Source organism: Pleurodeles waltl, chromosome 4_1, assembly GCF_031143425.1.
Source record: "Pleurodeles waltl isolate 20211129_DDA chromosome 4_1, aPleWal1.hap1.20221129, whole genome shotgun sequence".
In the NCBI taxonomy this organism is placed as follows: Eukaryota; Metazoa; Chordata; class Amphibia; order Caudata; family Salamandridae; genus Pleurodeles; species Pleurodeles waltl.
The window spans coordinates 814,303,418-814,447,596 of NC_090442.1; the positions used below are offsets into that span (position 1 = coordinate 814,303,418).

The 144,179-nt window shown below is 47.4% G+C and overlaps 1 protein-coding gene and 1 long non-coding RNA gene across 2 annotated transcripts; both read right to left on the reverse strand.

The window, feature by feature from the left end:
- Positions 1-35,484: 35,484 nt before the first annotated feature.
- Positions 35,485-109,893, reverse strand: LOC138288199 (uncharacterized). The gene is made up of 2 exons (XR_011202358.1): positions 109,762-109,893; positions 35,485-38,716 (listed from the first exon to the last, which is right to left on the reverse strand). It is a non-coding gene; the product is annotated as an uncharacterized lncRNA (long non-coding RNA).
- Positions 80,290-109,798, reverse strand: LOC138288198 (uncharacterized). Its single transcript, XM_069229559.1, has 2 exons — positions 109,749-109,798; positions 80,290-81,230 (listed from the first exon to the last, which is right to left on the reverse strand). Exon 2 carries the CDS (start codon positions 81,109-81,111, stop codon positions 80,392-80,394), a length of 720 nt encoding a protein of 239 aa, XP_069085660.1. The 5' UTR covers positions 81,112-81,230; positions 109,749-109,798; the 3' UTR covers positions 80,290-80,391.
- Positions 109,894-144,179: the final 34,286 nt, after the last annotated feature.

Genomic DNA, 144,179 nt, shown 5'->3' on the forward strand with positions numbered 1-144,179 from the left:
GTGGGCTGACAGTGCCTTGGCTCCGGGTCCTACTGCCTGCCCTGGTGGACGGGGCACTCCAAAAACCTGGTACACGCACCACTGGTACTGGAGGCTTTTTGGCTGAGGCGCTACGACGGGACTGATGAATTAGAGGGGGGTGGGGGCAAAAAGGTCAATTTGACATAGGGACAGTTTCTGACGTACACTGGGATGGGTAGCTGGAGGGGCTCTGGGAGTGGAGGAACAGGAGGTGGTTGTAGGAGGTGTCACTTTAGCTGTTTTGGGTGCAGGTGCAGGTACTGGAGGCTGTCGTGAGGTGGATGGATGTTGGGTGAGTGATTGCCGGCGTTTGTGTACTTTGGGAGGGGGCGTCACAGACACACTGGGAGAGGACACAGGGGATGTGTATATGGCAGTGGAGGTGGTGAGTGCAGGTGAGCGGCTTGTGGTGCTGGGTGTCCTGGTGCGAGTCCTAGTGCCTGTAGACGTCCCACTGGTGAATTCGGAGTCTGTGGTGTGGCCCTCCATGGCCATGTGGGATGCAGCTCCCTCGTGCTCCGGTGTCACTGTACCTCCGCCTGTTGATGCTGATGTACAGAAGGACAGGGAGAGCAGAAAAAGGGTGGAGACAGAAGAAAGAGAGTTTTAGTGCATGGCATACCGCTACCGTTGGCGGACAAGACAAACTCAGCAGCCCCCTGCATTACGCCGTGCTCCTGCCCTCTGCACATGCAATTTCTGGGATATGGCCTACATGGCAATGGTAGAAATCTGCCCACGTGGATGGCAAAGGGGCAACTATACATCAATTTGCCTTTTTTTTTAGCTGGGGTAGAGTGCCACATGGCCTACATAATGGAGGGGCCATGCCTACCTAACTCGCCCTGGCATAGGGACACCCACAGCCCACCAGGCCCACCCAGACAGCTCCACAGCACGCAAAGTCAATAGGATGAGGTTGTACTCACCCCCTTGTGTCTGCTGTGATGTCCTTAAGCGCCCATCCAACTCCGGGTAGGCCACCGCCAGGATCCGGAACATCAGGGGGGTCATGGTGCGACGGGCACCCCTCCCACGTTGGGAGGCCATCCGATGCTGCGCCTCCGCCGTCTTCTTGCTGCATCGGCGAATGTCCTCCCATCTTTTCCGGCAGTGGGTGCCCCGTCTATAGTGGGCCCCCAGGGTCCGGACTTCCTTGGCGATGGCACGCCAAATGTCCTTCTTCTGGTGGGCGCTGACCTACATGACATGCACAAGGAAAGAGGAACAGTCATTACCTACTGCACCGTCGTTGTAATTGGCTCCCTCCCAACTCTATCCCTGTGGCCCATTCATCCCCATGCATGACTGTTCTATGTACTCTGCCCCCTTCCCTCATCCACCCAGCCCTCTCCACCCAGGCCTAGCCCATACAACGTGCTCCCTGTGTTCTAACCTGTTGGTCTGGAGGACCGTAGAGTAGCGTATACTGGGGGAGGACCCCATCCACAAGTTTCTCCAACTCCTGTGCAGTGAAGGCAGGGGCCCTTTCCCCAGACGCAGCAGCCATCGTCGCTTCCAGACCGAGGTCACAGCAGCACTAGCAGTGTAGGTCCTCTCCTGTCAAAGGTCAGGTATCTAGTGATTGAAGAGATAGAAAATGGTGGTGACGTCCACGGCAGTGACGTCCGCGGCGGTGCGCACCTTTTCATTGGCTCCTGGGACCCATAGGGTCCAATGTTAACCAATGCAGCATTGCGCCGCGCTCTACGACCGCCTACCGCGACGGAGTCCAACGCCAGCGCAGTTACCCCACAATTCCATTGTCCCAGTTTAGAGGTCAGGCAGCCGCCATTTCAGGGGCCCACATGGCTTCAATTACTACTGCGTCACACATACCGAGGCCTACACTCAAAACCTTTCCCGGATGGGTTAATTGTCTGGTGTAGTCTTGTGTGTGACTGTGGGTACATACCTGGAGGAATGCTGACAGTTTTTTCACTGTTGTCCTTCTTAGGCACCGTCAGTTGGGACATATTGGAAGATGGCGGAATTCGCGGGTGTACCGACCGCTGGTGGACCTGTTGACAATGGAAGAGCGACATGTCATCGTGACCTACCGGTTTGACCGTGCCACAATCCGGGAACTATGTACCCAGTTGGAGCCAGACCTGATGTCACCAATCCGCCATCCGACTGGAATACCCCCTGACGTGCAGGTGCTGTCAGTGCTCCATTTCTTTGCAAGTGGGTCTTTTCAGACAACAGTGGCCATGGCATCAGGGATGTCCCAGTCTATGTTTTCCAACGTCTTGTCCAGAGTGTTGTCTGCCCTGCTGAAACACGTAAGGAGATACATCATTTTCCCTGAGGTGGCGGATTTGCCTACAGTGAAAGGTGACTTCTATGCCCTTGGACATATCCCTAACGTCATAGGTGCCATTGATGGGACCCATGTAGCTCTGGTCCCCCCCACAGGAATGAACAGGTGTACAGGAACAGGAAGAGTTATCATTCCATGAATGTCCAGATGGTCTGTTTGGCAGACCAGTACATCTCGCAGGTAAATGCAATGTTCCCTGGCTCAGTGCATGACGCCTACATCCTGCGGAATAGCAGCATCCCTGATATGATGGGTGAACTCCAGAGGCACAGTTTATGGCTATTGGGGGACTCTGGTTACCCCAACCTGTCCTGGCTACTGACCCCAGTGAGGAATCCCTGGACCACGGCAGAGGAACGCTACAATGAGGCCCATGGGCGGACTAGGAGGGTGATCGAGCGGACCTTCGGCCTCCTGAAGGCCAGGTTCAGGTGCCTCCATATGACAGGTGGGTCCCTATTCTACTCACCGAAGAAGGTGTGCGACATCATCATCGCCTGCTCCATGCTCCATAACTTGGCATTGCGACGCCAGGTGACTTTTCTGCAGGAGGATGATCCAGATGACGGTGTTGTTGCAGCGGGTGAGCCTGTGGAGCCTGTGGACAGTGATGAGGAGGAAGCTGAGGAAGATGAAAACGACAACAGGGAGTCAGTCATACAGCAATATTTTCAATGAGACACAGGTGAGTACAATTTCATGTTTCACATTATATTACATTTCACACGTCTACCTCTATCCTGTACCTACATTTCACTCCCTATTTGGTAACTGAGTTGTCCCCTTCCATTTCAGTTTCACTAATGTGGTAACCTACGTGTCAACAGCTTGCACCCTTGAAAGGCTTGTGATGTGTGACATTGGTATGTTGACCTTCCAATGGGTAACCTTTTTTAACACTGTAATTGACAATACAAAGTTCACAATCATTGACTGACTCCAATATTATTAAGGTTTCAAGGGTGTTTATTGAAGTGCATAAAAATGTAGGGGGGTTCTGAAATGGGGAGAGGTCATGGTGGAAGAATGTCCATGGCAAAGTCCAGTCTATTAGTCTCACAGGTACATTGCACATCTGGCCATTGGAAGTGGAGCTGGGGCAGTTCCAATCTGGACAGGGTAACAAAGTGGGACAGTGGGGGGACAATCAGGGTAGTCTTATTTCCTGGCGGGGGTCTTGCCATCTTGCTCTGTCCTGTTCCTGGATCTCAGGGCCCGCTTTCGTGGTGGTTGTCCGTCTGCAGGGGGTGGGGTGCTGGTGTTGTGGTCCTGTGGCGGGGCATCCTGTCCACTAGCGCCGGCAGAGGTGGTGGGCATTTCATCGTCCTGGCTAGTGTCAGGGGCCCCTTGGAGTGCCACGGTGTCCCTCAAGGTCTTTTGAATGTCCGTCAGCACCCCTACGATGGTGCCCAGGGCGGAGGCGATGGTCCTGAGCTCCTCCCTGAACCCCAAATACTGCTCCTCCTGCAGACGCAGGGTCTCCTGCAACTTGTCCAGGACCGTTGCCATCGTCTCCTGGGAGTGGTGGTATGCTCCCATGATGGAGGATAGGGCCTCGTGGAGAGTTGGTTCCCTTGGCCTGCCCTCCCTCTGTCGCACAGCAGCCCTCCCAGTTCCGCTGTGTTCCTGTGCCTCCGTCCCCTGGACCGTGTGCCCACTACCACTGCCCCCAGGTCCCTGTTGTTGTTGGGGTGGTGGGTTAGCCTGGGTGCCCTGTAGTTGTGGACACACCGCTGATTGACCTGCCCTGGGTTGGGAGGTATGGGCCCGCTGGGTGGGTGCTGTGCTGGTGTTACCAGAGGGTGGAAGCTCGGTGTTGGGCTGTGGCTGGGCAAGGGGAACCGACTGTCCTGAGGCCCACGATGGTCCGGGCTGGTCATCAACATCCAGTAGGGCAGAGCTGCTGTCGTCACTGTGGGCCTCTTCTGGGGGTGGAGTGGTGTTGTCTGGAACCTCTGGTATGGTGACGTTCCTTTGGGTTCCTGCGGGCGTATAAGTACATGATTATTGCATGTGTGTGTTTCATGGTGTGCAATGGTTGGGTGTGCGTGAACCCCAGTGCAGGCAGTCCTGTGTGGGGGATTGTGTGGTGATAGTTGGGGGGTCGTGTGGGTCTGTGCAGTGGGCATGCTTTAGTGATGGGTGTCCATGCTTAGTTGTGTCATGCAGGTCTTGGGGTTGGGATGGGTGGTTGGTGTTATGGGTAGATTAGTGAGGAGTTAGGGTGATAGGGGAGGGTGTGAGGGTGGGGGTGTGTGATAGCATGCAGGTAGGGTGGGGGATATGATAGTGAAGATTAGACTTACCAGTGTCCGTTCCTCCAACAACTCCTCCGAGTCCCTCAGGATGCAAGATGGACAAGACTTGCTCCTCCCATGTTGTTAGTTGTGGGGGAGCAGGTGGGGGTCCGCCGCCAGTCTGCTGTACCGCGATGTGGTGCCTGGAGACCGTGGATCGCACCTTCCCCCGTAGGTCGTTCCACCTCTTCCTGATGTCCTCCCTATTTCTTGGGTGCTGTCCCACAGCGTTGACCCTGTCGACTATTCTTTGCCATAGCTCTATCTTCCTGGCTATGGATGTGTACTGTACCTGTGAGCCAAATAGCTGTGGCTCTACCCTGATGATTTCCTCCACCATGACCCTGAGCTCCTCCTCGGAGAAGCGGGGGTGTCTTTGGCGTGACATGGGGTGGTGTGTGGGGTGGTGTATGTGTTGATGAGTGTGGTGAGTGTAGTGGTATGTGGTGTTTTGTGCGTGGATGTTGTGTGGGTGATGGTGTAGTGTGCCTCTGTGTGATAGTGTTATCTATTCTGCGCTGTCTCTCTCTGGTCTTCGTCTCTAATTTGTGGTCGTAGGGGTTTGTGGGTGATGTGGGTGTGTGTTTTATATTGTGTTGGGTGTGTAGGAGTGGTGTGTGTATGTGTATCAGGTGTGTGTATTTGGATATGTCCAATGTGGCAGTGTTTTGGAGCTGTGTGTGTATTTTGAGCACGGCGGTGTGTACCGCCAATGGAATACCGCGGTTGAAAGACCGCCGCGTGGATTCGTGGGTCGTAATAGCAGGGGCGTGTTTCTGTTGGCGTGGAGGTGGAGGATTTGTTTCCGCATATTTATCGCTGACCTTTGGTGTGGCGGACTTGTGTGGGTGTCTGAATTTCGGCGGATTCCGTGATGTGTGTCATAATAGCTGTGGCGGTATCCGGCGGCGGTGTATTGGCGGTCTTCTGCACAGCGGTAAGCGGCTTTTACCGCCAATGTTGTAATGACCCCCTATATTTGCAGATATTCTCAAAAAAATTCATAGCTCTGTTGGTCTTGTGTTGTTCATAAAATTAAGATTTACTTTTCTAATCTGGTGTGGTATATTTTTGTGTGGTGGTTTCACCTTTTTACTGTTTTAAGTTTTGCACAAATACTTTACACTTTGCTTCCTAAGTTAAGCCTGCCTGCTCTGTGTCAAGCTATCAGTAGTGAGCACAGGTTAATTTACGGTGTGACTGACTTACCCTGACTAGGATTCTGGTCCCTATTTGGACAGGGTGCATACCTCTGCCAATGAGAGACCCAGTTTCTAACAGTGTGTGAGATGTTTAACTGAGCACCTTTGTATATGAAGAGGCAGTAGAGCTAAGGTATTGAGTAACATGTGCAGGGAGGTGGGTTGAAGATAAGTCTTGCCCCGGTATTTTGAATGGTTTGGTGTCTGCTCAGTAGCCTCTTGTTGTGTAGAGTGCTTTGCCGTAGTCAGGTTTGCTGGTAATGATGCCCTGTGTGACCATTGTACAAGTGTTCTCTGGTAGCCAATTGAACATTTTTGGACGCATTATGAGGGTGGAGAAAAAGGTGTAGGTCACTTGGGCTGACATGTCAATTTTGTTGTGCAGGATGATTAATTAGATCTCATCCAGGCAGCTACCAAGGTCAGGCAAGTGGTGAAGTTGGCTTTTGTTGTGGTGGTTTTGTATCAGTTGGCTGTCATTTGCATAGTCTGTAGATGCTGGCCTGTGGGTTCATGTAGATGTTAACTAAGGCAGTACTAAGGATGGATCCTTGGGAGACTCCATAGATGAGATTCTTGGCTGTTTCTTTGGGGTAGTCAGGGAGCTTCTTTGGTAATCTGTGGGTAGGATTCAGGTAAGGGCAAAGGGGTTCAGGTGGGGTGTTTAAGTTGTTTTAGATGGTTTTGATTATGTTGCTGAAGAATTCTGCAAGTTGTTGCACAGTTCTTGTGAGGGGTAGTGCTGTTTGTGGTAAAAGATGGTAAGACTATGCCTTTCTTTGCAGCTATTGGAGCAGCTATATATGTGTTATCTTGGTGACTTCTTGTTGGTTTCTCTGATCTGCTGGTGGTAGTATCTCAGGGCTGCTTCGTAAGATTACTTTTCAGGATTGTGGTGGTTAGTTCTCCATCATCCTTTCAAGTGTTTCTTGGGGTTGTTTGGTTGCACAGAGTTCCTCGGTGTACCAGCTAGCCTGCTTCTGGTTCCTTCTTTGTGTATTGTGCTTTTGAGGGGCGAGGGAGTCGGCACATTTAGTGATCCACTCATCAAAGTGTTTGATGTCGCTGTTTAGGGCATCAGTGGGTTTGGACTAGATCTAAAACAAGGTGTCGAGCCGGGTGGATTCTATGATGTTGTTCCAACTGCATCTGGCCAGACTTGTGGTCAAGGGTTTTGACTGGTGAGGGATGTTGATTTACTATTGGATTATAGTATGATCAGTTCAGGTAAGAGGTCTAGTTGCAGTGATTTTTATGTCATTGAAGGTAGCAAACACTGGGTTGAGGGTATGCCAGCCCGAGTGTGTGGGTCCGGTGACTTGTTGTGTCAATCTAATGTTTTCAAGGTGCTCAAAGAACACAGTGGAGTTGGTGTTCTTTCTGTCTTCCAAGTGGAAGTCTCCTAGTATGATGCAGTCTTTGGAGTCTATAGTAAGGGGGTGATTAAGTGTGCAATACTGTCAGTGAAAGTAGCTTGTGGTCCTGGTGGTCGGTGGACAAGGGTTCGATTCAGTGTGTAGGTTGCTGACATTCATAGTTTAAAATGTAGGTGCTCCATGTAGGGGGTTTAGGTATAGTGAGGACACCACTCCATTTTTACTCATAGAATGCTATCCTTTGCTGTCCTGCAGAAGTCCCTGTTTAATGAGTTATTGTCACTCACAGTCAATCAGACAGTCAGTTATTCTTTATTTCGGTTAAATAAGACCATAAAAGTACATACATTCATATCACATTGAAAATATTTACAAAAAAATAATGTACATAGGTAAGAGCAGAAACATCACAATCAAGTGAGTTTTTACCACATGCGCCTGATACATTAGTATATATAAACAATCCTAAATGTTTTGGCTTCAAACTGAATTAAAACAGTTAATTCTTTCAAAAACAATTTTAATGTTATTTCAATCTTAAACATTAAAAGTATCGGAAATGTATGAATAATTAAGGCAGAGGTACTCTTTCATACCTGGCCTAATGGTCAGAGCACTAATATAATTCAACACCCTATAACAGATTTCAGGTGAATTGAGGTGTTGTAAATAAACCAAGGCTGATGGGTAATGTCCAATATTCACAACCCATAGAATGAGGAGCAGCAATGTTAAACCCCAGGGTTTATAAATAGTGCTAAATAGCATAAAGCGTTCTGTGCTTTGACTGGACATGTTCCATTTAGATGATACACAGCATTAAACAGGATTCTCAAACAAGAGAATCAATCAGGCATATCAAATTTTCATCACATTCTTAACTCTTGAGACCTGCATGAATGATAACATGATTTGCCTTTGAAAAGTACAGACTTAAGAGCTTATTTACTGTTTGTTGGGTGGCTTACCAATCCGCCATCTAAGCAGAGGAATATCCCCAACTCCCCTGGTGGAAGACCACTCAAAATATTTAGAGATCCCTGTCAGGCGAGTGAGATGCTTCTGTCTATGGATCAGAGATACCATTGAACTTGGAACACCCTTGATCTCATGGCAGGATTTAAAAGTATAAAGCACAGAACACTCCTCAAATGGCTCTCTTTGACTCTGATGTTCATGAATCACTTTATTCTTGGCCAGCATAGATCATCAGATCGAACCGGTCTCCTATATCCCTGCTACTATTAGCATCTTGCATGCTGCCTCACCTGGTTTAAAACCATCACCCGTCTGATGCTGCTTTGGTAGTCCTGTGAGCCCAATCACCACCAATTAATAATTAAAAGAAAGTCATTTAATGGACATTCTATCATAATTAAAGTGGCATTGGCCTTTCACTGGCAACATCTGTAAATATGCATGAAGTTCTCCACACAGTTAATAGAACAACTCCTCAGTGACTTCCGAGATGGGTTCCACCCTCTAGGTGTATTTTAATGACAACATATCTTTTATGTAGAATCTTTAGAGTGTTACCTAACTGAAAAGGCTACATGTGAAGAAGTACAGTGCATAATGAGAAAACATTATTTAACAATACAATTTATCTTCTTTCAAGGCCAGGTTTATTGCATTGCATACAGGTAGGTATTGCTCTGTAAATTTGAAACAATAAATTCAGATGCTTGAATACAGGTTCACTAAGGACTGCCACTCAAAGCCTCTCCCTGGGCTACCAGAGTACAGAGTAAACAGTGCATCCAGTAAATACTACACATTTCAGTATCAGTATTTGCTGGTGCGATATTGTGTCACTTAGGGCCAGATGTCTCAAAGGGTTTTGCCTATTCTGTGTCTATGGGAAAATGTGTTCATACATATGGCCCTAAAACCCATGAGTCACACTTCCTGATTTAGAGTTTGTTAGATCTCCCATATGCCGTTTCACAAATGCCATTTGATAAAATGCACTTGAACGGTGAATGTGATATCCTTCTCATCTGTGGCAGTCTATTCCATCTGCCAAACACTGAATCAGGCCCATAATGCCTCCCAAGTGCAGTGTTCGAACGTTTCAAATTGTGATCCTCATTTTAAAATTGCAGAAATGTGTAAAAAACACAGATTGTGAATGCAACAGCGGTGTACAGCAGATAAAAGGCCCTGCAACAAGAAGTAAAATGCATTTCTCATTTCATGGCTTAATATACGCTGCAATTGAATTAGCTCTACATCAGTTGTGGAGATGCCATTTTAATACAGTCATCATCATCTTTCATCAGTATATCTGTCAACACAAATTTCTAAATGCTGGGATGTGAATTAAAGCATGAACAAATACAGTTATTAATATGCCCTTGCATTATTAATGAAGTGAAAATATGACAGCATGGTCTGGGTCTTCTCAGTGGTAGTGGATAAAAAGTGTGGCTGTTTTGCAAAAATGACCACCACAGCACGAGAACAAGAGTTCAGAGGAGCCACATGACTTGCAAAACATGAGTCAGGAAGGTTATTCCATGACAATGCCTCTCTCCGGACATTAAATTTAAATAGCTTCTGCGTTTCATTAACATCTGTTTTGCAAGCAATAATCAAATTAATGTGACGGCATAATGCAGAGGTCATTGGCGTGAAAGACTGCAGTGAGGAAACACATGTCAAGCATGCTAAAGCCGAAGATCCTTTTCCTAAAGTTATCTGCGGTCAACAAATAAGTTATTCGCTTTGGTGTGATATTTACGCCTCATTCACCAGAAAAGTAATGTATCCAGAGTTTAGGGCCTCATTAATATTTCCAAATTATCTCAGGAGGTAATTTGCATCTGGTGAATTGCAAAGCCTCTGAGTACATTACTTACCAAGTTCTGTAGTGCCACATCATATTGAGATTTGTGCCTTTCAATGTGGGATAACACTGTCAAATCACCTGTCTCACATTCTGACGTGTAAAGTTTTAGAATGTGGTGTTTTTTATCCACACACATTCCTTCAGGTTCTACCTTGCAAAAGACATGCAAGGATACAATCAGCAATGTATGGTGCTTCCTGCACATCTTCCAGTTTAATCAACTTTATTTAAGAATAAATTCAATGAGACGAATACATAATATAAGCGAACATGAACAATAAAAATACAGAACTGTTTTACAATCATCAAAATAAAGCTGTTTCAAATTTTATAATTTCAGTGGGAAAAAAGAGGAATTTAAAGGGAGAAAACAGTGGGAGAAGAAATATAAATTTACCATTGGAGAAGGGGTAGAAGGATAGAATAATAAATAAAAAATGAGAAAACAAGTACCATGTGTTTGAAAAAAGAACAGAGATATTACAAATTACGTAGGCTTAACATTTTTAGAACGTATTGGTTGAATACTTTACTTAGTTGGTTTGTTTACAAAAGGTGTTAATGGAGACAAATTTAAATCTCATTTAACATGTGATCTGCATTAAGAAGTAAAGGTAGTATCTAAACGATGATAGTGACAAACATTGTTCCACCAAGCTGTAAAAGATATGTTAGTGGAAGATTTCTAATACATTGTGATTTTCTGAAAAGCTAAGGCTAGCATGAGGTCAAATAACCCTTTTTCATGAGATTGCAATGTAGTAATAGCTGGTAAACTACCTAAAGAAAGAGGAATAACAACATAGGACAATGTCAATTAAAAATTATTGTAAGTTGGAACCAAAGTTTCTTCCAAAAAGCAGCAGTAGGGGGACATAAAAAGGAAGATGAAGTGAATTTCCATGAGAGTATCCACATGACCAACAAGCCATACTGGTGATATTCAAAATCTGGCCATGGATGAAGGTGTATGATATATTATATGCTAGAGAAAGAACATAGATTGAGCTGTAGAGGCCGTTCTTGAAATTTTAAATATTCTAGACCATATTTTGTTCCAGAGAAGAATAGCCCAGCCACATCCCAAATCCAATTACCAAGAAAGTTCTACCTTGGTTTTAGGTCGATAAGAGGCTGGAGCCAGAAAATAGTTAAATAAAAGAAAAACCTTAGGATTGAGTGACAGTAATTTTAAAAGTGAATCTGATGAGAGCAAGCTGTGGAACATGATGGTAGCATATAGAGAATATCCACTATGGCTTCCATAAGAATTGAAAATGCTTGCCAAAATGATCGAGGACAATCAAAAGCTACTTGAAATTGATGGAAAAGAACAAGGATTTAGACCTTCAAATAAGTCATTAATCCAAATAATCCCATTCTTTTCTAATACGGGGGTCTGTTATTTATAGTAATAAGATGGTTCTACCAAAGGGGGGGAAAGTAAATAGGAATTTTTAGATAACATTTGTATTTGGTAATAAGTCTTTAACATTAACTTAATAGAGAAAGGAGCAAGCAAGGAAAGTTCAATGTCAAGCCAAAAGGGTGTAAAGGTAGAAGAGACAGAGGATAACCATTTGGCAGCTTGTTTCAGGGAAAAAGCTTTATGGTACGTTCGAAAATCTGGAAAATTCGCACCTCCACCAGACTTGTGTTTTTTTCAGATGTGAGAGGGAAATTCGAGATTTTGTTGTATTCCGAGGAAATTTGGAAACAAGAGAATCATTTTTTAAAAATATGCAACTGTTATATGAACTGGAATTATGGACAGAATATATAATAAAATGGGAGTAATCATCATTTTTATGGAGTCACGACGACTCCACCATGACAAATAAAGTGGATTCCAGGAGGATAGCAATTTATCAATTCTATTGAGACTTTCTTTCATATTAATTTGAACTGATTATGCAATACAGTTAGCAAACCAAATGCCTAAGTAATTAAGGGCCAGATGTAGCAAGGCATTAGCGCCTCGCAAACGGCGAAAAACGCCGTTTGCGAGGCGCTTATGCCCGCACGCGATGCAGAAACACATTTTGCGAGTCGGAACCGACTCGCAAAATGTGTTTCCGACTCGCAAATAGGAAGGGGTGTTCCATTCCTATTTGCGACTCGCACCGCGATGTAAGTTGATTTGCGACCGCGAAAGCTGTCGCAAATCAAATCGCAGTTACCATCCACTTGAAGTGGATGGTAACTCATTCGCAAACGGGAAGGGGTCCCCTTGGGACCCCTTCCCCTTTGTGAATGATCACAAAATTATTTTTTCAGAGCAGGCAGTGGTCCTATAGACCACTGCCTACTCTGAAAAAAACCGAAACAAAAGGTTTCGGTATTTTTTTCTATTTGCAGCTCGTTTTCCTTTAAGGAAAACGGGCAGCAAATAGAAAAAAAAAACTGCTTTATTTAAAAGCAGTCACGGACATGGTGGGCTGCTGTCTCCAGCAGGCCACCATCCCTGTGAGTGCCTAGACTCGCTATGGGGCAAACTACGACCCACCTCATAAATATTTATGAGGTGGGTCTTTGCGACCCGATAGCGAGTCGCAGAAGGTGTCTGAGACACCTTACTGCATCGCGATTTGCGAGTTGCAATTTGCGAGTCGCTCTGACTCGCAAATTGCAAGTCGCAATTTGCCACCTACCTACATCTGGCCCTAATGTATTCCAATGAAAGCCAGTAGAGGTGAATGATTGTTTGGTACAAAATTTAGTAGTAGGCAACATTTCTGTTTTCTCGAGTTAATTTTATAACCTGAAACAGATAAAAATTCTGTAATTTCATTAAGTATTGCAGGGATTGTGACATCAGAAGTGGAAAGAAAAAGAAGGGTATCATCTGCATAGGCAGATAATTGAAAATGATTATCCCTGTATTGAAAGCCTGATGTAAGATTATTGTTGCAAATGCGAGAAAGGAAGAGTTCAAGGGCTGAATCAAATAAAAGGGGAGATAATGGACCACATTGATGAACTCTTCGTTGTGGGTAAAAATAGTGGCATATTCTTCTGCTAACTCACACAGCGGCTTGTTGAGCTCTATAAGGCAAAAATATAAATGAAATTAATTTGGGACCAAAACCATACCAATTCAATGCTTTGAGCAAAAAGGACCAGTTCACTCTGCCAAAAGCTTTTTCATCTATAGAAATAGCTACTGAGGGATAAGAAAGAGAAGAGGTGTTATTTAATACATTAAAAAATAGTCTAGAGTTATCAGAGGTCCATCGACCTCTGACAAAGCCACATTGTTCTTTACCTATTAATTTAGGCAAAAGTGGTTCTAACCGTAAAGCGAGTAACTTGGCAAACATTTTATAATCTACATTTACAAGTGATATAGGATGATCATTTTTACATTGTGAAGGGTCTCGACCATCTTTGTGAATTAGACAGATGGTAGCTTTTTGAAAGATACCTCCAGCCTTACCAGTGAAAAAGAAGAAATGAAAGAGTTGTAAGAGTTTAGGAATCAAAGTATTGGAGAAATATGAAAAGAATTCTACTGTAAAACCATCTGGACCTGATTATTTCCTTTTTTAAGTGAATTAAGGGCTGTGGTTAGTTCTACAATTGATAAATCACATTTAAGGGGATCTGAATCAAATGAATCATGTTCAGTAGGTGTAATAGTATGAAACGATGCCTCAATAAGACAAGAGTGAGTGGTATGCTCCCAAGTATATATGTTTTTATAAAATTTTGTAAATTCATCCCAAATGTCTCCATCTTTGAATAAATGTTTCTCACCTGATGATTGAATCAATTCAATAAAAGAATGTTCTTTTCTCATCTTCAAATAATTAGCTAATAGTTTCCCTGCTTTATTGCGGCCACCTTAGTATTGGGCACTATCCTTTTTTTAATTAAAGTCTAATTTGGCCTGAATGTGTTCTTGTAAAATGGAGTCTGAGGCACAAAAATAAATATTGTGCTCTAAACATTTGATATTGGTTAAAACATGTCTGCTGTTGTGTAAAATATTATTTCTTTGTAGAGACTAAGGGGGTCATTACAACCCTGGCGGACGGTGTTAAAGATGCGGTAATACCGCAAACAGTCAGACGGACAAAAAAAGGGAATTATGACCCTGGCGGAAACCGCCAACAAAGACAGCCACTTTAACACACCGCCCGCCACGGCGGTACAGACAAGCAGCGCAGCGGTCACCGCCAACAGACAGGCGGAAGACAATGTACCGCCCACAGTATCACAACAGGCCAATCCGCCACCTTTTTCCGGGGCGGATTCACCGTGGATAAAAATACGGCGGAAACAGCTTTTGCTATGGGAAAACGCTCACCTTCTACACATCCCACGAGGAACGACGACTCCATGGACCCGGAACTGCAAATACTACCTGCCCTTGTCTTTCTGCTCCTTCACGACCAACAGCGACGTAGGCGCAGAAGATACCGGTGAGTACTGCACCTACGACACAGGGGAGGGGGGAGGTGTTGGACCTGGCTTTTTGACAGGGTCATCCCCAAACTTTTTGCCTTCCTCCTTTTCTTTTTCTGACCTCATTTTTGCTGGTTTTTAGACTCTGCGCACTTTACCACTGCTAACCAGTGCTAAAGTGCATATGCTCTCTCCCTTAAAACATGGTAACCTTGAATCATACCTGATTGGACTATTAATTGACTTATAAGTCCCTAGTAAGGTGCACTTTATGTGCATAGGGCTGGTAAATTAAATGCTACTAGTGGGCCAGCAGCACTGGTTGTGCCACCCACTTAAGTAGCCCCTTTTCATTATCTCAGGCCTGCCATTGCAAGGCCTGTGTGTGCAGTTTCACTGCCACCTCAACTTGGCATTTAACAGTACTTGCCAAGCCTAGAACTCCCCTTTTTCTACATATAAGTCACCCTTAATGTGTGCCCTAGGTAACCCCTAGAGCAGGGTGCTGTGTAGGTAAAAGGCAGGACATGTACCTGTGTAGTTATATGTCCTGGTAGTGTAAAACTCCTAAATTCGTTTTTACACTACTGTGAGGCCTGCTCCCTTCATAGACTAACATTGGGGCTGCCCTCATACACTGTTGAAGTGGCAGCTGCTGATCTGAAAGGAGCAGGAAGGTCATATTTAGTATGGCCAGAATGGTAATACAAAATCCTGCTGACTGGTGAAGTCGGATTTAATATTACTATTCTAGAAATGGCACTTTTAGAAAGTGAGCATTTCTTTGCACTTAAATCCTTCTGTGCCTTACAATCCACGTCTGGCTGGGCTTGGTTGACAGCTCCTTGTGCATTCACTCAGACACACCCCAAACACAGGGTACTCAGCCTCACTTGCATACATCTGCATTTTGAATGGGTCTTCCTGGGCTGGGAGGGTGGAGGGCCTGCTCTCACACAAAGGACTGCCACACCCCCTACTGGGACCCTGGCAGACAGGATTGAACTGAAAGGGAACCTGGTGCACTTCTTAGCCACTCTTTGAAGTCTCCCCCACTTCAAAGGCACATTTGGGTATAAAACAGGGCCTCTGCCCTACCTCAAGAGACACTTGCTGGAGAAGAAACCTGAACCAGAAACTACATCCTGCCAAGAAGAACTGCCTGGCTGCTCAAAGGACTCACCTGTCTGCTTTTCTACAAAGGACTGCTGCCTTGCTGTTGGCCTGCTACCTTGCTGAACTCTTGTCTGGCTGTAAAAGTGCTCTCCAAGGGCTTGGATAGAGCTTGCCTCCTGTTCCCTGAAGTCTCAGGACCAAAAAGACTTCTCTCTTCCTCTTGGACGCTCCGTGCGCCGAAATTTTCGACGCACAGCTTGTTCTGCGGCAAGAAAAACGCTGCACACCGACGCTGATCGACGAGACGCCTTCGGGACGACCGAAACTTTGACTCACGGCCTTGCAAGGACAACGCCGCCCGACTTCCCGGGAGAAATCGACGTAACGCCTGCCGTGAGATCGAAACTTTGACGCACGGCCTCGCAAGGACAACGCCGTCCGACTTCCAGGGAGAAATCGACGCGACGCTTGCCGTGAGATCGAAACTTTGACGCACGGCCTCACAAGGACAACGCCGCCTGACTTCCCAGGAGAAATCGACGCGACGCCTGCCGTGAGATCGAAACTTCGACGCGCAGCCCCGCAGAACGACGCGCAGCCGGAAAACAAGCAGGAAAATCCACGCACAGACCCGGGACATCTGGTACTCCCCGCGAACCACAGAAAGAGACTGTCCGCGCACCGGAAAACGATGCACGACTCCCCACGTGGAAAATAACGACGCAAGTCCGTGTGTGCTGAGGAGAAAGCGACGCACACACCAGTTTTCCACGTACCTCTTCTCCTGTGGCCCTCTGAGGAGATTTTCCACCAGAAACCAGGTACTTTGTGTTTGAAAGAGACTTTGTTTACTTTCTAAAGACTTAAGACACCTTATATCACTTTTCAGTGATACCTTTACAAATTCATAATGCAATTTTGATCGTTTTAACCTGAAGATACCCAGATAAATATTATATATTTTTCTAAACACTGTGTGGTGTATTTTTTGTGGTGTTATGCTATGGTGTTGTATGATTTATTGCACAAATGCTTTACACATTGCCTTCTAAGTTAAGCCTGACTGCTCGTGCAAAGCTACCGGAGGGTGAGCACAGGCTGATTTTGGATTGTGTGTGACTTACCCTGACTACAGTGAGGGTTCTTGCTTGGACAGAGGGCAACCTGACTGCTAACCAAAAACCCCATTTCTAACATTGGTGGCAGCGGTGGGATAGGACTTGTATTTGTGCAGTGACATACAGTAGCTAAGTATTTCACTACCTACCCACAGTTGAAGGTCAACTTGTTTTTTTATCTCTTTTTCAAATCCATTTTTTTTCCTGACAATTTTCAAAAACTAAATCCTCAATCAACATGTCTCTGACTGGGTCTCAGACAGGGGACTTTGACCTAGTCCAGTTGGATACATATACGGTCAAACAACTAAGAGGATTCTGCAGGGCACTGAGGGTACCCACCCAAGGGGCCTCCAGAAAGGAGGACTTTCAAGTGGCGCTGAGGGCCTGGGCAGAAGCCCATTTAGAGGATGATGAGGAAGAGGAGCCAGAAAATGGCACCTCAGAGGAATTTACACTATCTGTGGATGGTGTTACCACTGCAATTGTGCCCCCTTCCAGACCAGGGAGCAGTGTCTCTATGCAAAGCCTGACCGCAGAGGAAAGGAGAGAGGAAAGGGAGTTCCAATTGCAAATGGCAAAACTGAAAATTGAGGCTCAACAGGAGGAGAGAAGGGCAGAGAGAGAAGCCAAACAAGCTGAGGCTGAAAGAGCAGCCAAACAGATTGAAGCTGAAAGAACAGCCAAACAAGCAGAAGCTGAAAGAGCAGCCAAACAAGCAGAAGCTGAAAGAGAAGCCAAACAGGTGGAAGCTGAAAGAGCTTTGGCTGAAAAGAAACTATTGTTGGCTCGTGAACTGAGTCTCAAGGAGCTGGAGATCGAGGCGAGACAGTCTGAATCCAGCAATAATGGTGGCAGCATACAGACAGGACCTGCTGGAGAAAAGAAGGTTCGTATACCCAAAAATGTGGTGCCCAGTTTTGTGGTGGGAGATGACATAGATAAATGGTTAGCTGCTTATGAAGTTGCACTAAGGGCTCATGAGGTTCCTGAAGGGCAATGGGGGGTAGCTATGTGGGGTTATGTGCCGCCTTTGGGGAGGGACACACTTCTCACATTGGATCAACCTGATCAAAACACACACCCACTTCAGAAAGCCACTTTACTTGCCAAGTTTGGGCTGACCCCTGAGGGCTAATGTCAGAGGTTCAGGGACAGCACCAAACAACACACACAAACATGGGTAGATTTCTTTGACTTTTCCAGTAAGGCACTGAATGAATGGGTGCAGGGCAACAAAGTAAATGACTATAAAGGGTTATATGACTTGATTCTGAGAGAGCATATGCTTAATACTACTTTTACAGAGTTGCGCCAGCACTTGGTAGATAGTAAGCTGACTGATCCCAGGAAGCTTGCTGAGGAGGCGGACCTCTGGGCAAGCACCAGAGTGTCCAAAAAGGTATCTGGGAGTGACCCCGAGAAGGGAAGTTCCGGTTCCCCCCAACAAAGTGAGGGGGAGGTTAGAAATGACCCAGACGAGTCCCAGAGTAAGGGGGGAAGAAAGGGTTCCCATACCCCATCTGAGAAACAGTGTGGGGGTTCTGGTGGGCAGTGGCCCAAAGCATCCCATTCCCAACCCCGCTGCTTTGAGTGTTCCCAGATAGGACACAGGATGGGGGACTCTGTCTATCCAAAGAACTCACCCAATATTGGGACCTCTACAGGGGTGGCCCATGTGGCCTTAGGGGAATGTAGTCCCCAGGGGCAGGTCGTAGACCATGCCTTCATCTCCTTTAGTTGGGAGGTGGACTCAGAGGGTAAACTGGTGATCCCTGAGGGTGGGAGCCATCACTTCCACCATGTGGGAGTGAATGGGATCCCAGTCACCGCTCTGAGACACACAGGGGCTAGTCTTACCATGATTGTGGAGACACTAGTGTCACCAGAGCAGTACACCGGACAGGTGTGTAGAGTGACTCCAGCCATTGGGGAAGATTTCTTCCGCCCCATGTCCCGGGTGTCCCTAGAGTGGGGTGGGGAGGTGACCCAGAGGCGGGTCATAGTTAGTCCCCAGCTGCCTATTGACTGCATTCTGGGGAATGAGTTTCCCTTAGTGTCAGGAGAGCTGAGAGGGCCAACCCCCAAGGGGTTCAGATGTCTGGCAGTACCACTCCCCAGAGGAGGGTATGTAAGCCCCGATGGGGAGGCACGGGGAGGAAGGACTCACCCCTGTCCTCTGTTCAGCCTCAGAGTACAGACCCTGGGCTGAGGGACCAGTATCAGGGACCCACCCCTGGCCTGGTGAGAGTGGAGAAGGGGTGCAAGACCCCTGGGGTTACTACCCCCCATTCTGGGATGCTACAGGAATCCCTTGGGAACTCCCTACCAGCCCCCCGGTTGGAGGAGAAGCTCAGCCAACGGCCCCCCTCAGGGCCTCCACCTAGCAGTGGATGGTCAGTGGCCTGGCTCATGACACTGACAGCTGTCAGTGGCATCTGTTGGTTTCTGTCCTTGTGGGCAGAGTTTTCCCTGGGTTGGGGACAGAAGTCAGACCCAAGGAATGGAATGGGCCACATCACTTTGTTGGCCATGGTGATACTGTCTGCATACTGGGATGCATCTGTAAGCAAATTAAAGTTAGGAGCTGTACAGATGGGGTCCTCAGGTGATGAGAAGGGTTCCCCATGGGCCAGATCAGTGGCCCCAGAGAGTATAGACAAAGAAGCCTCACTGAGTTCAGAAAGGCGTAGAACTGGCGAGTGCCCCTGCAGTAGTGGGCCATTGTCCATGTTCTATCGCCTTAAGCAGGGAAGTCCATCACAGTGCTGATTAGTCTACCCTGGCTTTAGGCTGGGAGGGGGTCATGTTGGACCTGGCTTTTTGACAGGGTCATCCCCAAACTTTTTGCCTTCCTCCTTTTCTTTTTCTGACCTCATTTTTGCTGGTTTTTAGACTCTGCGCACTTTACCACTGCTAACCAGTGCTAAAGTGCATATGCTCTCTCCCTTAAAACATGGTAACCTTGAATCATACCTGATTGGACTAATAATTGACTTATAAGTCCCTAGTAAAGTGCACTTTATGTGCATAGGGCTGGTAAATTAAATGCTACTAGTGGGCCAGCAGCACTGGTTGTGCCACCCACTTAAGTAGCCCCTTTTCATTATCTCAGGCCTGCCATTGCAAGGCCTGTGTGTGCAGTTTCACTGCCACCTCAACTTGGCATTTAACAGTACTTGCCAAGCCTAGAACTCCCCTTTTTCTACATATAAGTCACCCTTAATGTGTGCCCTAGGTAACCCCTAGAGCAGGGTGCTGTGTAGGTAAAAGGCAGGACATGTACCTGTGTAGTTATATGTCCTGGTAGTGTAAAACTCCTAAATTCGTTTTTACACTACTGTGAGGCCTGCTCCCTTCATAGGCTAACATTGGGGCTGCCCTCATACACTGTTGAAGTGGCAGCTGCTGATCTGAAAGGAGCAGGAAGGTCATATTTAGTATGGCCAGAATGGTAATACAAAATCCTGCTGACTGGTGAAGTCGGCTTTAATATTACTATTCTAGAAATGGCACTTTTAGAAAGTGAGCATTTCTTTGCACTTAAATCCTTCTGTGCCTTACAATCCACGTCTGGCTGGGCTTGGTTGACAGCTCCTTGTGCATTCACTCAGACACACCCAAAACACAGGGTACTTAGCCTCACTTGCATACATCTGCATTTTGAATGGGTCTTCCTGGGCTGGGAGGGTGGAGGGCCTGCTCTCACACAAAGGACTGCCACACCCCCTACTGGGACCCTGGCAGACAGGATTGAACTGAAAGGGAACCTGGTGCACTTCTTAGCCACTCTTTGAAGTCTCCCCCACTTCAAAGGCACATTTGGGTATAAAACAGGGCCTCTGCCCTACCTCAAGAGACACTTGCTGGAGAAGAAACCTGAACCAGAAACTACATCCTGCCAAGAAGAACTGCCTGGCTGCTCAAAGGACTCACCTGTCTGCTTTTCTACAAAGGACTGCTGCCTTGCTGTTGGCCTGCTGCCTTGCTGAACTCTTGTCTGGCTGTAAAAGTGCTCTCCAAGGGCTTGGATAGAGCTTGCCTCCTGTTCCCTGAAGTCTCAGGACCAAAAAGACTTCTCTCTTCCTCTTGGACGCTCCGTGCGCCGAAATTTTCGACGCACAGCTTGTTCCGCGGCAAGAAAAATGCCACACACCGACGCTGATCGACGCGACGCCTTCGGGACGACCGAAACTTTGACGCACGGCCTCGCAAGGACAACGCCGTCCGACTTCCCGGGAGAAATCGACGCGACGCCTGCCGTGAGATCGAAACTTTGACGCACGGCCTCGCAAGGACAACGCCGTCCGACTTCCCGGGAGAAATCGACGCGACGCCTGCCGTGAGATCGAAACTTTGCCGCACGGCTTCGCAAGGACAACGCCGCCTGACTTCCCAGGAGAAATCGACGCGACGCCTGCCGTGAGATCAAAACTTTGACGCACGGCCTCGCAAGGACAATGCCGCCCGACTCCCCAGGAGAAATCGACGCAACGCCTGCCGTGAGATCGAAACTTCGACGCGCAGCCCCTCAGAATGACGCGCAGCCGGATAACAAGCACGAAAATCCACGCACAGACCCGGGACATCTGGTACTCCCTGCGAACCACAGAAAGAGACTGTCCGCGCGCCGGAAAACGACGCACGACTCCCCGCGTGGAAAATAACGACGCAAGTCCGTATGTGCTGAGGAGAAATCGACGCACACACCAGTTTTCCACAAACCTCTTCTCCTGTGGCCCTGTGAGGAGATTTTCCACCAGAAACCAGGTACTTTGTGTTTGAAAGAGACTTTGTTTACTTTCTAAAGACTTAAGACACCTTATATCACTTTTCAGTGATACCTTTACAAATTCATAATACAACTTTGATCGTTTTGACCTGAAGATACCCAGATACATATTATATATTTTTCTAAACACTGTGTGGTGTATTTTTTGTGGTGTTATGCTATGGTGTTGTATGATTTATTGCACAAATGCTTTACACATTGCCTTCTAAGTTAAGCCTGACTGCTCGTGCCAAGCTACCGGAGGGTGAGCACAGGCTGATTTTGGATTGTGTGTGACTTACCCTGACTAGAGTGAGGGTTCTTGCTTGGACAGAGGGCAACCTGACTGCCAACCAAAAACCCAATTTCTAACAGGAGGCAAAAGTTAGGGGAACACCCACCAAACACCCCCACCCCCACCCTCGCATATTACAACATACACACCAATGCAGTCACAAACATAACAGTAACAACCCACAATCCGCCCGGAAGAATGCAAAGACAATGCAAATTTGGGGCAAACTTTGTAATGTGCCACTATACATGTCATACAAAAATATACAAATATATGTATTCCAAATTCACTCATATTTACATATACAATCAGAGAAGTATTGCAGATATGTACACAACAATGTCCGTGCACAAACAGTCCAAAAATGCATGTGCGAGGAACCACAATAGATACCTGACCAAAATCGGAGAGAACACTGCCGGGGCATCAGATAGAAACACTACAGGCACCTCAGGGGGAAGGGAAGGGGGGGCACCTCAGCCAGATGAATGCAAAGCCAGATCCACGACGGGGCTCCATGCACATTGATGTATCCTGGGGAGTGCAAAGCCACAGTCTCTCAAGTCTCTACAGCGGGTGGCTTGCCCACTGTGCCATCCTGGGGAGTGCAAAGGCACAGTTTCTCAAGTCTCTACAGTGGGTGGGTTGCCCACTGTGCCATCCTGGGGAGTGCAAAGCCACAGTCTCTCAAGTCTCTACAGTGGGTGGGTTGCCCACTGTGCCATATCCTGGGGAGTGCAAAGCCACAGTCTCTCAAGTCTCTACAGTGGGTGGGTTGCCCACTGTGCCATCCTGGGGAGTGCAAAGCCACAGTCTCTCAAGTATCTACAGTGGGTGGGTTGCCCACTGTGCCATATCCTGTGGAGTGCAAAGCCACAGTCTCTCAAGTCTCTACAGTGGGTGGGTTGCCCACTGTGCCATCCTGGGGAGTGCAAAGCCACAGTCTCTCAAGTTGATGCAGGTCCATACTGGTACTGGGGGGTGACTGCTGCCCAGACTGGATGAGTCTCCCCGTGAAAGGTAGTGTCCTGTCACTGTCCCAGCTGCACATGGGATAAGGATGCCTGATGTGGTGGGCCATTCATTCCTACCCGGTGCATTGCCCTGTTCAGCGGTGCTTTGCCATGGCGGTCTTTGCCCTGTTCAGCGGTGCTCTGCCATGGCAGTATTTGCCCTGTTCAGCGGTGCTCTGCCATGGCGGTCTTTGCCCTGTTCAGCAGTGCTTTGATATGGCGGTTCTGGACTTTTCAGCAGTGCTTTGACATGGGGGTTCAGGACTGTTCAGCGGTTCTTTGACATGGCGGTCTTTGCCCTGTTCAGCGGTGCTTTGCCATGGCGGTCTTTACCCTGTTCAGCGGTGCTTTGCCATGGCGGTCTTTGCCCTGTTCAGCGGTGCTTTGACATGGCGGTTCAGGACTGTTCAGCGGTGCTTTGCCATGGCGGTCTTTGCCCTGTTCAGCAGTGCTTTGACATGGCGGTTCTGGACTTTTCAGCAGTGCTTTGACATGGGGGTTCAGGACTGTTCAGCGGTGCTTTTCCATGGCGGTCTTTGCCTTGTTCAGAGGTGCTTTGCCATGGCGGTCTTTGCCCTGTTCAGCGGTGCTTTGCCATGGCGGTCTTTGCCCTGTTCAGCGGTGCTTTGCCATGGCTGTCTTTGCCCTGTTCAGCGGTGCTTTGACATGGCGGTTCAGGACTGTTCAGCGGTGCTGTGCCATGGCGGTCTGTGCCCTGTTCAGCGGTGCTTTGCCATGGCGGTCTTTGCCCTGTTCAGCGGTGCTTTGCCATGGCGGTCTTTGCCCTGTTCAGCAGTGCTTTGACATGGAGGTTCTGGACTTTTCAGCAGTGCTTTGACATGGGGGTTCAGGACTGTTCAGCGGTGCTTTGCCATGGCGGTCTTTGCCCTGTTCAGCGGTGCTTTGACATGGCGGTCTTTGCCCTGTTCAGCGGTGCTTTGCCATGGCGGTCTTTGCCCTGTTCAGCGGTGCTTAGCCATGGCGGTTCTGGACTGTTCAGCGGTGCTTTGACATGGCGGTCTTTGCCCTGTTCAGCGGTGCTTTGCCATGGCAGTTCTGGACTGTTCAGCGGTGCTTTGCCATGGCAGTCTTTGCCCTGTTCAGTGGTGCTTTGACATGGCGGTTCTGATACAGACATTGGTGTGTGGCATGACGATCTCCACACTGGACATTGGTGTGTGGCATGACGATTTCCACACTGGACATTGGTGTGTGGCATGACGATCTCCACACTGGACATTGGTGTGTGGCATGACGATTTCCACACTGGACATTGGTGTGTGGCATGACGATCTCCATACTGGACATTGGTGTGTGGCATGACGTTCCATCATTGCCCAGCGGGGCTGTGGCATCCTGGCCCTGCCTGGGCTGTGACTGCGGCGGTGGTCTCTGGACCAGTGACGATACTTGGGCCCTCCTGGGCTGTGACTCTGGCGGTGGTCTCAGGACCAGTGACGATACTTGGGCCCTCCTGGGCTGTGTCTTGTGCGGTGGTCTCAGGACCAGTGACGATACTTGGGCCCTCCTGGGCTGTGTCTTGTGCAGTGGTCTCAGGACCAGTGACGATACTTGGGCCCTCCTGGGCACTGACTCTGGCGGTGGTCTCTGGACCAGTGACGATACTTGGGCCCTCCTGGGCACTGACTCTGGCGGTGGTCTCTGGACCAGTGACGATACTTGGGCCCTCCTGGGCACTTACTCTGGCGGTGGTCTCTGGACCAGTTACGATACTTGGGCCCTCCTGGGCACTGACTCTGGCGGTGGTCTCTGGACCAGTTACGATACTTGGGCCCTCCTGGGCACTGACTCTGGTGGTGGTCTCTAGACCAGTGACGATGGTGCTGGCGGTTGTGTCTGGACCGCCGGAAATGATGGCGCACTTCTCCGCCGTGACACTCACAACTGGCTGGGCAGACTTCCTCTGGACCTTCCCCACCTTTTTTGGAGTTACAGCTGACTCACCAATCGCCTTTGATCCCATTTCACTTGTTGTCCCACCAGGAGTCTTGACACGGTCCCGTCGTCCACTCTCCAATTTCGGAGCCTTTACAGAGGGTGGGCTGCCAGTGCCTTGGCTCCGGGTCCTACGGCCTGCCCTGGTGGACGGTGCACTCCAAAAACCTGGAACACGCACCACTGGTACTGGAGGCTTTTTGGCTGAGGTGCTACGACAGGACTGATGAATTGGAGGGGGGGTGGGGGCAAAAAGGTCAATTTGACAGAGGGACAGTTTCTGACGAACACTGGGATGGGTAGCTGGAGGGGGTCTGGGAGTGGAGGAAGAGGAGGTGGTTGTAGGAGGTGTCACTTTAGGTGTTTTGGGTGCAGGTGCAGGTACTGGAGGCTGTCGTGAGGTGGATGGATGTTGGGTGAGTGATTGCCGGCGTTTGGGTACTTTGGGAGGGGGCGTCACAGACACACTGGGAGAGGACACAGGGGACGTGTAAATGGCAGTGGAGGTTGTCAGTGCTGTTGAGCGGCGTGTGGTGCTGGGTGTCCTGGTGCGAGTCCTAGTGCCTGTAGATGTGGTGCATGCAGGTGTGTGTGTAGACGAGACTGGGAGGGAGGAGGGTGACTCAGTGGAGACAGTGGATGTTGCTGTGTCTGTATGGGTGTGATGCTTGTGTGAGTGCCTGTGGGATGTGTGGTGCCTATGTTTGCCTGAGCTACTTTTGTGTGTTGACTTGTGTGCATGCTGGTCTGTAGGTGTGCTTGGGGTGGGCTGGGGTACAGGGGATTGGGTCTGGGTGAAGGAAGTTGGAGGGTGGAGGCTGGACACAGGGACAATTGCTGCCATCAGTGCTGAGGCCAGATATTGCAGGGTTCGCTGAAGGACAGCCTGACCAGAATGAATGCCCTCCAGGAATGCATTACCGTGTTGCAATGCCCTTTCTACACCCTGGATGGCATTCACAATGGTAGACTGCCCAACAGTGAGTGACCTGAGAAGGTCAATGGCCTCCTCACTGAGGGCAGCAGGGGTGACTGGGGCAGGGCCTGAGGTGCCTGGGGCGAAGGTGATGCCCACCCTCCTGGGAGAGCGGGCACGGGGCGAACGCTGAAGGGCTGCTGGGAGGGCGGTGCTGGTATGGGGGGTGGCGGCTGTACCTGTAGAAGTGGGGCGCACAGATGGTGCCGCCACCACAGGGGAGCTCACATCGGCGGACGAGTCTGTGTCGCTGGTTGGTGATCCGGTGGCTGACGTGAAGCTCTCCTCGCCCTCCGTCCCACTGGTGTATTCAGAGTCTGTGGTGTGGCCCTCCATGGCCATGTGGGATGCAGCTCCCTCGTGCTCCGGTGCCACTGTACCTCCGCCTGTTGATGCTGATGTACAAAAGGACAGGGAGAGCAGGAAAAGGGGGGGAGGCAGAACAATGAGAGTTTTAGTGCATGGCATACTGCTACCGTTGGCGGACACGACAGACGCATCAGCCCCATGCACAATGCCGTGCTCCTGCCCTCTGCACATGCAATTTCTGGGATATGGCCTACATGGCAATGGTGGAAATCTGCGCACATGGATGCCACAGGGGCAACTATACCTCAACTTGCTAATTTACTGAGGTGGGGTAGAGTGCCACATGGCCTACATTACGGAGGGGCCTTGCCTACCTAACTCGCCCTGGCCTAGGGACACCCACAGCCCACCTCCCCCACCCAGACCCCTCCACTGCACGCAAAGTCCGCAGAATGAGGTTCTACTCACCCCCTTGTGTCTGCTGTGATGTCCTTAAGCGCCCATCCGACTCCGGGTAGGCCACCGCCAGGATCCGGAACATCAGGGGTTCATGGTACGACGGGCACCCCTCCCACGTTGGGAGGCCATCCCCAGCTGAGCCTCCGCCGTCTTCTTGCTGCAGCGGCGAATGTCCTCCGATCTCTTCCGGCAGTGGGAGCCCCGTCTCTGGTGGGCCCCAAGGGTCCGGACCTCCTTAGCGATGGCACGCCAAATGTCCCTCTTCTGGTGAGCGCTGACCTACATGACATGCACAAGGAAAGAGGAACAGTCATTACCTATTGCACCATCAATGTGTGTGGCCCCCTCCATACTATGACCATGTGGCCCATTTATTCCCATGCTTTACTGTAGTATGACTTCTGCCCCCTTCCCTCTTCCACCCAGCCCTAGCTCCTACAACGTGCTCCCTGTGTACTAAACTGTTGGTCTGGAGGACCGTAGAGTAGCATGTACTCGGGGAGGACCCCATCCACAAGTTTCTCCAACTCCTGTGCAGTGAAGGCAGGGGCCCTTTCCCCAGATGCAGCAGCCATCGTCGCTTCCAGACCGAGGTCACAGCAGCACTAGCAGTGTAGGTCCTCTCCTGTCGAAGGTCAGGTATCTAGTGATTGCACAGATAGAAAATGGTGGTGATGTCTGCGGTGGTGACGTCCGCGGCGGGGTGCATCATCACCGCCGGCGCACCTGTTCATTGGCTCCTGGGACCCTTAGGGTCCAATGTTAACCAATGCAGCATTGCGCCGCGCTCTACGACCGCCTACCGCGACGGTGTGCAACGCCAGCGCTGTTACCCCACAATCCCATTGTCCCAGTTTAGAGGTCAGGCAGCCGCCATTTCAGGGGCCCACATGGATTCATTTTCAACTGCGTCACACATACTGAGGCCTACACTCAACACACATACAGGAAGGGTTTTGTGTCTGGTGTAGTCTTGTGTGTAACTGTGGGTACATACCTGGAGGAATAGTGACTGTTTCTTCGCTGTTGTCCTTCTTAGGCACCGTCAGCTGGGACATATGAGAAGATGGCGGAATCCTCCGGTGTACCGACCACTGGTGGACCTGTTGACAATGGAAGAGAGACATTTAATCGTGACCTACCGGTTTGACCGTGCTACAATCCAGGAACTATGTACCCAGTTGGAGCCAGACCTGATGTCACCAATCCGCCATCCGACTGGAATCCCCCCTGACGTGCAGGTGCTGTCAGTGCTCCCTTTCCTTGCAAGTGGGTCTTTTCAAACAACAGTGGCCATGGCATCAGGGATGTCCCAGCCTATGTTTTCCAACGTGTTGTCCAGAGTGTTGTCTGCCCTGCTCAAACACGTAAGGAGATACATCATTTTCCCTGAGGTGGAGGATTTGCCTACAGTGAAAGGTGACTTTTATGCCCTTGGACATATCCCCAACATCATAGGTGCCATTGATGGGACCCATGTAGCTCTGGTCCGCCCCCGCAGGAGTGAACAGGTGTACAGGAACAGGAAGAGTTATCATTCAATGAATGTCCAGATGGTCTGTTTGGCAGACCAGTACATCTCCCAGGTAAATGCTATGTTCCCTGGCTCAGTGCATGACGCCTACATCCTGCGGAATAGCAGCATCCCTGATATGATGGGTCAACTCCAGAGGCACCGTGTATGGCTATTGGGGGACTCTGGTTACCCCAACCTTTCCTGGCTATTGACCCCAGTGAGGAATCCCAGGACCAGGGCAGAGGAACGCTACAATGAGGCCCATTGGCGGACTAGGAGGGTTATCGAGCGCACCTTCGGCCTCCTGAAGGCCAGGTTCAGGTGCCTCCATATGACAGGTGGATCCCTATTCTACTCACCGAAGAAGGTGTGCGACATCATCATCGCCTGCTCCATGCTAAATAAATTGGCATTGCGACAACAGGTGCCTTTTCTGCAGGAGGATGATCCAGATGACAGTGTTGTGGCAGCTGTGGAGCCTGTGGACAGTGACGAGGATGAAGCTGAGGAAGACGAAAACGACAACAGTGAGTCAGTCATACAGCAATATTTCCAGTGAGACACAGGTGAGAAAATGTTCATTTTTACAATTACATTAACTTTCACACATCTACCTCTATCCTGTACCGACATTTCACTCACTATTTGTTAACTGAGTTGTCCCCTTCCATTTCAGTTTCACAAATGTGGTAACCTACGTGTCAACTGTTTGCATCCTTGAAGGGCTTGTGATGTGTGACATAGGTATGTTAGCCTTCCAATGGGTAACCCATTATGAAACTGTAATTGATAATACAGATTTACAAATCATAGACTGACTCCATTTGTTTTTAGTGTTTCAAGGGTGTTTATTTAAGTGTAAAAAAATTAAGGGGGGTTGTAAAATGGTGATGGGTGATGGTGGAGGAATGTCCATGGCAGAGTCCACTCTATTAATCTCACAGGTACATTGCACATCTGGGCATTGGAAGTGGAGCTAGGTCAGTTCTGATTTGGGCAGGGTAACAAAGTGGGACAGTGGGGGGACAAACAGGGTGGTCTTATTTCCTGGCGGGGTTTTGCCATCTTGCTCTGTCCTGTTCCTGGATCTCAGGGCCCGCTTGCGTGGTGGTTGTCCGTCTGCAGGGGATGGGGTGCTGGTGTGGTGGTCCTGTGGCCCAACACCAAGCCCTGCATGACACAACTAAGCATGGACACCCCTCACTAAAGCATGCCCACTGCACATACCCACAACACCCCCCCAACCACCATCACACAAACCCACACACAGGAATGCTTGCACTGGGGTACACAAACACACACCCATTGCACACCATGACACACACAAATGCAATAATCATGTTCTTATGCCCCTGCAGGAACCCGAAGGACCGTCACCACACCAGAGGGTCCAGACAACACCACTCCATCCCCAGAAGAGGCCCACAGTGACGAGAGCAGCTCTGCCCTACTGGATCTTGATGACCAGCCCGGACCATCGTGGGCCTCAGGACAGTCGGTTCCCCTTGCACAGGCACAGCCCAACACTGACCTTCCCCCTCTGGTAACACCAGCACAGCACCCACCCAGCGGGCCCAAACCTCCCTACCCAGGACAGGTCAATCAGCGGTGTGTCCACCACTACAGGGCTCCCAGGGTAACCCACCACCCCAACAACAACAGGGACCTGGGGGTAGTGGTAGTGGACACACGGTCCAGGGGACGGAGGCACAGGAACACAGGGGAACTGGGTGGGCTGCTGTGCGACAGAGGGAGGACAGGCCAAGGGAACCAACTCTCCACGAGGCCCTCTCCTCCATCATGGGAGCATACTACCACTCCCAGGAGACGATGGCTACGGTCCTGGACAAGTTGCAGGAAACCCTGCGCCTGCAGGAAGAGCAGTATTTGGGGTTCAGGGAGGAGCTCAGGACCATCGGCTCTGCCCTGGGCACCATCGTAGGGGTGCTGAAGGACATACAGCAGACCTTGAGGGACACCGTTGCACTCCAAGGGGCCCATGACACTAGCCACGACGATGAAATGCCCACCACCTCCGCCGGCGCTAGTGGACAGGACGCCCCGCCACAGGACACCACACCAGCACCCCACCCCCTGCAGACAGACAACCACCACGCAAGCGGCCCCTGAGATCCAGGAACAGGACAAAGCAAGATGGCAAGACCCCCGCCAGGAAATGAGACCACCCTGATTGTCCTCCCACTGCCCCACCTTGCTACCCTGTCCATATTCGAACTGCCCCAGCTCCACTTCCTATGCCCAGATGGGCAGTGCACCTGTGAGACTAATAGACTGGACTCTACCATGGACATTCCTCCACCATCCCCCATCACCATTTTACAACCCCCCTTCATTTTTGAGCACTTAAATAAACACCCTTGAAACACAAAACAATCTGGAGTCAGTTTATGATTTAGTAATTTGTATTATCAATGACAGTGTCATATTGGCTTTACCATTGTAAGGCTAACATACCTATGTCACACATCACAAGCCCTTGAAGGATGCAAGCAGTTGACACGTAGGTAACCACACCTGTGAAACCGTAATGGAAGGGTACAACTCAGTTAACAAATAGTGATTTAAATCGAGGAACAGGATAGAGGTAGACGTGTGAAAGTTAATGTAATGTTAAACTAGAAAATATTCTCACCTCTGTGTCACTGGAAATATTGCTGTATGACTGACTCCCTGTTGTCGTTTTCTTCTTCCTCAGCTTCATCCTCATCACTGTCCACAGGCTCCACAGACTCCACAGCTGCCACAACACCGTCATCTGGACCATCCTCCTGCAGAAAAGGCACCTGGCGTCGCAAAGCAAAATTATGGAGCATGGAGCAGGCGATGATGATGTCGCACACCTTCTTCGGTGAGTAGAATAGGGATCCACCTGTCATATGGAGGCACCTGAACCTGGCCTTCAGGAGGCCGAAGGTGCGTCCGATAACCCTCCTAGTCCGCCCATGGGCCTCATTGTACCGTTCCTCTGCCCTAGTCCTGGGATTCCTCACTGGGGTCAATAGCCAGGAAAGGTTGGGGTAACCAGAGTCCCCCAATAGCCATACACGGTGGCTCTGGATTTGACCCATCATATCAGGGATGGTGCTATTCCGCAGGATGTAGGCGTCATGCACTGAGCCAGGGAACATAGCATTTACCTGCAAGATGTACTGGTCTGCCAAACAGACCATCTGGACATTCATGGAATGATAACTCTTCCTGTTCCTGTACACCTGTTCACTCCTGTGGGGGGGACCAGAGCTACATGGGTCCCATCAATGGCACCAATGACGTTGGGGATATGTCCAAGGGCATAGAAGTCACCTTCCACTGTAGGCAAATCCTCCACCTGAGGGAAAATGATGTATCTCCTTACGTGTTTCAGCAGGGCAGACAACACTCTGGACAAGACGTTGGAAAACATAGGCTGGGACATCCCTGATGCCATGGCCACAGTAGTCTGAAATGACCCACTTGCAAGGAAATGGAGCACTGACAGCACCTGCACGTCAGGGGGGATTCCAGTCGGATGGCGGATTGGTGACATCAGGTCTGGCTCCAACTGGGTACATAGTTCCTGGATAGTGGCACGGTCAAACCGGTAGGTGACGATGACATGTCGCTCTTCCATTGTCAACAGGTCCACCAGCGGTCGGTACACCGGAGGATTCCGCCATCTTCTCATATGTCCCAGCTGACGGTGCCTACGAAGGACAACAGCGGAGAACCAGTCATTATTCCTCCAGGTATGTACCCACAGTTACACAGAAGACTACACCAGACACAAAACCTGTCCTGTATGTGTGTTGAGTGTAGGCCTAGCTATGTGTGACGCAGTAGTAAATGAAGCCATGTGGGCCCCTGAAATTGCGGCTGCCTGACCTCTAAACTGAGACAATGGGATTGTGGGGTAACTGCGCTGGCGCTGTACACCGTCGCGGTAGGCGGTCGTAGACCGCGGCGCAATGCTGCATTGGTTAACATTGGACCTTATGGGTCCCAGGAGCCAATGAACAGGTGCGTCGGCGGTGATGATGCGCAACGCCGCGGACGTCACCGCCGTGGACGTCACCGCCATTTTCTATCTGTTCAATCACTAGATACCTGACCTTCGACAGGAGAGGACCTACACTGCAAGTGCTGCTGTGACCTCAGTCTGGAAGCGACGATGGCTGCTGCGTCTGGGGAAAGGGCCACTGCCTTCACTGCACAGGAGTTGGAGAAACTTGTGGATGGGGTCCTCCCCCAGTACACGCTACTCTACGGTCCTCCAGACCAACAGGTTAGTACACAGGGAGTACGTTGTATGGGCTAGGCATGGGTGGAGAGGGCTGGTTGGAAGAGGGAAGGGGGCAGAGTACATAGAACAGTAATGCATGGGAATGAATGGGCCACGTGGCCAGAGTAGGGAGGGGGCCACTCACATCGACGGTGCAGTTGGTAATGACTGTTCCTCTTCCCTTGTGCATGTCATGTAGGTCAGCGCCCACCAGAAGAGGGACATCTGGCATGCCATCGCCAAGGAGGTTCGGACCCTGGGGGCCCACCAGAGATGGGGCACCCACTGCCAGAAGAGATGGGAGGACATTCCGCTGCAGCAAGAAGACGGCGGAGGCTCAGCTGGGGATGGCCTTCCAACGTGGGAGGGGTGCCCGTCGCACCATGACCCCCCTGATGTTCCGGATCCTGGCGGTGGCCTACCAGGAGTTGGATGGGCACTTGAGGACATCACAGCAGACACAAGGAGGTGAGTACAACCTCATTCTACGGACTTTGCATGCAGTGGAGGGGTCTGGGTGGGGGAGGTGGGCTGTGGGTGTCCCTAGGCCAGGGCGAGTTAGGTAGGCAAGGCCCCTCCGTAATTTAGGCCATGTGGCACTCAACCCCACCTCAGCAGAGTGGCAAGTCGAGGTATAGTTGCCCCTGTGACATCCATGTGCGCAGATGTCCACCATTGCCATGTAGGCCATATCCCAGAAATTCCGTGTGCAGAGTGCAGGAGCACAGCGTAATGCAGGGGGCTGCTGCGTCTGTCTTGTCCGCCAACGGTAGAGGAATGCCATGCACTAAAACTCTCTTTCTTCTGTCTCCCCCCCTTTTCCTGCTCTCCCTGTCCTTTTGTACATCAGGATCAACAGGCGGAGGTACAGTGGCACCGGAGCACGAGGGAGCTGCATCCCACATGGCCATGGAGGGCCACACCATGGACTCTGAATGCACCAGTGGGACGGAGGGCGATGTAAGCTTCACGTCGGCCACCGGATCACCAAGCAGCGACACTGACTCGTTCGCCGATGGGGGCTCCCTTGTGGTGGCGGCACCATCTGTGCCCCCCACCTCTACAGGTACAGCCGCCACCTCCCCTACCAGCCCCGCCCTCCCAGCAGCCCCTCAGCGTTCGCCCCGTGCCCGCTCACCCAGGAGGGTGGGCATCACCTTCGCCCCAGGCACCTCAGGCCCTGCCGCAGTCACCCCTGCTGCCCTCAGTGAGGAGGCCATTGACCTCTTCAGGTCACTCACTGTTGGGCAGTCTACCATTGTGAATGCCATCCAGGGTGTAGAACGAGAGTTGCAACACGGTAATGCATTCCTGGAGGGCATTCATTCTGGTCAGGCTGTCCTTCAGCGAACCCTGCAATCTCTGGCCTCAGCACTGATGGCAGCCATTGTCCCTGTGTCTAGCCTCCCCCCTCCAACCTCCTCCACCCAGACCCAATCCCCTGTACCCCAGCCCATCCCAAGCACACCTACAGACCAGCATGCACACAAGTCAACACCCAAAAGTAACTCAAGCAAACATAGGCACCACACATCCCACAAGCACTCACACAAGCATCACACTCATACAGACAACGCAAAATCCACTGTCTCCACTGTGTCCCCCTCCTCCTCTTCTTCCTCCTCCCTCCCAGTCTCGTTTACACACACACCTGCATGCACCACATCTACAGGCACCATGAATCACACCAGGACACCCAGCACCACACGCCGCTCACCTGCACTCACCACCTCCACTGCCATTTACACGTCCCCTGTGTCCTCTCCCAGTGTGTCTGTGACGCCCCCTCCCAAAGTACACAAACGCCGGAAATCACTCACCCAACATCCATCCACCTCACGACAGCCTCCAGTACCTGCACCACCACCCAAAACAGCTAAAGTGACACCTCCGACAACCACCTCCTCTTCCTCCACTCCCAGACCCATACCAGCTACCCATCCCAGTGTTCGTCAGAAACTGTCCTCTGTAAAATTGACCTTTTTGCCCCAACCCGCCCCCTCCAATTAATCAGTCCCGTCGTAGCGCCTCAACCAAAAAGCCTCCAATACCAGTGGTGCGTGTTCAAGGCTTGTGGAGTGCACCGCCCACCAGGGCAGGCAGTAGGACCCGAAGCCAAGGCACTGGCTGCCCACCCCCTGTAAAGGCTCTAAAATTGGAGAGTGGACGACGGGACCGTGTTAAGACTCCTGGTGGGATAACAACTGACATGGGTTTGAAGGGGATTGGAGAGTCAGCTGTGACTCCACCAAAGGCGGGGAAGGGCCAGAGGAAGTCTGCCCAGCCTGTTGTGAGTGTCACGGCGGAGAAGTGCGCCATTATTTCCGGCGGTCCAGACACAACCACCAGCACCGTCGTCACTGGTCCAGAGACCACCGCCGGAGTCACAGCCCAGGAGGGCCCAAGTATCGTCACTGGTCAGGAGACCACCGCCGGAGTCACAGCCCAGGAGGGCCCAAGTATCGTCACTGGTCAGGAGACCACCGCCGGAGTCACAGCCCAGGAGGGCTCAAGTATCGTCACTGGTCAGGAGACCACCGCCGGAGTCACAGCCCAGGAGGGCCCAAGTATCGTCACTGGTCAGGAGACCACCGCCGGAGTCACAGCCCAGGAGGGCTCAAGTATCGTCACTGGTCAGGAGACCACCGCCGGAGTCACAGCCCAGGAGGGCTCAAGTATCGTCACTGGTCCAGAGACCACCGCCGGAGTCACAGCCCAGGAGGGCCCAAGTACCGTCACTGGTCCAGAGACCACCGCCGGAGTCACAGCCCATGAGGGCCCAAGTATCGTCACTGGTCAGGAGACCACCGCCGAAGTCAGTGCCCTGGAGGGCCCCGGCTGCCACAGCCCCCCTGGGCAATGATGGAACGTCATGCCACACACCAATGCCCAGTGTAGAGAACGTCATGCCACACACCAATGCCCAGTGTAGAGAACGTCATGCCACTCAGCAATGTCCGTATCAGAACCGCCATGGCAAAGCACCGCTGAACAGGGCAAAGACCGCCATGGCAAAGCACCGCTGAACAGTCCAGAACCGCCATGGCAAAGCACCGCTGAACAGTGCAAAGACCGCCATGGCAAAGCACCGCTGAACAGGGCAAAGACCGCCATGGCAAAGCACCGCTGAACAGGGCCAAGACTGTAGAAGCCTAATTATTCAACACCCATCCAGATACAAACGACCGTTAGCCAGCTCTTCTAGATAAACATAGAGGATTTATTAGGGATAGAATAGAAAGACATGTACATGGAGGATGCTCTGTACTAGTGTACACGAACAGCCCACTACAAGGAAGTAATATACAATCTTTTATAGTATTAAACCACAAACATAATTCAACGTTTATTGGTTATTTGGCATTGACGTACTGTATGATTGACGTATGGCTATTTCTCCATTATGTCTGAAGGTAGTTTTTCCTATCATACCATATATAGTAACAAAAAGCATAGAAAAGGATTTTACACAAGGTGGCCTACGTGCCTAATATCACATGGTCCATCTTGTGACAGAACTTGAGAACATTACGTACTCAGACTGGTACTTTCCAGAGGGAGATTGCTTCAGCTAGCATGCAATGACGATGATATTTCATGATGGCTGTTCAGAGAGCAAGCCTTGCAACATAATTCGTTCCTCGCAGTAGCGAATTACATTTGTAGGCCTATTTATTTAATGATAGGCCTGTGCAGAGATTGTCATTGTGTATCACAGGGGCCACCAGGCATAGCATACCTAAGAACTGTAAAATGTGATTCCACATTCCACCCTCTGATACTCAAAGACAAATCTAAGGGTCATGGTATATTGTTCTCATTTCTACCTCTTGTTCTTCCCTGTTGTCATCCTTATATCTTTTTCTTTGGTAATGTGTGGGTTTCTGGTGACAGGTTTTTTTCAAGAGTATGGCCAGGAAGGATGGACAAACTGGTATGAGCACACATATCGTTATCAGTGCCACGATCCCTATCGCTAGTAACTCTACCAACCAGGTACCCCAACCCCTGAACCATGCTGCTATTCGATCCAGCATTCCTCCAACGTCTGTCCCATCTGCCACTTTCCCAGCTCCTTCTTCTACCTTCTTTATTTCCTCTATTTCCTTTCTTAAATTCCCACTGTTATCCGGTATATGCATGCAGCATTCCTGATGGATCACTGCACAGACCCCTCCCTCTTTTGCCAGGATGGTGTCTAGTGCAAGCCTATTCTGGATTACAACTGCCCTCATGTCTGTGAGTTCCTCAGTGATGTTCCCTAAGGCGGCTGCGGTGTTGCTGGCTAGCCCTTCCACTAATTCAGCCAATCTGTGAATTTCATATTGTGAGTGTGCTATCCCTAATGGCGTCACTATGATCCCCTCTATTGCTATTACCTCATCCACCCATGTTGGTGTCCTCTTCCTGCGCACCCTGACAAGTGTTCTCTTTTCCCCCTTCTGTAATTCTGTTCTATGCGCCATTTTTGGTAGCAGGAATGCTAGGTAGCAGGTACCTTGCCATCCTGCTGGCAGTTTAAAAAATGCCGATGTCCCACATATAATAAATATTCCTTTGGGAGGTGTCAGGCCTATGGACAAGCCTCTTGTGTCATTTCTTTTGTAGTCCAGGCTCAATGTTGTATTGCAAATACTATGTCCCACATCAATTCTGTTGTTGCTAGTGTCTGCGTTACCTCTTGAGTATTTGAAACACCATGGTGCCTTTATTTCTGTATCTAGGGCCAGGCATGGTATTCGTTGTTCTGAGCCATGATCCCTTTCAGTGTAACACTTCCCTCTTTCTGTTGTAAATGTATTTAATAAATTCCCTTCTCCTTTCTTTGGATCTAATCTCCTACACTTATTTCTTCTCTTTCTATCTTCTTCCTTCAATTTATTTGACACTCTTTCTACCAATTTTTCATGCATATTTCCTACATAAGGTTCGTCTTCCAAACCATAGTTCCCTTTTTCTCCTCATTTCTCCTATCTTTATATTTTCTCTTATTCTCTCCTTTTCCCTTTTCCTTGTTCTCATTTCTTTTAAATTTGTCCCTAACATATTATCTAATATGTTACATGCCACGAATTCTGTGAGGGGCATCTGAGTGTAATTTCTTTTCTCCTGGCTAGTGGTCGGTAGGTGGGTACATATATAACAATCAGACACATTTGCTAGTTCTTTGTACATTGATACCATTTTCACAAATGTATTGTCTTTATAATCTTCTCCATCTTTTTTCCATTTTGTATATTTCAGCCATTTTGTTTTATCCTCTACCCTCTCATGTTGTTTTGAGATATTCTTCTTTTCACCACCGGTTGCTCTTTCACCTTGGCCACTTTTGGGGATGTAGTGTTCCTGGTCGAGCCATGGAATATGTATGTCGTCTTTATATACTATCAGGATTGTTGTTAGTACTATGGCTGCTACGGGGGTGAGTAATGCTGTGACCACCACGGGCCACTTCTTCTGCTTCTTTTTCTTATGTTGTAATCTGAAATCCATGTCGCCATATAGGGTGTGGTCGGATGTGGCTAACACTTGCAACCAGTTCTATTGGTATGTAACCTTTGGTACCTCCTTATTCCTGTAGGAGTGCCACACGAGTAGTCTATTCCTTCGGTATACTTTCGGGGTGACGTCGAATGCTATTTGACACTTTTAGTTATGCAGAGTATAAAGTGATGAATCACAAAGTCCAGTTCTAAGGGAGTTGGGTGCGATAGTCCACTGACCCGAGGGATGGCCCTTTTGTCCTATTTTTGCTGTATTCCTAATTGGAAGAGGCACCTCCCAATGGGGCTACAAGCCGCACTGATCCTAGTGACCAGCCGCTTCCGTAGGACTGGGATCTGTACCTCTTGGTGCAAATTTTTCTAGCGGACTTTTAGTATTTCTTTCTTTTATATCCTGATGTCTTTAATACTTAAGTGGTCTTGCTTGACTCTCCGACTCCTGTGGAGAGAAGCACGAGCAGTTCTGAAAGAATATCCTGGTGTCTTGAGGACCCGCTTGCACCCTCCGACTCCTGTGGGGTTGCAGCACGAGCAGTCCAAGAACAATGTTGTGGTGTACTGGGGAACCTGCTTACACTCTCCCACTCCTGTGGGAGTGTAGCACAAGCAGTTCCGTCAGTGTTGGCTTGTGGCGCTTGTTGAACGAAGGTTGTACCGCTGTGGTGAAGTTGACATTACTCTCGTCGGCAACTTTGTTGGCGGCTGGTCGCCTTTTGGTCCAGTGGCCTTCTTGGTGTGTGAGGTATGGACCCAGGATGTGATGCCCTCACACTTGACTGCTGTGGCTGTTGTCAACAAAACTTGGTGTGGTCCCTTCCACCGTGGTTGAAGGCAGTGACGTCTGGTGTGGGCCTTTGTCCACACCCAGTCTCCAGGATGCAGTCCGTGTTCTGGTGGTGTACCTTCTTCTGGTAAGGCCTGCAACACCTGGCGGTGAAGATAACGGAGTGTCTCAGTTATTTTTTTACAGTATTGTAACAAGAGATCATCAGTTATAGCCAATGGGGCAACTGACATGTGTCCTGGTATGTTCATGGGGCGACAAAAAATAATTTCATGGGGGCTCAGTTTTGTGACGCGGTCAGGTGTGCTCCTCATGGCAAGGAGTACCAATGGGAGTGCGTCTATCCATGATAACTCTGTCACTGCGCATATCTTCCCTATCTTATTCTTCAGTACCCCGTTCCTTCTTTCCACAGCTCCCGCTGCCGGTGAGTGATATGCACAATGTAACTTTTGAGTTATTCCCAGGCCTTTGCAAAGGCCCTGAATAACCTGGGAGATGAATCCTGGTCCATTGTCTGAACTTAAAAGAGTTGGAACCCCAAAACGCGGTACCAGCTCTTTTAATAAACACTTTGCGACAGTTTCTGCATCACAATTTTGTGTTGGGTATATCTTCACCCATTTGCTGAACATGCACACTCTTACCAGAACATGTCTTATTTTATTCACCGGAGGCATTTCAATGAAATCCATTTGGAGACTTTCAAAGGGTCCGTGTGGTGGTGGAAAGTGGCCTGGTGCTGTTGGGGTGCCCTTTCCTGTATTATATTGTGCACACACGGCACACCTTTTACACAACTGTTCTGCACATTGTCTGAATTTTTGGTTGAACCAGCACTGTGAAAACAGTCGTATCATTCCATCCCTTCCCACATGTGAGGGGCCATGGAAGAGCAGTGCTATGGATGTCAGGAACAGGGAGGGCAAGCATATCTTCCCATTTGGTCCCACCCAAATGCCTTCTTCATTTTTCTTACAACCTGCCCCCTCCCATTCTTCACATTCCTTTCCTTGTGCCTGTAGCTGCACGCTTTTTGGGTCAAAGTGTGTGTTTTCCTCTTTACTTCTTATGTCAGGCGTTACCTGAACCATTTCGTATTCATACCCACTAAGTGCAATTTTTCGTACTTCCTTGTCAATAAATGCTTTTCCCATTGAAACGTTGTCCTTTGCTGAGGTGTGTGCTGCGCATTTTACAATCGCCACTTTCTTGGGGATCAGTAAAGTTTGTAGCAAGTCAACTATCAGTGATGCATGTTGTATCCGTTGGCCTGCTGATGTGAGGAACCCCCTCATTGCCCACAACTGACCATAGTCATGTGTGACACCAAACGCATATTGACTGTCTGTGTAGATGTTTGCTGTCCGTCCCGCTGCCAATCTGCATGCTCTTGTCAGTGCTATCAGTTCTCCCGCTTGAGCACTTGTTACTGATGGTAACCGCCCTCCTTTTAGTAACCTCCTAGCCGTTCCTACAGCATAGGCGGCCTGTACTGTTCCAGTGTGGTCTCTGATGCATGAACCATTGACAAATAGATCGCCTTCTGCCTTGGGGAATGGGGTGTCTCTCAAATCTGGCCTAACTTTGGTATGTCTCTCTGTTGCTGCAACACAAGCATGGAAGGAATTGTCTATTGTTGGGTCATCGTGATCTCTTTAAATTGGTAGCAGGCAGGAGGGGTTCAGAGTAATGCACCTCTTTATTTTAATATGTGGCGCAAGCAGTGTTAGCTCATAGCGTGAGAGGCGGGCGTTTGTCAGGTGCTGCGTCTTGGTGGTGGTAAGTAACGTGTCCACTGCGTGGGGAACGTGTAATTTTAATGTGTGTGCTAAGACAATGTTCTCTGATTCTTCTACTGCGAGGGCCGCTGCTGCTACCGCTCTTAAACATGGGGGAAGGCCTGCTGCCACTGGATCTAGGGTGGCTGAATAATAAGCCAACGGACGGTAGTAGGTACTGTGTTTCTGTGCTAGGACCCCTAGTGAGCAGCCCCCCTTTTCATGACAGAACAAGTGAAAGTCCTTGGTGTAGTCAGGGAGACCTAGTGCTGGTGCGGCACACAATTCTTTCTTCAACTCTTGAAAGGCCTCCTCACATTGTTCCGGCCAGGGTACCTTGTCTAGCACATCTTTGTGAGTTAAGTTTAACAATGGTCTTGCAATCTGGGAGAAGTTTGGTATCCAGTGTCTACAGTAGCCTGCCACCCCCAGGAATGCACGAACCTCTGTTTGTGTCTTTGGTCTAGGATGTTGTGTTATGGTGGCTATCCTATCAGGCAGCAATTTCCTAACTCCCTGGGATAGCTCGTGTCCCAGGTACTTCACTTTTGTTTGACAGAACTGCAACTTCTTTTGGGAGACCTTATGTCCTTTCCTTGCTAGGTGGCACAGTAGAGACACTATGGGGGTCATTACAACCCTGGCGGACGGTGTTAAAGCTGCGGAAATACCGCAAACAGGCAGGCGGACAAAAAAGGGAATTACGACCCTGGCGGAAACCGCCAACAAAGACAGCCACTTTAACACACCGCCCGCCACGGCGGTACAGACAAGCAGCGCGGCGGTCACCGCCAACAGACAGGCGGGAGACAATGTACCGCCCACACTATCAAAATACACCAATCCGCCACCTTTTCCGGGGCAGATTCACCGTGGATAAAAACACGGCGGAAACAGTTTCTGCAATGGGAAAACGCTCACCTGAACACATCCCACGAGGAACGACGAGTCCATGGAGCCGGAACTCCAAATCCTACCTGCCCTTGTCTTCCTGCTCCTCTATGACCAACAGCGACGTAGGCGCAGAACATACCGGTGAGTACTGCATCTATGACACGGGGGGAGGCAAAAGTTAGGGGGACACCCACCAAACACCCCCACTCCCACCCTCGCATATCACAACATACACATCAATGCAGTCACAAAAATCACTGTAACAACCCACAATCCCCCCGGAAGAATGCAAAGACAATGCGAATTGCGGGCAAACATTGTATTGTGCCAATATACATGTCAAACAAAAATATACTGATATATATCACGAAACATGTCATAACTAAATATACAATACAAGAAGTAGTGCAGATATGTATACAACAATGTCCGTGCACCAACAGTCCAAAAATGCATGGGCGAGGCCCACAATAGATACCTGACCAAAATACGAGAGAACACTGCCGGGGCATCAGATAGAAACACTACAGGCACCTCAGGGGGAAGGGAAGTGGGGGCACCTCAGCCACATGAATGCGAAGCCAGATCCACGACGGGGCTCCATGCCCATTGATGTATCCTGGGGAGTGCAAAGCCACAGTCTCTCAAGTCCATACAGTGAGTGGGTTGCCCACTGTTACATCCTGGGGAGTGCAAAGCCACAGTCTCTCAAGTCCATACAGTGGATGGCTTGCCCACTCTTCAATCCTGGGGAGTGCAAAGCCACAGTCTCACAAGTCTATACAGTGGGTGGCTTGCCCACTGTTACATCCTGGGGAGTGCAAAGCCACAGTCTCTCAAGTCCATACAGTGGGTGGGTTGCCCACTGTTACATCCTGGGGAGTGCAAAGCCACAGTCTCTCAAGTCCATACAGTGGGTGGGTTGCCCACTGTTACATTCTGGGGAGTGCAAAGCCACAGTCTCACAAGTCTATACAGTGGGTGGCTTGCCCACTCTTCAATCCTGGGGAGTGCAAAGCCACAGTCTCACAAGTCTATACACTGGGTGGCTTGCCCGCTCTTCAATCCTGGGGAGTGCAAAGCCACATTTTGGCAAGTAGATGCAGTTCTCTACTGGTACTGGGTGGGACTGGTGCCCAGACTGGATGAGTATCCCCGTGAAAGTTCACGTCCTGTCACTGTCCCAGCTGCACATGGGATAAGGATGCCTGATGTGGCGGCCTATTCATACCCACACGGTGTCTGCCCTGTTCAGCGGTGCTTTGCCCTGTTCAGCGGTGCTTTGCCATGGCGGTCTATGGACTGTTCAGCGGTGCTCTGACATGGCGGTTCGGATCCTGACATTGGTGTGTGGCATGACGAACTCCACACTGGACATTGGTGTGTGGCATGACGAACTCCACACTGGACATTGGTGTGTGGCATGATGTTCAATCATTTCCCAGCGGGGCTGTGGGATCCTGGACCCTCCTGGGCTGTGACTCCGGCGGTGGCGGTGGTCTCCTGACCAGTATCGATACTTGAGCCCTCCTGGGCTGTGACTCCGGCGGTGGCGGTGGTCTCCTCACCAGTAACGATACTTGAGCCCTCCTGGGCTGTGACTCCGGCGGTGGCAGTGGTCTCCTGACCAGTAACGATACTTGAGCCCTCCTGGCCTGTGACTCCGGCGGTGGTCTCCTGACCACTAACGATACTTGAGCCCTCCTGGGCTGTGACTCCAGCGGTGGCGGTGATCTCCTGACCAGTGACATTACTTGGGCCCTCCTGGGCACTGACTCTGGCGGTGGTCTCTGGACCAGTGACGATACTTGGGCCCTCCTGGGCACTGACTCTGGCAGTGGTCTCTGGACCAGTGACGATACTTGGGCCCTCCTGGGCACTGACTCTGGCGGTGGTCTCTGGACCAGTAACGACGGTGCTGGCAGTTGTGTCTGGACCGCCGGAAATGATGGCACACTTCTCCGTCGTGACACTCACAACAGGTTGGGGAGACTTCCTCAGGACCTTCCCCACCTTCTTTGGAGTTACAGCTGACTCACCAATCGCCTTGGAGCCCATTTCAGTTGGTGTCCCACCAGGAGTCTTGACACGGTCCCGTCGTCCACTCTCCAATTTCTGAGCCTTTACGGGGGTGGGCTGACAGTGCCTTGGCTCCGGGTCCTACTGCCTGCCCTGGTGGACGGTGCACTCCAAAAACCTGGAACACGCACCACTGGTACTGGAGGCTTTTTGGCTGAGGCGCTATGACGGGACTGATGAATTGGAGGGGGGGTGGGGGCAAAAAGGTCAATTTGACAGAGGGACAGTTTCTGACGGACACTGGGATGGGTAGCTGGAGGGGGTCTGGGAGTGGAGGAAGAGGAGGTGGTTGTAGGAGGTGTCACTTTAGGTGTTTTGGGTGCAGGTACTGGAGGCTGTTGTGAGGTGGATGGATGTTGGGTGAGTGATTGCCGGCGTTTGTTCACTTTGGGAGGGGGCGTCACAGTCACACTGGGAGAGGACACAGGGGACATGTAAATGGCAGTGGAGGTGGTGAGTGCAGGTGAGCGGCTTGTGGTGCTGGGTGTCCTGGTGCGAGTCCTAGTGCCTGTAGATGTGGTGCATGCAGGTGTGTGTGTAGACAACACTGGGAGGGAGGAGGGAGAAGAGGAGGAGGGGGACACAGTGGAGGCAGTGGATGTTGCTGTGTCTGTATGGGTGTGATGCTTGTGTGAGTGCCTGTGGTGTGTGTGGTGCCTATGTTTGCTTGAGCTACTTTTGGGTGTTGACTGGTGTGCATGCTGGTCTGTAGGTGTGCTTGGGATGGGCTGGGGTACAGGAGATTGGGTCTGGGTGGAGGAAGTTGGAGGGGGGAGGCTGGACACAGGGACAATGGCTGCCATCAATGCTGAGGCCAGAGATTGCAGGGTTCACTGAAGGACAGCCTGACCAGAATGAATGCCTTCCAGGAATGCATTACCGTGTTTCAACTCTCGTTCTACACCCTGGATGGCATTCACAATGGTTGACTGCCCAACAGTGAGTGACCTGAGGAGGTCAATGGCCTCCTCACTGAGGGCAGCAGGGGTGACTGGGGCAGGGGCTGAGGTGCCTGGGGCGAAGGTGATGCCCACCCTCCTGGGTGAGCGGGCACGGGGCGAACGCTGAGGGGCTGCTGGGAGGGCGGTGCTGGTAGGGGAGGTGGCGGCTGTACCTGTTGAAGTGGGGCGCACAGATGGTGCCGCCACCACAGGGGAGCTCCCATCAGCGGACGACTCCGTGTCGCTGCTTGGTGATCCGGTGGCCGACGTGAAGCTCCCCGCGCCCTCCGTCCCACTGGTGCATTCAGAGTCTGTGGTGTGGCCCTCCATGGCCATGTGGGATGCAGCTCCCTCGTGCTCCGGTGCCACTGTACCTCCGCCGGATGATGCTGATGTACAAAAGGACAGGGAGAGCAGGAAAAGGGGGGGAGACAGAAGAAAGAGAGTTTTAGTGCATGGCATACCGCTACCGTTGGCGGACATGGCAGACGCAGCAGCCCCATGCAATACGCCGTGCTCCTGGCCTCTGCACATGCAATTTCAGGGATATGTCCTACATGGCAATGTTATAAATCTGCGCACATGGATGGCAAAGGGGCAACTATACCTCAACTTGCCACTCTTCTGAGCTGGGGTAGAGTCCCACATGGCCTACATTATGGATGGGCCTTGCCTACCGAACTCGCCCTGGCCTAGGGACACACACAGCCCACCTCCCCCACCCAGACACCTCCACTGCACGCAAAGTCCACAGAATGAGAGTGTACTCACCCCCTTGTGTCTGCTGTGATGTCCTTAAGCTCCCATCCAACTCCGGGTAGGCCACCGCCAGGATCCGGAACATCAGGGGGGTCATGGTGCGACGGGCACCCCTCCCACGTTGGGAGGCCATCCCCAGCTGAGCCTCCGCCGTCTTCTTGCTGCAGCAGCGAATGTCCTCCCATCTCTTCTGGCAGTGGGTGCCCCGTCTCTGGTGGGCCCCCAGGGTCCGGACATCCTTGGCGATGGCACGCCAGATGTCCTTCTTCTGGTGGGCGCTGACCTACATGACATGCACAAGGAAAGAGGAACAGTCATTACCTACTGGATCGTCAATGTGAGTGGCCCCCTCCCAACTCTGGCCATGTGGCCCATTCATCCCCATGCATTTCTGATCTTAGAACTCTGCCCCCTTCCCTCTCCCACCCAGCCCTGTCCACCCAGGCGTAGCCCATCCAACGTGCTCCCTGTGTACTGACCTGTTGGTCTGGAGGACCGTAGAGTAGCATGTGCTGGGGGAGGACCCCATCCACAAGTTTCTCCAACTCCTGTGCAGTGAAGGCAGCGGCCCTTTCCCCAGACGCAGCAGCCATCGTCGCTTCCAGACCGAGGTCACAGCAGCACTGGCAGTATAGGTCCTCTCCTGTCGAAGGTCAGGTATCTAGTGATTGAACAGATAGAAAATGGCGGTGACGTCCGCGGCGGTGCGCATCATCACCGGCGGCGCACCTGTTCATTGGCTCCTGGGACCCATAGGGTCCAATGTTAACCAATGCAGCATTGCGCCGCGGTTTACGACCGCCTACCGCGACGGTGTCCAACGCCAGCGCAGTTACCCCACATTCCGATTGTCCGAGTTTAGAGGTCAGGCAGCCGCCATTTCAGGGGCCCACATGGTTTCATTTGCTACTGCGTCACACATACCGAGGCCTACACTCAAAACATATCCCGGAAGGGTTAATTGTCTGTTGTTGTCTTGTGTGTGACTGTGGGTACATACCTGGAGGAAGGGTGACTATTTCTTCGCTGTTGTCCTTCTTAGGCACCGTCATCAGGGACATGTGAGAAGATGGCGGAAACCGCCGGTGTACCGACCGCTGGTGGACCTGTTGACAATGGAAGAGAGACATTTGATCGTGACCTACCGGTTTGACCATGCCACAATCCAGCAACTATGTACCCAGTTGGAGCCGGACCTGATGTCACCAATCCGCCATCCGACTGGAATCTCCCCTGACTTGCAGGTGCTGTCAGTGCTCCATTTCCTTGCAAGTGGGTCTTTTCAGACAACAGTGGCCATGGCATCAGGGATGTCCCGGCCCATGTTTTCCAACGTTTTGTCCAGAGTGTTGTCTGCCCTGCTGAAACACGTAAGGAGATACATCATTTTCCCTGAGGTGGAGGATTTGGCTACAGTGAAAGGTGACTTCTATGCCCTTGGACATATCCCCAACGTCATAGGTGCCATTGATGGGACCCATGTAGCTCTGGTCCCCCCCCACAGGAGTGAACATGTGTACAGGAACATGAAGAGTTATCATTCGATGAATGTCCAGATGGTCTGTTTGGCAGACCAGTACATCTCTCAGGTAAACGCTATGTTCCCTGGCTCAGTGCATGACGCCTACATCGTGCGGAATAGCAGCATCCCTGATATGATGGGTGAACTCCAGAGGCACCGTGTATGGCTATTGGGGGACTCAGGTTACCCCAACCTTTCCTGGCTATTGACCCCAGTGAGGAATCCCAGGACCAGGGCAGAGGAACGGTACAATGAGGCCCATGGGCGGACTAGGAGGGTTATCGAACACACCTTCGGCCTCCTTAAGGCCAGGTTCAGGTGCCTCCATATGACAGGTGGTTCCCTATTCTACTCACCGAAGAAGGTGTGCGACATCATCATCGCCTGCTCCATTCTCCATAATTTGGCATTGCAACACCAGGTGCCTTTTCTGCAGGAGGATGATCCAGATGATGGTGTTGTAGCAGCGGTGGAGCCTGTGGACAGTGATGAGGAAGAAGCTGAGGATGAAGAAAACGACAACAGGGAGTCAGTCATACAACAATATTTCCAGTGAGACACAGGTGAGTAAATTTTCTGGTTTAACATTACATTAACTTTCACACGTCTACCTCTATCCTGTACCTTCATTTCACTCACTATTTGTAAACTGAGTTGTCCCCTTCCATTTCAGTTTCACAAAACTGGTAACCTACGTGTCAACAGCTTGCACCCTTGAAGGGCTTGTGATGTGTGACATTGGTATGTTGGCCTCCCAATGGGTAACCCTTTTTGACACTGTAATTGACAATACAAAGTTCAAAATCATAGACTGACTCCAGTTTTATTAGTGTTTCAAGGGTGTTTATTTAAGTGCATAAACATGAAGGGGGGTTGTGAAATGGTGATGGGTTATGGTGGAAGAATGTCCATGGCAGAGTCCAGTCTATTAGTCTCACAGGTAAATTGCACATCTGGGCATTGGAAGTGGAGCTGGGGCAGTTCTGAATTGGACAGGGTAACAAAGTGGGACAGTGGGGGGACAATCAGGGTAGTCTTATTTCCTGGCGGGGGTCTTGCCATCTTGCTCTGTCCTGTTCCTGGATCCCAGGGACTGCTTGCGGGGTGGTTGTCCGTCTGCAGGGGGTGGGGTGCTGGTGTTGTGGTCCTGTGGCGGGGCGTCCTGTCCACTAGCGCCGGCGGAGGTGGTGGGCATTTCATCGTCCTGGTTAGTGTCAGGGGCTCCTTGGAGTGGCACGGTGTCCCTCAAGGTCTTTTGAATGTCCGTCAGCACCCCTACAATGGTGCCCAGGGCAAAGCTGATGGTCCTGACCTCCTCCCTGAACCCCAAATACAGTTCGTCCTGCAGACGCAGGGTCTCCTGCAACTTGTCCAGGACCGTTGCCATCGTCTCCTGGGAGTGGTGGTATGCTCCCATGATGGAGGATAGGGCCTCGTGGAGAGTGGGTTCTCTTGGCCTGTCCTCCCTCTGTCGCACAGCAGCCCTCCCAGTTCCCCTGTGTTCCTGTGCCTCCGTCCCCTGGACCGTGTGCCCACTACCACTGCCCCCAGGTCCCTGTTGTTGTTGGGGTGGTGGGTTATCCTGGGTTCCCTGTAGTGGTGGACACACCGCTGATTGACCTGTCCTGGGTAGGGAGGTATGGGCCCGCTGGGTGGGTACTGTTCTGGTGTTCCCAGAGGGTGGCAGCTCGGTGTTGGGCTATGGCTGGGCAAGGGGAACCGACTGTCCTAAGGCCCACGATGGTCCGGGCTGGTCATCAAGATCCAGTAGGGCAGGGCTGCTGTCGTCACTGTGGGGCTCTTCTGGGGGTGGAGTGGTGTTGTCTAGACCCTCTGGTGTGGTGACGTTCCTTCGGGTTCCTGCGGGGGTATAAGTACATGATTATTGCATGTGTGTGTTTCATGGTGTGCTATGGTTGGGTGTTCGTGTACACCAGTGCTAGCATTCCTGTGTGGGGTTGTGTGCTGATGGTTGGGGGGTGTTCTGGGTCTGTGAAGTGGGCATGCTTTAGTAATGGGTATCCATGCTTAGTTGTGTCATGCAGGTCTTGGGGTTGGGATGGGTGGTTAGTGTTATGGGTAGATCAGTGAGGAGTTAGGGTGTTAGGGGAGGGTGTGAGGGTGGGGGTATTTGATAGCATGCAGGTAGGGTGGGGGATATGATATTTAAAATTTGACTTACCAGTGTCCGATCCTCCAACTACTCCTGCGAGGCCCTCAGGATGCAAGATGGACAAGACTTGCTCCTCCCATGTTGTTAGTTGTGGGGGAGGAGGTGGGGTCCACCGCCAGTCCGCTGTACCGCGATGTGGTGCCTGGATACCGTGGAACGCACCTTCCCCCATAGGTCGTTCCACCTCTTCCTGATGTCCTCCCGATTTCTTGGGTGCTGTCCCACAGCGTTGACCCTGTCAACTATTCTTTGCCATAGCTCGATCTTCATGTGAGCCAAATAGCTGTGGCTCTACCCGTAGGATTTCCTCCACCATGACCCTGAGCTCCTCCTCAGAGAAGCGGGGGTGTCTTTGGCGTGACATGGGGTGGTGTGTGTGATGTGTAGGGTGGTGTATGTGGTGATGAGTGTGGTGAGTGTAGTGGTATGTGTTTGTGTTGTTTTGTGCGTGGATGTTATGTGGGTGATGGTGTTGTGTGCCTCTGTGTGATGCGGGTCTATATTCTGTGCTGTCTCTCTCTGGCCTTCTCTCTATTTTTTGGTCATAGGGGTTTGTGGGTGATGTGGGTGTATATTTTATATTGTATTGGGTGTGTGGGTGTGTTGTTTGTATGTTTGTCAGGTGTGTGTATTTTGAATTGCCCAATGTGGCGGTGTTTTGGAGCTATGTGTGTATTTTGAGCGTGGCAGTGTGTACCGCCAATGGAATACCGCAGTTGAAAGACCGCCGCGTGGATTCGTGGGTCGTAATAGCATGGGTGTGTTTCTGTTGGCGTGGAGGTGGAGGATTTGTTTCCACATGTTTATTGCTGACCTTTGGTGTGGCGGTATTGTGTGGGTGTCTGAATTTCGGTGGATTCCGTGATGTGTGTTATAATAGCTGTGGCGGTGTACCGCCGCAGAGGCGGTGTATTGGCGGTCTTCGGCACAGCGGTAAGCGCCTTATACCGCCAATGTTGTAATGACCCCCTATGTCTTGGATGCAAGCCGTCTGTGATGGTCAATAACAAGTCATCAATGTACTGTATCAGGGTAGATCCTCCCGGTAGATGTAGTGATGCAAGGTCTGACCTCAGAGCGTCCGAGAAGACTGAAGGGGAATCACAGAAGCCTTGAGGCAAACGTGTCCACTTGAGTCTTCTCGATCTGAATGAGAATGCAAAAAGATCTTGGGAATCCTCGTGTAGAGGCACTGAGAAGATCCTGAGCAAACCTATATATCGGGGCTCCATTGGGCCCTGTTGCTGTCTTTTTCACAGGGAGTATCGGAGTGTTGCATGGGCTACTTCTAATTTCCCACAATATTCCTTGTCTCAAGAGATCTTCTATTACTGGATCTATACCCTCCTCTCCTTCCTTTGCCAATTTGTATTGTGGTACCTGGGGTAACTTTGCACCAGGGCGCAGCAACACTTTCACTGGTGGGTAGTCCAGAATTCTTCCTACATCATTTGGCCCCTTTGCCCATACCTCATTTGGGAACACTTCTTGTAGTTCAGGGGGAAGAGTGTGTGACTGCTCCTGCTTGACTGTGGTGAAATGGGTGAATGCCTGTAATGTTATTCCGTTCTCCTTACTTTCCAGGAAGATGCCTTCCGGTGAGCATCTAATAGTACACTGTAGCTTGCATAGGAGGTTCCTACCTAGCAGATTTACAGGGCAGTATCTAGTGAAGATGAATTGGTGGTTAACGGTGATAGGACCTACCGTGAGTGTTAATGGCTGTGTAAGGAATTAGTCCATGGGTTGCCCTGTCATCCCCACTGCTGTCATTTGTACTTTTGAAAGTGGTGCATTTGGTATATCGGAGGCTCTCAGCATTGATCTAGTGGCCCCTGTATCTACTAGGAATGGCACTTTTTTGCTCATCACCGTCCTCTCCACGTAGGGGCCGGCTTGATCTACTGATAATACCGGTCCCATTAATTTTGCCTCTGGGGGAGGAGGAGGAAACCTGTGTCCTCTTTGTGGTGCTTGTGGTGTGTCTTGATGCGTGCCCCACCCAGCGCATGCCTGTTCATAGGGGTAGGCATCGTATGCGTTGTTGGTGTAGGGTGGGGGTGGTAGTGCTATTTCCTGCTGCTGCCTCTGTTGCCCTCTGCCCCCTTGTCCTCCAGCTAGCCGTGGGCAATCTGCTTTCCAGTGTCCTTGTTGATTGCAGTATAAACAGGTAGTGCCTGGCGGGGGCGTGACAGGTACTCTTTCCCCTCGTCCCCTGCCCCTTCCTCTTCCTCTACCCCTTCCCTGGCTGTTGTTGTAAAACCTCTCCTGTGCCATCATAAGTTTCACCTTATCCTTTTTTACCTTTTTTTCCTCTGTTTTATGTATGTTTTCCTGGTAATCAGCGCAGTACCTAGCTGCTGCTAACACTTTGTCAATTGGTTCTTGTTGCCAGCACATAAGTGAAGTTTGTAAGTGACTCTGTATGGGTTGCTGTAATCCATACACAAAGTTAGTTACAAATGCTGGCATCGCCTCCCCTAGTGGGTTCTTCATCCCACTGCTCTGTTGGTACACCTGGAGTAACCGGTCATAGTAACTTGTTACACTTTCATTCTTTTCTTGTTTTGTATGTATTATTTTTGACCAGTCTGTCTTTTCTTCTGGTACCTTTTCTTTGATGTATTTAATTACCCTCTCTCTTGCTTTCTCCACTGCTTTTCCTGGTGCCCCTCCTTTACCCCTTTCTGGTTCCTCTGTTGGCCATTGTACCACTTTCTTACAATCCTCCCAGAGATCCCGTGGTATTATTATGCTGAACAACATGTTTAAATCCTTCCACAGAAATTCCCCGATTGCCACTATCCTGTTCAACTCTGTGTACCATTTCTGTGGCTCTTCACGTAGTTTCGGGTAGTCCTTGGTGAAGGCATACAGGTCACTGCGAAGCCATGGTACGTAGACGTATGTTGTTACGTGGCCCTCCTCCCCTATTGTAGCTGTGGGCACCTCTCTCAGAGGCATCTGATGCACTATCTTTTTCTGTTCCTCTAATTCTGGTAGTATCTGTGCTGTATTTAGCCCTTGTAGCAGTGTGTCTCAATTTTGTAACTTTAGTATAGCATTTTGTAATATTCCGAACAATTTTTCATCCTCCCACCCTTGAAGTTCCTCATTAGTAAATCTCATTCGCGAGGTGTCACAATGGTGTTCTGCAGGCAGGTCTTTTGCCATTTGTTGTGTATATTTATGGTGTACTTGTGGGCCCCTGGTCATTAATTCTGTGCGTGCTAAGGTCACCAGTTCTTCCCTGTATGCCCTAGTCAGTTCGTCCTTTAAGTCCACCAATTTTTGCCTCCCATCTACCCTGTCTTTCATTAAAGACTTACACACTTTCTCATCTGATTTAAAAACAAAAAAAAATTCTTTGCATACCAGGGGAACTACTGGGTGTTTTTCTTGACATGCTGGGGGAGCTACTAGGCGTCCCTCCTTGTGACATGTTTCCTGATAAGCTATTTCTTCTCCTTCCTCCATTTGTATCCTCATTTTGCACTGCTTCTAACATTTTGGAGTCGTGTTTGGTTTTGTGAGTAAAAAAACACATATATCCCATATTATTTCCTGCAAGTCTGTTACGCTTCTAACCTCATATAGCGTTGTATCCTGAAACTGCTGTTTCCACTGTATCTTCAGTAAATTAATCTTTTTATTTCTCTTTTCTACTTTTTCCTTTAGTTTTTCATTTTCTTTATCCAATTTTAATGCCATATGTACCACTTCATTTTTCACTTCCTCCAATATTTCATGCTCATTTAGCCCATCTAATTCTACTTTTGTCATTTCCTCTCTTATCAACCTCAGTGCCACTTGGCGTGCTTCATTTGTCTGTGTCTTTTTCTGTGCCAGTGATAGCTCCTTGCGTTGTGTTACTGCTATTTTTGTTGCTGCCTGCGCTGGCTCCTCCGCACGCGCTTCTGTTCTACTTATTCTCCCTGTTAGGAGGTCTTAAAATAAGTGGGTCTTCAACCTCCTCCTCTGTCATTCCCTTTTCCCTTTCTTCCTGTGGTTGTGCACTTACCACAGGAACACACAGGAATGTACCCAACACCTCCATTCTTTTCTCTCTCCACTCTTCCCTTTTTTCACTCCTCTTACTCTTCTCACATCCCTCATTCATCCATTCTAACATTGTTTTATGTACTTTATTTTTCACATCGCTGGTCAACCGTAATTCTTTTAAATAGGAGGTCCATGCGAAAAAAGAGTCCCATTCTAAAACCCTAATCTTGCGTCCCTTGAGAGTCAACATCTGTCTCAGGTATGTTATTTTATTCATGTCATAGGTGCCAGTAATGGGAAACTACAAGTCTGGTCTTTTAGCTGTCAATTTATGCCCTTTTTCTAAGAACAATAGTGCATGTAAGCCTTCTTTAGTATCTACTTGATATGCTGGACTGTCCTTAGGCGGGCTCGGCTGCTGCATGTCCAGTTTGTCTTTATTGAGAGGGTTCCCCATGACTGTCTTACCCTAGCCTTTTGTTACATAACACGAAGACAATTACAATCGCTCCAGGAAACAGTAGGATGTCGGTGCGTTCTTTACACCGCTTATACCCCGTGACACAGAAGGGACAACAATGGGTGCATTCACACACGGAGCCGATCTCTGCCAACACAATCAGTTATTAGTAAAAACAGGAAGCCGGTCTACATTCATGCCACAATTTCAGCCAGCCATGTCCACCTTAGCTCACACAAAGTTTGAAATCAGACAGTACCCAAGGTGCTAGTGACGGAGTCCACACGGGCGTCCTTTGGGGCGAATCAAGAGATGACAGAATAGTCAGGAGGGAAAGATAAAAAATATCACACCCTTGCTTTTCCTGCCCTGGGGCAGGGTGCGGCTGTTTGATATTGGAAAATGGACCAGATCCTTGGCCAGTGATACACAGATAATGCCATAGCGGTGAACAAGTCAGGCTACCACATGGGACGGCAGAACCATAGACCAGGGTCACAGTACAACTAGCCCTGTGGGGTGATCCTATTCCCACCCCTTGTATCAAATATGTAGTGAGTGCAGGGCGGTGTTTGTACTGTGTGATGTTTGCAGATTAAATCAGTCAATTGTCATAAAAATCTTTATTATGTCGCCCAGGAGTCCACCCACCTAGTCTTAAATTTTCTAAAAATTCTTATCCTAAATCGCAAATGCATGCAGTCAAAATAGATCACAGTACACCACCTTGTGGTGAACCCTTCCTTCATGAATCAAAAACCACTTTCGCACACACGCGTATTTATAGCTCAAAAACCACTTTCGCACACACACATATTTATAGCTCAAAAACCACTTTCACACACACACGTAATCAAACCAGCATCTATAGTTTACACCATTTCACATGAGTAGCCGATAGTTCAATATGCCATAAGCATTGTTCAAAGAGCTGCAATATCACAGGAAACAGATAACATAACAATTCTTTAACATGACAAACAGAGCCTGCCTGCTCCACTGGAATGAACCACTATCATCCAGATACTGGAATGAACCACTATCACTCCTATACACACAAGGACGCTGACAACACCTGCCAGTTCCTCTTAAATGGACACATAGACCTTGGCACCACCTGCCAGTCGTTCTGGAATGGACCACTACCATTCCACATCTGGGCAACGCCCTTTTAACCTGGGGTTGGCTTGGCGCCTACAACACCCTCTCTGGCCAGAGTCATCTGCCCCAGCCCCTCCGGCTGGGGACTGCAAACAGCGACTCGCGCTGTGTTCTGAAGCAACACCGCTAGTTGCCTCTATTCCTCGGACTTCTTTTTTAACAGTAACAAGCTACATGAAATACAGGAAGCTATTCTAGGTATACAGCTGCAGCGCAGGGAGGAAGGAAATGGTGTAATACAATGGAAGGACCAAATTAACACAGAATGCTAGAAGCCGGCGGACGGCTATAGTTAACTATCTGAATGTTTTCACGAGGTGTATTAGAGGAGCCCGCAATAGAGGAAGAAATGCCCTTGGCATGCCACTGGAGACAGAGAACAAATGCAATAAGAAATAAAAAGCAGGCTAAGAGGTACGGTATATATATATATATATATATATTAACCATAAATCCAACACCAACACTACACTATGCAGGAAACACATTAACGAAACAACTCAGTTACCTTCCTGTCTCGTGATATTTACACTTAATACAAGAAATCAAACAGCGAGAGCAGGATCACGCTGCAGCAATAGATACTCACGACAGCCCAAGCCTGCGTCACAGGAGGGGCCTTGTCCAATTGATTGTTCAGTAGTAGGCCCGACCGAAACAGGAGCTGGGCTGCAGGGAGTCATCCGCTGAATGAGACCGCATTCTTCACCAAATGTAGAAGCCTAATTATTTAACACCCATCCAGATACAAACGAACGTTAGCCAGCTCTTCTAGATAAACATAAAGGATTTATTAGGGATAGAATAGAAAGACATGTACATGGAGGATGCTCTGTACTAGTGTACATGAACAGCCCACTACAAGGAAGTAATACACAATCTTTTATAGTATTAAACCACAAACATAATTCAACGTTTATTGGTTCTTTGGCATTGACGTATGATTGACGTATGGCTATTTCTCCATTATGTCTGAAGCTAGTTTTTCCTATCATACCATATATAGTAACAAAAAGCATAGAAAAGGATTTTACACAAGGTGGCCTACGTGCCTAATATCACATGGTCCATCTTGTGACAGAACTTGAGAACATTACGTACTCAGACTGGTACTTTCCAGAAGGGAGATTGCTTCAGCTACCATGCAATGACGATGATATTTCATGATGGCTGTTCAGAGAGCAAGCCTTGCAACATAATGCGTTCCTCGCAGTAGCGAATTACATTTGTAGGCCTCTTTATTTAATGACAGGCCTGTGCAGAGATTGTCATTGTGTATCACAGGGGCCACCAGGCATAGCATACCTAAGAACTGTAAAATGTGATTCCACAAGACCGCCATGGCACAGCACCACTGAACAGGGCCAAGACCGCCATGGTGAAGACCGCTGAACAGGGCAAGCACCGTGTAGGAATGAATAGCCCGCCACATCAGGCATCCTTATCCCATGTGCAGCTGGGACAGTGACAGGACAGGAACTTTCACGGGGAGACTCATCCAGTCTGGGCACCAGTCCCACCCAGTACCAGTAGAGAACTGCATCTACTTGAGAGACTGTGGCTTTGCACTCCCCATGATGGCACAGTGGGCAAACCACCCACTGTAGAGACTTGTGAGACTGTGGCTTTGCACTCCCCAGGATGGCACAGTGGGCAAACCACTCACTGTGGAGACTTGTGAGACTGTGGCTTTGCACTCCCCAGGATGGCACAGTGGGCAAACCACTCACTGTGGAGACTTGAGAGACTGTGGCTTTGCACTCCCCAGGATGGCACAGTGGGCAAACCACCCACTGTAGAGACTTGTGAGACTGTGGCTTTGCACTTCCCAGGATACATCAATGGGCATGGAGCCCCATCGTGGATCTGGCTTTGCATTCATCTGGCTGAGGTGCCCCCCCTTCCCTTCCCCCTGAGGTGCCTGTAGTATTTCGATCTGATGCCCCGGCAGCGGTCTCTCCGATTGTGGTCAGGTATCGTCCATGCATTTTTGGACTGTTGGTGCACGGACATTGTTGTATACATATCTGCACTACTTCTCGTATTGTATATATTATTATGACTGATTTTCAAATATATATCTGTATATTTTTGTATGACATGTATATAGGCACATTATAATGTTTGACCGAATTTCGCATTGTCTTTGCATTCTTCCGGGGGGATTGTGGGATGTTACTGTGATTTTTGTGAATGCATTGGTGTGTATGTTGTAATATGCGAGGGTGGGGGTGGGGGTGTTTGGTGGGTGTCCCCCTAACTTTTGCCTCCCCCCTCCCCTGTGTCGTAGGTGCAGTACTGTAGGAAAGTTCCATCTTGCCTGGCATGTTACCCCCATTTTTCACTGTATATATGTTGTTTTAGTTGTATGTGTCACTGGGACCCTGGTAACCCAGGGCCCCAGTGCTCATAAGTGTGCCTGAATGTGTTACCTGTGTAGTGACTAACTGTCTCACTGAGGCTCTGCTAATCAGAACCTCAGTGGTTATGCTCTCTCATTTCTTTCCAAATTGTCACTAACAGGCTAGTGACCATTTTTACCAATTTACATTGGCTTACTGGAACACCCTTATAATTCCCTAGTATATGGTACTGAGGTACCCAGGGTATTGGGGTTCCAGGAGATCCCTAGGGGCTGCAGCATTTCTTTTGCCACCCATAGGGAGCTCTGACAATTCTTACACAGGCCTGCCACTGCAGCCTGAGTGAAATAACGTCCACGTTATTTCACAGCCATTTTACACTGCACTTAAGTAACTTATAAGTTACCTAAATGTCTAACCTTTACCTGGTAAAGGTTAGGTTCAAAGTTACTTAGTGTGAGGGCACCATGGCACTAGCCAAGGTGCTTCCACATTGTTCAGAGCCAATTCCCTGAACTTTGTGAGTGCGGGGACACCATTACACGCGTGCACTCCATATAGGTCACTACCTATATGTAGCTTCACAATGGTAACTCCGAATATGGCCATGTAACATGTCTATGATCATGGAATTGCCCCCTCTATGCCATCCTGGCATGGTTGGCACAATCCCATGATCCCAGTGGTCTGTAGCACTGACCCTGGTACTGCCAAACTGCCCTTCCTGGGGTTTCACTGCAGCTGCTGCTGCTGCCAACCCCTCAGATAGGCATCTGCCCTCCTGGGGTCCAGCCAGGCCTGGCCCAGGATGGCAGAACAAAGAACTTCCTCTGAGAGAGGGTGTGACACCCTCTCCCCTTGGAAAATGGTGTGAAGGCAGGGGAGGAGTAGCCTCCCCCAGCCTCTGGAAATGCTTTGTTGGGCACAGATGTGCCCAATTCTGCATAAGCCAGTCTACACCGGTTCAGGGGACCCCTTAGCCCTGCTCTGGCGCGAAACTGGACAAAGGAAAGGGGAGTGACCACTCCCCTGACCTGCACCTCCCCTGGGAGGTGTCCAGAGCTCCTCCAGTGTGCTCCAGACCTCTGCCATCTTGGAAACAGAGGTGCTGCTGGCACACTGGACTGCTCTGAGTGGCCAGTGCTACCAGGTGACGTCAGAGACTCCTTCTGATAGGCTCCTTCACGTGTTAGTAGCCTATCCTCTCTCCTAAGTAGCCAAACCCTCTTTTCTGGCTATTTAGGGTCTCTGTCTCTGGGGAAACTTTAGATAACGAATGCAGGAGCTCATCCGAGTTCCTCTGCATCTCTCTCTTCACCTTCTGCCAAGGAATCGACTGCTGACCGCGCTGGAAGCCTGCAAACCTGCAACATAGTAGCAAAGACGACTACTGCAACTCTGTAACGCTGATCCTGCCGCCTTCTCGACTGTTTTCCTGCTTGTGCATGCTGTGGGGGTAGTCTGCCTCCTCTCTGCACCAGAAGCTCTGAAGAAATCTCCCGTGGGTCGACGGAATCTTCCCCCTGCAACCGCAGGCACCAAAAAGCTGCATTACCGGTCCCTTGGGTCTCCTCTCAGCACGACGAGCGAGGTCCCTCGAATCCAGCGACTCTGTCCAAGTGACCCCCACAGTCCAGTGACTCTTCAGTCCAAGTTTGGTGGAGGTAAGTCCTTGCCTCACCTCGCTGGGCTGCATTGCTGGGAACCGCGACTTTTGCAGCTACTCCGGCCCCTGTGCACTTCCGGCGGAAATCCTTTGTGAACAGCCAAGCCTGGGTCCACGGCACTCTAACCTGCATTGCACGACTTTCTAAGTTGTTTTCCGGCGACGTGGGACTCCTTTGTGCGACTTCGGGTGAGCACTGTTTCACGCATCCTTGTAGTGCCTGTTTCTGGCACTTCTCCGGGTGCTACCTGCTACAGAGAGGGCTCCTTGTCTTGCTCGACGTCCCCTCTCTCTCCAGGTCCAATTTGCGACCTCCTGGTCCCTCCTGGGCCTCAGCAGCGTCCAAAAACGTTAACCGCACGATTTGCAGCTAGCAAGGCTTGTTGGCGTTCTTTCGGCGGGAAAACACTTCTGCACGACTCTCCACGGCGAGAGGGATCCGTCCACCAAAGGGGAAGTCTCTAGCCCTTTTCGTTCCTGCAGAAACCTCAGCTTCTTCTGTCCAGTAGAAGCTTCTTTGCACCCGCAGCTGGCATTTCCTGGGCATTTGCCCATCTCCGACTTACTTGTGACTTTTGGACTTGGTCCCCTTGTTCCACAGGTACCCTAGATTGGAAATCCACAGTTGTTGCATTGCTGGTTTGTGTCTTTCCTGCATTATTCCTCTAACACGACTTCTTTGTCCTTAGGGGAACTTTAGTGCACTTTGCACTCACTTTTCAGGGTCTTGGGGAGGGTTATTTTTCTAACTCTCACTATTTTCTAATAGTCCCAGCAACCCTCTACAAGGTCACATAGGTTTGGGGTCCATTCGTGGTTCGCATTCCACTTTTGGAGTATATGGTTTGTGTTGCCCCTATCCCTATGTTTCCCCATTGCATCCTATTGTAACTATACATTGTTTGCACTGTTTTCTAAGACTATACTGCATATTTTTGCTATTGTGTATATATATCTTGTGTATATTTCCTATCCTCTCACTGAGGGTACACTCTGAGATACTTTGGCATATTGTCATAAAAATAAAGTACCTTTATTTTTAGTATAACTGTGTATTGTGTTTTCTTGTGATATTGTGCAAATGACACTAAGTGGTACTGTAGTAGCTTCACACGTCTCCTAGTTCAGCCTAAGCTGCTCTGCTAAGCTACCATTATCTATCAGCCTAAGCTGCTAGACACCCTATACACTAATAAGGGATAACTGGGCCTGGTGCAAGGTGCAAGTACCCCTTGGTACTCACTACAAGCCAGTCCAGACTCCTACAAGTACTCACCGGTGTCTTCGGCGCCTACGTAGCTGTTGGTCGTAGAGGAGCAGAAGGACAAGGGCAGGGAGTATTTGTAATTCCGGCTCCATGGGGTCCTCGTTCCTCGTGGGATGTGTTCAGGTGAGCATTTTCCCATAGCAAAAGCTGTTTCCACCTTGTTTTTATCCACGGTGAATCCGCCCCGGAAAAGGTGGCGGATTGGCGGGTTGTAATACTGTGGGCGGTACATTGTCTCCCGCCTGTCTGTTGGCAGTGACCGCTGCGCTGCTTGTCTGTACCGCCGTGGCGGGTGGTGTGTTAAAGTGGCTGTCTTAGTTGGCGGTTTCCGCCAGGGTCATAATTCCCTTTTTTTGTCCCCCGGCCTGTTTGCGGTATTTCCGCAGCTTTAACACCGTCCGCCAGGGTTGTAATGACCACCATAGTCCTTTATGCTTAGTAAGGAAGAGATAAGCAGACCCCCTCCATACTAATGGATATTTATTGACACTTTACACCAATACTTGCCATGATAAAAAGAAAGATGTCTGATGCTTTGTCAGCCCCGCTCTACCAATGAAGCGTACTTTGATTGACCGGATGCTGGAGAGGGCATTGGGGGGTTATGAGCATAGAATCTGCCCTCACTAGGAGAAGGCCGTCCCTGAGTTCCTGTAACAACACAGAGCCCATGGAGAAAGCATCCCTGAACCTTTTGTCCAGTTCCCCCGCTACTTGCTCTAACCCTGGCTTTTCACAGATAGGGAAAGGCTATTCCTTTCAATGGTAGATAGTACAAGCTGCCTGCAAAATGGGAAAACAACTGTGGGAGGGAGGAGGAAGCGACTCTTGCCTCATTGACTCTGGTGTCCCCACTATGAAGTAATAGTGTGGGACTCAGTTCATTTGTTTATTTTCGTTTTAGCAAGTGGACTGCGATGTGGAGTATCAGCCACAGCCACACAGACAGATATTCAGGCAGATAATGCAGCAATGTTGGTCCAAGAGAACATGAAGACCCAGAAGTCTGTGTGGCACTAGTCTAAGATTACCCAGGTCAAGAACAGATTACTTTTTCTGCCCAGTCTACATGAAAAGATAGTAACTGTGATAAAAACTCATGATGGATACACCTGAAGACCTCCTGACACTGGAAAGGCACTTCAATGATGTCATGAACCCATCTATACATAGATGTAGGGAATCACACCGAATTCCACACGGCTAGTCCAATTAATTATAGGACTTTTGGCTTCAAGGACAATATAGGAAACATACCAAAGCTCAAACAGTACTTCTTCCAATAGGGAGTACCTCATGCTTTATCCAGACGTTATTAGTTTGTCGGGACAGATTAGTGTAACCGCTTGGCTAAGTCAGTTGAATAACCGCCTCTGGAGCGACTTCAGGTTATTTTCCAATACAGCTACAACAAAGGCAAACAGACGGAGAGGAAATATAAAGCTTGGACATGTGGGATTTGCAGGATGCTTCCCTGGCCAAATGATTGAGGACTGAAACAGCTCTCTGTTTCAAAGAGAATGCAAACACTGTAGATCTAACATGGGAAAGCAAGCCAAGTGCTAATTTGCTGTCAAGCGATATCTCATTTTGCTTATCAAAAAGTTGAAAAGAACACAAGTAGATCCCTAATCTTAAAATAATTACTCACCACCAATGACAGAGGCCATTAGGGAGACAAAAAACTCTATAACCAATAAAGGAAAGTGACCACAAAGGTGCTCAAAAACATTACATACAGGTTTCAAAAACAGTATATGAGATGGGTCATATAGCAGGTAAAATGATAGCTTGGCTTAGAAAAAGAAACAAAACTTCCAGATCGATAGGAGACATCATATTGAGGGCGGTAACAATATTACTCATGGTAGGAAGAAAGTAGAAAAATTCCAGAAATACCAAGAGAGCTTGTATTCGTCTCAGTGCATGTTGATGAGATGGATAATGATAATTTCCTAAGTAAACCGAATATCCTACTGATAAGAGACACTGCCGGACAGATGCTAGAAGATTTCATTAACAGTGGGAGAAATAATAAAAATATCAATTTTCAAATACTTGCAAAATACTCACAACCCAATGCTGCAACTTTTCATAGATGCCCATAAAGAGGACATCATGCTGTGTAGTGTACCACTTTGTGAGGGAGGAAGCAGGGAGTTTTAACCTCATGGATGCTATGAAGACATGTTGGCATCCTAATGAGGAGGAAGCTAATGGGTTGTCCGGAGAGTGGGTAAGGGGGCAAACTCCAGTGTTCACAATGGAAGCTTCCCTCATTTCTTCCATGTCAGGCCTTGTCAAATTGTCAGATACAGAATTGCTTCCTTGTTAGACCCCCTCCCCTTCATCCACCCATCAGTGATGTAAAATGCAAATGGCATAATAACCAACCAATGTCTGAAGTGGGTTGAAATCTTTTTTATGCATTTGGTTAATGGAAGCAAAATGTGAATGACTGTAACACTGACCAATGACTGAAGTGGGCTCTTCCATTGCCCCATGATGTGAGCTGTGGTGGGTGGAAGTAAAATGTGAATGGCACACTAACTGATCAATGGCTAAAGTAGGCTGACACATTAGCCTAAGCATTCGGTGAGCGGAAGCAAAATGCGAATGGGTGAAAAACGTATCAATGGCTACAGAGGGTTCACTCATTGCCCCACTACATATCCTGTGGTAGGTGGAAATAAAATGTGAATAGCGTAAAACATTATTAATGACTCTAGAGGGCTGACACATTGCCCTATATTTTGGTGGATAGAAGCAACATGGGAAATACTGAGTAACTGATCAGTGGTTGAACTGAGCTAATTCTTTGTCTTAGGATCCATGCTGTAGTGGATGGAAGTAAATGTAAATGGTACATTAAAGAATCAATGACTGTAGTATGTCTATTCTGTGGCTAGCGGGAGGCAAGGGCACATGATGCACATGACTAACTTTATTGTGTGCATCTGGCATTCTGCTCTTTCACAAGGCGCATGTACTCACATATGGCCATTCCTTTCAGTGTCAGAGATGACAATGGCAACATGATGCCTTATTGCATGTGTTGCAAGTTGAAATATTTTTTCTTTCTTTTATCTTTTTGGAGAGGTTCTTTGCATCATAGTGTGAAAACAGTTAAGTCAATTTTTCCTTTTTATTGAGCCAATTGTTTTTATTTCTAAACTTTCACTGCACTACGTTCTCACTTTAAACTCACACATATGCAACATTTATAAGAGTACCACTGCATTCTAACTAGGACGTGGTATTTGAGGTGGAAAATGTTTGGCAGTTATCAAAGGTGCCATCTTTTAGGATGATATGGGACAAGATGGCCACAGCACACAGAATGTATTGTCCAACAGTATGACAAGGATAAATATCCCTGATGGTGTGTTGTAGGTTGGAGGAAGTATGAGGTTGAAAAAAGTCTTAAGTCTTGTTTGTAGATGGTGCCTTTATTTGTAGGTGCTAGAGATCATTGTGCCATCATCGAGATACAGCCAACACATGTTTCGTCACACAGGTGACTTCATCAAGGCTGGGCCGTCCGGCCAGAATGGTAGGTGGCTCGGCTGGTGGTCCACCTCCTGTGCTCCTGGCCTCTGCAAGTCGCCTTGCCACCCTTTCCTTTGCCCATGACTGCAGGTCATACCAGCGCTTCTTGATTTCATCAATGGAGCGCTGGGCCACTCCAATTGCGCAAATCTTGCTTGGGATCTCCAGCCAGAGTCTCCTCTTCTCACTCTCTGGCACCTGGAGGGATGATTTGCCAAACAGGCGGTCATGGCTCCTCACCACCTCCTCTGTTAAGATCTCCAGCTCCTGCTCACTGAACTTCAGTTTGCGCTTCCTCTTCTGCTTCTCAGATCCTGGACCTTGGGGCTTCATTGTGGCTCAGATGATGCTGCTCCTTTACAGTGCTCCTCACAGTGGCTGGGCTGCTCTCACTCTGGATGCTGGTTTGGGTGTGGCTCTTGTACCTGCCTGGGATGACTCATTTCCTGCTGATCAGTCATCAGGCTCCTCCAGGTGTGCATTCTCGAACTTTCTCACATTTTGCGATTTTTTACCGAATCGCAAAAAAATCTCAAATTGCGAGAATGCAAATTGAGATTCGGAAAATGGGCCTTGCAAACCACAAATAGCGATTTTTAAGAAATCGCTAATTCCGACTCGCAATTTTGTTACATGGCCAATTGCGACTCGGAAATTGCGATTTCTTAAAAATCGCATTTTGCGATTCGCAGACCCCAGTTTTCATACATCTGGCCCAAAATTTGGAAATTATTTTTCATTTGCTGGAGTTCCATCTGATGAAGACTCATCTTTCAGTGGTTCTAGGAAACATGCCAATGACATAATGTCCCTTTGCAATCACAGCCAATGAAGCTGGAAGACCCTGTCAGGGTAGGCAATCGGGAGTGTTGGCAGGTACTGTGATGAAGAACATGGAAAATGCTAATTTGATCAACCCTCAATTCAGTTCAGCTACAAATCCCCTTATTTACTACAGGCATGGATGTAAAGGCATGCTAAATATGTTTTGCCTATTGACTTCTTCCATCTTTTTTTCTAGATGATGGCTTTCATGGGGGTATTGAGCACCAAACTAATTTTTGTGCCAAAATAGTTTCTGAGGGAGCATGGAGGCACTTTGGGTCCTCATTCTAGGGCACACTAGTGAAGTCACCCTTCCCTTGGGAAGTTGAAAGATTTCTGGGCCTAAGGTTCAATACAGAAATAGTGCACAAACCAACCACAAACTCCTGCTGGTCTACTCATACCAGTTAGGCAAGACTCAGCTTTGTAACAATTATGAACAGAGACAGATTTTCAATGTGCTACTGTTCAATGGTAATTCTTTTTTTTTTTGTTAACTTTTCTTTTATTGTTAATAACACAGTATGATACAAAGTCAGTGGGATCGGGGTCCCATCATTCGAAAGTAATTGCACATCAGTGATATTAGAAAACCAAAGAAGAAGAAAAATGCATAAGGCACAAACAAGGTATCAGTCGTAATATGAAAACCTGAGGCAGAGTTCACTTTCAACATGTTTTAGGCTATGTGGGGGGGGTTTTAAAAAGATATAAGGGTGAGGGGTAGGTAGTACCTGTTCAGACGAGGGGACCGGGGAATGCAACCTTGGGGAACAAGGGATGTCGCTGCGCGGATAATGGGTGTTGCAGCTCATGTCGACTCTGTGGTCAGGTTCGGTTGGAACCAGGTAACTATCAGACGACATAGGAAGGAGTATCTACCATGGAGGCCTGTTTGGAGTGTTGCTGGAAGGCGACGTTCGGACTCTAGTGGGTATTTAGAAAGAGGCGTGGGGATAGGGGGGGCAAGGGGGAGAGAGAGAGAGAGAGAGAGTAGAGAAAGAAAGAGGGAAGAAGGGGGAGAAAAGAAGAAACAGTAGGAAAAGGGAGGGGGAGAAGGGGAAGAAGAGAAAAGGAGGGGAAGAGGGAGAGAGGAGAAAAGAAGAGAAAAGAGAGGGAAGAGAAGGGGAGAAAAGGAGGGGGAGAGGAGGAAAGATACAGAGGGAGGGGGAGATATGGGTGTGAGGGTAGGGAAGTGAGGGGGAGAAGGGAGAAGAGACGCATGTGGGGGAGGGGAGGGAAAGGGAAGGTAGAAGGGAATAGTGGTGGTTCCGGGTAGGGCACTATTGCCCCCTGTAAGGAAGGGAGCCCATACCTGTAGGAGTATTTGAGCTTGGTCTTGTAAGTTATAGATGATCCGTTCGTGCGTAGCAGTGCGGATCATGGCTGTAATCCATTCCTCTGGAGTTGGGGGGGTCGCCAGTGTCTGAGTATGCAAATTTTTGCAGTAGCTAATGCTGCGTGCAACAGTCTCTTGTGTGGTCTAGGGAGGTCTGGTAGGGAGGTCGTATCTTGCAGAAGTATAAGGGCAAGAGGAAGTGGTGACGGAAGTGACATTACTTCAGCCAGAGTGGAGCTCACAGCATCCCAGAGTGGTCGTACTGTTGTACAGTTTACTAAGATATGTATCAGGTCACAGGATGTTTCTGGGCATCGCCAGCAGTTCGCATGCGGGAGGAGTCCGGTCCTATGCAGTTTCGCTGAGGACCAGTGCCATTCATGTAAGATTTTGAAGAGGCAGAATTTCAAGCGTGCTTCCCGGGTACCTCTGTCTAGTGCCTCTAGGATAGCTTCCCAATCATCTGGGTCTAGATCCTGCTGCAGCTGGGTTTGCCACCGTTGACATAGTTTGTCCATTAGCGGTTGGGAGTAAAGCCGTCGAATAATTAGATCATAGAGACCCGACATTACTCCCTTGTATTGTCCCCATTGGTGCAAGTAAGCTACTATCGGTGAGGGCAGGGATCCCCGCAGTGGAGGTGTATTCCCTCGGGAGAAACAGTGTTTGAGTTGCATGTATCTCCATTCCTGGTTCGGGTGTAGGCCCAACTCCTCCCGTAGCTTGGGGAAGGTTTTGAGCACATTGTTCTCCAGGACCTGTGAGAGGGTGAGGATGCCTGCCTGTTTCCATTGTGGCCAATGGAGTACCTCGCCACCTATGCGTAGGCCATTGTTGTGCCACAGGGGCGCTTGGGCGTGTATGAGGGGGTGGACCACAAACAGTCAGTGGGCCCTTTGCCAGGATGCCCTGGTCGCCGCTAGGATAGGATTCACTGAATTAGTGGCTGGGAGGTCTGCACGGTAGGGGCCACCGAGTCCTTCGTTCGCACCCAGGAGTCGTTTTTCTACTGCTATCCACAAGGGGGGTCTGGTATATTCGATAGTGTATTGGATAGCTGAGACATTTGGAGGGCTAAAGAGTAGTGTTCCACCGATGGGAGTCCCATTCCTCTGTTTATACGACGGGCCAAGAGCTTGGCTGGTGATAGTCGTGGTCGCATTGTGCCACACACAAATGATCTAATTAGTGCATCAATGCCTCTTTGTGTGGAAAGGGGGACTTGTAAGGGCAGGAGACATAGGATATAGGTGAAGCGGGGTACCGTCACCATTCTAACCGCTTGGACTCTGCCCCACATGGAGAGGCCTAACTGGGTCCATTTCGCAAAGTCCAGTTTCGCCTGCGTGATGAGAGGGTCAATGTTGTCCGCCACCATGTGTGCCAGTCCAGGGTTAATAAGCACTTCTAGGTATTTAAGATGTTTTGGTGTCCACCGGAATGGGTAGCCTAGGAGTGCTGCTTTTGTGGTTACTTGCGATAGCGGAAGTACCTCGCTTTTGTCCCAATTAATGCGATATCCCGATAGGGCTGCGAAGTCCTCGATTACCTCTAATAGGGCCGGTATGGATCTTTCCAAGTCCGTGAGTGTTAAGAGGATATCGTCAGCGTAGAGATATATCTTGGAGGTGCCTTCGGGTAGTGGTAGGCCAGTTATGGAGGGGGAGGACCGGATGGCTGCCGCCAAGGGCTCCATTGCCAGAAGGAACAGGAGAGGTGAGAGGGGGCACCCCTGCCGTGTACCCCTTCGGATAGGGAAAGGGTCTGAGAGGAAGCCTCCGCAGTTGACTCTGGCCGCGGGTTGATCATAGAGCAGTCGTACCATGGAGATAAATTTGTTGCCTAGACCAAATCTCTCTAGGGCCGCAAATAGGTAGGGCCATTCTACGCGATCGAACGCTTTTTCGGCGTCTAAGGACAGGGCCAGCGCCAACTCCGGGGAGTCTCTGGATGCCCATAAGGTATGACACAGAGTTCGTAGGTGGTTCCTAGACGGTACAAACCCCACCTATGTATAGTGTATTAAGGACGGGATCACTTTACGTAATCTGTTTGCCAGGACGCTTGCTAGAATTTTAATGTCCCAGTTTAGTAGAGAGATGGGTCGGTAGCTGCCGCATAATAAAGGATCTCTCCCAGGCTTTGGTATGACAGATATTGTGGCATTATTGGATATGGCCCCTAGTGTCTGTGTTTCGCAAGCTTCATTGAGGGCTTCGCATAGAATATCAATCGCCTCTGCCCCTACCCATTTATAAAATTCTGCCGGGTATCCGTCCTCCCCGGGTGATTTGTGGTACGGGAGGTCAGAGATGACTTTATCTATCTCCTGTCTGCTTATTTCCCCTTCCAATAGACTACGGCCCTCGTCTGTTAGGGAGGGGAGGTCTCGCTTCTTTAAGAAGGTGGTAGCTTGCGCTAGGTTGGTCGTGGTTTCCGGCGTGTAAAGGTGTCTATAGAATTGGGCAAATTTGTTTGCAATGGCCTGCGGGTGGGTCAGTATGTCCCCGGAGGGGGAGCGAATGGCTGGGATGGCTAGAGCGGCTGTTCTTTGGCGGAGTTGGGCTGCAAGCAGCCGTCCCGCCTTCTCACCCTGTTCATAGTGTCTCCCTTGGAGTCTCTGTAATGCGAATTCGGCCTGGGTGGTGTATAGCTCATTAAGGGCCATTTGGGCTTGCTCCAGACTTCGGTGGCCTGGAAGGGAGGGGTGTGCTGTATATTGTCTGGTTAGTCTACGTATGTCGAGTTCCAGAGCCGCTTGTTGCTCTTTTCTATCTTTGTTCGCTATCGCCGCATCCCGCATGAGCTGTCCCCGTATCGAGGCTTTGGCTGCGGCCCACATAATTCGACTTGAATCAACCGTACCGAGGTTATCTTGGGCGAAAGTGGTCACATTCTCCTGTAGCTGCAGCTTACCTTGGGGGGATCGATATCGGTGGATCGCTAATTTCCAGGGTTTTCGGCCCGGGGAGACCAGGCCTAAGCGGATGGCTATAAGGACTGGGGAGTGGTCTGAGAGGCCTCCCTCCAGTATGTCGTCCTCCAGGGTGTGGGCCACAAGATTATGGGATAGGAGAAAGTAATCGATCTGCGATTGGGTACCGTGTACCGGTGAGAGAAAGGTGAATTCTCTGTCCGTTGGGTGAGTCACCCTCCAGTGGTCAACCAAACCATTATCCGCGAGTATATCAGACTGAATGGCTCTGTCTGCGTTGTTACTCGTGTCTAGAGGTCCCGTTCTTTCCAGTGCTGCGTCCCTTGCTAGGTTCCAGTCTCCTCCTATAACGTAACGGGATGCCCCTATCTCAGTTAGAAGTCGATTGAGCTGGAGAAAGAAGAGGCGTTTGGGACCTGTTGGTGCATAGACTGATCCCACACAGTGTTGAGCCCCCGATTTTCAGCTTGGTAAATATGTATCAGCCCTCAGGGTCCGTCCACGATTTGACAACCGTGAAAGGGAGGGTTTTGCGTAAGAGGATCGCCACCCCGCTTTTTCTTGGGACATTCTCCGTATCGGATGAGGGTGGGGTGCAGCTAAACAGGACGGTTCCCACCCAGTCGCGTCATAGTCTATCAGATTCAAGGCAGTCTAGGTGTGTCTCTTGTAATAAGGCGATGTCTGCCTGCTTAGAGTTAAGGTAGGATAGGACTTTCTTCCGTTTGATAAAGTGGGTAAAGCCATTTACGTTCCATGATATCACACTGAGGGGAACTACCGGTGCTCCCATCTGGTTGGGCATCCTTGTTTCCTGTGTCCGCCCACCCGGGGGTATGAGCTCGGGAGGTGGGGTGGACTCTGTGAACTGAAGAGGATATCGGGAGGGAAAGGGGGGTGGCGAGTGCGTTGAATACAAAGAAGAGTTGAAGAAAGAATAAAAAGGAAACAGTGGGGGAAAAAAGAAATAAAGAAAAAGATAAAGAAGGGAGAGCGGGATACGAGTCCCGAAGTACACGAACTTTAACCGGCGGGTCTAAAACCTAGGGCGATTGAGCTTCGACGCCCGGCCAACGGGCCCTGCGCCGGGGGAGGGCGGCGCCCATAAGGCGCCCCAGACCTCCGCGTAGATGCCTCCAGTCATGTCCGGGAGGGGGGTGTATGTGACCAGAGGGGGGGGAGGTCACATGTTGGCCCCGTCCCTGTGTGGAGGGGGGGTGATGGGGGAAGCGTGAGGAAAGGGCAGAAGGAGGTGTTGTTGTTACTGAGGTCGCTTCCCCTTGGTTATTCTGAGAGGTTGTGGCATGTAATTGCTCTGGGACTTAGCATCTGTGGTCTGTTCTGCTTTGCACCAGCGCTCATCATTATATCACTATTGCGTTTGTTAGTAGACCGGGGTCCAGAGCTCAAAACCCAGTTCAGAATCAGTGTCATCTTGCCCCAGTCCTACCAGGGCAAGCCAGTAGTGTGAGAGGGTATTGCGTTATTTCCCATATTTTCCAGAAGACGTTATAGATCCTGATTCTAGATGGAAGAAGTAATATGGGGTATGGTAAGGGTCACCCGGCATGAAGGGGAGGGACATTGAGAAACAAGAGTAATCGGGAACCAACAAAACTATCACACAATCCGAATAGTCTAAGCAGTCCGAGGCGGTTAAAGCCTTCTGGGGGGTGGGCGGTTCTCCGTAATACAATGTCTGAAGAGTATACATTAAAGTAGAATACTCATCATTTCTCTGTGTCAGGACTCTTTCGTCATAAAGTCCCTGTGATTCCTGCAACGTTTCTATGACAGTCTGTGGTTGTTGATATCGAGGGCTTGTAGGAAAACTGTGTCCATGTTGGTTTCAGGTAGCAGGCACCTATGGTTTCAGGGGGGATCGGGACTTGTCTCTGTCTGGTAGCTGCGTGTGCATCGCTACCGCTTGTAGGACTTGGCCCCTGTCATCAAAACTTTTTGTTAATCTCTCCAGGTCTCTGCCCCTGGTTTGGGGGTCTGTAGTAGGTCTTCCGTCGATGTCCAGAGCAATGTCCGATTGGCCCATTCCCCTAGTTTGGTTCTGTGTGTCTTGGGGGGGTTGGGTTGTTGATTCCATGGGTTGTGTTGGATCATGCAGCCCCTCAAGGAATGACTTCAGGTCCTCTGGGTCATAGAAGGTACGTGGCTCTCCGTTCTTGGTTATCCACATCCTGGCTGGCTCGAAGAGGCCGAATTTAACGTCCAGATGGCGGAGGCAAGGGCGAAGGGAGAGAAAGGCTCTTCTACCATCTGCTGTTTCTTTGGGGTCAGCACGCCGCGGGTAGGTTTCTGCGAGGAGTACGCCGAGTCCCAAAAGTGACTGGCTGTTTCGTGCTATTCCCCAAGGGGCCCCCCACACGGTGAGGGATGGGCGACCTTTTTTTGATTCAAAATTTTGACGAGACAGTTTTTACAAATGTAAGTGACTGTTACTCTCTCTCATATATATATTAGAAATAATGCTATAGAGTCAGGAGAAGCTCAGTTCTTTATAGGTCCTGATGAAGCGTTAAGGGATCTTTCATGACCACACTACGCGAAACATGTTGACCAGACCCTAGGGGTCAGGTGACAATTTCCCAGATCTCCAGGCTTTTTCTAAAGTGGTTGAGCATTATTCTCATCCTCCACTTTCTGATTTGTTTTTTAATCTTGATCGTAACTCCTTGAAATAACCAGTAAAGTAGATTACTTAGGGGTTCCTAATCAATTTTATATTCACTCTCCTGCAAAAATAAACGTCTGACCTGCTTAAACTTAACGGCAGCAACACAATAAAAAGATCTCCGGTAAAGAGCCCCCGAAAGGGGAGCCCGTCAGATATTGCACCGCCGGTCTGACGAGGAGCTTCCCGATGATGAAGCATGACACCCTTTTGGGTGTGTGAGGGCTCTTGCTCCTGATACTTTATCTGTCTCCCTAGAACTAGGAACTGTGTACCTTTTTGTTGTTTCTTTGGAGAAGTCTGCTGAAAGGCGGATTTCAAGGGGACCGAGCCGGAGTGGGCCTTGCCTTCGGGACAACTGTAACAGTTGGGGGACCTGCCCGTGCCGGAGGAAGCAGGCTATGATTGGGTGAGGGCGATCTTTTCCGTTTTGTCTCTTGAGACCAAGTCTATGCGCTCTTTGAAATTTCAGAGGGGGATCAAATGTTGTGTCGGCTAGTTTGGGAAGCGTGTCTCGCAGGTAAGAGAGGATATCTGTACCCTCAATGCCTCCGGAAATCCAAGGAAGCGGACGTTGTTTCTGCGGCTTCGGTCCTCAAGGTCGGTTAAATTGCTACGAAGATACAGGAGTTCCTGATCTCTGTCAGTCTGTGAGACCACTTGACTTTCCACCGCCGCTACTCGATGGTCCAGTCCGGAGATTTGTGACTGGAAGCCCGCTATTTCCAGGCGCATGGACCTCGTTTCCGCTGTTAATGCTGACATGGCAGTGTCCATACCTTCCAGTTTGCGGCCTACTGCCGATATCTCCTGCAGTATACGATCCATTGATCCACCTTGAGTGTTGTCTGACATGGTTTCGTGTGAGGGGGGTGGAGAGTCTGTGGTAGCAGGGTGTTTCTGTTCACGCAGGGCTTCAGAGAAGAGTAGTTGGCGAGCAGGTTTACACAGTACTTTACCCGCCGTCTTGCCTCTGGGCATTGCGGGTTTCTCCATGTGGGTGGTGGTCCAAGGGGGTGCCTGTCCGTGTCTCAATGAGGGCGATCAGCGTGGGCGTGTGGGCGGCAGAGGAGAGAGGGTGGCAGAGGGGGGGGGGGGGGGTCAATGGTAATTCTGAGGTATTATCCCAGGACCATCCAGACCATGACAGGTTTGTAAAAATTTAGCCTGCCATGGAGCATTTGTTTACCAAGTTTCCAGAGATTTGCAATCCTGAGAAGACCATAGCAGTTGATAAGTCATTGATCCTATAAAAAAGTGGCTGCAGTTAAGAAAGCACATATCAAGCAAAAGGGCTTGTTCAGGCATCAAGATGTACATGTTATGCAAGAAATCCACTGGTTATGTATACACCAGAGAGTATATGCAGGGAAAGTCTCCACATTAAATCCTGCAGGTTGCCTTTCCACATTAGGAATTAGTAAGAAGACTGTACATATATTCGCACAGTTAGTCCTTCGTAAAGGTCATAACCTGTATGTTGATAACATCTATACAGGACTCCAGCTGTTCAGTGGTCTGTACAAAGCTGACACTGTGGCCTGCAGTACAATTTGAAAGTATGGTAAAGGATTCCCTTGGGAGCTTATTTGTAATATGTACCAAAAAGGCCAGAGCTCTTTGTTGCAAAAACTGCTTGTTGTCAAAATCTCCAAACAGCGGGAAGCATATGTGCACACTGCATCTTACGATAAGGCAATTCTCTAGCCACAGTTTGGGGTTACCTGATTAAAGTCCATAGACCTAACTGTATACTTGATTACAAGTACATGGATAGAGTGGATAAAAATCATAAGGTTCTTCAATTATCTAACGTGAGTTGTATAATTCACACATGGTGTGAGAAATTGCCTACCCATATGATCCAATTGACAATATACAATGCATATGCTGTCTATCAGCAAACCACAACAGAAAGTCTAATGCCCTTTCAGTTTGCCTTTATTAAATGTCTTACTGCTGTGAGCAGTAGTGTCTACTTCATCAGTTGAATACTACACTGCAAGGTTGCAGGATAGGCACTTTACTGACCACATTCTGAAAAAAAATAAAAGAGCCACTAATATTACTGAGGCAAAGTTTATGCTGGGAAAGGAACGAGGCAGGACTGCAGATATTAATGTTCCTTGTGTCCATCGCAGCCTTTCTGTGTTTTTCAACTTGGTTCCCTTTATACCACACAAAAGTGAAGTCTCGAGAATGTGACACAAGTGGAGCAGGCAGATTATGAGTTAGCATTTGCCGAAAATGGCTGTGCATGGATATATACCTTCCATGGTCCATTATTTGACTAGCTGCACAGCTTTTCCAACTGCTAGGGCTTTTTCACCCTAAATTAAATTTGAGCCATAGTGGCTTTACTGACTCCAGTAAATAATAGATATTGGTCTTGCTTTGACCTGGTAGCCACCTTTATTTTCTGTTGATACCTGGCAGATGCTCCGTCAGCCATATTATAAGTGCATCATAGATAAATCACAGATTAGACCTGATATCCTTGATGTGGGATTTAGCCAGAAATTCTGAAACCTGATTGGAACATTTAATGAACTTGTAAGTTCCTAGCAGACGGTATTACATTTACCTAGTGCCTGTAAAATAAGAGCTACTAGTGGGCCTGCAGCACTAATCATCCCAGCCATTACATTACCCTTCAAAACATGTATCAGGTCTACCACTGCCACCTGCAGTGCAGTTCTAAAACTGCCATTTTGAACTGGCAAAATAAATATTTTGCAAGGCCTAAACCTTCCTGTTTTAATAGTTATACTGGCAATCCTAAGGTAGATCCTAACAGCTCTGAGGGCAGGGTGCATTTTATTAAGTTTAAATGTCCTAACAGTGTGCTGGCAGTGAAGAACACCTAAAGTAATTTTTTAGTGCTATAGGCCTATTCTTCCAATTGTCTAACAGTGGGTTAACTTATTATATTTAATATGTGCTAACTTGTGATTGGGAGTGGATAGAAATATACTGTTTACACTTACATGAATTGCAATTTGAAATCCACTTTAATGGAAAAGTTGGGCATTAAGTCATAGGTCTCAAAGTGCCACTTTTACAAAGTTGTTATTTTTTGTCCCAACCATTTGTGCCTTTTGCCTGTATCCTGGGTCTCATGACTCTGCTGTTATGTTTGTGTATTGCTTCCTGACAGTAACACAGAGGGGGCTTAGGTGCTTAGGCCATAGTATCTGCACATATAAAGACAAGACTGTCCTTTCTTTTTGTGTGCAGAAACACCTCGGTCATAAATATACAACTAAAAAAATACCGGAAATTGCAAACAATTGTAAACCTACACAAAATTATGTTTACCTTTGTGAATCAGGCCCAATAGTCCTTCTTGTGCACAAATAGTCTTACATCTGCAAATCAGCACAGGATCTGGTCTTCAGGCAAGTGATTATGTACCTCATAGATGTTTGGAAACTTACTTACCATTTGCAGAGGGCAATGTCACCTGGTGTCACCGAGGTCCACAGTCAAATGCTAAACCTTCACTAATTCCTATTTTCACAAATATTTTTCAGGCACTTTCTAACTCTGAAAACATATATAAAACTGCTCATGTTAAATGTAGGGGTAAGTGCCATTCCAGGACATTAAAGGGAATCAAACTTTTCCAAATTCAATGGGGAGAGACTATGGAAAGAGAATTCTTCATTTGGAAAGTGTTTTCCTGTGAAGAAAAACATAAGAAAATAAAGGGACGGATATACAGTTTGACGGGTGGTACTCTGTCCATTAGAGTGGTGGAAGACATGATATCTGCCACCCTGATTGACTACCATCCGCTAGATTTGGATCTCAATGACAACACAGCAGTGATTTCTATACCTTGTCAGTAACTACTATCTTGGTGGTTCCTGTCAAGGTGCAAAAACTATTGGTGGTTTACAGCCATTGGTTTTGATAGCTTTCCACCAGACTTTTGCAAACTTCTTCCTTTTAAAGAAAAACCTCTTAAAGTTGAAGTTTGTTATTAAAACTTATAACTCCTACACCCAGGGAGTTTTCTCTTGGGCAAGGGGATCATTATTCGTTTTTTTCTATTATTAAGCATCAGGACAATAGACCTTGCACGCTAAATGGAGCAAGAAGTAGTATAATACCATGCATCTGATGACCCCTTTTCCACTTGGACATTGGAAACATCTTTCTGTTTCACAGAGTTAACTGCGACTCTGACGATGGAAAGCTGATTGACCATTTGACCTTAATTAGGGCAGAATTGCTAATATTTTGACAGTCATGGTACTTTACCATACCCTGTACACCTATCTCTAAATAACTCTGTAAATGTAAAAATACACAGTTTCACATGATCTTTATATGCTTTAATGTTGCACCAAACTATCCACCATGGATCCATTTCTGATTGCAGAATCATGGATGTAAAAATGCATATTGTACACCTGGCAACTTTGCAATCATTCCCATTGCATGCCCTCCTGGTAGGGGAGAAGATTTGAATTTAGAGTAACATGGCTTGGGAGAGGGAATGGTGTCTTGGAGATATGAGAAATTGTTTGAAGCATTTCAACACCATGAAACACACACACTTAACACATGAATTGGGAGCAATTTATTTGCATTTTTGTGTGTGCACATTTTCTAAAGTGTGTGACCTGCTTACTAAAATTCAAGATCCATACTAATTACCTTATTGACAATGAAAAGCACCAAAATATTCTCTCTGAGGGAAAGAGTGTCTCACAAAAGCTTGTCTGTGTTGACTGCAGACATTTAAAAAATGTCTTTATCATAGTTTTAAAACGTACATTCTGTTGGGGTGAAAATTCAGAATGATAGGATCCCTTATGAGTCCACCATCACAAGGCCACAGAACAAAAGTCTTAGCTGCCTTGTGTTTGGCCTACGAAGAAGCAATATGAGTGTACCTGTTAGAAAAGACCAGCGCACATGTCAGTGGAATCTGCTCATGCAGCTATTGCAGCCTAAAAATATCTGCTTTTAGGGCATTTTAAGCAATGGAGATTTCAATAATCATGTCATAATGGCTCCCTGAAGAGCAATTTTTATATTTATTTCTTGAGTAGAGTAGTGTAGTCATGTCCACAGCTGAGTACAACAAACAGTGCCTATGTCAATTGGCAGACTGCAATTACTACTAACCTATTACAGAGGATCCCACTAAGAGGCTTTTGGCCAACATCCGCTCAATGGCAATGGCAGCTGAAACCCCAGGCTACATAATTAAAAATTAGGCTGACTTACTGGTCAACACACACCCCAGGTCACCTTAGTTTTATGTTCTCCCTAAAATACACAAGGGAGTCACTCCAACCCCTAGTAGACCCATAGAATCAGTCATTGGCTCTCTCCTGGAACCCCTCTCCAATCTCTGCAACCACTTTCTCCAACCTGTGGTGGACAAACTCCATTCTTCATAAAGGACATTAGGAATTTATAGAATCTCATTGATGAGGCCAACAAAACAAGTTCATTGACCTTTTGGTTACTGTAGATGTGGAGGTACTTCATATTAACACCCCCAAAGAAGCTACCATTGAGGTTGTGGAGTACACATGATACCTGGTTCTCACCCACACCAGTTAGTTTTATTACTGAATGTGCTACTATTGCATGAAAGGAAAACCTTTTTTCAATTTGGAGACCAGCTTTACCTCTGAGTACAGTGTTATAAGATACATTGGCATGACAACCAGATAAGTTAAGGTCAGGGTTACCAAACATCAGCGTGGTATCCAATGTAAAAAACTACCACAAAGATGGGCAATTATTTTCGAGACAAAAACACACTCCAGATGATGTTCACTGGACTATCTTAGAAACACGAAACATCATGAACACACAGGCACTGTTTTGGTGGGAGCATCACTGCATTTTCTGCATAGCCATACATGTTTCTGACCTCAATGATGACATTCAGTGGAGTAAATTAGACAACTGACTTACACCACATGTCCAGAATGGTCCACTAACACCTGCACAGACCCTATTCATGATAATTGACGAGCATCTTCTTCCATATTCATGGTACTTTCTGATACCTGACCACTATATTACTATCCTCTCCTTGTGCACCTCCCTTCACTTCAATCCTCTTGCACTGACCATCCCCTAATGCAGGTATTCGGCTGCTGACACATGACCCATGACACTGTCATTTCATTTATATATATATATATATATATATATATATATATATATATATATATATATATATATATATGTATATATTTTTTTTTTCCTCCACATCTGATATTGCTTCACCTACATGATTATACAATAGAATGCACTGACACGCTTATCGCTCTTCTGGGGCTCTGCAAGATGGCCAAATATTGGGGCCATCTTTAATTTTTTTCTCAGTCATTGCAACATATGCCATTATGTATGTGTCCATGTACCATGGACTTTTACTTACACACGTAGGGCATAATTAGATGACCACACATTTAACCCCCAAAGATGCCACCAATGAGATGTGCATCTGCTCTGCTGCTTGGACACATTTTCCCCTTAACAATAAACCCACTGTGCTCCTTTCCAAGTTGGTGGACAACTAGGGCTGCTTTACTCATGGGTCTAGATGATGGGTGGAAGCCGCACCATTTCTCTGTTATTTCCATACTTGTCATTGTATGTCATTATGCTCCTTGTACTTTATTGCCCACACTTGGCTTTGTATGATGGTTGCTTAAACCTCCCACAAATGCACCGATTCAGTAGGTATGCTCGTTTTGTGTTTGGCTTTATTAGCCCATTCTTGACTAAATTGATGACTCTCCACTCTAAGAGGGTGGAGAGCCAGGGCTGCTGTTTCTATATGTCTAGTTAGTGGGCAGAAACCACTCCACTTCCCTAACACGGCTCCCTACTGACCCACATGTCACCAATGAGCTCTGCCTCCCTCACCTGCCCACACTCGCAATTCCGGTACCTAAACTCATACACCACTGGCCATACCTACCTCTAGGGTTGAAAAGCAGGGTAGGTTGCAGATTTTTACCACGCAGGACGCCATGAGTATGGGCCTGATCTGCAACCTAATCTTCAACTTATGGATTTCATACCTAATACTTCGACTTGTACCTCTCTTTCATTAGTCTAATGGGGAAGCTAGGGTGGTCTTCTGCCAAACCCAAGGGGTAGATACCTTAGTCCAAGAAAGTAAGTACGCCTGCCATAGCCACATGTTACTACATTTTTATCTCTACTTGACAACTAGATATTGGTTCTTTTGCTTCTTATATTTACACATGGAATTTTGCATTTTTGTATGTTTGGTCACAAGTTTACCACTTGCCTGTTTGTTTGTTTTTACATGTTTGCACGCTCACTGATGGTGATATTTCGCCTAAGACATGATTATGAATGCCGCAGCCAGATGCATTTATAAATCACTGCTGGGTGCCATTACTCATTCACCCATTTGGGCTACTCTCTCTTTACAGGTTGGATTGCACACATTTACTGCTACAAGGTATACCCTATAACATTTGGGTGATTATATGATTGTGTACTGTACTAACACTACACCCTCAATTCCAATCAGCTTTGGATTAGGTTAATTTATCGCCCTGATGGATTGCCAAGCTCAATTGTGACTAATTATAGGCAAGAAACATGCTGACCCCTGTTTTCTCCACATTTTGAGCTGTTTTTATTCATGACAAGAGCACCATCTTAATAAAGACCTTATAGGTTTCTCTCAGTTATTTTTAAAACACTAAGGGCCAGATGAAGCAAAGGTTTGCGAGTCGCAAATGGCCCGAATCGCTATTTGCGACTGCGCAAAATCGGAAATGGGATGCAAAAATTCAATTTCCGACTCGCAAAAAGCAATGCGAGCCGTTACCGACTTGCAAAATGTGCGACCCCATTTTGCGACCCGCAAATAGGAAGTCACAATTTGTGAGTCGCAAACCATATGCAATTGCAACTCGCAAATTGCGACTAGTCGCAAAAAGCCCAGTTTGCATGTCCCATTTACCACTAACTCAGAGCAGGTGGTAATCATTACCAAAGTATAAAAGGAGACCCAGAAGGCATCTGGGTTACTCAAGATGGCGGAGATATACCTGATAGCAGTGAGGAGGAGAGCCCACGCAGCCCAGCAGAGGAGGAGGAGGTGCCAGAGACAGGAGAAGATTTACAGAACAAGGCAGACTCTTTTTCAGCAAACTGAGGAAGAAATCTACGACAAATACCGACTTAGCAGCGCAGCTATACTAGAATTAATTGAATTACTCAAACCACAGCTAGAACGCCAGACTCTGCGCGGCTGCGCCATCCCTACGCATGTGCAAGTGCTATGCTCACTGCACCTCTTGGCCTCGGGGAGCTATCAGGGGGTCATTGCTGTGACAGGTGGGGTATCTCAAAGAGCACTATCAAGGTTCCTCAGGGCATTCCTAGATGCCATACTCAAACACATGTCTCACTACATATACCTACCCAGGAATGAGGCAGAAATTAACAGCACCAAGTTGGATTTTTATCGGATTGCCAACTTTCCCCATGTCATAGGGTGTGTAGATGGGACACATATTCAAATATGCCCTCCTGCAAACCTGGAATATCTGTTCCGCAACAGAAAGTGTACCCACTCACTCAATATTCAGGTTCTTTGTGACGCCCATTATGTCATCACTGACATTGTCGCAAAATTTCCAGGCAGTACTCATGACTCATACATTTTTAGGCACAGTGGGATACACCAACGCCTGGAACGTGGGGAGTTTGGAGACGGATACCTCCTAGATAGAGCTGCATACACCTTGTAGACATACACACAGATCAAGGTGCACACCAACCAGGACTTTCTAACAGTGTACTGTTTGTGCCCAACAGGTGACAGTGCATATGCACTACGGCCATGGATAATGACACCGTACTTAACACCCAGCAATGAATGTGAGAGACGATACAACAGTGCACATAAGAGGACCAGGAACCTGATTGAACGCACCTTCGGATTGCTGAAAGCACGGTTCAGATGCCTCCACCGAAGTGGAGGTGCCCTCCAGTATACCCCCATTACAGCATTCAAAATTGTTGTTGCATGCGCTATCCTGCACAATATTGCCACCCGACGTGGGCTACCTCTCACCCCTGCAGACCCCGATTCTGAGGATGAAGAGCAGGAGCAACCACATCGCCATCATGGGGATCGGAGCATCGCAAATCAAGGCAGACTGAGACGGCAACACATCGCAACCCAATACTTTGGAAGGTACGTGTCAAGTTCAACCATACTCACCTATTGACCAAAAACTCCATTTGTTAAGTGGAACAAAAAAACTATTTAATATGTGCAGAAATTGAACTATTTAGAATGACAAACTGTTCAGGTAGTTCAGAAAGCCAACCATGCATGGGGCACATTGCCGTCATGTGCCCCAACATCAGGGACAGTGTTTAGTTTATGACCTACGGCGGCCTCTGCCAGCCTGGCTGTTCCCAGGTTGTTCTGCAGTGCTCTGCCTGGTACTCCCACTCCGGAGCACCCTGGTGTCACCAGCAGAGACACTGCTCACAGTGGAGCCCTCTTCGCTGTCCTGTGGGGTGTCCCCTGTACCCCTGGACACATGCCGTGCCTCCATTAGATCGATCACATGGGTGATCCGGCCCAGGCCTCTTGCCACATCCCCTGCAAAGTGGCCCATTTCCACTTGGAGGCCGACTGTCCTTCTTGACAGCCCAGTGGTGTTGACTGCCAGTCTGCAAATTGAGGAGGCCATCCTGTCCAGCCTCTGGAGCAGCTGGCGGTCCCTGCGCCGCCAACCCTCGCTCTGTGACAGCAGTTCAGCCACCAGTTCCCGCATGGACAGGGCTAGGTCCCCAGTGTTGTTGCCTATGACGTCCAATTGTGCATGGAGCTGCTGCATGCTGTTCTCATTGCTCCTTACAAAGTGGTGCAGAACCCCACTAATCCTCCCTAACATTTGGTTCTGCAGGCGCTGACCACGTAGCAGTTGTGCCTCGGTCATGGTGGTGGATGAACGGCCGGACTCAGCATGCAGCCCTGCTCTCCTCAACCTGCGTCGCCTGCGCAGCGGTGGATGCCCTGTAAGATGTACCGTGGCACTCCTGGCTGTTGCTGGTGCAGCCTCCGGAACCACTGTTGCAGCAGGTGTTGTCATCAAGGGGATGGTGTTGGTGGTGCAGGTGGGAGTGGTGGCAGCTCCTGTGCTTTCCTCATGGGGCTGGCTGACTGTTGCCACCTGGCTGCTGTGGATGATGGTGGGGTCTTGTGGGAGACCTGTGGGACATGGGGAACAGACTGTCAGGGACATATTTATACTTTTTGACGCACAACTGCGCCAACGCAGTTGTGCCTCTAACACAGGTATGGAGATTGAGCATCATTTCCGGGACTAGAAAGGCGGATTAGGGCTACCACTGCTATTTGCTGTCATGCAAAAACTTAGTAGTATAGGTAGGGATATTAGGGATGCTATTGTGACAATATTGTGGGGCTTTTCCTGTGTTTCACTTTCCTGGTCACTACTGTAAATTTGTTGTGTTTCCTTATCCTCGTAATCGTAATTCCTACCTTTTTACATAGAACACTGTTGCTTCAATAAAACCTATTGAACCAATATTTTGTTTCTTTTTTCTTTGTATGTATGAGACTTGTATTACTGAGAGGAAGGGGTATGATCTGTTCTACCATGACTTCCCTGAGGAGTCTGCGAGTCATGTGATAGGCTGCCACAAATCACTTCTACTTTTGGTATTGGTAAGGCTCTGCTAGCTAGCCGGAAGAGTTAGGCCGACAGCTGTCACACAGTGTGGTATCAGACTAAGGGCCTGATTCTAACTTTGGAGGACGGTGTTAAACCGTCCCAAAAGTGGCGGATATACCACCTACCGTATTACGAGTCCATTATATCCTATGGAACTCGTAATACGGTAGGTGGTATATCCGCCACTTTTGGGACGGTTTAACACCGTCCAACAAAGTTAGAATCAGGCCCACAATCTCCCATACTGTGTGAGGCTGCAACCCAAAATCCATCAGTCTCCATATCATAACGGAAGTATACAACAGTAGGTGTTGGGATACATATTCTTGGAAAACAAGGAAGATATAGTTATTTTTGCATACCTAGCAACTCTGATAATAGCAATATGCGGCAAATGTCTTGTGGTCACAATCCATGTACTAATTAGAAGGTTACAGCAAGAAATCTTTTTTAACATACATTTGTTCCATTGTTTGTAAAGATGTTTGAGTGTGACAATGTAAGACCAAAAGGTGGGTTTCCTAATCACCACTGCGTCCCTGGGAAAGAGACTGTTTTGTTTACAAGAAATAACTTCTCCTCCTTTAAACAGGGCAGAGTACAAGTCTGAAGTAAACCAGACATGACTTTAAAACATATAGCACATTGAACCAAGTCCTGGGGCCATAGGTACAAATATTTGGATTTGCGATTTCCTAATTGCAAATCCATGTGAATCGCAATTAGGGAATCGCAAATCCAAAAGTAAGAAACTCCATTGAGTTTCTTTTGCGATTCTTGGTGGGTCGCAAATAGACCTCCCTCGTTAATATCAATGAGGTAGGTTGCAATTTGTGACCCACCGGGGATTGCAAAAATCACAGGGATGGTGGCCTGCTGGTGTCAGCAGACCATCATGTCTGTGATTGCTTTTAAATAAAGCAATTTTTTGTTTTTTAATGCAGCCCGTGTTCCTTAAAGAAACACAGGCTGTGTTTAAAAAGAAAGAAAATTATACGCTTCCATTTTGTTTTTGAAGAGTGGGCAGTGGTCCGTGGGACCACTGCCTGCTCTTCAAAAACGTTTTCACATGCATTCACAAAGGGGAAGGGGTCCCTTGAGCACCCCTTCCCTTTTGTGAATGGGTGAGCACCAATTTGAAATTGGTGCTAACTTCGATTGTTTTGTGTCTGCATTCACGGTCACAAAACAATCATACATACCATTTAGATTTGGTATTGGGAAGGCACGCCCTGAACACGCCCCTTCCTAATACCGAATCGCAAAACCCAAATTGCGATTCAGTAACAAGTTACTAAATCGCTGTTTGGGCCTTGTACATCTGAAAAAGCATTTTACTAGTCGCAAATGGGCCAATTCTGTGAATTGGCCCATTTGCGACTAGAAAAATGCTTTGTACATGTGGCCCCTGGTGTTATAAGGTTAGGGGAGCTAAACCTGCAGACTAAGATACCCCTAATATACATAACAGTTTGTGTTCTTTGAGGGTGAAGTTGGTGTCCAGGGTGAAACCAAGTATCCTGGAAATCGAAAGTTGGGGTTTCAAGCCGTCAAGGTTCATTAATAGAAGTAGGTTTGTACTGCATCTTGTTTGCTGTTCTTGACAAATCACAGGAACTCTGTTATGATTGGGTTGAGCTTCAAGTAGGTGCTGTATATCCAGGTCTGGATGGTGTACAAGCATAGTTTGAGACATTGTATGTCTGCAGAGGAGACTTTCAAGTACAGTTATGTATCATCAGCATATTTGTGAATCTTGATGCAGTTATATGCGAGAGGCGTCAAGAAACAAAGTTATGGATGAAACGCTTGAATCAATCTCAGCCTGTGGTGATAGCTTGAGTTGCATCCCAGTCCATTGTTTTTCTCCCACCATGCCACATCAGTTTGGACTCAGGCATATACAAATCAGTCTTCTCCTACTACACTGGAAGCAATCCAGCCCAAATTGTCAGGCAAGGTCCTCCCTGAACAGGCACACACGGAACCTAGTACTGGTTTTGCCTTAACTGGGGCTCATCAGGGAAGCATAGCTTTGTTCCATTCTCACAGTGAGCACGGGACCCACTTCTGGACATACCCGTCACACCTAACCATCAAAAAACGAAGTGATGAATCCTAACTAATGCTTCTAGTCTCTGCTTTAGACTTCGAAGAAACATTGAACAGCTGTTACACAGAAAGCCATATCTATGAAACGCCAAGTAATGGAAGTAAATAGTGAGAAACTATGGTGGCCTCATGTCATGATGAAGAAGGATAGGATTCATAACATCATGACGGACACATGGAGAATATCGGAATCTCCAGGCACAAGTCATTTATTTAGATTCTCTAATTACAAAACTGTTACGATCTGAGTTCACATTGAACAATGATGAACGTTTTACTTAGTTTTATTGACATATGTGTATTAATAGGACTACATGATCCCTACATCACCCCAGATGGCTACCAGTGCCTGAAATGCACAACTAGTGATCCAAAAGGCTGTGTCAAGTAAATGAGTATAGAAATGTATTATGCAGGACACCATATTAATCGTGTTGGTTAGGATACAATACAATTAAATAATAGCAACAAGATTGAAGAGATAACATTACTTTTATCAACAAGTAAGAGGAAATGCTGTTTAACGATTGGTGAAACATGAAAAAGCTAGTAGGGGTGCATGCAGGAAGACTGTTCATTAGTCTGCTGTGTGTGGCCATTGACAGCAGTAGATTTTCATTTCCGAATTATGACCAGGTGGCTCATTAGTGGGCTTCCTCTCTTCAGGGAACTTCAGGCTCATCAATTGGAGATCAGCAACTGGCAGAAACACATTTTTTTCAGTTCAAAATTCAATTATCAAAAAAATTTAAAGTGTCATGCTTGGTAACCCTAAATTGTTGAGGAAACCCAGGGTTTGTACTCTTTTCTCCCTTTCGAGGGCAAGTGGGGCAACCTGCTACATAGGTCAAAACAGAAACACTGGAAGACATGGTAGGTGATAATCTTAACATAAGCTTCCAAGTTAGCAGGGGTGTTGTTTATTTTTAGAAGAGCAGTGGTTGTAACATTACTGAACTCCAAGTAGAAATTGAAGATGCACGGCATATGGGCTGTTTCTGTAGAACTCAACCGTCTTGTCTCAGTGGGTGGGAGAAAATCACCCTCCCTTAGGGTAAAGGCTTAGAATTCTGTCCATGTTGTGTTACGCTCCAGCTCAGGAGAGTTAAAGTTTCTTTTAAGGTAATGCTGCTTTCATTATCTTCCTCCCTTAATGAGTTCTCCAATTTAGACGAGTCTAGTTCCTAGAGATGCTGTGGGGTAAAGTGTGATACAGAAGCCCCCTGCAACTCAACCCAACTTAAAAAGCACTATTTTTTAAATGTTTTATCATCTAATGATCACAGATTGGACACTTCTGGAACGTGTACATTGCAGCTTTCTGCTCTGCATCTAAGTGTAACTCAATGTGAGCCTACTTGTGTTAGTAAAAACCACTGACACAAGCTCATTGAACAAGGACTATCTTGGGTCATGGATATACACACACAGTAACGAGTGTCATGTGAGATTCAGGAACAAAGATGAGTACATTATAAGAAACTCTCTGAAGCACATTGTGCGAAGATGGTAAAAGGTAGGGTCCTGCGTCTTAGTGTAACACAGCTTATGTAAGATAAGTTCAAAATCAGTGACATTTGTGATTGGATCCTGTTGTAAGCACATGAGCATGCGAAGAAGTAATTACCACAAGGAGAAACATTTTTTATTATTGTTATTATTGTATTTTTCTTTTAGTTCCTGCTGCTCCTTCACCTCTGATTCAGTAAGTTCATCCACGTGGCCTCTGTACAAATGCCTGCCGTTATAGTACAGCACAATGTTCCAATAAAATTTCACTCCTCAAAGAGGTAATTCCCAGAAACTCCTGCACACACATGACTCGAACTCCACCTCCCCGTCCTTTCTGTTATCTCCCACGTAGCTCTAGAGTTAATGGAAAGGCAGGGGTTAATCGTTCAATAGATTTACACTGAGGAACCGCCTCGTTCAGCTGCGTCACTTCGGCAGCGCCGCTGTGTAAAACGACGCTACCAGGAGACTCGTTCTTTCCACTCGACAGTATCCAGGGGCTTCTCCACTAAGCCCCCTCAGCTTTGGTGGTACCTCCGATACCGCGTCCCTTCCTCCACCCCTACCGGCACCGCTCCTACCTTTAAGGGAAGCTTTCTCAGCCGGTAGGGATATACAGGAGGTCCTCGCCGTACCACACCTCCTCAGGGACGAAACACCTCCTAATAGAGGAGCACCGGGGACATCCGACGGGCCGCACTGCTCCTAAAGGAGATTCCGCCGGGGATTCGGAGGCGGGTAAAAAGAAGGAAAAAATAAATAAATCGATACTGGAGGTTCCCGGCGTGCCGCACACCTCCTCGGAGAAATTCCAGACGGCATGTAGTGTGGCCCACCAATCAGCACTTACGGAGGGCTTATACTCCTTATATGAACAGGGTGTATTCACGGTGTTCCTCAGGAAGGAAATTCTAATGCCTCCAGATGAATGCACAAGAATATCACCAGGCTCAGGGGTGAGCAGTCACACTGCCCCTGCGCAGCTCCTTCAACAATGAATCCTATCCTCGTCGTCAAAAGAAGGGTTCCTGTAGTAACCACATGAAGCTGAGAACTCTGAAGGTGTTTATTCTAAGACTCCTCACAAACAACAACCGACTCAGCATTTCCAACATTCCATGGAAAACTCCTGGTTGGTCCAAGGACCAACATTCTAAGGTAAGTGGGAACGTACCATAATAATTACATATAGAACATTAAATGCGTTCACATGTAAGTTTAACCACTATAACATGTGGTTATTCAAGAAATGTTGGTATTCTTCACTGATGATTAATGTTTCTCTTAGTTGTTATTTGATTTGTTTATTGATTATTGATGTACATTGGTAACATCGTAGCTAGGATACTCCATAGTAATCAAAAGGTTCATCGGCCTATACGCGTCCCCTTGTAAGTTTATTTACTACGGACCAGGCGTGCTAGTATGCCCCTCTGTCCTTTTTGGAATGGGCCTTCTAGGACCATGTGAGAATTTTTCCCTGTCTGTGTGTGCCTTTGGCCAAATTCACAGAAGCAGGATCTCAAAAAGGAAAAAACAATGTCCCTCAATTGTTGAAAGCCATACTCCTAGTGCATGACGAACATTATTTTTTTTGCTTTATATGGCCTTCTATGGTTGAGTTAATCTGCTGGCAATGATGAAACAAGAATGTTGGACCATCTTTACTTCGATGATAAAACTAATGTGCCCTGGATAGTAGAACGTATATATTTGTCATTGTTGGAACTATCAACTGTAGTGGGGCGCCATCCCTGGTTGCCTCATACCTCCGCTGCTACTATTAGGTGTATCCATATTGGTCACTAACACATATGTAAGTAGTTCAAATGGAGGAAACATGCCTTAGCAGACTCATGGCTGGATGTACGACCCAGAGATTTGCAACTCGCAATTTGCAACTCATTTGCAAGTAGCAAGTTGTGAGTCGCAAAACCATATGTACAACAGTGTATTTAACACTGTTTGCGATTCCCAATAGGGTCGCAAATTACCTTCCTCATTAATATTCATAAGGAACGTTGTGATTTGCAATCCCATTGGGAATGGCTGCACTCACAGGGTGGCGGCCTGACCCCTTAAAAGAAACCGGGATGCAATTCATTGTTTCAGAGCAGGCAGTGGTCCATCGGGCCACTGCCTGCTCTGGAAAAATATTTTTGTTACCATTGACAAAGGGGAAGGGGTCCCATGAGAACCCCCCTTCCTAATTGCGACTCGTAAACCTATTTTGCGAATCGGTAAATATATTACTGAATTGCATAATAGGGTTTGAACATACTAAAATGCTTTTTTCTTGTCTCAAACGGCCCGATTCTGGGAATCGGGCCATTTGCAATTCGAAAAAAGCTACGTACATGTTCCCTTAGTTCTCTTTAATATTGCTATACCGTAGTTTTAGCTATCACAATCAGCATTCCTTCCAATCAAAAATGAATAGAAGATCCACATCATACTGGATAGTTTGAGAATAGCATGAAAAGGTATCTAATGTCAGGGATGGGGATTAAATCAACCTGTTTGCAACAATTTACTAATATCATCTACATGCAGAAGAGGTGCAGTTACCATTGGTGCATCAAGTGCAGTGGCACCAGGGCCAAAAATCCTGAGGGCCCTTTGAACAATGATAATACCTGTGTTTTACTACCAACAGAGCAGTCAAAGGGATAATTTTACTGGGTTTACGCCAGGATCCTTGGCATCCTTGCATCGCTACTGCAATACAGTCAACATACATTTTAGCACAACACATCAAAGCCCTGATGGGTCAGGTAGTTCATCCAGATCCTGAAGTCCAGAGTTACTGTTATCACTGGGGGCATCTTCTGTTGGGGGACTGGTTAGTCGTGGCACCTCCTCGCCACTGAGATTGGCTGGGGCACCTGTGGGGATGTAAGTGATGTATTATACTTCATGTCTGTGACATATTGTACATCCATTACTTCCCGTCTGTTGTTGCTGTTGCCCTGCACATTTGTTTGTGTATGGTAATGGATTGTGTGCTTGTTAGTTCTCCATGCTGTGCATGCTTTGGTGATGGGTGTCCGTGAAGGTGGTGAGAGGGCTGTCCATGCATCGGTATAGCATGCATGGCTAGGCATTGGGGTTAGTCATATGTGTAGGTGCAGTGTGTGGGGTGGAGTGGAGTGATGGGAGTGAGGATGAGGGAGTGAGATGGCATGCAGGTATGGGGGTGATAAGTAGTAAATCTTGACTCACTAGTGTCCAGTCCTCCGACTACTCCAGTGAGATTTGCTCCTCCCATGCTGTGAGCTGTAGGAGGGGGTGGGGGTCCACCGCCAGTTCTCTGGATGGGAGCTGGTGCCTTGCTGCCACTGAACGTACCTTTACCCATAGGCCATATCACCTCTTCCCTTGTTCTTGGATGCTGTCCCATGGCGTTCATCCTGTCCACGATTCTCCGCCATAGCTCCATCTTACTGGCAATGGATATTTGCTGTACCTGTGCTCCAAACAGCTGTGGCTCTACCCTTACTATTTCCTTGAACATGACCTGCAACTCCTCATCTGTGAAATGGGGATGCCTTTGTGGGGACATGGTTGTTGTGTGGTGTCACACAAGCTCCGTGATCGCACCCCAACTCCAGAAGATCATCAACAGCTCCTTCAAGTCTGCCACCATTCTGGAGAGCTGGAAACACACCGAGATCAACGCCCTCCTCAAGAAACCCAAGGTGGACCCAAAGGACCTCAAGATCGTCCGGCCTATCTCACTGCTCCCCTTTCCGGCAACAGTAATTGAGAAGGCTGTCAACAGACAACTGACCCACTTCCTTGAGGAAAAGAGCACCTGGGACCCTTCCCAATCCAGATTCCGCAGCAACCACAGCACCAAAACTGCCCTCATCACCGTCACCGACGACATCAGAACCATACTGGACAATGGCAAAACCGCGGCCCTCATCCTCCTGGACCTCTCAGCCGCGTTCAACACCGTCTGCCAGCACACCCCACCCACACGCCTCAGCAATGCAGGAATCTGGGACAGAGCCCAGGACTGAATCACTTCCTTTCTCACCGGCAGAGCACAGAGAGTTTGCCTCCCTCCATTCCGCTCTGAAGCCACCAAAATCATTTGCGGTGTACCCCAGGGTTTGTCCCTCAGCCTGACCCTCTTCAACATCTACATGGCTCTGCTCACTAACATCGCCTGATCTCACAACCTCAATATCATCTCATACGCCGACGACACCCACCTGATCCTCTCCCTCACCAAGGACCCCGCCAAGACCAACCTCCACGAAGGAATGAAGGCCATTGCCGAATGGATGAAGAAAAGCTGCCTCAAACTCAATTCTGACAAGACTGAGGTCCTCATCTTCGGCTCCACTCCCTCCGCATCGGATGACTCCTGGTGGACTGCCACACTCGGATCCACTCCGATTCCCACCGACCACACATGCAACCTAGGATTCATACTGGACTTCTCACTATCCATCACCCATCAAGTCAACGCCATCGCCTCCTCCTGCTTCAACACCCTCCACATGCTCCGAAAGATCTACAAATGGATCCCCACGGAAACCAGAAAAATAGTCACCCAAGCCATTGTAAGCAGCAAACTGGACTACAGCAATGCCCTCTACGCAGAACCACAGCCAAACTCCAGAAAAGGCTACAATGCATCCAGAACGCATCCGCACGCCTCATCCTGGATATCCCCCACCATTGCCACATCACATGCCACCTGAGAGACCTGCACTAGCTCCCCATCAACAAGAGCATCACCTTCAAAGTCCTCACCCACGCTCACAAGGCACTGCACAACACCAGACCAGAAAACCTCAACAGACGGCTCTCCTTCTACTCCCGACCCAAAAGCTCCGATCCGCGGACTTTGTCCTTGCAACCTTCCCATGCATCCACAGAACTACAACCGGCGGCAGATCATTCTCGCACCTCGACGCCAAGGCATGGCACACTCTTCCCACCCACCTGCGTCAGACCAAGGACCTCCTTACCTTCAGGAGACTTCTCAAGACTTGGATGTTCAAGCAGTAGCAGCCCCACCCCCATTCCCCTTAGTGCCTTGAGACTCTCACAGGTGAGTGGTGCGTTTTACAAATTCTTTGATTGATTGATTGGTGTGTGTTGTGCAGAGAGTGATAAGTGATGTGGTGGGGTGTGGGATGTGGGGTGCATGACGGATGTATGAGTGTTTGTGGTGTGTGTGTGTAGTTGTCTCAGGGGTCTTCATGTTAGTCTTGTGGTGCTTATTGGTATTTGTAAAGGATGGTGTGTGTTTTATAGTGCTATGGGTGTGTGTATGAGTATCAGGTGTGTGTGTTTAGTTTTGGCCAATGTTGTTTTGTTTTGTTTTAGGGTGTCCATTCTTAGCGCGCCAGTGTGTACTGAAAATGGTTTACCACCATTTAATGTCCCATGTGGTGATTTGTGGGTCATCATGTGGTGGACGTTGTTTTGTTGGTGTAAAGGTATGGTTGTTCGTACTGACACGTTAGCACTAACCTTTGGGCTGGCAGATTTGTGTTTGTGGCAGTATTCTTTCAGTTTGTTGTGTGTGTGTGTCATAGCATGGCGAATGGATATTCGCCACAGCGGCGGTATGTTGGCGGCAGTCACCGCGGCAGTAAGCGGGATTTACTGCCAATGTCATAATGAGGGCCTATGAAACATGTAAGAAAAGTCCAATCAGCCATGCTGGGACATTGTAGTAATCCATGTACAACCTTTGCAAACACTGAAAGAAATAAGGTCCCTGGGACCACTGCTTACTCCTGATATGATTGTGAAATTTTTCAGTGTTTTTTACTCATCCCGTTGTCTATTAGGAAAATGATCTGCATTTAAAAAAAAAATCCTTTATTTAAAACACAACAGTAACTATATTCCAGTTAAACTAATATTTTTGGTAGGGAGCAGATTTTGGGGGGAAACAATAATACTTTCTCCCTAAATTGAAATAAGCATATAAGGTATTGTATAACTCTCTTTCAATTATCTCAATGGGGAGTAAATTATATCAGTTAAGAACTGGTCTACCTCTTTTGAAGACCCTCACTCACTCTTAGAGTTGTGCTTCATCATCAGGTCGGACCCTGGTCCCTATAAATTAGGATGGGATCATCCATATTCCGGGAAGCACTTTGGAAAGTGCCTAACAGGGTTGTGAAGAATAACAGTTTCCCTTTGTTCTGTGTGCCGTTGCTATCATTAAATACATATAAGGATGGCGACAGATGATATTGCCCATACATCTTTGTTAAAGCTGACATTTTCCTGCCTCAGCAAATGGACACTCAGGCCCAGATTTATATGCTTTGTGGTGCAGGGACCCACAGCAAGTCACCTTCCTGTGCTGTCCTGCATCACAGTGAAAGGGGATGAATGCACCATGTTTATCCAATTCGCGCATTCCTGTCCTTTCACCCTGTGCTGGCACCCTTTCGACAGCCTAGCCCCAATGCAGGCACCCTTGCACCATGGTACAAGGGTACTTGTTTTGCATGCAGGATTGTATTTGTACAAGAAGGGACACCTTCCTGCACAAAAGCATTCTTGAAAGGCATTTTTTTTCTCTTTGCATGTGTGCTGCAGAATGCAGCTCATATAGAAAGAGGAAAAAACGAGGAGGAATAAACATATTTCTCCACGTTACTCCTCTCCTGGGAGGTGAATCTTTTTGGTACATTCTCAGGTTTACAATTTCTTGTAAGTCTGGGAATGCTTCAAAATCCATGGAATTTGACCGGGAACACCCACGCAACACACATGGACCTACTCCCTGGTGCAGAGTAATGTAACGCAGTGATTTGTGCCTGCATGGCTTCATAAATCTCACTTAAAGTTTGCATCACTCTTGTACCATGTTGCATGGTGCAGAAAGATGCAAATCAGGCCATAGATATGGCCCTAAGTGTCCTTTACTTTCATCAGAACGGGCAATGGAACCACAAAATTATGATTTAGTTTTGAACGCGCTCCTACCAATTTGGTAAGATTAAAAGAACAAACTGCTCAAAAAGGAAAAAGATATGAAGGCTTATTTTGCTCAGCTATTAAGCATCTATGAGTGGCTGAATTGGCAATGAATAAATATTATAAACACAGGTTTTCATATTCTATCATGCCAATAACATACGTTTGGCTTTAACTCTATTGGTAGGCTTACATGGAGGTTGCCCATACGAAATCCTCAAATCATATCACATCACAAACATACATAAAAAAACTGCATACATCATGCAAAAAATGCTTAATGGTTATAAAGGACCAGAGGATGAGAGAAATAAGCATTTTAGTTAGAATACACACACTGTACATATAGTGATAACTCATGCAAAAGACTGTGAGGTACACAGTACTGCAAATGTGAATGTGAATAAAAAATAAACATGATCAATCACTCAACCTAATTTTGCTGTGTGTGTACTCCATAGGTAAATCTGTAGGACGTCTGTAGTCACACTCTCTATGCGCTAAAAGGTAAATACAGAATAAAGCAAATGTTTGGCCTTCCAACAGGGAGATAGCTCCAGATAGCGTGTTCACCTGATCCTGTAATTTTATAAAGTAGCCTGTATTTACTGCATCGACTACCACGTGGCAGTTTTACCCACTGTTAACAGCACAGATTTGCTCGTTGCTTTTTTCTTTGTTTTTCAGCTCTTTCTGAAGGAACAGTGTTTATCCGAAGCTTTCCTGCGAGCACCCCGGGTGCTGTGTGCGTGATGTCTCATAAATAACATCACGTGATGTGCATGCTGGTTAAGAATCCTGGAAGCAGTTCTTTTCAGTTGCATATCACCATGGTGTGGTCATCTGTATAATGTTTTTCAGTAGAAAATGTGTGGTTTCGTTACCAGCCCTTATGATAGCTTAACAGTCATTTTGTGACGCTAAAACCTGTCGCTTTCTAAAAAGGTTGTACAGAGAATAATATTCATCAACACCCATTTATGTTTTTAAATATACGAAGGGTACCCAATAGTAAGGGGAAACTAGGGTGACCCTTAGGTATTTTTGTCCTTCACAACCCCGTTAGGCAAAGAGCTCCTTGCAATATGGTTGAGCCTACACGCTCATCACCCTGCACCTCAAAGAGCACCGCTGGGTCCCAATCCACAAACGAGCACTCTTCAAACTCCTCACACAGAGATAGAAAGTTTTACATAACACTGGCCCCCAAGTAACTAAGGGCAAGATGTATCAAAGCTTTTTGCATTCGCAAACGGTGCGAATGCTTGTTTGCGAATGCAAAAAGCCATTTCAGAATGTATCAAAGGCATTCTGAATGCAATTTTAAGGAATCGCCAAAATAGCGATTCCTTAAAATTACGACCCTATTTAGAGAGTCGCAAATTGCGACTCTCTAAATAAGAAATCGCAAATAAGGAAACCTTATTTGCGATTTCTAAAGCACATGTAAGAAGCAATTCCTTAATGAGAATTGGGCATTAAGGAATCGCTATTTACCGCCAAGTGGTAACCATGTGCAAATTTTAAAAAAGCATTTAAAATGCATTTTAAAATTTACATGTAAAGCACACATGCCCTTTTGGCATGTGTGCACCTTACATATTGTAAAAAAATATTTTGGGGTGCAGCAGAGGGGGCCTAAGGCCCCCAGCACCCTGGACTTTGCATTTCCAAAAATTGCGAAATCCAGTTAGGAATTTGCACTTTGGGACATGCAAAATATTCGCAAATATGGGCCTACAGGCTGATAGATGCGACTGGGGGCTGCACCGCAATTTGCGAATCGGTAATAGCATTTGCGATTTTTAAGAAATCGCTATTACCGAATCGCAAATATGACACATTTCATTTTGCGAATCAGAAATAGCGATTTCTTAAAAATTGCTATTTCCGACTCGCAAAATGCATTCTTGATACATCTGCCCCTAAACAACCACATAAACTTATTTCGCAGCTCATCTCATCCACATTCCTACTTGCACACACCACCTCTTTATGCAGAATAAGATCTATTGATCGTGCCTTCTCCTACCTAGCACCTAAAGCCTGGAGTGACCTGCCCATGTACATCAGAGCTGCCTCCTAGATTCTTGAATTCCATAGGAAGCTGACTCTGACTAGCCCCAATAAGATCCTGCATCAGCGCCAGGATACCCAGCATACCTGTAGTAGAGTGGGTGAGGATCTTTAAAAGAACTCAACCAGCTCCTCACAGGTAACATTTCCCTATCATTGGGGTTATTGAAAGAGGGTTATAGAATACCATATGTGTTTATGTTTATTTAAGAAAAGTCACAGGCAGCCAGCAGGCCACCATTCCTGTGGTGGAAATGAATCATAGAGTCTGAGATTTCATCTTACCTCACTAATATGTTAGAACATGTCAGTTCTTAACAATCTTTATATAGCACAAAAATACCGGTCGCACATTGCAACCAGTATTTTGCAACCGTATATTAGTAGCCTCGTGTCCTTTTAACTTCGGCATTAAGTTGTTTAATTATTTATATCAAATAAATCACCTAAGTTGTTTTTTTTTGTGGTCTCACGATAGGGAGCTTCAGCTGTCAGTGTCAACATTGTAACTGATACATTGAATGACTTTTTTGTCTATTTCAATATTTGCTTCTGATTCAATGGCTTTCCTCCATGTTCTGTGTTGGGCCCAACCCCGGAGCACAGCTTTCTTACCTTGATTTTTGAATGAATGTGTTGAATGTTCTCATTGCTGATGCGGGGACCAATATTTCGTTGTGCATTTGTCTATATTATTTGTTGTTTTATCACTCCAAGGGAGTTCTTCCTCCTTCCACTTTACTGTACTGTTTCCTACATTGCTTCTCTGTTCTTTAACCACCCTTCTCTCTTTCCCAGTGTGCCTTTTTTATTCTTCAGAGCCCTCAACTTTGCACTTGTGCATCTCCCTCACTCTGTTTTATTTATTTTGTTTGCTTTTTGCCCATGTGTGGCTGCCTCTCAGTTCTCCCTCCTATACACCCGGTCTCGTCGCGTGTTGCTCCTGGCTGTACTCCCTCATTCGGCAATCCTTCCAGTCGATGCCTCTTTTTGTTGTGCTTTCCCTGTTAGTTTTCTTCTTGAAGCGACGGCTTGGTTAAAATCCTGCATGTTTACATAAAAGGACAAGCTATTTAGTAATTTCTATTTATAGGCAACATTAAACATTAACTCTCCATATTGCAAAAAGGTCACCACTACCTCCAGATCAGCTTTACTTTGAAGTCGATCTTGACTTTCAAAGAACTCACTTCACTTTGAAGTCCGCCCTCACTTTCAAAGACCATAAATGTTCCTCTGATATGCTACTTCCCTTGCAGGATTTTTGACTAGCTATTGAAAACATTAAAATGACTGCCAAAGTGATTGCAGCAGTCCACTCTGTGTGGCCCATGGCGCTTTCCTTGAAGTTCACAGGTGCTGTTCAGAGGACTCGAGCTGACACCATGCCTGATAATGTGATGGTGTGGAAAAGGCTGCTTTATTTACGAGCAAATTAGAATCACATTATAAACATTCTACAGTGGTTTCATGCAGTAAAACAAACCCCAAATAAAAAAAATAACAAAAAATAACTAACCCTTCATCTCACTGTCTAAGCAATTTCCCACCCCGATGATTCCCACTCCTTTTCATTCTTAATAATATATATTTTAGCTAACTTTTAACCAACGTTGGGTCTCCCTGTGTTTTGAAGATTTATTTTTCCCTGCACCCGCTTCACCTTGCTGTCATACTGTTCACCCCGAAACCAGGCTTACTACTTCTTGACTGACTTGTTCTTCTCTCTTCTATTCTATTAGTCTCTTCCTTCCATTCTCAGCCAAAAATTCCTTATTCTGTGAGCTATAAATGTGCATTGATACACTCAACAACATTCCCTTACCTAAACTGCTTTCAAAACCCCTTGTCATGTACCAGAGTTGGTGGAGGGCTTTTTGCAGTGAAACCGCGCTATTTCTCAATGACATCACGTGGCGACCAATTGGCCACCACATTATCTCTTTTTACCATTCTTTCCCTCTTTCAGTAACCTCAGATGAAGAAGGCGGCTACCTTCCCTCCTCCTGGAGAGTGATCATCGTGCCTGACCTTCAGCTGAACACTGTGCTTTTCACTTCAAACCATTCACCTTCAAAATCATTACACATTTGAGATGTGGAATGTTCTTTCACTGTCTTTTTAATTTATCGAGGGGATTGGATGGACAAATTACAAAGTGCCTCCAGCAGCATGTGTTCCTGGCACGGCTGCCAAGTCAGGAACATTGAACCAGGTTTAATATTGTGTGCATTGGTGTTTCTTAAGCAATACTTGACGGATGGGTCCGAAGGGGAATAGCACTAGGCAAAAGTAAACCTTTCAACACAATTTCTCATTTGAGCTCAAGTTTTTTAAAATATATTTACGATTTTTATAATATCACTTTGATATGCATCTTGAAGCATAATGATTCTGTTTACAGTTTGATTTCATTAAGTGCTCTGCAGTACTTAGTACTGACAAACAAACCAAGAGTGCGCTCACCCGTGCCATGGCTTTGTCTCACCCACAATATAACCCACCAAAATTAGAGTCACAGACAATTGAATCGAAGTACGACAGAACAAAGTTTACTTCATAAGAGCATAGGGCCCGATGTACGACCATTTCCTTAGGTGACTCGCAAATCGTGATTTTTTTGCAACTCACAATTTGCAAATCAAAAAAGGAAATGTACTAATGTGTCACAGACACATTTAGCAATTCCCAATAGGGTCGCAATTGACCTGCCTCATTAATATTTGTGAAGCAGGTCACAATTTGTGACCTTTTGGAAATGGGTAATAACATCAGTATAGTGGCCTGCTGGGGACAGCAGACCACCATGTCTGTATTTGCTTTTAAATAAAGGAAAACTGGATGCCTTTCAAAAAGAAAAATGAAGTGCTTCTGTTTAATTTTTTAAGGATAGGCAGTGGTCTGTGGGACCATTGTCTGCTCTTGAAAAACATTTTAGCTACCATTCACAAATGGGAGGGACCCCTTCCCGTTTGTGACTGACTTACCACCTACTTGAAGTAGGGGGTAAACTGCAATTGTTCTGTGACCCCATCCTGGACACAAAACAATCATATATCCCCCTACGACTTGTTATTCGAAAGGGGCCCCTTTGGGATGCGCCCTCCTAATAGCGACTCACAAACCTGTTATACTTTTCATCCTTGGCGTGGTTTTCCCTAACTTTTTGCCTCTGTTTCCCAGGTTGTTGATGTGTGCTGGACTCTGTTTTTGCTGTTTTTGTTACTCTGGGCGCTTTACCACTGCTATCCAGTGCTAAAGTGCAAGTGCTCCTGTACAAAATGTGTATGTAATTGGCTTTCCTGGATTGGCATATTTGATTTATGGGTGCTGAACCTGGCCCTTTTACGGGGTCATTCCCCTGACTTTTTGCTCTTTTGCCTTCTTATTTTTCTGACCTTTGTTAGCTGACGTTTTGACTCTGAGCCTTTTTTCACTGCTAACCAGTGCTAAAGTGCATGTGCTCTCCCTTACAAAATTGGTATGATTGGCTTATACCTAATTGGAATATTTAATTTACCTATACGTCCCTTGTAAAGTGGTATCCCTATACCCAGGACCTGTAAATTAAATGCTACTAGTGGGCCTGTAGCGTTGCTTGTGCCACCCACTGAAGTAGCCTGTCAAACCTATCTCAGTCATGCTAGCACAGGCCCTGTGTACACAGTTTCCTGCCACAGGGACCTGGCATCTAAATTTACTTGCCAGGCCCAGAACTCTCCTTTTACTACATGTAAGTCACCCATAAGGTATGCACTAGCTAGCCCTTTGGGCAGGGTGCCATGTATGTAGAAGGATGGACATGTGCCATGATTGCGTGACCTAGCCCTGGCAGTGACAAACAGCCTAACTTGGTGTCTCCCTGCTGTGAGTCCTGCCCTCTCATAGGATTGCATTGGAAATGCCCTGCCTTTTGTGTAAGGGGTATTGTCTGATCTATGAGGGGTAGCGTAGGCATGTTTGGTATGGTTGTGATAGTGGTGAGAACTGATGCTAACTGGTGTAGGTGTATTTTTTATTACTATCACAGAAATGACACTTCTATAAAGTGCACATTTGTCTGTGCTTATGACTGCTGTTTTGCACCGTGCCTCCAATCTACGTCTGGGCAGACTGATAGTTGGGGCTTTGTGCATACTTTTCAGACAGCTTGAACACAGGGAAGGTGGAGGTGTCGCAGAAGTGCATCTACATATTGTAAAGCCTTCCTGGGCTGAGAGAAGGGACAGGCGGGGCACACCTGCATTTGTAAAGGCTGTGCCCTGGACTCACACAATAGGGTTATTTACTCCCCACTGACGTTTGGAGCCTGTGCTGAAGGAGAGAAAAGGCACTCCCAGAACCAGTTGGAACTCCCTCTCCTCCCTACTGTAAAACACACTGAAAACTTAGAATAAGTACAGGGGAATTTTCCCCACAATTTAGACATCATTTGACATCACTTTGGACATTCTGGGAAGCCCAGGAACCTTACCTGGAGCTGGACAGGACGCTGTTGAAAGGACTCACCAGGATCACCTTGGACTGCTGCTGCTGTGCTGACCTGTGACCTGCTTGGTCACAAGGAGGAACTGCCACGGCTTGCACCCCCTTGTTGTGCTGACCGGCTGCTGGGTTCTCCAGCTCTGCGCCCCCCTTTTTCATCAGTTGCCTTCAGAGGCAGGGTGCTGTGGCTCCTGACCTCTGAAAACTCTCCTCAGCATGAGGGGTGCTGCCTCAGCTGATTAGCGCCTTGGGAGGGGTCTTTTGTGGCTGTGAAGCGCTTTTTCTAAAGCATGTTTTTGCCTGCTGGAGATAATCACCGCCGCCGCACAGTTTGCAGATTTTACCATAGCGCTCTCAAAAGCACCCTGTTGATGCCCTCAAATCACCGCCATAGCCCGGGTGTTGGATTATTGTTCAGCACGAGGATCACGCTGTTTTTAGTGCCCTCGGGCCACGAGTAAAGGCAAAGCAGAGCACGCTTGCTCCTATCAGCACCCCTGGGGCATGGTCCACTCTTGAGAGCGCCCCCGTGGCACACGCCCCCTCTGACTTGCCAGTAAAACTTTATCGGCGCGGCCTGGGAAGCTGCTTCAGAACACTCACTCACCACATTGGGTGCGGGTGAGTGTCTACTCAGGCCCCAGGAAGGGCCCGAGCCTTACAAGCCGCATCGCAGGACTCAGGGAAGGCGCGGGGAGCGCCCCCCTTCCTGGTCTCTACAGTAGGAGCAGGACACTCCTTTTCTCTTCAAATACAAAACGGGCATTTTTACACCGGGAAGGGAGACCTCAATGGAGGCCCCCTTTAGCTCGCTCCTAATTGTTGTTGGGCCTCTTGGACGTGCTACTCCCTTACCCTGACTAGAGTGGGTAGGTTCTGCCTGGCTTAGGTGCATACCCTAGCCAACCAGAAACCCCATTTCTAACAACTGGTAAGTCCTTAGTACAGTGCACTAGAGGTGCTCAGGGCCTGTAAATCAAATGCTACTAGTGGGCCTGCAGCACTGGTTGTGCCACTCACATTAGTAGCTCTATAAACATGGCTCACACCTGCCACTGCATGTACGACACCCCTAATGTAAGCCCTAGGTAGCCCCATGGGCAGGGTGCAGTGTATATGTCAGGTAGGACATATACTAATGTGTTTTATATGGCCTGACAGTGAAATACTGCCAAATTCAGTTTTCACTGTTGCAAGGCCTATCTCTCTCATAGGTTAACATGGGGGCTACCTTTAAAAATGATTAAATCATAGATTCCCTTTGGGAGCAGATAGACATGAGGAGTTTGGGGTCTCTGAGCTTACAATTTAAAAATACATCTTTTAGTAAAGATGGTTTTGAGATTGTGTTTTTGAAAATGCCACTTCTACTAAGTGGGCATTTTCTTGTCTAACCCATTTCTGTGATTCTGCCTGTTTGGGGATTCCCTGTCTGGGTCAGTTTGACAGTTGAGCTGTTTGCACTTCTCTCTAGAGAGTGACACAAAGGGAGCTGGGAAGTAGTCTGCATTTCCTGATGAGCCAACTGTGCTAGAAGGGAGAGGAGGAGTGGTCACTTACACCTGAGAGGGCTGTGCCTGCCCTCACACAATGCAGTCTTCAACCAACTGGTGTGTGTCTGGGGCCTGGGCAAGGCAAGATTTCACAAACAAGAGAGACTTTCCTTTGAAGTAAGCCTACATCAAAGGGCAAAATGGGTACAAGAAGGGCACTCAAAACCACAGACTTTAGCTCACTTCTGGACATCAAGAGGAACCTCTGCCTGGAGAAGAGCTGAAGAGCTGAAGGGAAGTGCTTCCCTGCCTGAGACTGTGCTTTGTGGAGTTATCTTGCAGTTGCTGCTTCTGCCTGTGCAAGAGGACGAAGACTGGACTTTGTGTGCCTTCCTGCTTGTGACGAAATCTCCAAGGGCTTGTCCTGAGCTTGCCTCCTGTTGTTGACGTCTCAGGGCCATCAAAGACTTCTCCAGCCAGCACCTGGACTCTCTGCTGAGACTCCTGCCTTGCCAAGTGGTGCCCTATCCAGTTCCTGGGGCCTTGGAAGGTGAAGCTGGCAGAACAAGACTGAAAATCCACGCACGGACCTCCATGCATGGAACAATTAGACACACCTTCTGAGACGCGGCTGAAAAACGATGCACTGCCAGCTTTGCTGTGGAAATTGACGCTCCATTGGCTTCGTGGCTGGAGAATTGATGCACGGAGCTGGAAGAATGACGCTCACACCCGCTGACGGAGGCTGTTAACGTCACAACCCACATTGCACGGTTTTGATGAGACCGTGTGGCAGGATTTTCAAAGCAAACCTTGCTGGGCATGGAAAAATGATGCAACGCCTGCCCGGGCCCGAATGCTGCCCGATTGACGCATCGCTCGCCTGCGGGGAGTTGAAATGACAAACGCCGACCAGACCGGAGAAGGGGAAATGATGCACAAGCCTGCTTGCGGGTGAGAAATCGAAACACTGCTTACCTTTTCCGATGCACACTCGCCCTTGCGGGTTATTTTGATGTGACCCAGGTACATTTTCACGCTAACGTTGTGTTAAAAAGACCACAAAGACTCTTTTTGCTTTTTAATCAATAACTTGACTTGTGTGTGTTGGATTTTTGTCATTTTGGTTTTGTTTTGTTTAGATAAATATTTTTTATTTCTCTAAACCTGTGTTATGTCATTTTGTAGTGTTTTCATTAAGTTACTGTGTGTGGTGGTACAAATACTTTACACATAGCACTCTGAAGTTAAGCCTGCCTGCTCATGCCAAGCCACCAAGGAGGTGAGCGGGGGTTAGCTGAGGGTGATTCTCCTTTACTCTGATTAGAGTGAGGGTCCTTGCTTGGGCAGGGGGTAGCCTGACTGCCAACCAGAGACCCCATTTCTAATAAAACCCTATTATGCCAGACATTAATAGGTTATTGACTCACAAAATAGGGTTTGTACATGCCAGAGGCCGTTTTAGCAGTTGCAAACGGGCTGACTCTCCATTTGCGACTGCTGAAAATGGTCATACATCTGGCCCAAAATACTGAGTAAGGCAACACAAGAACACATCAGATTGATTCTTGCAGATTATGAACATCTTAATACAGATATAAGAATTAAATAAATATATACATTTCCTATTCACTTCCTGCTTGGGCAAGGCAGAGGCCCAAGGGCCCAGCCCAGTTGATCATTTGAAACAAAAAGAACAGTTATTTAATATTAAGGCAATATAGATAGGAGTGACATATTTAGTCTAAAAAGGCAAAGACCTGGACACCGCTTAACTCATTGTTCATGCTGGGGCATCCTGTGACGATTTGGTCACATCCCCTGAAAAATCATGGACACAGACGGTGGGGCTAGAATGCATGGACCACCAGCAGGTCAGTCAAAACTCTAACCAACCTCCTACACAAAGAATCACTCATGAAGATGGTTTTGCTAAGAACCTGAAGGACACTCAAGCACTTAAAAAACATTCTTTGGCATTTTTGGCCAAGGCAAAGACCAAGGAACCCCTTAATGCATTGTCCCTACTGGGCACCCCGTAACTATGTCGTCACACCCCAAGAAATTTCATGGGCACCGGAGGTCTGGCTAGAAGATGTGGACCACTAGCATGGCAGCCCCCCCCATCCAACCAGACCCCTACCCAATGAACCTCCTCTTCAACAGGTTTTGACAATAAACTCAAGGGTACTCAAGCACTTATGAATCATTATTTGTCATTTCCAACCATGCGAGCGGGATTTCAACAATCTGTACATCGCCAGACCTCGGGGATGAATTCCTTGCCCCGTCATCCCCTTCTAATGACCACTTCTAGTCAGTTTAGTACCCCAGGTGCAAGGCTCTCTGGAAGGCAAAAGTTGATGGGAAACCCTGCATGGGAGACGGAAGTAGCCCAGCCCATGCCAAATGTATAGCCCTCCTTGAGTGGTGAATCAACATATGCTGCCCCTTCGCTACTGATGGGGGAGCTTGATCCATCACTACCTGTTAGAAATTGAGGGCCTCATTCTGACCCTGGCGGTCTATGACCGCCAGGGTGGAGGCCGGCTGAAGCGCTGCCAACAGGCTGGCGGTGCTTCATTGGGGATTCCGACCCGGCTGGGAGAATCCTCCATGGCGGCGCTGCATGCAGCGCCGCCATGGGGATTCCGACCCCCTTCCAGCCAGCCTGTTTCTGGCGGTTTTCACCGCCAGAACCAGGATAGCGGGAACGGGTGTCGTGGGGCCCCTGGGGGCCCCAGAAAGATTTTCACTGTCTGCATTGCAGACAGTGAAAATCGCGACGGGTTCAACTGCACCCGTCGCACCCCTGCAACTCCGCCGGCTCCATTCGGAGCCGGCTTCATTGTTGCAGGGCCTTTCCCGCTGGCCCGGCGGGCGCTCCTTTGGCGGTTGCCCGCCGGCCCAGCGGGAAAGCCAGAATGGCCTCCACGGTCTTTTGACCGCGGAGCGGCCAAGTGGCGGTTCCCGTTTGGCTGGTGGCTACCACCGCCAGCCAAACTCGGAATGAGGGCCTGAGTCTCTAGTTGGCAGAGGTATGCACTTTGTCCAAGTAGGGACCACAATCCTAGTCATGGTAAGTCAGATACTCACCCTAAATTAAACTGTGCTTACCATCTGGATGCTTGGCACATGCTAGTCAGGCAATGTGTAAAGTGTTTGTGCAACACAGTAACACAATGGAAAATAGAGAATATTTATCTGAGTAAAACAAGACCAAAATCACAAAAATCCGATCAGTAGAAGTTGAGATATGCATTTTTAAAGATTAAACTAAAACTAGTGCTTAGAAGTCACTAACAATCAAACGGTTACTTGAGGTAGCGAGAGACTGGTGCAAATCCAAAGCTCAGGAAAACTGCAATGGAGGGTGGGCCAGCTACAGAACCCACCCAGGGTCCACTGAAACATTACATTTGATGGAGCAAAGCGTGGACATCAAGGGCACGATGTGTTGGTTCCAATCCTCACAGTTGGGTCCAGCGTCCGCGTCAAACTCCATTGAAGTGAATGGGATGTGTCATTGTTGAGCCACGGAGTGTGTTGCTGTCGGGCTATGCAGGCTGTGAATCCACTGTTGTCGAACTGCCTCTGCGTCGGATTCGATGGAGCACTGCAGCTGTATTTGTCATGCACTAGAGGCAATGCTTCAGCTCTGTAGAAATCAGCTGCAGAACCCCCTTTTGAGGCCCAGGACTGGAAGGGCACCTCAGACAAGGATAGGACTCACAGATGGCAGAGTCTAGCATCACCAGGGGAGTTGCAGGCAATCTTCGATGTCCCTGAGACTGCAGAAGAACAGGTCACAAGCCAGAAAGCCCTTGGAGCCACTCTGGGTTCAGCAGGATGGGTCCAGTCATAGTCCTCAGCAGGTAATAGGGCAGCTCAGAAAAGCAGAGAGACAATCAGTCCAGGCAAAGTGACTACCCTTACAGCAGAGATCGTCTCAAGTCCAGAAGTGTACTGATTTGCTAATGTCAGAGCCCTAGTGCATATACCCAAAAGTGCCTTTGAAGTGGGGGTAGCATCACAGCAGCTCCTTGAACTGAATAGGTCCCCCTTTCATCTTAGGCCTGACTCCAGACTATTAGTGGAGGGTAATAAGCCCTTTGTGTAGGGTCAAGCCTCTACACTTTAACGAGTAAGTGTGAACTTCTTCCATCCTTCCTGCCCAGGAAGATCCATCAGTATATAGATGAATGTAGATGTAGTTGAGTATCCTGTGTTGTCGCTGTCTACAGGGTCTACACTGTCTACACAAGGGTCGCTGTCACCCAGCCCAATCCAGATGTGTATTGAAGACACGTCTGGACATTTGGAGACAGTCTGTTAGGCACAGAGAGTTGTGAGAGGAGAGAAATGCCCACTTTCTCAAAGTGGCATTTCTTAAATAGATATTTTAAATCCGGCTTCACCAGTAAAGAAGATTTATCATTATCATTCCAATCATATGAAACATGATGCATGTACTCCTCTCCGATCAAGAATTACAGCTTAAAAGTATATCAAGGAATACCCAATGTTGGCCTATGAGAGAAGTAGGCTTCACAGTAGTGAAAAACAAACTTAAAACTTTTTCACTACCAGGACATGTAAAACTTACATTTCCTGCCTTTTACTTACATGGCACCCTGCGTTATGGGCTACCTAGGGCCTACCTTAGGGGTGACATATGCAATAAAAGGGGAATATAAGGCTTGCCAAGTCAAAGTGGCAGTGAATCTGCACACAGACCCTGCAATGGCAGGCCTGAAACATGCTTCCAGGGCTACTTAAGTGGGTGGCACATTCAGTGCTGCAGGCCCACTAGTAGCATTTAATTTACAGGCCTTGGTTATATGGAATACCACTTTACAAGGGACCTAAAAGTAAATCAAATATGCCAATTGTAGATACCCCAATGTTACCATGTTTACGCAGGAAACACATGCAATTGCACTTTAGCTCTGGTTAGCAGTGGTAAAGTGATCAGAGCCCTAAAGCCAACAAAACTATACAGCAAAAACAGGAGGTGAAAGGCAAAATGTCTGGGGTACGACCACCCTAAGAATGCGAGGTCTACCAAGTGTCCTCCAGCTGAAAGTGGGGAGAGGTACCCATCCTCAAGGACGTTCTCATCACTAAGGCAAAAAAACCTAGCTAGACCATAAGCAGTGGTGTGGTCAACCTGGTCTGTGTTCCACCCTGAGGCCCATACCCAGTAGGGAAATGGACCACCTCAGCTCTTTTGCATTCCCAATCCTCATTTGCATGAGACACCTGAGGGGCCTGAGATCCATCTAAATCGGGAAGTGAGTGCCCAACTTGTATGGCGTCAATTTCTTTTCTGTGCCCAACTTGTATGACATCAATTTTCAATTTCTTTAGGGCCCAAACTACAGCAAATGCTTCTCTTTTAATAGCACTCACCTCTGTTCCAGGGGAAGTATCATCATCTCCTAGTGATGAAGGCTACAGGTTGATCCAGGCCTTCTTCATTGAACTGTACTAAAACTGCTCCTTCCATGCTCTGAGGCACCTGTTTGAATGATAAACTCCTTGGAGAAGTCAGGGGCCTTAAGCCCAGGGGCTGTGCACAGAGTTTGCTTCATGGTGTCAGATGCTTTTTGGCATGCCTCTGTCCAAATCACATTCCTGGGCTGCTTCTTAGAAATCAGCTCAGTCAAGGGGGCAACAATGGTTCCATATCTTTGACAAATCCAAATGAGCCTTTGAAGTGGGGAGACTTCAAAGAGTGGCTTAGAAGTGCGCTAGGTCCCCTTTCAGTCCAATCCGGTCTGCCAGGGTCCCAGTAGGGGGTTTGGCAGTCCATTGTGTGAGGGCAGGCCACTGTCCTTTCAAATGTAAGTGTCAGGTCCTCCACCCTCCCAGCCCAGGAAGACCCATTCAGTATGCAGATGTGTGCAGGTGTGACTGAGCATCCTGTGTTTGGGGTTGTCTGAGTGAAATGCACAAGGGAGCTGTCAAGTAACCTAGCTAGGCGTGGATAGTAAGGCACAGAAAGATTTAAGTGTAGAGAAATGCTCACTTTCTAAAAGTGGCATTTCTAAAATAGTATTATTAAATCCAACTTCACCAGTCAGCAGGATTTTGTATTACAATTCTGGCCATACCAAATATGACCTTGTTACTCCTTTCAGATCAGAATCTACCACTCAAACAGTATATGAGGGTAGCCCTAGAATGAGCCTATGAAAGGAGCAGGCCACGCAGCAGTGTAGAAACGAATTTAGGAGTTTTACAATACCAGGACATATAAACTGCACAGGTGAATGTCCTGCCTTTTATCTACATAGCACCCTGCCCTATGGTTTACCTAGGGCCTATCTTAGGGGTGACTTATTTGTAGAAAAAGGGGAGTTTAAGGCTTGGCAAGTACTTTGAAATGCCAAATCGAAGTGGCAGTGAAACTGCACACAAAGGCCTTGCAATGGCAGGCCTGAGGCATGGTTCAGAGGCTACTTATGTGGGTGGCACAATCTGTGCTGCAGGCCCACTAGTAGCATCTAAGCCAACTGGGTATGAACCAATGTCACCATGTTTTAAGGGCGAGAGCATATGCACTTTAGCACTGGTTAGCAGTGGTATACTGCGCAGAGTCCTAAAACGAGCAAAAACAGTATCCAAAAAGTGTAGGTAGGGAGGCAGGCAAAAAGTTAGGGGTGACCACCCTAAAGCTGTCAGGTCTAACAATCACCAATGTTAGAAATGGGGTCTATACTTGGACAGGGTGTATACCCCTGGCAACTAGAGACCCACCCTCTAACACTACCTTATTCCCGGTGCTACGGTTAATTGAAAATCCCCATTCAAAACATTTCATCCTCTATTACCACAGACGTTGCTCCATTGTTTAAATCCTTTAACCGGGACCCTGGTAAAGCTAACAAATGTTCTTAAATGGCATTTACCTATTTTATCCTCATAAGATCTGTGTACTAGTTTGTTATGTTCTATAATGAAGGCCAATAGAAGAGAAAATGTGTGTGTTATCAGCAGTACTGTGCTTCCAAAGCTTCCCTTCTAAGTCAATGCCTTCTTGAGTTGTATGGTGTTAAACTGTGGCTGCATCTGCATAGTTTGCATTACCCACGATGCAACTGAAAAGATTTTTGCTGGCAGATAGCACGTATCAGCCTTCTCCAACTATTCATACTCCAAATGAAATTTCAGCAGATTTTTATGCACGTCGAGATGAATGTGCCTCTGAACATGTTTGGATAATCTTCAGGTGCGAGCACTCTAGCGCCTTTGGGATCGGATGTATAGAAAATGTATCCAGTAAGACTGACTGCTTTGCAGACAAATACCAGCTGTTGCAGGCACTACAGCAAGCTGGGCCCAAGATAAGATTTTATGGTTTGGAAATTTCAGTCCCTATTTAAGGACATTTGCCCTAGATTGTGATGGTTTTGGTTCTCTCTATAGAGATCTCTATGTGATCTCTTTTCACAGGTTCAAATCTCGACAGGTCTGCCTTATATCATTCCAAGGTCAGTTAAATGAGTATTGTTAACTAGGCCGCAGCACCATCTGTTATTTAGATACATAGAAGCAGGAGCCTTTCTTCAGTTTGCATTCTGCCACTCAATTGACCCTCTTGTGCATTAATTCTGACCTACACTCGTTACTAAAATGCGTCCATCACTGTGTGTATCACTCAGCTTTGTGTTACATCTGTTCTGACGGATGTCCTTTGTAAGGAGGTCGACAAAGAGCTTAGGACAAATCTTAAGATGAAGAGAATGAGCTTTAATACATCACCCAACCAAGTGTAGGTCAGTGGACCAAATGACAACGCTAAGCCCACTTCGAAATGATCATCATGTGTTGACTTGCACACATAGCTCAATGCCAATAATTCTCTGAAATAAGCTATATTATATAACAAAGATAAGACAGCACTTCTCCTTCCTTTTAAAGTACACATGTACATAAATCACATAAGAAGTTCCTAACAGCAAAAGTTATAAAAATATTTAAAATCACACGACTAACATGAAAATGTCATGACACACAAAACAGTTACTGGTAATACATGACACAACCATAACTGGAAAAATAACTTAAGAACAACCCTTCTTCATTATTCACACACATAGTTACATAGTTTTCAGATAAGTTGGACACTTATGCACTTTGGAACTTTTTCTTTGACCACCATTAACTCCGTCATGCTCTGGATCAGACCAGTGAGTGAAAGTATAAAGAGTTTTGCCAGCAACCTCCACTGAAAGTCCAGCAGAATTAGCTACTGGTCTCACTACTTGATTCAATATCCACCCACCTTCTGTTATTAGTGCCAGTTTTTAAAAGCTTAACTACTTTTACAATTTGAGTGAACTTGAACCAAGTTGCACAACCAATAGGTGTTTTTTTTTCTTCATATCTCCAAAACAAACTGTACTCTTTCTTAAATTAAGATTTTCTTCTCTGTTGCATAACAAGCTCCCTTTCATGCCGTTCACTCAAGCCATTACATTACATTTTACACCTTTGCTCCATTCACCCAGCTAGGGCAAAGTAATATACTAGGTGTATAACCTTTACAATGCTCGAAATGTATTCTCCCACTGAAGGTGTGTTGAGAAATGCAAAATGTAATCTTTTTCTGCAAGGCTCTTCTCCAATCATGACTACTGGCTCTAGCCAGTTGAATACCCTCTTTAAAAGTTTTGTAGACCCTCTCTCTCAACATCATTTGTTTCTGGGTGATAAATAGACCATTTCTAAGGTCCTTGCCGGACTTCCATCTCTAAAGCCCTGTGAGGAGGAAGAAGGGGCTTTCATCCTGCATAGTCGGGTGATTTAAAGGGAAGTCTCTTCTCCCTCGGCGTGAGATACACTTGCCAGACTTCTATTTCTAAAACCTTGTGAGGAGGAAGGAGGGGCTTTCATCCTGGCTGGTAGGGTGAATTAAAGGGATGTCTCCTCTCCCATGGTGCGGAATGCACTTTGTAGTCTTTAATTTTTAAAGTTCTGCGAGGAGGAAGGAGGGTGTGGTGTTTACCTACTAAGGTTCTGGAACCTTTGAACGGTTCTAGAGAAGAATGTAGAAATTACTGAGGTTGGCGGTTGGAGACTGAGTCTGTGGTTGGGGTTTCTGTTCCCATTTTACTTGAGAATAAATACGTGGATAATTACATGATCCTGATTTTGTCCTTGATTCTTCATTTTCACGACTAGGGACAAACCTGGGATCACTTTGTGTTGTGAGAGACAACCTTCGAGACCCTAACACCGAGATTCTTTCATCGGCAGTCACACGCATTCTCATCATGGATTGTAACATGTTCCGCTTGTGAGTAACAATGCTGCTCTCGCCGCGTATGGCTTAATGGGATTTTGACATCAAAATTGGCAGAGGGATTGTAAAACGGTGCTCACCATATTCACTCACTCTGTCATCGCGTGGTGCATCTCGTGCAGCTTCTCTCCTGTTTCACCCCGAGTGGAGAACACGCACATTCTTGCTGTCAAGATAACGTCACGCGTTCTGTCCTCGCGCGACCTCTCTCGTGCCTCGTCTCGAGTGCAGAACTTTCTCTCCTTCTGTTGCGCGCTCCGCCTATTGCTGTGTGACGTGTTTGACGACAAGTGTTTGTTGCTAATCTCCATGCCAACGCATTCAGCATAGCAACGTGGACGTAATACTAACAACCCACGTGCAGATTCATCAAACTGCAAATCTTATCACACTTTTATTGTTTATTTAAGAAGAGACAAAGACTTTTGTTTAATTTGGAACTCCAAAAGTATTTAAATAATTATAAGATGCTGAATGTTCCTGCCCCGTCGTTTTGTTTATCATCTCCAGTAATTCCACACATTCCTTGGCTCAAGTGGAAAAAGGTGTTTGCTCACTTTGCAAGAGTTTGTGGAACGTCGTTGAGTGCAGAAAGGACAGCTTCTTTCTTGATGCACTGTTTGGGATCCGAAGGGCAGGAAATATATGAACATCTCCCTGATCTTTCGGATCAAGAAGCAGCAGGGTTAAATGAATACGAAATATGCATCAAGAAATTAGATAAGCACTACCTCCCTAAGATAAGTACTGTTCTTGAAGATATCATTTTGGACAGAGGTTACAGCGTTCAGGAGAGTCTGTGGAACTATACATTATAGATTTACGAAAACTGACTTCCACATGCAATTTTGGGGCTTCTCTTGATGAAAGACTAAGAGATCAGTTAATGTTAGGGTGTGCTACTGATAAAGCCTGGGAAAGCATGTGGCACAAAGACAATCTTTCCTTGTAAGAGGTCCTGATTGCTGCAAAGAATTTTGAACATTCAAAAACTTGTTCTGAGGTTCTGAAGAAAGAAACGTCATCAAGTGACAATGGGCATGAGAGCAGGAAAGGAAACTTGGTACAGGTTGTACAAAATACTAAGCTTCTCAACAAGACTTCAGAATTTAGTGATGCTGAAATGAGGCAAATGAAAGGAAAGTGTTTCAGATGCAGCAATGAGGTACATTTGGCTAATAATAAAGGATGTCCTGGATGGAAAGATCTGTGTAGAAGTTGTGGAAGGAAAGGTCATTTCACAAGATGCTGCAGATCAGTGAAAAATCAAAAGAAAGTGCAAGAAATAGACTATGTCGACAATGAGAAGGATTTGGAAGGGGAAAATTACATTTTTCAGATTAAAACGTTCTCTGACAATGGTCCTTTGGAAGTAGTTAAAGCAAATGGAAGTTCAGTTAAAATGTTGTTTCACTTTGGTGCTAAGATAACACTCATCCCCAAAACATTTTTTGAGCAAACGTTGGCTGGTAGTGTTCAACTATTTAAGCCGGATATTAAGCCAAGAGGTTATGGGGGTTAACCAATATGTTTACTAGGATATTTTTGGGGCACTATAGAATTCAAAGACAGGATTATACCGGGAAAAATGTATATCTCCGTGAAAGGAGATTCCCTTATAAGCTGGCTACATCAACGTGATCTTAACGTGTATCTAGACCTGAATGAGGATCCTCCAGTATGTGTTAGAAATAGTCCAGTTAAAAATGTATGTGATATTGATTCCACAGCAGAAGCAGGGAAGGATTCTGTGATCAGTCTGGTAGAGAGCAGTGATGTAAAATGGAGAAAAGAATTTCCAGGAGTATTTACTAATGGAAGTGCAAGACTGTGCATAGATTTCAGAGAACTTAACAAGGTAGTGATTGTGGATCATTATCCTCTTCCTAATATTTGCAAATTATTGTGCTCTCTTGATGGTGCAAAACTCTTTCTTTTTTAGACCTAGCTTCTGCGTACCATCAAATTACTCTGCATCCAGACTGTCAGGATTTAACTGCCTTTGTGATACCTTTTGGAACATTTGAATTTGTGAGAATGCCATTTGGATTGATCTCGGCAGCTGCAGTGTTCCAAAGTTTAATGGAGCATATTCTTAAGGTGCTAGAAGGTGTTACAGTTTACCAGGATGATGTATTGATTTTTGGATCTGATGGGGGAACAGCATGATGATCGGTTGAAGAAAGTTTTGTCAAGGTTGCGAGGTGCTGGGTTGACACTGAAATGTAAGTTTTATGTGCAGGAGATTGAATATTTAGGTCATGTTGTGAGTGATAAAGAGATCAAACCTAAAGCTGACCTAGTTAACACAATCTGTAAACTTAAGACTTCTCAAAACAAGGAGGAAGTGATGAAGCTTTTAGGAATGGCAGTGTTATAGCAAGTTTATTCCTAATATGTCTCGGAAAACGTCAGGAATGAGAAAATTATTGCAGAAAGGGAAAGAATTTAAGTGGACAAAAAAATGTAAGGAAGAGTTTAGTTTGATAAAACAATGTTTGAACTCAGCTGCAAATCTTGAGTCTTGGACCTTGACTGATGCAAGTTCTAAAGGATTAGGAGCGGTACTTATGCAGAAAAAGAATGGTGTTGAACATACCATTTTGTTTGTGTCTCGTGCGTTGAGGGGTGCAGAAAGTAATTACTCAGTAGTAGAGAAAGAGGTGCTTGCTGTATATTGGTCGGTATGAAAACTGAAGAAGTTCCTGTGGGGAAAGACATTTCTAATAAAAACTGATCATAAGCCACTTAAAGACTTGTTTTGCAGGAAGGGTATAGATTTAGTATCCCATAGGATACGGAAATGGGTTGTGGCACTGCAGGAGTTTGACTTTGAAGTGTCATACATACCTGGTGTTGATAATGTGTTAGCTGATTGTCTATCAAGGATGGTGAATGTAGAAAACAGTGAAGGAATCAAGGAGGAAGAGGAAAGTTTGGAAGAGGAAGAAGAAGTCAATGTGTGCAAAATATCAGGGATTGTTTCTGAGGAAATGTGGAGAGATGGATTAGGGAATGATGTGGTTTTAAAGAAGGTGATGTCTCTGGTCAATAATGAATGGTGTGGGAAAAATAGATGTGAGGATGATTTGAAAGGTTTTTGGCAAGTCAAAGGTGAATTATCAGTAGTGGATGGTTTGCCTCTGAGAGGCACAAAACTAGTTCCCCCGGTTAATATAAGGGAAGCTTTAGTAAAACATGCTCATGCAAGTCACATGGGTAGAGCCCAGACTAAGGAAAGGGTGAGAGAAGGATATTGGTGGCCTGCTATGGATGTACAGATCGAGCGTATGGTAAGAGATTGTATTGAGTGCTCATCTTGTGATAAAGGGTTGAAATGCAGGACACAACCAATGGTGTTGAGAGAACAGGCAAGCAGTACTTGGTCGGACATTGCTATTGATATCTTAGGACCTATAAGAATTCATTTGTTTGATCGTTATGTGTTAGTGTGTTTGGAAATGTTTTTGTGTTGGCCAGAGGTTAAAATTGTAAGTTCTGTGGAATCAGAAGTAGTTATAGAATTTTTAGAAGATTTGTTTGAGAAGGAAGGGTTTCCAAGTTCTATTCTTTCAGACAATGGTGTGCAATTCACTTCAAAAGATGTAGAAGGATTCCTGTGGGAGAGAGGAGTGAGACATAAGAAAGCAGCTCTTTACCATCGAGAGAGCAATGGTGTGGTTGAAAGATTTGTTAAAGTCTTGAAAGAAAGTGTGCAACAAGCTCTATTTTCAGGGGGTAATTGGGAGGTAGCTATAAGAAAGAAGGTAACAGAGTATCGTTTTACTCCTCATTCTTCTACTGGTGTTGCCCCATTTCAATTATTCAGAGGAAGGAGGCCCAACACTGAGATCTTGCCTCTGTGGGTATCTGAGAAATGGATGATGGTGGACAGCCAGATTGATGAGACTGGAAATTGGAGAGAGAGACAGAGAGAGAAAATGTTGCGTAGAAAGGAGTTGCTTGATATGAGGAAAGAGGTGAAAGATACAGTGGCAAGTGTGGGAGATTAGGTGAAAATAAAATTACCTAGGAAAGGGGGAGTCTCCAAATTCAGTCAACCTTATGAGGTGATTAAAGTTTATAGGAAAGCGGCAAAGTTGAGTGACCATAGAGTATGGAATTTGAATAGAGTGGCAAGATTTATGCCAGCATATAATGAAAGTGGTGCGAATATTAAAACACAATGTGATGATCTCACACAGAAATGTAAGCCTCGGGGAGTAACAAGTAGGCCTCAGCGAGTAAGAAAGAATCCTGTCTTTATGAAAGATTATGTTAGGTAAAAAAAACTTTGTGGTTTATGATTTCAATATTGTGCCCACATTGTTTTATAAGACTATGGTGGTCATTATAACCTTTGCGGTCGGTGTTAAAGCGGCGGTAAGAGCGCCAACACGCTGGCGGTAAACATTTTGCAATTACGACAGTGGCGGAAACCGCCAACAAAGACAGCCACTTTAACACTCCGACCACCACGGCGGTACAAACAAACAGCGCGGCGGTCACCGCCAACAGACAGGCGGAGGATAACGTACCGCCCACAGTATCACAACAGGTCAATCTGCAACCTTTTCCGGGGTGGATTCAGCACAGATAAAAACACAGCGGAAACAGGATTCCAACGGTAAAACACTCACCTCTACACACCCCATGAGGAACTCGGACACCATGGACCCGGAACTCCAAATTCTCCCTGAGATAGTCTTCCTGCTCCTCTACCAGGAGCACGAAAGGCGGAGGCGAAGACCACGGTGAGTACTGCACATACGACACAGGGGAGGGGGGAAGGAAAAAACAGGGACACACACACGCAACACGCAACACCCCCACCCTCACCCACTACAACACACACACTAATCCATATTGATACATCACAGTTACACCCTCCATCCCCCCCGGAAGAATGCAATGACAATAGAAAATGAGTGTAACCATTGTAATATATTAAAATCAAGTAGGCAAAAATATATATATATACACCATTTACAAAATATACACCAAGCATAGTAGTCCAGGTAGTGCTCCAATTAAGTCCGTGGAACACTGGGCCCACACGGTATGGGCGAGGCCCACACAAGAGAGCAAGAAAACAGGCACCTCAGGGGGAGGGGAAAGAGGGGGCACCTCAGCCGATTGAGTGCACAACGCCAAATCCACGAGAGGGCCACATGCCCACTGTTAAATACTGGGGAGTGCAAAGCCACAGTCTCTCAAGTCTCTACAGTGGGTGGGTTGCCCACTGCCATATCCTGGGGAGTGCAAAGCCACAGTCTCTCAAGTCTCCACAGTGGATGGTTTGCCCACTGTTCAATCCTGGGGAGTGCAAAGCCACAGTCTCTCAAGTCTCTACAGTGGGTGGTTTGTCCACTGTTCAATCCTGGGGAGTGCAAAGCCACAGTCTCTCAAGTCTCTACAGTGGGTGGTTTGCCCACTGTTCAATCCTGGGGAGTGCAAAGCCACAGTCTCTCAAGTTTCTACAGTGGGTGGTTTGCCCACTGTTCAATCCTGGGGAGTGCAAAGCCACAGTCTCTCAAGTCTCTACCGTGGGTGGGTTGCCCACTGCCATATCCTGGGGAATGCAAAGCCACAGACTCTCAAGTCTCTGCAGTGGGTGGTTTGCCCACTGCTATATCCTGGGGAGTGCAAAGCCACAGTCTCTCAAGTCTTTACAGTGGGTGGGTTGCCCACTGCCATATCCTGGGGAGTGCAAAGTCACAGTCTCTCAAGTGGATAACAGTCTCCACTGGTTCTAGAGGGGGCATTGTGCCCAGAGTGCTTCATCCTGCTAAGGACAGAGGCAGTGGATGGATCTCTCCACTGGTTCTGGAGGGGGCATTGTGCCCAGAGTGCTTCATCCTGCTAAGGACAGAGGTAGTGGATGGATCTCTCCACTGGTTTTGGAGGGGGAATGGTGCCCAGAGTGCTTCATTCTGCCCGTGATGGACTCAGTTGCGTCAGTGCCCTTGGCGCTCATGGGCCAGCGGTGCTTGAGACGGTGGTGCCCTGAGACGGCGGTGCCCTGTTCAGCGGTGCTTGAGACAGCGGTGCCCTATTCAGTGGTGCTTGAAGCGGCGGGCTCCTTTGCAGTGACTCAGCTGCTGGCGGTCCTTCATGGCCCAGCGGGGCTTGTGCTGGCGGTCCTTCATGGCCCAGCGGGGCTTGTGCTGGTGGTCCTTCATGGCCCAGCGGGGCTTGTGCTGGAGGTCCTCTCTGTCCCAGCGGGGCTTGTGCTGGCGGTCCTTCATGGCCCAGCGGGGCTTGTGCTGGCAGTCCTTCATGGCCCAGCGGGGCTTGTGCTGGCGGTCCTTCATGGCCCAGCAGGGCTTGTGCTGGCGGCACTCTCTGTCCCAGCGGGGATGACAGCTGTGGCCTCCTGGGCAGCAGGGCTGGTGGCGGTGGCCTCCTGGGCAGCTGGGCTGGTGCTGGCGGTGGCCTCCTAGGCAGCTGGGCTGTTGCTGGCGGTGGCCTCCTGGGCAGCTGGGCTGGTGGCAGTGGCCTCCTTGGTAGCTGGGCTGGTGCTGGCTGTGGCCTCCTGGGCAGCTGGGCTGGTGGCGGTGGCCTCCTGGGCAGCAGCGCTGGTGGCGGTGGCCTCCTGGGCAGCTGGGCTGGTGGCGGTGGCCTCCTGGGCAGCAGGGCTGGTGGTGGTGGCCTCCTGGGCAGCTGGGCTGGTGCTGGCGGTGGCCTCCTGGACAGCGGGGATGATGGCGGTCTTCTCCGCCGTGCTGCTCTTCCCAGACTTGCTGAATTTCTTGTGCCCCTTCCTCACATTGGAAGGTGTCGCAGCTGACTCCACACTCCCACCTGTACCCCTGGGAGCAGCTTTGGTGGCTGGAGTCTTCCCCCTCTTCCGCCGGGCACTTGCCAACTTCTGATGCTTCACAGGTGGGGGACTATCTGTGCTGTGGCTGCGTGCTACACTGGCTGCCCTGGTGGCCGGTGCACTCCAGATTCCGGTGACTACAGGCACCACTGGTCCCGGAGATGTTGTGGCTGAGGTGCTAGTTCGGGACCTAGGAGACGGACGGGGTGGGGGAGGTGTGGGAAAGAGGTCAAGGTTGGACAGGAAATGTTTTTTGGAGACACTGGGATGGGTAGCTGGAGGGAGTTTGGGAGTGGAGGAAGAGGTTGTGGTTGTAGAAGGTGTTCGTTTGGTGACTTTGGGTGAAGGTGCATGCGCTGGAGGATGTCGTGAGGTGGATGGCTGTTGGGTGGGTGTGTGCCTGCGTTTGTGTATCTTGGTAGGTGGCGTCACGGACACACTGGGAGAGGACACAGGGGACGTGTGAATGGTAGTGAGGGTGGTGACTGCACGTGAGCGGGGTGTGCTGGTGGGTGTGCTGGTGATAGTAGTAGTGGCTGTAGAGGTAGTGCATGCAGGTGTGAGTGTAGATGAGACTGGGAGGGAGGAGGGAGACGAGCAGGAGGGGGACACAGTGGAGGCAGTGGATGTTGGTGTGTCTGCATGTGTCTGATGCTTGCTTGAGTGCCTGTGGGATGTGTGGTGCTTATGTTTGCCTGAGCTTCCCTTGTGTGTTGACGTGTGTGCATGCTGGTCTAGGGGTGTGCTTGGGAGAGGCTGGGATACAGGGGATTGGGTCTGGGTGGAGGAAGTTGGAGGGGGGAGGCTAAAGACAGGGACAATGGCTGCCATCAGTGCTGAGGCCAGAGTCTGAAAAGCTCGCTGAAGGGCCGCCTGACCAGAATGAATGCCCTCCAGGAATGCATTTGTTTGTTGCAACTGCCTTCCTACACCCTGGATAGCATTCAAAATGGTAGACTGCCCAACAGTGAGGGGCCTGAGGAGGTCAATGGCCTCCTCACTGAGGGCAGCAGGGGTGACTGGGGCACGGCCTGAGGTGCCTGGGGCGAAGGTGATGCCCACCCTCCCGGGTGAGCGGGCACAGGGCAAAGACTGAGGTGCTGCTGGGAGGGCGGTGCGGAAGGGGGGGTGGCAGCTGTACCTGTAGATGGGGGGGCACAGATGTTTCCGCCACCACAAGGGAGCTCCCATCAGAGGACGAGTCTGTGTCACTGGTCTCAGCTCCTGTCCCCGCCATGGAGCTACCCTCGCCCTCCGTCCCACTGGTGAAGTCCGATTCCGTAGTGTGGCCCTCCATGGCCATGTGGGATGTAGCCCCCTCGTGCTCCTGTGCCACTGCTCCTCCGCCTGATGATGCTAAAGCACACAAGAACAGGGAGGCCACAAAAAGGGGGGAACGACAGCAGAAAGACATGTTGAGTGCTTGCATTACTGCTACCGTTGGCGGACACGACAGACACACAAGCCCCTGCACTACGCCGCGCTCTTGGGCTCCACTGTTCAATTCCTGGGAAATGGCCTAATAGGCTGTGGATGACATCTGCACACATGGATGAAACAGGGGCATGACGAGGTGTAGTTGGCACTGTACAGAGGTGCGGTGGGGTGCCACATGGCCTGCCTTACGGAGAGACCTTGCCTACGGAACTCGCCCTGGCCTAGGGAAACCTATAGCCCACCTCCCCCACCCAGACCCCTCCACTGCATGCAAAATCAGTGGAATGAGAGTGTACAAGCCACCGCCAGGATCCTCAACATCAGGGGGGTCATGGTGCGACTGGCACCCCTTCCACGTTGGGAGGCCATCCCAAGCTGAGCCTCCGCCGTCTTCTTGCTCCAGCGGTGAATGTCCTCCCATCTTTTCTGGCAGTGGGTGCTCCATCTGTGGTAGACCCCCAGGGTCCGGACGTCCTTGGCGATGGCATGCCAAATATATTTTTGCTGGTGGGAGCTGACCTACATGATTTGTACAGGGGGAAGATAAACTTATTAGCAACTGCACTGTCAAAGTGATTGGCCCCATCCCTACCCTTGCCATGTGGCACATGCACTCACCGTCGTTTCATGCACGCCGCAGTCTCCCCCCTTCTTACATCCACCCCACTCCACACAGGCATAGCCCATACAGCAAGCTCCCAGTGTACTTACCTGTTGGTCTGGAGGACCGTAGAGTAGTGTGTACTGGGGGAGGACCCCATCCATGACTTTCTCCAACTCCTCCGATGTGAAGGCAGGGGCCCTTTCCCCAGACACTCGAGCCATTATCTCTTCCAGACCGAGGTCACAGCAGCACTTGCAGTGTAGGTCCTCTCCTGTCGAAGATCAGGTATCGAGTGATTGAACAGATAGAAAATGGCGGTCACATCCGCGGCGGTGCATACCGTCACCGCCGGCGTACATCGTCATTGGCTCCTGGGACCCATAGGGTCCAATGTTAACCAATGCAGCATTGCGCCGCGGTCTTCGACTGCCTACCGCAACGGTGTACAACGCCAGCGCAGTTTCCTCACATCCCATTGTCCCACTTTACAGGTAAGGCAGCCGCCATTTCAGGGGCCCACATGGCTTCATTTTCAACTGCGTCACACATACCTAGGCCTAGACTCAACACACATAAAGGCCACTTTGTAGATTATGATTGGTGTTCTGTTTAAGCTGTGGGTACGTACCTCTGAGTTGTTTGACTCTGTGCTCGCTGTTGTCCTTCATAGGCACCATCCGCTGGGACATTTGAGGAGATGGCGGCATCCTCCGGTGTACCGACCGTTGGTGGACCTGTCGACAATGGAGGGAAGACATGTGATAATCACATACAGGCTTGGCCGTGCCACAATCCAGGAACTGTGTTCCCAGTTGGAGCCAGACCTGATGTCAGCTATCTGCCATCCCACAGGAATCCCCCCTCAAGTGCAGGTGCTGTCAGTGCTCCATTTCCTTGCAAGTGGGTCATTTCAAACAACAGTGGCCATAGCATCAGGGATGTCCCAGCCCATGTTTTCCAATGTGTTGTCCAGAGTGTTGTCTGCCCTGCTGAAACACATGCAGAGCTACATCGTTTTCCCTCAGGTGGAGGATTTGCCTATAGCCGTGTGTGGCTATTAGGTGAGCACCTGGAAGCTTGTCAGTGGGAATGGTTGTCTGGGTCTGGGGATATCCCTCCAGGTTAGTGTGTGTCTAACAGTTGTCCCTTGCCATTTGCAGGTGACTCTGGTTCCCCCAACCTGTCATGGCTACTGACCCCAGTGAGGAATCCCAGGACAAGGGCAGAGGAACACTACAATGAGGCCCATGGGCGAACTAGGAGGGTGATCGAGCGGACCTTCTGCCTCCTGAAGGCCAGGTTCAGGTGCCTCCATATGACAGGTGGATCCCCATTCTACTTACCAAAGAAGGTGTGCCAGATCATCGTGGCCTGCTGTATGCTTCACAACTTGGCTTTTCGACAACAGGTGCCGTTTCTGCAGGAGGATGGTCCAGATGGCGGTGTTGTTGCAGCTGTGGAGTCTGTGGACAGTTAAGATGAGGAAGCAGAGGAAGAAGACATGGACAACAGGGACTCAGTGATCCAGCAATATTTCCAGTGAAACACAGGTAAGAATACAGACCTGCCTACTACATGTACTTTAACACTACTACCTCTCTACTGTCTGTCGTTTTCACCCAGTGTATTGTCACTGAGTTGTCACTTTCCCTTACTATTTCACAGATCTGGGTCCCACAATGTGACATCTGCTTTGATTCCTCATGCACTAGAGCTATGTGACATAGGTATGTTGACATTACAAATGAAGGAGCTTTTTGCCACAGTAATTGCTAATACAGTATTCCGAAATCACAGTCTGACTCCAGATTGTTTTGTGCTTTAAGGGTGTTTATTTTAGTGCTCAAAATTAGAGGGGGTAGCAAAATGGTGAGGGGTGATGGCGGAGGAATGTCCATGGCAGAGTCCAGTCTATTAGTCTCACAGGTGCATTGCCCAAATGGGCATAGTAAGTGGAGCTGGGGCAGGTTAAGGATGGAGAGGGTGACAAAGTGGGACAGTAGGATGACAATCAGGGTGGTCTCATTTCTTGGTGGAGGTCTTGGCATCGTTCTCTGTCTTGTTCCTGGATCTCAGGAACCGTTTGTGAGGTGGTTCTCCCTCTGCAGGGGGTAGGGTGCTGGTATGGTGGTCCTGTGGCGGTGCCTCCTGTCCACCAGCGCCGGCGGAGGTGGTGGGCAGTTCATCATCCAGGCTAGTGTTAGGGGCCCCTTGTAGTGCCACAGTGTCCCTCCTGGTGTTGAGTACTTTCTTCAGCACCCCTACGATGGTGCCCAGGGTGGAATTGATGGTTCTGAGTTCCTCCCTGAAGCCCATATACTGTTCCTCCTGCGGGCGCTGGGTCTCCTGAAACTTGGCCAGTACCGTTGCTTTCGTCTCCTGGGAGTGGTGGTAGGCTCCCATGATGGTGGAGAGGGCCTCGTGGAGAGTGGGTTCCCTGGGCCTGTCTGCCCCCTCTCACACAGCAGCCCTCCCAGTTCCCCTGTGTTCCTGGGCCTCCGTCCCCTGGACCGTGTGCCCACTACAACTGCCCCCAGGTCCCTGTTGTTGGGGTGGTGGGTTAGCCTGGGTTCCCTGTAGTGGTGGACACACTTCTGATTGACGTGTCCTGGGGATGGAGGAATGGGCCCGCTGGGTGGGTGCTGTGCTGGTGTTTCCAGAGGGGGGAAGCGCTGTGGTGGCCTGTGACTGGGTGTGGGGAACCGACTGTCCCGAGGTCCCCGATGGGCCGGGCTGGTCATCTAGATCCAGTTGGACAGAGGTGCTGTCATCACTGTGGGCCTCTTCGGTTGGTGGTGTGGCCATGTGTGGACCCTCCTGCCGGTGACGTTGGGTAGGGGTCCTGCAGGGGTATAAAAGCATGATTATTGCATCTGTGTGTGCCATGGTGTGCAATGGGTGGGTGACCGTGTACCCCAGTGCTTACATTCCTGTGTGGGACCTTGTGCGATGATGGTTTAGGGGGGTGTATGGGTATGTGCAGTGGGCATGCTTTGGTGATGGGTGTCAATGCTTTGTTGTTGCATGCAGGGCTTGGGGTTTGGATGTGTGGATTGTGATGTTGGGACATTTGTGAGGAGTTAGAGTGATGGGGGTGAGGGTGAAGGTGGGGGTATTTGCTGGCATGCAGGTAGGGTGGGGGATGTAATAGTTGAGATTTGACTTACCAGAGTCCATTCCTCCACCTACTCCTGCGATGCCCTCAGGATGCAGAATCTCCAAGACCTGCTCCTCCCATGTTGTTAGTTGTGGGGGAGGAGGTGGGGGTCCGCCGCCAGTCCGCTGAACCGCCAGGTGGTGTCTTGAGACCACGGAATGCACCTTCCCCCATAGGTCGTTCCACCTCTTCCTGATGTCCTCACGATTTCTTGGGTGCTCTCCCACTGCTTTTACCCTGTCCACTATACTTCGCCATAGCTCCATCTTCCTTGCAATTGAGGTGTGCTGCACCTGTGATCCGAATAGCTGTGGCTCTACCCGGATGATTTCCTCCACCATGACCCTGAGCTCCTCCTCTGAGAACCTAGGGTGTCTTTGCCGTGCCATGGGGTGGTGTAGGTGATGTGTGGGGTGGTGTGTGGGCTGATAAGTGTGCTGATATTTAGTGTTGTGTAGTGTGAGGTGCATGGAAGTTATGTGGGTGATGGTGTTGTGTGCCTGTGGATGCTAGTATTGTTGATGGTGGTGTCTCTCTCTGGCCTTCGTTCGTGATTTTTGGTCATAGGGGTTTGTATTGGGTGTGTGGGAGTGGTGTGTGTCTGTGTATCAGGTGTGTGTATTTCGAATTGTCCAATGTGGCTGTGTTTTGTATGTGTGTGTGTATTTTGAGCGTGGCGGTGTTTACCGCCAATGGAATACCGCGGTTGAAAGACCGCCGCATGGATTCGTGTGTGGTGATAGCGTGGGCGTATTTCTGTTGGTGTGACGGTGGAGGTTTTGTTTTCGCCAGTTTATCACTGACCTTTGGTGTGGCGGACTTGTGTGGGTGTCTGAATTTTGGCGGATTCAGTGCTGTGGGTCATAATGGCTGGGGCGGTTTTCCGTGGCCGCGGCGGTGTGTTGGCAGTCTTCTGCACGGCGGAATGCGGCTTTTACTGCCAATGTTGTAATGACCGTCTATGTTACATAAAATATGTTGTGATTTTTTATTTCAATATTGTTTTTTCATATTTTTTTGTAATATGTAAGATTTATGGATAGGAAATGTGTACTGTTACTTGATGTGGTGAGGGAGGTGGTGTGGTGTTTACCTACTAAGGTTCTGGAACCTTTGAACGGTTCTAGAGAAGAATGTAGAAATGACTGAGGTTGGCAGTTGGAGACCGAGTCGGTGGTTGGGGTTTCTGTTACTGTTTTACTTGAGAATAAATACATGGATAATTACATGATCCTGATTTCGTCCTTGATTCTTCAGAGGGGCTTCCATCCTGAGCCTGTGCTGGGCCCTTTAAAGGGCAGGCTCTTCTCCTGCAGTGTGGGACACTCCCAGGCACCTGCCTCTGTGAAGATCAGGTCAATAGGGGGTCCATCTGCACCCGGCTGAGACTGGACCAGAGCCCCCCTCCCCTCGACCCCGTGTTTTTCCCCTCATACAACTGCTACAGCAAGCTTTGGTAATGGGTAAGTGGAAATAAGCAGCAGCTGTTGATTTTGTCAAACACTCTCAGAACAGGGAAAATATAATTTTGTTACTCATCTTCCGCAGTCAGGTTAATCTCATATGAAATCAACGCAGTGGAGATAGAGTTAAGGATTAGCTCGCTAGTCCCAGAGCAACTCTCAATCCCCATTGTAGCTATTTTATGCGGTGGAGCTGGTTCTAATGTGCAGACAAAGAAAGCCACTTCGATCATCGGGCTCCCCTTGCCTTTTTCATCTGCAACGGTTTTAAACACTGGTAATTTGTGGGACCCTAAACCAGCTGCTGACAGTGCCCCTTTAAGTGGACTTAGGATGACTTTGTCACGTATTCCAAGAAAAAAAAAAACGTGTAAAGCTACAACCCCTCCACAGTCATCTCCCTGTGGCCGTCTGCCCTGCTCAATTTCCAGCGACTCTTGAAACATCATTGTTGATAGACTTATGGTCTTACTGATATCAAAGCTGGAATCCCTGGTTGCTTTTACTTTTTCCACTTGCGAGTCAAGATTTACTCAGATTGAGGACACCTTTAGCAACTCAAAGGGCCATTTTGGCAGCACAGCCTTGTAATAACTTGGACAGGTTGATTTATCAGGGTGCCAATGTGGCTAGGAGGCTCACTATGAGGTGGAATGCCCCTAAATCTTTGATCAACTGGGTAAAGGGGGAATGGTATTTTTTCCCAGTCAGAATATCTGATGGCGTCTGGTCCATGCTAACCAGCAACCTCTCGACCTATTCTGCAGCTGAAAGGATTATGCCCTTCTCATTGCAGCAGATGCCAAACACTTGCAAAGTTTAGCAGGTGACCCCCTGTCTCAGAAAACTCATTTGATTCCAGCTCCTCACAAAACATCTGATTTGTTTACAGCAGATATCTCAACACACAATTTAGAACTTCCTCCAGCTGCAATGTCTTCCGTCATCATACTGGCCAAAGTCCCTGTACTGAAGCCTAAAGTGTAATGCATTGGCTGCATACTCACCTGGGTCATTGTTGACCTTCATCTAAGGAAATTATTATGGTCAGGACAGTTGCATGGTTCGGCTCCTAACCATAGACATTGGCTGGTGATGGTGCCGTAGTTAAATAACTCCCTGTTAGCAGGATTTTTGCTACCTAAATTGGCACATAGGAAGGTGCAGGGAACGGACATTTCAGCATTTTTTTTATAAGTCCTTTCCTTTTGCTCCCAAGGGACCAACTGTTTTTGTAGTTGTTCCCCCGGGGTCCTTAGACCTTTTCTTAATGCCCTTCCCTGAGGGTAGTGTTTCCACCTTTAATTGTTTTGCCCAACTAGGCTTCCTACGTGATGTTGATTCACTGCCTCATCCTGCTGTCAGGAACCTAAAGGGTAGCAAAAGGGAGTGCAATGGGGGTCATTATGACCCCGGCGGACGGCGGCAAAATAGAGAAAAGTACCGCCAACAGGCTGGCAGTATTTTTCCCCATATGATGACATTGGCAGTTTGGCTAAAGCCAAACCGCCAATGTACCACACCGTCCGCCACTGTGGTAACGACTGCCGGGCTGGAGACTTCACTCTCCAGCCCAGCGGCCGTCGCTAGGCCGTCTGCGGGATTATGACCCCACCTACCGCCATGGTTTTCATGGCTTTTCGTACAGCCACGAAAACCATGGCGGTAGGCACTATCAGCGGCAGGGAATCCCTTCCCTGTCACTGATAGTGGTCTTCATCACCCCCTCCCTCTCCCCTAGTTTCCCCCACACCCCCTTCCCTCTCCAGAACCCCCCTTTACTCATGCACATTCATGCACACACGCATTCACACCCTCATACCCACATTCAACCATGCATGCATACATCCATTCACACACACATCCACACACACTGACATACATACAGGCACACATGCATTCACACAACACAACATACACACACTCACACATCCATACAAGCATGCACATACAACACCCATCACACACCCGCATACACGCATGCACAGACATACACCCACACACCCACAACACCCCCCTCCCCTGTTGGAACACCTGACTTACCGTTTGTGAGGGTGCCCTCCGGCAGGAAAAGGGACGGGGCGCTGCTGCCAGCAGCAGCGTCCACCAGCAGAACACTGCCAGGCCTTGGCGTCTACTGGTGTGGCGCTGCTGCTGGCAGCAGTGCCACCTTACCGTCATCCATCGGCATGGCGGCAGCCGGATTTCCGCCATTTCTCTGGCGGAAATCCGGCTGTGGTCATAATACGGCTGACGGCTGGTAGCCGCAGCAACGGTCTTTTTGGCGGCCGTCGCCGCCGGGGTAGATGGTATATACTGCCAATGTTTTAATGAGTGCCAATGTCTTTCAGGAGGACCATGGACAGTGTCCCTTTTTCAAGCTGAAATGTTGCCGGTCTTATTAATAAGAAGGACAATAAGGTCTTTTATGACTTTGTTGCCAAATATAATATTGCATGTTTACAGGAGAGGTGAGATGCTACTAATGATTTTTTTTCCTAATGGCTTTCTTTCTTTCTCAGTTCCTGTTGTTCCCTCCATTCAGGAGGGTGAAGGGAGTACTTTTAATTCTAGTCTCATTAACACTTAACTGTACAGTGTCCAGGATCCATACAGGTTTGTCTAACAGGTTTTGATGGATTCTCCCAGCCTCCCCTTTCTTCTGGTACACCTTGCCATGTTATGACTCTTGGACGGCTTGCGGAAGCGAATCAAGATGTCCGCTGGCTAAAGACCCCCTTACTCAATGAGGAGAATTTCATGGCGGAGGAATGTTTTATTTAAACAATACCGGTGATGGAAAACGGCATCGGAAATATTGGGGGTGGTGCAGTGAGTTGACGGACATACTTATATTCTGTTTTCGCTTTTTTGATCTCTAAGCCTGCCGCTTCCATCACAGCTCCATGGAATCTGCGATTTTAGGTGCTCTTGATGCACATACTGTTTTCCTCAGTATTACATATTGTGCCAGCTACCAAGTCATTTAAAAACAATTGCTGAGAACTATTTATTTCAAGTGCTGTTTTCTTTCATATTAAGGTGAAGCTTTTGCTTATGCACCTCATTTGTCTCTGTAGGAGGCTTCTCTCTAATGGTACCTCATATGCTTAGGCCACTTTACCTCATTGCCTCAGCTATTTTTGCATAGCGCTTTTATACTTTGACTAACACCACTAATCTTGTCAATTTCAGCATTTTACCTCTTCATCATTTTATTCACTATTGGTCTTAAACACAGGAAGCTTCTTTGAGTGTTCTAATGTTTGTTGGATATTTTCAATTACCTTTCGGTCAAGTCCTTGGTGTGGCCACTCCAGACATTCGGTAATCATAATGGATGGTTCGCCATCTTCAAAGGCCCTAACTTCATCTGTTTTTAACACTAATGGCCACAAGAAATCAGATGGAAACACTAACAAAAGAGTCAAGAAAGACCCAATTTCTCCCACTAAATCTCTTCTACCTTTAAAATTAGAAGACATAGTGGATGAACTTAAGCTAATGAAACCATTTGTGGTACAGAAAAATGCGTCCCTGCAAAGAATTGAGAGAGGGGGTCTCATCTTAATTCCAGGCTTACTGAGGTGGACCAACGTATCAGTGATGCTCAGGATGTTCTGTCTAAAATTGATTATTTGAATAGAGAAGTTGGTTTGCTCAAAAAACAAACTTAAAATTTAGAAAATCATAACAGGTGGAACAACTATCACATTTATGTCATTCCGGAAGGATCTGAAGGGACAGATATAATCAAGTTCCTTAAAACTCATATTCCCAAAATTGTTTGCTTACATGACTTGATCGACATCAATATTCAAAGGGCACACCGTGTTGGTTCATCACGATCATCTACGTTTACCAGACCAAGAGGGATCATTGCTCTTTTCCTGAAGTATTCTGACAATGAAAATCCTGTCAGCAGCTCAGAAAGGTAAACAAATGCTTTCGTCTAGACACAAGATCTTCATTCAAGATGTCTTCACAGTGACCGCAACTCAATGGAAAGAATTTTTAAAGCTGTGACCAGCCTTAAGATCTATGAATGCTCGATATTGCCTTATTCACCCATGTTTCTTTAAGGTCAAATATAAAGGCAAAACAACTACTGTCGATAACCCAACAGATTTAAAGCAGTTCATAGAAACCCACAAAGGAGAAGCCAGAGAACTTAGTAAGACTTGACTTGATTTTGACTCTTTGAGTTCCCTAACATTCACCTTGTTTTGTCTTTTGTAGGTCCCACGCTCCTCCTGACATACTGGATCCTGATGTTGTGTCCTACAGTGTCTTTCTGTTCTCCTGTTCACATTTTGTTATCATTTCATTCTTCATTTTCGTTTGGGAAGTCAATCAATCAATCAATCAAGTATTTGTGGATCGTAGCTTCTCGCCCGTGGGGTCTCAAGGCCCTGGTGAGGGGGTGCTGATCAGCCAAAGACCCAGGTCTTAAGGTCCTACTAGGACTGATTCAAGAAGGAGGACTGCCTGAGGTGGAGTGGCAGTGTGTTTTAGGTCTGCGTTGTGAGGTAGGAGAAGGATCTACCTTCTGCTGTGTTCTTCCTGATTCAAGGGGTGGCGGCAAGGGCCATTTGAGCAGAGTGTAGTTGTTTGGAGGGGGTATAGAAAGATAGGTGGTGGTTGAAGTAGGCTAGTACGATGTTATTCAGGGCCTTGTAAGCGTGTGCCAGGTGTTTGAAGGTGATGCATTTGTTGATGGGAACCAGTGCAGGTTTCTCAGGTGTGCGGAGGTGTGACTGTGGCGGGGGATGTTCAGGATGAGTCTGGCCATTACGTTGTGTATTCCCTGGAGTCTTGTTTGAAGTTTCTTCATGATGTCGGCATAGAGTGCTTTGCCGTAGTCTAGTTTGCTGCTGATGAGTGCGTGGATGACTATCTTGTTTCTTTTTGTAAGTGCAAATGTTAACTGTTAGTTTTTGGTTGTTTATATTCATTTTCAAATGTGTTTCTTCCCTCAAGTTTAGTGTTACCCTTTTGTCCTCTTGGCTATCATTCCTAGTTGACCGCTACTTCTCGCTCCACCTCCCTCCCTTATCAAGAATTACCTATTTCTTCATTGATATTTATGTTTAAAGTAATTTGGCTTTTCATCATCCTTCTCTTCCTAATATCACTGGGGATCCATATTATCTCCCTACTGACTTCTCCTTTCTATGATTCCGATTTTTCCTCTACTCTTCCTTTTATTCTTCTTTTTCTTTTCTATACTTTAATGCAGTCTATTTTTCAATATGCAGCCTTGTCTTGTTATAGATCTACTTGTCTTCATCCCATTAATTTCCCTACAGTTTATATTATTTACAGCATAATTTTTATTTGTTTCCTGTTGTCTATTTGTCCTCTATACCTCTCAAATGAATAGTTTACTTGTAGTCTCCTAGAATGTGAATGGACTATGTAATCTGCTTTAAAACAGAGGGTGCTTACTTCCCTCTCAAAATTGAACCATCAAACTGGTCTTTTGCAGGAAACACACCTTAAAAAACAAGACATTGATTGTTTATGTCGTTATTGGTTGGGACAAATGTTATATTCTGCTGTGGTTAATAACAAAACTGGTGTAATAAATGTGTTTCATAAATCCTTATACTTTCAGATTACAAATAAAGTTAATGATGAAGCAGGATGGATTATAATGACCATAAAGAATCATGATACCCAACTCTCTATTTGTAATGTTTATGGTTCGAAAGGAGAAGACCCACTATTTTAGGAGCATTTCTCCTCTACACTATTACTATATGCACTAGAAAACCTCATAGTAGGATGCAATTGTGATCAATTAATGGATTCTTTTTTTGTTGTTCACAGACCAGATACATTCCCAACAGGATGCAGAGAGCTTTTTAAAATGTATACTCTAGGGCAGAGGTCTTCAAATTGCCATGTTTATAAAATAACTGTGAAAAATTCTAAGGGGGGGCCCAATGATTTTTATTTTTCAACTGGGGGGGCGCGCCATAAAAAAGTTTGGAGACCTCTGCTCTAGGGGTTTAGTAGATGTCTGGAGAATTCACCATCCTGATGTTTTGGAATGTACTTTTAATTCCTCTGCTCACCACTCATATTCCAGAATAGATTTCATATTCATCACACAAAATGTTCTCCAGTTTTTGTTGCATGCAGAGATAGGATCTATCACAGATGAATTTTATATGGGCTGCCTTTAAAGCTGTATCTCGGGAATTTATCATAGACTATATCGCAATCAAAAAAGAAAAGAAAAAACAGAAAGATTCTTCATTGTTGCTCAAATGATCAAAATTCTTGAACACCAATAGTTTTCATCCACTAAAAAGAACACCCTATTCAGATTAATTCAAGCTAAATTACAATACAATAAGCAATTCTGGGACAGGGCATGCGGTCCTCTTGTCAAAATTAATGGAAAAGTTTATGGAGGCAGGAATAAAGTTGGCAAACAGTTGGCAAACTACCTGAAAATAAAGAAGCAAACATCTAAGATTACTGACATTACTGACATTATTATTGATAAACATGGGACCAGACACACTAGTGATTCAAAAATATTGCACTGTTTAATAGATTATTATTCTAAATAATGTACCCTCTAGACTTCCCCTACTACAGAAGATGTAGATTTTTTTCCCATTCTATCCTTGGATAGCCTCTTTCTAGCATGGTTACCCGCACTTTTGGCCTGTTTGTCAGTGTGTTTGACTGTGTCTACTGGGATCCTACTAATCAGGACCCCAGTAGTTATGCTCTCTCCCTTAGATTTGGTTGTTGCATACTGGTAACCCAGTATTTCCCCAAAACAATTGGCATACTGCTGCCCTCTTATACGTCCCTAGTATATGGTACCTAGGTACCCAGAGTATTGGGGTTCCAGGAGATCCCTATGGGCTGCAGCATATCTTTTGTCACCCATTGGGAGCCCATGCAAAAGCTTCTGCAGGACTGCCACTGCAGCCTGCGTGAAAACATGCATGCTCCCTTTCACTGCCATTTACACTGCACCAGGTCTCTTATAAGTCACCCCTATTGCAGGTCTTCCAGCTCTGAAGGAAGGGTGCAGAGTACCTGTGTGTGAGGGCACCCCTGTGCTAGCAGAGGTGCCCCCATGACCTCCAGGACCATTTTCCCAAACTTCGTGAGTGCGGTGACGCCATTTTACGCGTTCACTGGACATAGGTCACTACCTATGTCCAGCTACATAATGGTAACTCCGAACATAGGCATGTTTCGCATCAAACATGTACGAATGATGCCTCCACACTTTTGCAAGCATTGGTTGTATGATTTCATGCACCCTGGGGGCTCCTTAAAGGACCCCCAGTACTGCCATTACAGCTTTCTCGGGTTTCCCAAGCACCCCCAGCTGCTGCCACTTCTCAGACAGGTTTCTGCCCTCCTGCTACTAGACCAGCTGAAGCCCAGGAAGGCAGAAAAAAGGATTTTCTTCGGGAGAGGGGTGTTACACCCACTCCCTTTGGAAAAAGGTGTTACAGGCTTGGGAGGAATAGCCTCCCCAAGCCACTGGAAATGCTTTGAAGGGCACATTTGGTGCCCTCCTTGCATATTTAAGTCTACACCGGTTCAGGGACCACCAGTCCCTGCTCTGGCACGAAACTGGGCAAAGGACAGGGGAGTGACTACTCCCCTGTCCATCTCCACCCCAGGGATGGTGCACAGAGCTCCTCCACAGGGTCCCTGGGTTTTGCCATCTTGGATTCCAAGTTGGCAGGAAAATCTGGGAGCATCTGAGTGGCCACTGCCAGCAGGTGATGTCAGAAATCCCCCTGATTGGTGCTTACCTGTTTAGCTGACCAATCTCTCCTTCAGGGCTGTTTAGGGTCTCTCTTTTGGGTGGTTCTTTAGATTTGGATTGCAAGACTCCAGCTGGAATCTTCTGCATCCTCCACTTTACCTTCTCACTGAAGAAACTGCATCTGGACCCTTTAGGAACTCTACAAACTGCAACAAAGAACCAAAGGTGACTTCTGCAACATTGTATCTTCAGCTCCTGCCAGCAACTTCAACTGTTTCCCAATCGTGCATCCTCAGAGGACAGCCCGTCTTCAGCCTGCACCAGAAGAACGAAGGAATCTCCCTCGGAGGGAAGGAGTCACTCCCCTGCTTCAGCAGGCACCTCTCTGCAATGATGACGGGCTGCATGGGTCCCCTCTCCTGACAGGTTGCATGGACCCTGCATCACGGGAGGTGGACTGAAGTGGTCTTGACAGTGCTGACGTCCTACTGTCCAACTTTGCTGGAGGTAAGAGCTTGCCTCTCCACGCAAGGCAGTACCACGATTCCCCATGTTTTGCAGTTTCCAAGGCTTATTGGCATCCTTCCACAAAGTTATTTGTGCACCCTGCAGCTTCGATCTCCAGCACTTCACCCTGTGATGCACAGCTTCCTGAGTGGTTCTCTGGCATCGCTGGATCCTTTGTTGTTGTGCTGCGTGGGCCTCCCTTTGCACCTCCTTTGTACCCGTGCTGTGGGACTTCTGTGCATGCTGGCTGGTCTTCTGTGGGTTCTCTGAGTTGCTGAGAGCCCCCTCTGACTCTCCCTCCGGGGTAGAGTTCACCAGGTCCTTCCTGGTCCCGGGCAGTGCCATTTTCCGCTAACCAAGAGCTTTGCATGTGCCAAGGCTTGTTGGCAGAATCCAGTGACACAAACCGAACTGCAATCTTCCATCCAGTGTGAGACATCATCTGCAGCAACCAGGAACCTGAATCCATCTACTTGGGTGCAGTGCTGATTGTTGTTCTTTACCAGTGGTTCTCCTTTTGCACCTTCATCCTGGTTAGCAGGGGCTCCTGTTCTCCCTGGACTCTTCTGTTCTTCTTGAACTTGGTCCCCTTCTTCCACAGGTCATCAGGTCCAGGAAACCACTGTTGGTGTCTTGCAGTCTCTTCTGGTTCTTACATAATCTTCTTTCTCATGTTCTTGTGTGTTCTAGGAAAGTTACTGTGTTTCACTCCTGCTTTCCTGGGCTCTGGGGTGAATTCGATTACTTACCTTTGGTGTTTTCTAATACTCCCAGTGCCCCTCTACACACTACATTTGCCTAGGTAGGAAACTGACATTCGAATTCTACTTTCATAATATATGGTTTGTGTTGCCCAGGCCCATTTCTAACTATTGTGATTTTCACTTATTGGACTGTTTTCAAACTGTTTTTTATGCACATTTCTGCATACTTCTGTATATAATTTATGCATTACTTACCTCCTAAGGGAGTATAGTCCCTATGGTATTTTTGGCATTTGTGTCACCAAAATAAAGTACCTTTATTTTTGTAACACTAAAGCCCTCATTATAACACTGTCGATCGGTGACCGCCAGGGCTATAGTGGCATTAGTACCGCCAACAGGCTGGCGGTACTAGGCACCTTATTTTGACCACGGCGGTGCCGCCACGGTAACACCGCCGGGAATAGCGCCATGGTGATCCCGGCAGTCGTAATCTGCCAGCGCAGCACTGCAAGCAGCACTGCCATGGGGATTTTGACTTCCCTTATTGCCAACCTGTCCATGGCAGTAGACACCGCCATTGAAAGGCTGGTGGTGAGGGGACTCGGGGTGCCCCGGAGGGCCCCTGCCCTGCCCATGTACAGTGCAGGGGCCCCCAGGCATAGCCGCATCATGCATTTCACTGCCCAAATTTCTATTACGAGCCGGCAGCAAAGCTGATGTGACTTTTCTGCTGGGCCAGCAGACGGTAACATTTTTACCATCCGCTGTCATAATAGGGAGCCAGACATACCGCCAGCAATGGCGGTATTCTGGTGCCCGCAGCCTTGGCGGTCTTTCGGAAAGACCGCCAAGTTTGTAATGAGGGCCTGAGTATTTTCTTTCATGTGTGTGAGTACTGTGTGACTACAGTGGTATTGCATTAACTTTGCATGTCTCCTAGATATGCCTTCGCTGCTCAGCTACAGCTACCTCTAGAGAGCCTGGTATAAGGTGTAAGTACCTTAGGTACCCACTATAAATCAGGCCAGCCTCCTAAAATCCTGAAATCAGCTGAACACAAAATAGGTCTCTCTCTTTTAGATGCCACAATAGCTCAAGCGGAGATAAAATAGCCATCTCCAAACTTCCCAAATACAAGGTTCCTTGTCCTGATGGCTTCTCATTTGAGTTAATCAAAATGTGCATATCTTTTAATCCCCCCAAATTATTACATTTAATGAATTTTTCTCTAGCTGAAGACCAAGTTTTAGGTACTTTTTCTGAAGCTATGTTACACTTACTTCCAAAGAAAGGCAAGGATCTATCCATGTGTGGTAATTATAGACCTATTTCCTTCATAAGTACAGACTACAAGATTTTTGCAAAAATATTTGCTTCACATCTTAGTCATGTCATGCCTGACCTAATCCGTAATCAAAAGTTGGACTTTGTGGTGGGAGGGTATATCCCTGATAATTCTAGAACTTTCCTTAGTATCATAGACATGACTTTTAAGTCCAGGGTCCCTATAACACCTATAACCTTACATATGGAAAAGGTTTCAATCATGTTAATTGGGACTTCATATTCAGACCATTGAAAAGGCACAGATGTAGTCCCCATATTCTCAAATACATGTATTTGCTACACTATGCTCCTTCTACCTCAATTTTAGGTAATGGCAAGCAGCCACAGTTATTTCCCTTGCATAGAGGTACTAGGCAGACTTGTAAATTACCCCCCTTTTATTTATACTATCCTTAGAACCCTTTTTGGAAAACATTGGTAGAATCCCTTTGTCTTCCGGCTTTAAACATAAACACATAAAGAATAAGTATATGTGGATGAGATTTCGCCTTTTTGTTTCATACCCTCAAAATACAACCCCTGAATTCTTCTGTCTAGTTAAATAATATTCAGTGGTATTAGAATATAAACTCAATATAGACAAATCAGAAGTTTCGCCCTTGAGCAAATATTCTTCACATGAGTTATTTAAAGACACTGGCTTCACCTTGAATCCCAAAACCATTAAATGTCTAGGTATTTTTCCATCAAGGATACCATTAAAATAAATTTTAATGAGGTAAACACTAAACTTTCTAATATGTTTGATAGTTGGTCTCCTTTATTTCCGTTATGGTGGGGAACAGTAGCCACAATCAAAATGATGATGTCGCCCATTATACATTTCTGTATATTTATGTTCCCGATTACACTTTATCTTGCTTTATTAAAATCTATTAACGGTTTGCTCAGACGGTTTTCGTGTAATAAACAAAAATCACACATCTCTTTAACCAAACTTCAACAATCCAGAGACAATGGAGGGATCAATTTTCAAAATTGTACGAAATATCATTCCTCCTTTACACTGAAACAAATTTAGACTTCTCTCTAGCCCCCATTGTGATCTACCTACGCTATGGAGCCAATTGGAACATTCACAAATTTCTCCCTTTTCATTCCATGACATAGTTTACATCTCACAATCTCAAAAATCCTTCCTTTCATCAATACAAACTCATTCTATTTCTGTTGCTACACCGTTACTCACCCAATTTACATCTCCCACAGAAATTCTTGAGCATTCTCCTATTTGGTACAGTAAAAACATACAACTGAATAACAGAGTTCTCTCATGAAAAGAATGGATACACAAAGTGGTAATAACCATGGGACATATTTTTTCACAAGGAGATTTCTTTTAATTTCAGGACATTCAATGATAATTTGGTATTTCGCATAAACACACCACGCAATATCAATACCTTGAAGCTATACTCCTTCTGCTTTTTTCTCAGCTCTCACTCTCACACTACAATAAACAACCCTATTCTCCTACTTATGATTTTTCTTCACAGGTAAAAGTATCCTGTATCTAGAAAGCTCTCAATAATTCCCCTAGTGACAGACTTAACTCTCAGGTGGAACTAAAATGAGAAATGGACTTGCATCAAGCTTCCTCTTTACAAACTTGGAAATTCTGGTCTAAGATTCATACTACATCTCGTTGAGCCAGCACATTTCAAACACTATGGCCCTCATTCTGACCTTGGCGGTCTTTTCGCAAGACCGCCGAGTTACCGCCGCGGTGAAGACCGCCGACCGCGGCGGTATGCCGCTGTGCGCATTCTGACCGCTGGGAGCGTTCCGCCGGAAAACCGCCAGCAGCCACACTGGCGGTCGGCGGGAAAGTGGAGACTGGTCAACCTCCACCGCCAAGCCAGCAGAACACCGCCCACAGAATTACGACCCACATTTCTGTGTGGCGGTCTTCTGTTGGCGGTCTTCTGTTGGCGGTCACCTCCCCATGGCTCCTGTCACCTCCCGGAGGACCAACGCACAAGGTAAGTTGATCGTCCGTGAGGGGAGGGGGTGGGGGGGTGTTGTGTGATGTGTGCGTGCATGGGGGTGTGCGTGGGAGTGTGTAGAGGGGGTGTGTGAGTGCGTGCATGCGGGCGGGGAGTGCTGCTGTGCCTATCGGCAATGTGGGTAGTTCGGCGGGTACGCATGTCGGCATGTATGTGTGCGGGTATGTGTCCCCGTTGTGTATGTGTGTGTGTAGGGTGTGTGTATATGTGCATGTAGGGGGTGTGTGCATGTCGGGGTGCGTGTATGTGCATGTCGGGGTGGGGGTGGGGAGGGGGTTCGTACCACCTCTGGGGGGTGGCAGGGGTGTGGAGGGTGTGGGGGGAGGACTCGGGGGGGCAGTGGGGGGTGGGGGAGACCCCTATCAGTGCCAGGGAAGGAATTCCCTGGCCCCGATAGTGCCTACCGCCATGGTTCGCATGGCGGTTCCCGACCGCCAGAAACCGCGGCGGTAAGCAGGGTCATGATACCGTTGGCGGTCTTGGGTCGACCGCCGGACCGGAGTGCGCAGACTCCAGCCCGTCGGTCATGACCGCCGTGGCTGTCGGAGTGGGGAAGTGGCGGTCGGTCGCGGCGGTGACCGCCGCGGTCAGAATGCCATTTTTAATACCGCCGGTCTGTTCGCGGTCCGACCGCCGTCTCTCCGCCGACCGCCAAGGCCAGAATGAGGGCCTATGTTATTTTTACAGCAGTTTTTTTTTTTTACCCCCAAATCTCTTCACCGGTTCAAATTGTCCAATGATACCAAATGCTAACCTTGCCCTCTCAAAGAGAGTGATCTCATACATATGTTTTTTGAATGTCCTTGTTTTAACAGTTTTTGGTTACAAATCTGGGATAAAATAAACAAAATTTTGTCTACAGATATACCTTTTTACAGCACATAGTTTTCAGGAGGCTCCTCCTCCTTATGTCAGTCTCAAGTTATGGTCGCCAAGTTTGTTGATTCACTTATTGCAATTGCATTACAAATTATTACCTTGAATTGGACAGATACCACTAAAATTTAATACATAGGTTTGTAGATTCTACTTTGTCATAATTACAGATTAGATAGAGCTAATGCCATATCAACTCCAATGATGATCAAGAGAGATCCTTTATGCCTGCTGCTCCCATCTTTCTTATCTAGACAAAATGCTAACCTTTTAATACCATTACAGCTTTTGCACCCCGATGATGTTCATTACTAATTATTTGGTTCCTATGAATACTACTTTCTGTTTGTATAGTTCTGCATTTTGAAGTACTTAGTCAATTTTTCTTTTCTTTTTACTCCTCCTCTGTTCCCTTCTTTTTCTCTTTCTCTCTACTTTCATTCCTTTGATCAAAATGCTATCAAATTTATAGTACTTTGCTTCATCTTCATATAATATACATCGTATTATGCATTTAGGTATTAATATATACTGAAAGTTCAGTATGACCATATTTTTACCTGTTTATCTCATGGATCTAAAGTACTTGGAACATGTATTTACAATGTACTACTATTCTGTTATTCGATTTCTTTTTCAATAAAGCATTCTAAACATGTTATGTCTCTCAAGTGTTTTTGACTCCATGCCCAAATCCAGCGTGGGTAAAAGTTTTATCATTCTTGGTAGAGATTTTTATCCCCACCCTTGTATGAATCGGTGTTTTGATCAACTGGGCATTGGAGATGACCCTTTTATAGATTTTTTGCATACCCCAGAGAGAAATCGTTTAAATTATTTTTGGCTGAATACAATCTAGTTTCAACTTTGGCCTCTGACTTTGCTTCATCTTTATTAGGGTATGCTCTATTTTTATAGGCTGAGGCGCCAATAGTATAATTGACTTCTTTTTTATCTCTCATCAGTTGAAGGAATTTTTAGGTAACTTTGAGGTCATTTGGAGAACATTGAGGGATCACAATCCTCTTTTAGCTACCTTCTACTGGGACTGGGGCATAAATGCTCACCCAATTTACCCAAGCTAAGCAGGGGTCTTCCCTCACAGGGTTGCCATTTGAAGTGGAGCTCAGTAATGCCTGAGGTTTTCGACTGAACTCTGTTTAGGTTTATCAGAGGGAGTTAGGTGGTTGCTTTAATGATATTTCTGCTGACATATCCATTGTATATTCTTTTAATGTTATCTGTCACAATATGGAGACCATGTTAACTGTTAAGCAGAACACAGCTGACTCTAGACCTTATAAATGGTTTGATACTAATTGTTCTAGGGCCCATCAAGTCCTTTTGGAGGCTTTTAAGTCAGATCCTTGAGACAGTAAATCTAAGAGAGCTGTTGAGAAGAGAAAGTAGTTATGAGAGAGGAAGCCTGGGAATAGCTGCTAGTTGCTAGTCATCATAGGGACAGCGCTAAATTCTGGGAAATTTTAAATATCCCATTCTTTAGGGCAGCTGTTAAACCCTCTTTACAGTCCACCATTCAGCCTAGGTCTTGGTTTGTCATGTTAAATCAATTTATGATGCACCTAACTCTATGTCCTGCGGCAGCCTCTCTGATTGTGAGCATGACCCTATAAACTTTACATAAAAAGAAGTCAACCATGCCATTCAAGTGTTATCCTCCAACAAGGCCCCTGGCCCTGATGGCATTATACTTGCCTTATTTAAATTGAGTATTGACCTTTGGGTTCCTCTTCTAACTCTTTATCTAAAATCGTTTGTAAATGTGCTCATCCCTGACATTTGGTCTACCTCTATGATTTGCCCTGTCTTCAAAAAAGGCAATCTTTCAGTACCTAAGTGCTATTGGCCCAATATGTTGATCAACCAACCATCGATTGTTTGCAGAATTCTTTTGAACAGATTATTGGAGTAGGCTTCAACTCTACATACCTTTTCAGATATACAACATGGTTTTTGCCCCAACCTTGGTACTATTGATCAAGGTTTCAAGTTGTCTGTCGTTGATCATCAACAAATATGCATTGATCTAAAAAGGGGCTTTGCATCTTGTATTCATGGATTTAAGTAAGCCTTCAACAGGTCAACAAGGAAAAACAATAGGCCATTATGTTGGAGCTAGGGACAGATCTTCAGTTTTCTTTCTGCGTGACCTTCACTTTAATGTGTCTGCCTCAGTTAGATTCTGTGTTGGGGGAATGCACTGAGCACTTTAATCTTAATCGTGGTGTGCCCATGGCTTAGATCTATTTTTTTATCGATTCATGGCATTTATGGATAATCTCAATCTGAGTACTAATTTTACTAAGTCTAATGTTATGGTGATTGGACCACGGTCAACTAAGTCCAGATAGTATTGTATAAAAGGTAATCTTTTAGCTGTGTTTCTGTTTTTTCTTATCTGGGTGTTCTGTTTGACTTTTCTTTATCTTGGTCACCCCTGATAGATGCTGGAGGGCACTTGTTCTTGAGGAGCAGAGGGGCACTGGCCAGGGCTGCCCTTTGTCTCCCATGCTTTTTGCCCTGACACTGGAGCCACTTGCGGCATGGGCACACTGTGACCCATTGGTGAGAGGTATTCCGGCTAAGGAGGGATGGGAGAAGCGCATATCCTTACATGCGGATGACATTCTTCTCTATTCAACAATTGACAGGCTAATGCAGATCTTGGGTATTTTCGGAGACCACTCTGGATATACCATTAACTGGTCCAAGTCGGTTGTATATCTGCTTTCCGGAGACAGGCCTAGACTGCTGTGAGATTGCACAAAGCCTGTTACCACCGATGGTTTTAAATATTTGGGCATATACATCACGCATGACCCTAGGGAGTTCCAGCATAGAAACATAGATCCCCAGGTGGAGAGATTCAGGGGAGATGTAGCCCATTGGCGGGTGCTCCCGTTGACCTTAATGGGTGGGCAGCTTTGTATAAAATGATCAGCCTGCTCTGATTTTTTTTATATACTGCAGAACATGCCATATAGGGTCCCTCATGTGGTCTTTCAGAGGATTGAGAGAGAGGATCGAGGCTTACTCTGGAATGGAGGAACACCTAGGATTGCCCTGGCGAGGCTACAGAGCAGTGTACACAATGGGGGGTTCGCGATTTCCAATGTCAGAAAATACTACTGGGCTTTATACCTACTGATAATTAACTAATAGATTTATGCAGATCAAAAGGACCCGGCTTATTTTCTGGATAGGGACATGATGGGTAGTGGTGGTCCAGAGGCACTAATGGGGATGCACATCAGGAAGGAGAACTTCCACATCACACGCGGTCAGTAATTAGGGTATGGAAGGAGGAAAAAATGTGCTTCTTGGATGGAGGAGGAGATTAACTAAACATGCAGCGCTCTGGCATAGTGATATGTTGTTGTAAGTAAAGGCCTTTCGGGTATTTAAAAGGTGGGAATTGATAGGTATTGAGCACTTGGGGGATGTATGGAGGGGCAGGCATTGTTAGTTTCAAAGAACCCCGTAGGGACTTTGATATGCGGGAGACTGAGAGATTTCTGTACCTCCAGCTGGGTCATGCACTTAGGAGACACATCACAGAAGGAGACCTCCTGCCTGAGTCTTCCCCACTGTAAGACTGGGTGTTAACAGAGCACATACTGGAAAAAGGGGTTTCAGTCATCTATAAGAAAATGGTCAGTACCTCACCTGACCTCTTGAAGGGGTTGAGAGAGAGGTGGACAGCGGACCTGGGTACCCTGGATGATGAGGAATGGGGGCACTAAGGGAGCCCCGGGAGATTGTTATAAGGGCCCGCTTCAGATTGGTGCAACTTAGAATATTACATAGATCGTACTATTCACGTGTTCTGTTGCACAAAATTGGGAGAGCAGACTCGCCACTGTGCCTGAGGGGATGTGCAGGGGAGGGTACTTTCTTTCACATATTATGGGAATGCCGCCGGGGTCAAGAGGAGTGGCCAAAGCTAACCCAGGTGATGTCCTGGGTGGTAGAGATTGAGATCCCAATGGAGGCGAAGGTGAAACTGTTGGGAATACAGGGGGAGGTCCTGTGGCCAAAATATAGGGGAATCTGGCTAAAACTAGCCATTGGCATTGCAAAGCGAAATATAGCTCAAACTTGGGGTTAGTGGGAGGCACCTAAAGTGACAGATTGGGAAAGTGATCTAGATTGGTGACAAGAAGCAGAGAAAGTGATTTATAAGTGATGGGGATGCACCAAAAAGTGGGAAAAGGTAGGGGGGCATGAAGGGCACACAGAAGTCTGGACCTAATGGACACATAGGGATGGAAGTAAAATGACAAGAGGGGTGCAGGGGGAAGGGATGAGGTACTTCAGGAACTATGTTTGGCCATCAAAGTGCCACAGTCGCTGGTTGGGAAAGATGATTTATCTCTCTTTAATGTTACTGTAGTGTGACATGATAAGAAATTCTGTGTAATGTGATGTCATGATTCTGTCCACCTCTGGTTTAATAAACAGAAGTTAAACAAAAAAATGATTGGCGCACAGATCTGTCAACCCCATGATGGAGGTTTATGTGGTGAAGTGAGTCTCCATCGCAGCATACTGCAGTGTTGTTTGGGGTTATGCCAATGTGTCCTTGCCTCAAGTCCTAGTGGATATGTTTCTGAGAAGGCTTCCCTCACTTCCCCAGAGTTCACCTTCCATTATTATAAGTGAGGAACTCAACACTGATTACTTATAGGACGCCTTGTTGATGCGCCCCTTCTTTGGGTCTCGGTGTGGGTGTGTCCAGGTAAACATTTTAATAGATTGGTTTTAAAAGATTGACTGGCTCTTGATCGCCTGCCTAGTATTCCGTGGATTCATTATATTAAGAAAAGGTTTACTAAGTTGGGTTGTCTGGATATCTTTTATTACCCAGAGTCATTAATTAATGGTGATTATTCCTGGATCAGAAGAACCTTCAGGGAAATGAGGGCAAGGGAGAGATTATCTATAGCCATGGATAACCACCAGTAAGATCATATCTGTCACTGCAGACTACCTCTTCAATTGAACTGTATCTTACTTATAATATGCCAGATCACCATTGATTCCTTCTGATATGTTTTAGACTTAAGATATTCCATCACTTGCTGGCAGTCCATTGAGACAGTTCTTTTGACTGTACTCCTTCTTTGTGTAGCTGTAACAAGCATTCAGCTCAGGACACGCTGAATTCTTTTTTTTTTTTTTACTTTTTATAAAAGATTACATAAATGTTTTATTGTACCCTTGCTAGCTGACAGGCATTTTGCACAAGTCTGTCCTGCTTTGTTTTATTTGATGTTATTACCTGGTGTGTTTGCTTGTATCAATTTGGACCATTTTTAGGGTTGAGCACAAAGCGCTTTCTCCTTGTGTAATATCTTTGTGTGCTTTTAACCACGCTCATGTGAAGCCCATCCGAGTGGTTGGTTCATGGGCTTGCCTTTTAAAATTAGCTTGATTTCATTAGTGCAAGGCATGCCTCTTCTGGTGTTTAGCCCGCATCGAGTGCAAAGGCCAACTACTGAAAATATACAAGGCTCTATGTTTTCCTTACGGATTCAGTACTATTTTTCCTCTTCATTTTGTAGGCAGTGCGATCTCGCTGGGCAGAAGTTGAGAGCTTTGCATAATATCAACCCTGTTACATGGATATTTGCACTTTTGCCGGTTACATGGGTAATTGCACTTCTGACGTTACATGGCTAATTGTACTTTTGCTGATACGTTTCACTGAGAGCAGACTTCTGTTTCCTTTTGTGTGTTTGCTTTGTGTTCATGGTGGCTGTCCGCTTGCTTATGTGAAACTGTTTTACTTTTCAGTTTATGTGGCAAGAAAAGTCTGGTTAAGAGTTTACAACGCTAACAGCTTTAACTCGAGTAAACGTGAGACCCGTTACATTGCAAATGCTTGTGAAATAGATTCCATTCGAGTCCCATTGTTTTATAAGGCCCTAGTCTGCTGAGTAAAAACAAAACAAATAAAGATGTTTACCTTTAGATGAGAATGGGACCCACAGGAAGTCGCTGTGGTGTACTTAGTTCAGAGGTCCTTTTTGTCGCTGAGTAGGAAGTGGTTTAAAACATGTTCTTCAGGGAAGCGCATTATAAACAGAACATGTTATTCACCTGCAAATGCAATGAACATATCAGACTGAGGAAACAGCACAAAGGTTTGTATGTCACCACCTAAAATACAACAGAGTCCATATTCCACTGCGTAGAGTCTACTACATTGGAATGAACCCCTCTGAGATTACAACTACAGGGATTACCACTCCTGAGATTACCACTACTGTTATTACTACCTCTGAGATTACCAATGTAAAAATTACCTCTACTGAGATTACCACCTTTAAAATTACCACTGCAGTGATTACCATTGCTGATGTTATCACTGCTATGATTACTACCTATGTGATTACCACTGCAGGGATTACCACTGCTGAATTACCATTATTGTGATTACTACCTCTGAGAGTACCCCTGCAGAGATTACCAGTGCTGTGATTACTACCTCGGAGAGTACCCCTGCAGGGATTACCACTGCTGAGATTACCTTTACTGTGATTACTACCTCTGAGAGTACCAATGCAGGGATTACCACTGCTGATGTTACCACTACTGTGATCACTACCTCTGAGATTACCCCTGCAGGTGTTACCACTGCTGAGGTCACCAGTACTGTGATTAATACCTCCTAGATTACCAGTGCAGGGATTACCTCTGCTGAGATAACCACAGTTGAAATTATCACTGCAGGGATTACCACTGCTGAGATTACCACTACTGGGATTACAACCTCTGAGATTACCACCGCAGGAATAACCACAACTGAGATTACTGCTGATGTGATTAATACCACTGAGATTACCATCACTGATATCACCACTACTGTGATTACTACCTCTGAGATGACCACTACAGCGATTACCACTGCTGAGATTAACACTACTGTGATTACTATCTCTGAAATTACCACTGCAGGGATTACCACTGTTGAAATAGCACTATTGTGATTACTACCGCTGAGAGTACCACTGCAGGAATTACTACTGCTGAGATTACCACTGCTGTGATTACTACCACTGAGATGACCCCTGCAGGGATTACCACTGCTGAGATTACCTCAACTGTTATTACTGCCTCTGAGATTACCACTACAGGGATTAACACTGATGTGATTGCTACCACTGAGATTACCACTACTGATATTACCACTACAGGGATTCCTACCTCCGAGATCACCACTACAGAGATTTCCACTGCTGAAATTACCACTGATGTGATTACTACCACTGAGATTACCACTACTGATATTACCACTACTGTGATTACTACAGCTGAGATTACCACTGCAGGGATTACCACTGTTGAGATTACCACTACTGTGATTACTATCTCTGAGATTACCATTGCAGGGATTACCACTGCTGAGATTACCACTGCTGTGATTACTACCTCCGAGATTACCCCTGCAGAGATTACCGCTGCTGAGAATACCACTACTGTGATTACTATCTCTGAGATTACCAGTGCAAAGATTACCTCTGCTGAGATCACCACTTTTGAAATTACCACTGCAGCAATTATCACTGCTACATCACCACTACTGTGATAACTGTCTCTGAGATTGCCACTACAGGGATTACCACTACTGTGATTACTACCTCTGAGAGTACCACTGCAGGGATTAGCACTGCTGAGATTACCACTGCTGTGATTACTACCTCTGAGATTAGCCCTGTAGGGATTACCACTGCTGAGATGACCTCTACTGTGATTACTACCCCTGAGGTTACCATTAAAAGGGATTACCACTGCTGAATTACCAATA

Bases quoted from the DNA above. Each gene is read 5' to 3' on its own strand.
- LOC138288198 (XM_069229559.1), bottom strand. From the start codon at position 81,111: ATGACAACACCTGCTGCAACAGTGGTTCCGGAGGCTGCACCAGCAACA.